The 115,974-nt window shown below is 39.5% G+C and overlaps 1 protein-coding gene and 1 non-coding gene across 2 annotated transcripts; one reads left to right on the forward strand and one right to left on the reverse strand.

Annotated features, from left to right (window-relative positions):
* The first annotated feature begins 15,061 nt into the window (after positions 1 to 15,061).
* Positions 15,062 to 113,629, forward strand: USP13 (ubiquitin specific peptidase 13). The gene is made up of 21 exons (XM_016128008.2): positions 15,062 to 15,309; positions 36,799 to 36,924; positions 43,082 to 43,142; positions 50,929 to 51,050; positions 55,864 to 56,006; positions 57,300 to 57,484; positions 63,929 to 64,023; positions 65,128 to 65,315; positions 69,548 to 69,619; positions 70,012 to 70,105; positions 78,476 to 78,601; positions 79,713 to 79,866; positions 81,869 to 82,043; positions 86,367 to 86,455; positions 88,716 to 88,838; positions 90,205 to 90,231; positions 93,345 to 93,488; positions 94,836 to 95,002; positions 96,576 to 96,729; positions 107,025 to 107,109; positions 108,747 to 113,629. The coding sequence occupies exons 1-21, from the start codon at positions 15,142 to 15,144 to the stop codon at positions 108,838 to 108,840; spliced, it is 2,592 nt and encodes an 863-aa protein (XP_015983494.1). The 5' UTR covers positions 15,062 to 15,141; the 3' UTR covers positions 108,841 to 113,629.
* On the reverse strand, positions 33,631 to 33,805 carry LOC118602369. Its single transcript, XR_004950706.1, has one exon. It is a non-coding gene; the product is annotated as a small nucleolar RNA SNORA81 (small nucleolar RNA).
* Positions 113,630 to 115,974: the final 2,345 nt, after the last annotated feature.

Here is a 115,974-nt window from a genome sequence, read left to right on the forward strand (position 1 = left end):
ACACCTCAGAAGAAACCAACCCTATTGACTTCTTGATCTTGGATCACTAGCCTTCAGAACTGTGAGAAAATAAATTTCTGTTGTTTAAGCCAACTGGTCCATGTACTTTGTTATGGTAGTCCTACTAGACTATTAAATGTATGTATATATCTACACATTTACATATCTGTGTGTGCATATATGCAAAATTATACACACATGCACACACACGTATACTTTGGAGTGAGGTAGAGCAAATACAAGCACATAAAGTTAACGGTGTATAGATAATCTGATAAAGAGTATGTGGAGTTCCTTGTACTACTTTTATTTTGCAACTTTAGAATTACTTTCAAATTTAAAATATACATATATATAATTAGTACTTGTACACCATAATTGCAAATATGAACTAAATCTAAAAGTGAAACAAAAAAGGTAAAATTGTTAGCTTAAGATGGAGGAATTATTTTCCCTTCTCAAATGTCCAACTTCTTGTGATGTTATTTTATTGAGTTTTAGATTGCTTTTTAAATAAAAATAGCTATTATTTTTTGAGTCCAATATGTAACAAAGACTAAGTACTTTGTGTATTCTATCCTATTTATTTCTTACAATAATGCATCAGGGCAGATTTTACTATCCTCACTTAACTAAGAAAACAGTCTCAGAAAGGTTAAAGTCAGTAGCTGAAGGTTACAGCTAACAAAAGTTATACCGGATTTTCAAAAGAAATTAACATTTCTAAGTGCCTAGTGCTCTCCTCCTTTCCCTTGGATACGCATAATTTGTTTAACAATTCTCTATTTTTGGACATTTGTATTGTTTCTAATCTCATAACTAAGTCTTTATATGCGTTCTTAAATGGTTCTTTAAGATAAACTCCCAGAAGGAAGATTTTGGCCAAAGAGTACATTTTTAGGCCTTTGATACATGTTTCAAAGTTGTCTTCCAGATTTGTTGTACCAATTCATACTCCCATTGGCAGCATAAGAGGGCAACAATTTCCTCAAACCCTAATATCTTAACGTCTTTAAGTCTCTTGTCAGCTTGATGGTAGAATTTTGTGACAGTTTCTTTCAACACCCCCAAGGGTTTGTGAAAAGTGTAATTCTCAACATATTATTTCCCACTCAACACAGACTTTATACCTTTGCTCAGCATTCCCGATCTTGGAAATTTGACTCTGTTTACTAAAAGATAATTAATGCCAACAAAACGAATTTCTTCAGGAAGTGGTCTTCTGTTCCCTGCAGGTATTTTAAAATTAGTCTTTATTTTTTTGAACATGATAATCACAGCTATTTTATATTCTGTGTTTGAGAATTCAAATATCTAAAATCTTGCAGTTACATTTTTGTGTGTTGGTTGTTTCAACTGTTCTCAGTGCCTTGTTTTCTTGTATGCTTATTTTTCTACTGTAAGCTTTTGATTTCCCTTACATATGCTTCTGTAAACCATTGCCAGTCCAAAAGCATTTTAAAGATGAAATTGATCTTCGCAGACACAATCATATCCCTGGGACCCACTGATGATAGGGTGGGGTGGTGATACAACTTTTGGGTTAACCAATCCAGAGACAAATACTGACAGCGTTTTGGATTCTCTATAGCAAGCAAGAGTGTCAAGCATTTTGGAATTGTAAACGCTGCCTTGGTCAAACATCTGCTGGGTATGACTGACCTGAGGAAAAGGTAAAGATACTCAATATGTTCAGCAAAATGTCTTTGCTATATTCCACTTTGTCTCCAGTTTTAATCAGGGGCACATTGTTCAGGCTTTCAGTGTTGTCCCTGAGACCTTGATCATGATGCCCAAGGCTGTAAGGTCTTCCCAGGTCCAGATCAGTGCTCTAGGTTGACTGTGACTTTGCATGGAGCTGTGGCATCAATGCAGGCAGTGGTTGGCACCTGTTTGGCATGAAGCATATCTCTGATTTCGATGAGTCCTTGGAGAGCATAAAGTCCATTCTATCCTGGATATGAGGCCACAGTTTCTCCAGAGCTGGGTTGTTTTCCAGGTGCCTTTCCGTATTTTTGAATTTTCGTGGTGTTCTTGCCCATCAGTACCAGAGCCTTCCCCTAGACCTAGAAAGAAATGTATATTGACTGCATTCACTTGGAGACCACATTTTCTGCTTCCATGGTAGGTTTTGGACAATGTTCCCAAAGTTGTATGCATTTTAAGAAGAATGCGGATTTCCAGGCTTCTTTGTCTTTTCTGGATAATGTATTAGTATATCAGCATTGACCTAAAGATAATGTGAGATCTAAAGGTGATGTCACACTCATGAGAATGCCTGGGAAAAGGAAGCAGATTCTTAAAAATTCTCCATTGAGAATCTTGTGTTCCTGGAACCATATCACCACTACAACTCTAGAGAACAGGGAGAATTAGTGCCACCATGAAGGTAAGGGAAGTTCTGACCGAACAGGCAAGAAAAGGAAAGAGGTCCGATTCTTGGAAGGATGAAGAGAAGGAGGGAGAAAGAAAGGGGGAGGGAGGGAAGCAAACGGAGAAAGAGAGAAAGAGAGAGAGAGAGAGACCCTGAAAAGTCAGACACCATTATCCTTTCATTTCTACCCATTTGAGATCAAATGTTTTGGGAAGGGAAGGGAGAGAGAGAGATGGGTCATGCTCAGTAAAATATACAGCTAGCTATTGAAGAGATCAAGTACACTGGCATCAGTAGCCCATTTCCTTGGCAAAGGAAGCAAGCCTCTTGCGAAGCCCATCTATGGTGCAGTGTTGAATTTGTCCCATGTGAAGTAACAGCAGGCACCAATATCCTTGAGGTGTAAAGGTGAGTAGGGAAATTTTCAAGAAGTAAAGGAAGACCCTAATATCAAGGTCAAAAGGGCATATTATGTATTAAAAATACTCTGACTGAATCAAGTATATGTAATATTAGTATTATATATATTCCACTCTAATAGTTTGTACAGAAGGTAAATTTAATGTGATAATTCCACCCAAAACCCAGAAAATAATTGCTAGTAGGTTTTATTGTATATCATTTGATGTCTGGATTGAATATAAGACAATCATTTTAGTGGCTTTTTTTTTTTTTTTGGTCCTATCCATGTGAGAATACTTTGTAAATAAGGGACTTGTAAAAGAAGTCTATTTCCTGTACTTCTTGTATTTGTAAATTTTATGAAAATTCCCCCAACAACACCTATCACTGAATTTAAAATAAAGCCAAATTCTCTCACAAGGTGAATTAGAAAAAAAGGCCATATTATGTACTAGAAAATAATGGAACAATAGACACTAAGACATACCCTGGTTAAATGATTGCATTTTAGGGCTTAAAATTGGAAGAAATAGGGAGAGGCTGGTAAAAGGGTACAAATGAATCTGATAGGTTCTAGTGTATAACATGATGATTATAGTTGACACCATATTGCATTAAAAATTAAATAAAAATTAAAATAGGGCTAGGGGCAATTTTCAGACAGAAAAATCAGATTACTTATAATGTAGAAAAATCAAGCTTGCATTAGGTATCACGTGTTACCATTTTTATAAAATTTCTCATTATCCATCCATCCATCCATCCATCCATCCACCCATCCATCTTTTAATCTATAAGCATGCACAGATATCTGGAGTGAAGTTCACCTATTATTAATGATAGTAATTATGAGTGAAAGAATTTTGCATGGTTTATGTGCCTTATTCCTTGTACCTTTGTTTTGTCTCAATGTTTTTATACTATTTCTGTTGTTAGGACTACAATGGTGCAAAAATTTAAGAATCATTTCCATTTGATGGAATCTAATGTTTAGTACCCGGAAACAGTTTTGTCTATATTATTCAAAAATAGGAAGGAAGGGGACATTGCTTTTTGTCTGGGCAATAACAGAAAATGGAATAAAGTTTAGCAGGAATCCTGACTGCCTGTAGCAGTATTGCATTTGGGTCTGTATCAGTCAGCTTTTGCTGTGGTAACAAACAATCCCAACATCTCAGCAGCAAATAATAATGAACAAATATTTCTTGGTTTTAAGGGCTAAAGGGTAGTTTCGGTTCTGCTGTGCTAGTACCACATGTCTTCTCCTTCCAAGAATCGAGACGGAAGGAGCAGCTTTTGATGACAATGATCCGCTCACAAATAAGCATAGGAAAAGCAGGCCAGGAACGGATCTTGATTCCATAGTGTCTTTTTCATTTCTTCATTTGTGTCACATGCTTACCTTTGGCCCTTTTATGAAACTATAAGCTTCTCAAAGGCTGGCATTAGGGCTTTGGATTCCAGTTCTTTCATCTCCTAGCTGTGTTACCTCGAGCATGCTATTTGACTTGGTGTAGTCTTGAATTCCTCATCTATAAAATGAGGATAATAATAGGCTCTAACTTTAGGTCTGTTGTGGATTAAATGAGATAATACATGTGTAGCCTCTGGTATAGTAAAAGCTCCATAAGTTATTACTCTTCTCTTATTTCTCTCCCTCTCCTCTTTTCCTTTTACCTCCTCCTCTTCCTTTTGTTGTCCAATACTACTTCTCTTGTTAGTTTCTTAGGACAAATTCTTCTTGAGAAATATTCATGTATAGAAACTGTTCTTGTAAACTACTTACATTTGATGGGGCTATCAAAGTGACATTGGAAATAAAACAAGATGATTTATAATGAGTGGCACAGTACATACCTGTCAGAAGTTTCATTAGCACATCTTGACTTCCTCATACACTTTGGAGCTTTCTCCCTAGTGTTATGTCATCATTTCAGAAGGGTTTAGTAGATGTCTGCGTTAGAAAAAAAATAATAGAAGAGAGAGTGAGAAGAGAGGAAAAGTGCAATTCTTATATGATTTTTTTATCCAGTGAAAGTAATTTTTTTTTGTTTGTTTACTTCTTAACATTTTTCAGATGAAGAGATCAACGTATGGAGCAGTTAATTTAGTCTCTCAGGTGATAAAACTAGAAAGTAGAGCTGGGTAGCTAGGAGTAGAACACTGGCCTTTTATCTCCCAAATCAACATCCTGTCAATTTTTTACTTTGCAAGCTCCATTACAAAACATAATTTCCAGTGACTCCCTCCCAGCTTTGGTCATCTCTTGCTGCATGCGCTCTTGCAATATTCCCCCTGCAGGCTCTTTCTGTAGCAGCTATCCCCCTGCAGCCTGTGGTGCACACTGACACCTGTCTCATCTTCCTCAAAGGTCACTTTCATGTATGTCACTTTCCTGCTCAGCAACCTTCAGTGGCTCTCCATTGCCTGTAGGAAGAAGCCCCAAGTCCTTGCCCACTTCAGCCTGCCTCAGGATCACATTCTTTTCAATGATAAACTTTCTGGATTCCCAATTCTGTCTAACTCAGTCTGTCTCTTAAACTTATTTTGTGTATTTTTCCCCACTATGCTAGTTATTATCTGTGTCATGTAGTTGATGATTAATCATATGTATATTGTTTGTGGAATATTGCATCTTAAGTAGGTAAATGGAAAAGGCGTGGACTCACACATTTAGCAAATATATTTTGGGCATCTAGGATGTGTAAGGCATGAGCTGTTGTGAGGTAGGAGTTAAGAAGATAACAGGTAATTTGTAGAAGAAAGTACAGTTCCTCATTGGAAGAAAAGTAGAAATGTAATTCAAGTTATGTTAGTTTCCTATCGCTCTTGTAACAGATTTCCACAAATTTGGTGGCATAAAAGTGACAGAAATTTATTCTTTCACAGTTCTAGAAGCCAAGTACAAAATCATTAAATGGAAATGAAGGGGTTGCCAGCACTGTGCTCCCTTTGGAGCCTCCAGGAGAGGATCTGTTCTTGCCCCTTCCAGCTTCCTTGGCTTGTGGCCACTTCACTCCAATCTATGCCTATGTGGTCACATTGCTATTTCTTCCTCTTCTGTGTGTGCCAAATCTCATTCTGCCTCTCTCTTATAAAGACATTTGTGATTGCATTTAAGGTTCACCCAGATAATCTGGAATCGTCTCCCCATCTCAAGATCCTTAGCATAATCACATGTCTTTTTTTTTTTTTTTTGGCCGTATAATATTCACAGGTTCCAGGAATTAGGCTATGAATATCTATTGGAGGCCCAATATCCAGCCTACTATGCATGTCATGGGATCATAAGAATTTTAAAGAGATTTTGATATAAGAATGTTAAAAATAGAGTACTTAGTTACTTAGTACTAAGTACTAAGAATTTTAAAAAGTTGGTCTGTATTTTCTAATAGTAATTATGTCATTTAGAAATTGTACTGACCTGCTTGAAATAGAGCATCCTGCACTGACTACTTCTTTTGAAAAGGTGATCTTTACAATAGGTAGTCCAGGGCTGACAAGTATGCAGCATTAAGACATCATTAGAGACTGGTGTCTTTCCATATTTATGTTCTGCCACACCTGGATTCCATCCTTAAGGTCACTTCATGATCTGAGATGGCTGCTGGAGCTCCAGGCATTAGAGCCAGATGCCAAACCTTAGATAAGCATAACACCTTTTTCGTACATCTTGATGTCCGGAATGTAATAGATGCATATAAATGTAAAGTTGGAAAATTTTATTTTCTACCTGAGCACATTACCCAATTTCTTTTTCTAAAAGAGGGAAGGAGCTAGATATTAAAAATCAATTAGTGATCTTTTCACAATAACAAATACTCTTAAAAACAAATATTTTTTGGAGCAACTTCTGTATGTGAAAGCATAGCTAAGGTCTAAAGATGCAAAGATGTATTACAATGGTCTCTGTCCTTAAGTGACTCGCAATCTAGTTAGGGAGACAGAGTGCATAAAGAAAAGATTAATAACTACTTCAGCATCTAACGAATGCCCTAGGTAGAAAGTGTATGTGGTAGACTTTCTGAAAAACGTGGGGCGAATAGTAGTTAGAAAAGTCAAATAAATGAGGGAGAATATTCCAATTGGGGTTTATCATGAGGAAAAGTATAAAAGCACGAATGCTCATGAAGTGATCAGTGAATATCAAGTGGACCGATTGGGTCAGAGATATGTATGGAGGAAATTGGTTCCCTGAAGGAACCTGCAATCACTTGCCTGGAGGGGAAGGAGGGAGTCAGATTTGTGGATAAAGACAGAAATAATAATAGTTAGCATTTTCCAGGAACTCTGCTAAATGCTCTACAGACATTTCACATACTTACAACAATTCTGCAAGGTGAGTTTAGTATTTACTTATTTAGTTTTGGTCTGATCAGCATCCCTTCCCTGCAGAATGGCTTCTTCCTAATTATAGGTGCGGACACATTTGAGACTCACCCAGACTCTCATCCAGAAATCTGGATCTTGAGTAGAGACACATAGAGATGGAATGAAATTATTGTCACATCAACCAGTGGCAGCTTCTGGAAAAGAAGGTCTATGAGTGGCTGCTACTGCGATTTTTTAGTTTCTGGTAGGTCAGACTATCCTTTGGTGCTAAGAGTCATCCATGACTCTTCCAAGGCACCTCTTCTTGTTGATTACATTGGTCAGAGATAGTTTCTATTGCTTATAACAGAATAACTCTGACCTTTTCAGTCTCAGAGAACGTGTTGCAAGCAGCAGATCCTCAGAAACATGAAGGAAGTAGATTAGATAGAAGGCAGATAGAAAATGGGAGCCCCCTGGCACTCAGTGGTGAAATAGCCCTTGTATTATCTGAGACAGTGTGCCCAGAGGCATAAAACTCTGGGAAAGGTATAGCTGCCTTAGACCCCTTGGAGGAGGAAACGTTAGGACTCTGTTTTATAAGATACTGGATAATTTGATGCAAGGGATAGACATGCTCAATTCTTTAAAGTCTTCAAGGAATAGAATGAATCTCAAAGTATTTATGTGACCATGATAAAATAATGACTTCCTGCTCGTAGCTATAGAATGAGATTCTTGAAAATCAGATCTTACTGTTGAAAGTGCTATCTTAATTTTATGTCCAAATTATGGCATGAATGAGAAAAGAATAGGGTCCCCAGAATTGAAATAGAAAAATCTAGGAGTATGTAAGAGAATTGGAAAATCCCAAATTCTGAAACCTTTCCGAACTTCTCCCACATTCTTCCTTCTCTAAGGAAGCCATTCTCCCTTTCGGGAGCAAACTAGCATTTTTCCCATTTTCAACCTTTCAGTGTCTTCTACTGATAATCATTCTCACTGATAACTCAATGTGGTCTCCAAGAGTAAACTGCAGAATCAGAGTGAAAAGAGTTCACCAGTTATCATTCAAAGTTGTTACAGGAATCTGCAAATTCTACAAAATGAAGCAACGTCCATAGGAATGGATGTGGAGGATGTTTTATTAAGGAGGGCAAAATACAAATCTGGATCAAGTTAAATTGATCAGCATGGGTTTACTAAATAGACTTTCTTCATTAGCATGGGCATGACCCTAATGCAAACTTGTGTTGTCCAGCACAAACCTGTACCAAATGCTGGCTCCTGCTAAGTGATGTCAAATGGTTAGAAATCCTTTGGCATAGTGCAGAGGAAGGGATTCAAAAGACAGAAACGCTGAGTTTATCAAATGTCTCCAACAGGCCCAGTATCTTTCAAAGGTGATTTACTAATCGTTCCAATCAGCTCTGAATGCTGTTGACATGAGTTGCCCAGAAAGTGGGCTTTCTCATCCCTGTGGGGCTTGGAGGAGTTCTGGGTGGACACCCTGGGTGCTAGTAATTCACTGCTAGAAGCAAAGCCTGCATGGTTATGAGACAGTAGTCCAAATGTGATTCATAGATAACTCTGGCTACATTTTATCATGGGGTTCCCAGGAGTGTTAGCAATGCACATTCCACTAAGATATCATACTCTGCCCTCCCCCAGCTCCAAGTTTACCAAGTAGAGGATTGAATCGAGCCACCACGCTAGATAGTCAAGGTCAGAGCTGGGAGTTACTTGGCATCCCCAGAGCTTTTCGATTAGAGTGGAGGCTGGGTTCCTTAGCTAACATGCTACAGTATTATAAGATATGGACACTGTGAACCTTCCTCCTGGCCTTCCCTATAGCCACTCCCCTGCTGGCTGTGCCCTGGAGAAAGGGAAATAGCCAAACACTTTAAAGGCTATCGAAACTGACTCTGAATGAAACTATAGCCTGTTGGCATGTCACTCCTATCTGCCAGAGTGAGGGTGATTGGGAGGAGACAATAATGGGCTTCTGACCCTTGTTCACCTCATGGTAGGCCCAGTGGGATCCCAAGCTCATGCTGTGGATAGTACTCCGATTCCTGAAAGTATTATTGGAATATATAACCTTAGCAAAGTGTAGAACCTCCATCTTGGCTCCCTGACCCGTGGAGTAATAATTACTATGGTAGGAAGGACTAAAAGGATGCTACTGGTGTCCTCTCTCCCTAACAAAATCGTGTGTATGAAACGAGGCTGCATTTGGAGAGGAATTGCAGGAAGTTGTGCCAGCATCACAGACCAGGAAGACACAGGCTTGGTGATTTCTGTCAGACTCCCACTCTTTTTCCCATCATTTCTCCCATTAGAATGGAGAATGATAGTGGACTGTGGTAAAGTTAATAGGGTGGTGATTTCAATTTGGTTGCTGTTCCAGAGATGATCTCCCAGTGTTTGGTTTGCAGCTACTGACCTTGCAAAAGTGTTTTTCTCCATTCAGATAAACAGGTTTGCCATCACCTGGAGGAGAAGTAGCCCAAGTCTAAGATCATGTGAATTCTCTAATTCTGGATCCTAATACATAGCCTGTAGGCAGTTTGACCAGCGGTCAGCAAACATTTTCTGTAAAGAGCCAAACAGAAAACATCTTGGGCTTTGGTCTACAGGTTTCTGCTGCAACTACTCCACTTAACTGTTGTAACGCCAAAGCAGCCATAGACAATATGCAAATGGGTGAGTGTGGGTGGGTTCCAACAAAACTTTACCAAAGCAAGCTGAAGGCTGGATTTAGCCCATGGACACAGTTTGCCAATTCCTGATTTTGACCATCAACATGTATAAGACATTATGCTAGTAGTTATAGTGATAACAATGTGCCGACAGGACCTGGGGAGGAGGAAGCGTCAGGAGCCCTGTGACAGAAGGTGGAAGATATATTCTGAGGAAATAGAGGGGCTTGCTATCCCAGTGAAATTCCAGGAAGGACTTTAATGATATAGAAAAGTCAAGGCCAATTCTTCATCTTGAGTACCCTATCACTAAGAATGAGGCACAATGTTGGGTGACTTTCTTTGGATTTTGGAGCCAATATGTACCATATTTAAGTAACTTGCTTTGCCATTTACTAGGAACCCTGAGAAGCAGCCTGTGGCCCCTTGGTTAATTTTTTTTTTTTTTTAAACTGTGTCCACATAAGGCTTTTCTGCATGTGAGTGTAGGACATATTTTCCTGTGTGGGCATGAAAATGGTGGCAGACCTGAGTAGGGATGGTGTCAGATTGGCTTGAAAAGTAATCTCCCTACTTACTTCTGTGAGTTACTTATGAGTCAAACTCTTGGAAGGACTGTGGTGAATATTACACATCATGAAAACCAAAAAGGTGAACAGAGATCTCAGATTTCCTCTTAAGCTGAATAACAGCTTACCTCATCTTAATGTTAAGAGCTATTCAAAGAGTTTGCTCATTCCAATGTGAACCCACCTTCTAGTTAGGCAGACTGTCTACAGAACTAACAGCAAACATCTGCTTACTTTTAAATGGGTGGCAAAGGTGATAAGCAGGTAAGAAATGGGGTAGGTAGATGAGAAAACTGATATAATCAGTGGTAGTGCAAAAGTGAACATTTCCCCTTATTCACAAAAAGAAATGAATACTCAATGCAAAAGATTTAGATAATACAGAAAAGCACAAAGAAAAAAACTAAATAACTTTTTTTTTTTTTTAAAATCCAGAGATAACCACTATAACACATGGGCTATTGCAATCTAATCTTTTTTTTAATGCTATGACTATATGTATCTGTGTGTATATATTTAAATAGAATAATAGTGTATACGCTCACTTATAACTTGCTCTTGGAAGTTTTCATTATAGTGATCATTTTTCCATGTCAATGAATATTCTTATATGACACGACTTTTAATGATTATATACACTTTCCTCAAACAGAAAATGTCTTAAATTTTCTAACCAGTGACCTAATTTTTTACATTTAATAATCAGTGTTTCTTGCAGAGACTATTAACCAGTATAGAAAATTTTATGAATATAAAAACTGTTACCATATATGGCTTTACCAGATCACTGTACATTATTAGAGAATATCTGAGCTCAAGAGCTAGTCTATTAATTGAAATAATTAAGATATCTCTTTTCTCTGTTGATTTCCCTAATTTTTTTGCATTAGTCATAGTAACCCCTGTCAGTTTTGGGAACAACATTTGTGCAGCAATAATTTTTACCTAAAAGGCACAAAGCTGATGGCAAAACATATCTATTACAAGGTCACAGATGTAAATCATTCATTTGGTAGCACCTAAAATAATCAGAGTAGTATCTTTTTGGGTGGGCAATAGTCCATAAATACTGAGCTTCCACAATGTGCAAGGATACCAAGAAATAACTTTTTCAAAGGTTTGCTTTCTAAATAGAGAGACAAGATATGGAACAAAACTGATTAAGTAACAGTATGAAAGATGGCATAGGTGTCCAATGATGGGTACAGGCAATGGGGCTGCCATTTAAAACATATTTGTTCCTGAGGGCTGGAGCAGCCGGAAAAGGCTTCTTGGAAAAAAACACTAAGTCTTGAAAGAATTGAGAAGGTAGAATTGAGAGGAGAGAGCTTTCGGCTAAGGCTAGGAGACAAGTACATTTATCCTTGGGGAGAGTAAATTGAGCTCACCAGAAGTGTAGGAGTCAAAGTAAAGCCAGAAAGGAGTACTAGATAGGAGAGATCCTTGAACATCAGGCCGAGGTATTTTGGGCTCCATCGTGAACATTCTGAGAGGAGGCTTTTCGGCAGCAGAGTGACTATTGGTGTGACAAGTCATCTCTTAGGCTTAGATCCTCTGAAATCTCTTTGATAAACTTTAAATTTATGATGGAAGTTAAAACTTTAATCAGCATCACTTCATTACTGCTCTTTGATCAAGATCCACATGCAGAAACTCGCCCAATAGTAAAAGAGTCCAGTTATAAATTCATATGCAGAATCTGTAAAATTATGTTAAACAATTCTAGTAATTGAACTAGAATTTTTTCCCTGAAATAGCAAGATCAACACATTGTCACTTTTTTGTTTTGATACATTTTTATTTTAAAACAAATGTAACATTGTTGAAGGCATTTTGAAAGCAGAAACAAAGTCTTATAATCAAATTCTACACATAACTAATTAAATATTACGACTTTCCAGTCTTGTAAAAATGCATGTTTTTTACCTAGTTACAATAATATTGTATGGGCACTGTAAATGTTAACATACTACAAATGTATTAAAGCAATCGTTTAAAGATTCATATGAACATCTTTGAGTAGATACACATGACTTAATCATTCCTCCATGTTTAGATGGTTTCCATTTTTCCTTGTTTTGATTAGAACTTTACATCTGGTGTGCCATTGGCATTCTTGTGTGCAGAGATGGGAATTCAGCTGTGATGAGATCTTGTCAGTCCTTGGGAGGCTTTGGGTGGGATCTTTGTGATTGGGGCCCTAAGACTAATAGTCTCAGGCTGTAAGAAGCAGCCTTGACTGGTTACTTCAGTGTGCTATACAAATATCATTTTCAATGTGTGCCATTACATAAAAAAGTTGCGATGCATTTTCATGAGAATGCAGTAATCATCTTCAATTTTTATTAATATTACTGTTTATAGAATGTAGAATTTTTTACAATTGAGTTTTAATTGCTTTTTAAAGCAATACTTGCACTAATGAAGATGTAAATAGTACAGAAAAGTAATGAGCAGTAATAAGTTCTCCCCTAATCTCAAGTGCCGTGTTCCTCTCCACAAAGTCCAATTGTAGTTAGTTTCTTATATATTTTTCTGCAGACTTCTTAAGGCCAAACAATCGTCTCTCTCTCTCTCTCTCTCTCATCTACCTACCTAACCTACCTACCAACCTACCTACCATTGCATATATTTATATCTATCTATATATTGGGGGTAATATTAAAGATACTTACCACAGTTACGATCAATTGGAAGGAAGGCCCACAGTTTATGGGATATGCCGGAGTGCTTAGTGCATATTATTAACCTTACATGTATCCCTTGCTTTTACACATTGATCTGCACTTGGTTTTTCTCATCTAGTAATATTATTTGGAGATTGTTCCACATCAGCACATATAGAGTACTTTGTTCTTTCCAATGGTATTGTATTTTAACCACTTCCTAGAGATGGATCTACAGGGCGTTCTGTCTTTTGTACTATAAACAATGCTCCAACAATAGTCGTTATACAGTAGGCATTTATCTAGAATAAATGTCTAGATGAGGAATTGTTGGAAAAAACAGTACGTTATATGCATATAATATTGGTGGTGTTAATTTCCTTCCAAAGAGGTTTATGATTTTTATTCCCACCATGTTTATGATGGCCTATTTCCAAAACCCAGGCCAATTCCACATATATCAGTCTGAAGGGTGAAAAACAGTGTCTCAATTTAATTTGCATTTAATCTAAAAATATTTAAAAGATTAAGTTTTGAACATTTGAATCAAGTTTTCCTCTGTAATTAGATAAGCAAGCATCATCCATGATTCTGAAATAGACACAGATACTACTAGAGGGTGATAAGCTATTCAGGATAAATAAAAAGCTAAAACTCTTGAGAATACCTGCCCAATGATGGGTGTAGGAACGGTGTTTTAAGTTTTTGCTTTGGGCCTCCTCTACTTCTCCATTTCCATCAGGTAGCATTAGGAAGTTGTGAATTACATGAATGTGTTGTGTGTTTGAGTCTTGCTTGAGGGAATGGACATTTAGAAGAGCAAGAGAGGGCTTGTCTACTTCACATCAAATTCCAGGTGCCTTTCCTTTCTCTCTAGCAGAAGCAGCATGTCTGCAGAATCAGGGAGAGTAACAGGGAAATAATGGAAGAAAAAAAAATTAAGTATAATTTTGCTCTGAGACAGGCGTTTTGATCCACTACTTTCGCCTTTTGTGAACTCAGGACTGCGTTTCAGGACTCAGTGGATACCCTACCCTTTACGCATTTAGCGAACCTCAACGGAACTGAACCCGTGTTTTAAGAGCTGTTTTTTGGAGAAAATGCAAGTGTGCTGTGAGGCATACTCTGTTCATAAATTATTCATCACCACCCCCAGACCGAACCATTCATTATTTATTTAGAGGAACTGAACGTACAGGACAGGAACATGTATGCCTGCACATGACATCCCCAAGTCAGGCTACTGGATGTTCAACACGGAGCCCTCAAATCACTCGGTTGTGTGATTTTCTCTATCTTTCTCCAAAGATAGAGAAAAATATAGTTCCTTTCCCTGCCCGAAAAAAAAATCTTGACACCCTCTTCACGATACGTAAGGAAACTATTATTGTCAAAATATAGTCTACCTTCACTGGATCCTATTCTTTCCTAGACGAACTTTAGGTGTTAACTGAGAAACAAGGTTTAGTGAGGTTAACACCGAAGTGCAAAGCACAAATTTAGATTTGGGCCTGACGATAGGGATCAGATTTGCACACCGAGTCCCACCCCTACCCAATCAGGGTAAGCCTCCACTCTTACCTTCAGTCGTTTTAAAAGCAAGCGGTTTTTAAAGCCCCAAATCCTGCTCTTTTGTGTTGGCAGCCTCGGAGTTGCCCCTTGAACCGAGTGATTTAGGACGGAAAACCCCACGGTGGTACCCCACCGCAGCCCGCCACCCCCTGCCCCCGCCCCGCTCCGGGATCCCGAGCCGACGCGCCCGGAGCTCGCCCTCCGCCCCCCAGCAGCCGAGCCCGGCCTGGGCTCAGGGCCCCTCTCCAGCGCCCCCTCCCCGGCGCGCTGCGGCTGGCGCTCCCCAGCGCCCCGCCTGACGCTGCAGCTGGGCCGGCGATTCGCTATTGGATTAAAAATAGCAGCGTCCCCCCCGCCCTCGCCCCCGCCTGCCGGCCCCAGGCCCCGGTGCCCGCGCCCGCCCCGCGGCCCGCTCTCGCCGCCCGCGCCCGCTCCCGCTCGGCTCGGTCGCCCGCGCAGCCCGCCGCCCCCGCCGCGCCGCGCCGCGGCAGCCCCAGCGCTCCGGCCCGGCCCAGCCCGGCTCGGCTCCGCCGCGCGCCGCGGCCATGCAGCGCCGCGGCGCCCTGTTCGGCATGCCGGGCGGCAGCGGCAGCAGGAAGATGGCTGCAGGAGACATCGGCGAGCTGCTCGTGCCCCACATGCCCACGATCCGCGTGCCCAGGTCCGGGGACCGCGTCTACAAGAACGAGTGCGCCTTCTCCTACGAGTCGCCGGTGAGTGAGGCGCGGCGGCGCTCCGGGAGCCGCGGGGCAGGGTCGCGGTGCGGGCGGCCTGAGCGGCCGCGAGCCGCCCAGCTCGGCTGCACGTGAAGCGGGGGGAGAAGATGCGCAGTGGCAGCCGGGGACCTCCGCCTCCCGGCGGCGGAGTTGGCTCAGGGGCACTGCAGTTCACCAAACACTTCGTGAGCGAGTGCCTACTGGGTGCTCGGCGCTGCCTTCCCCAAGGCTGCTGCAGCCAGACACCTGGGTCGCCAGGGGCGTTCGCTCCTCCAGCCTTCCCAGGCTGACAGGGCCCCAATGCCCACCAGCCTTCCCATAGCCCCGCCACTGTTTGAAAGATCGAATCGGAGTTCTCTGATCTGAACTACACGTTGTAGAAGGGTTTCGCCCTCCTTGGGGCAAGAGCAGAGGGCAGGTAGCTAGGTGGACAGGATTGATTCCCCCCGGACATCCATTCTTTCTCTGGGACCATTTGCTTTGCCCAGGGATTCCCACCCCTGGACAGTTCTGATTTCCTTTCTGAGCTTGGCTTCCTCCACTTTCCATTTCTTCCTTTCTCCTCTTCTTTCCATCAGAATGTGGGAAGAAGCCTTCTGGTACCTCTACTCAAGCAGCAGAAATAAGGGGGCTCCTGGATTACTATGGTTTACTTTAGCCTCTCCCCTTCCCCCTTTCAATGAATTACTTGGACTGAAATGCACTAGTATAAATTATTAAAAGTTCAATCTCGAGTCGCGACCTCAGAGGCTGGAGGGGGAAGTTAAGACTGATGACTGCCATCCGCCTAGGGCGACTAGTGGTGGTTTTTACCAGGTTGTATGTGTATGTATGAGAAGGAAAAGGAGGGTGAATGTCCCTTTCAAGAGTCAAAATGGGCTTCAAAGTGACTCAGCTGTCTGGCGTTTATCATGTCTTTCTGAGGACCAGGTTATTTTTATCCACCCACTTTAGATCTCATGTGTCACCCAGTAGATCTCAATGCAACGAGACTCAATGCAACCGGGAGGTGCATGGATTAGAGGGACCGAGGCAGATTTCACAATGTCTAACACATTTTACTCATATTATGTAGAGTACTGTTGGAGGAAAAAAACCTCAAAGAGTGGCAAATTTTCCAGAGTATTTTCTGTTATCTTGTGGGTTAGTTTGGCTGATTTCAAAGTATTTTTGTTTGGTATACACTGGAGCACCAGAATTAGTATCCTGTGTGACATTTAGTTTCTCTTTTATGCTAATTCCAGATCATTTGGGGGATAAAAATGTCACTTATTTTTTCATGACTTATTTTTTTCTTTCAAAAAGGTCTATGTAGAGTGGAATGAATGGTTGTATTTAATACTTAGCATATTATGATTACATTATCTCCAGTGACTGTCAGCAATGGCATTGAATTCTGTAATCCACAAAGTATTTGAAAATGCCATTTTCAGATATCGTGTCCAGTGTTGGGTAGGTTCCCACTACTAATAGCTCCTAAGGGTAGAAGATGACGATGGTCCTCACTTAAGCAACTGAGACTGTGAACTCCAGGAAGAAGAAAGTGGCCTAAATCTTTTAGGAGAGTATATAGCATAGCAAGTGGGTGAAACTGCTTTTTCTGTGTTTAACCAAGGTTGATCTTCAATTTTTTTTTTTTTTTTTATAAACTTTGTTATTGGAAATCTTTACCGCATTATGTAGGGTATATAGTAGGTGTGAAAAAAGCTGAAGATTTTAATGCACTTCCACAAATAGTTATTGGGAGCTTGCTGTGTGCCAGCCACCATTGTGGAAGCATTTTGTCCAGTGTAAAATGATGATTTCATTCATGTCACAGTAGTTCATTTGGGGAAGACTGGGCTTATTTACAAGGCTGATAAATCAGTATATTTCATTATCTCTTTCAGAGGAGGAAGAGAAAGGTTTTATAACAAGTTACATTCAAGTACAGTATGTGATGATGCAAGCGCTTTCCCTGTGGTGCTTACTTAACACTCCATCAAGAATCCAAAAAGGATTCTTGAGCACCTACTATGTGCCAGCTCCTACAGGCATTCCTTTTCGAACCATACAGAGTAAAATCCATCGGTGCCAAACACACCAGAGACTTTAATCCAAGAAAAAATATTAAAACCATTTGAGTGAAAAGAATAGTCATCCTTGCTTTGGATTCTTTTGAAAAGGGAGTTAGATAAAGATGGATAGAAATAAAGGAGACCAACATTCCAGGCAAGGGAAATCATACATGTAAACACCTAAAGTATGAATATTCTTATTTGCTTATAATGTATTTGGAAGAAAAAGATTGATTTAATATGAAGTGAGGTCAGAGAATCAAGTAGGGTAGAAGATGAGATCCTTGAATACCTAGAGCAGGATCTTGATTTTATATGCATGTAATCAATCATGTGAAGCTACTGGAAGTAACGTGATTTAAAGTGGTGTGATTGGTGGGAAGATCTTTGCTATTCTTCACCTCTGTGGATATGAGTATTAAGTGGGATGGCGTGATAATTTATTTGTGTCCTTTCTTCTTAATTTCTTCTCTCCTTCTAGGGCTTAGCACATAGCAAGTGCTCAGTAAAGTTCTGGGATGAGTGAGAATTTGTTTTTTGCATCTACCAATTTGGCTTCATCCCAAGCCTACCTCACCACCTTGACCTGTAGGTTCACCCCTCCATGACTTGGCTCATCCTGCAAGATTTGTAATATGACCTTTCAGGAGAGGGGGGACTCTGCATCTTTGTGTCTCCAGCATCCGCCCAGCATCTGGTATATATACCAGGAACTCAGTGAACGTCTAGGAAATGTGTGAATTACATGTGGTTACAGGTTCTGAAAATGGTGAGTATACAACACATGGGAAACATTAGAAAGGAACAGTGTAAGATTGTCATGTAGAATGTGGTGATTTCATTGATTATGAAGGACAAATGTGAAAGAGAGAGCCAGTCTGGCAGAGTTTGAATCCCAGCTCCATCACCAGCTATGTAATTTCTCCATGCCCTGGTTTCTCCATCTGTAAAATGAGGACAATAATGAAACCTACCTCATGGATTTGTGGATTAAATAAATTAATATGTAAAGTGTGCATGGCCAGTTAGTAATCACTAGCGGAAGAAAAGAAAGCAGTAAAGAGTCAATTACAGTTGTAAGCCTGAGTGTGTGGTTGTCAGGGTTTATGCAGAAAGTTTAGTGTGGTTAAGTAGAAAAATTGGTCCAACACTTCTGCTCACGAGCCTTCATGGACCACCATGTAAAATCTACTCCCATCTCCTTGGTTGTTGAACCCCTTCCTTCATTGGAATGTACTTTGTCATTTTCCAGGTTGCCAGCTCTGAGAGGCCAGTCTCTGGGTCTTTGACATGTAAAACTCATTTCCTTTTCCAGGACCACCTTCTTCTCTTGACCATCTTTCAGAGCTCTGCCTCACCTATCCCTTTCTGCTTCAGACTTCATCCTTTCCTCTGAAGCCTACATTATTACTTAGAGTCTATCATACAACGTAGCAGTTAGTTATAGTCTGTCTTCCATCGTTTGCCATCCTTTCATTTTCTTTTACCCATTTAACTGGAAGTTTTAAAACATCAACTGGGTGTGAAACTTCATACCAAACGTTAGGTACGGGAGGAGCTGGGCTACTCTTGTGCTAATATGCCCCTTCTCCACCTGTCTGGGCTTGTAGTGTTATCTATGCCTGGTCTTAGCCGGGGTCAGCTGAAAGACTGAGATGGGGCTTTGGCTTAGGCAGTTTATTTTGGAAAGGTATTCCAGGGACCAGGACTGGAAAAATGTCCAAGGGAATAGTGACAAAGGGAGGGAAGAATAGCCAATCCAAGAGTGAGCTATTGATCTGGCTACCACGGTGGCCACTGGTGCTCAGTCTGGCTGGGGACTCTCAGGAGCTGTTGAAGTTTCTGAGAGTTTTATCCACTGGTTCCCATGGTTCATTGGCCAAAGGCGCCCCAGGGGTGAAACGTCCTTACCTTTCAGGTTTGTATTTGTGCAGCAGAGACTGAGCAGGCTCCTGAAGGCTCCCTGTGGCCATCAGCAGCTGAGAAGGAAGAGATCCTGTGCAGTGGGGCTAGGACGTCAGGCCACACCTGCTGTGGCAAGCGGCAGCACATACCAGCACGGGTGCCTGAGAGGATGTGAGTCCAGCGTAAGCAGTGTTGCCATATCTCTTCTTCCTTTACAGCAGCAGAACAATTTTGTGAAAAGGTGCTTTTCCCACATTCCCCACATCTCTGAGATCTCTTGGTGATGTTGAGATTTTGTTGGTTCTCTATCTTCCTTGGGAGTCTTTGCTCCTGGGAAAGGTGGACAGGGACCTCATGGGAGTGGCTAGTTTAGATATCCATTGGGAAAGGCTTTGAGATCATCTCCTTATAAGAGAACTTCATCTTAGGGGCTCAGTACATCCTTCTGTGATATTGTGATTTATAATAATGAATTTGTATTTAGACTTTTTCCCTGTTCCTGGCACAGAGCTCCTTAAACTCTTGGAATTTCCTAAATGATAAGAGCCATGAAGGTGTCATTTGTTATTTATAACAAGCTTCTTTCAACCATCCCTGGTAACCACTTTTCTATTTTCTGTCTGTATTCTAGGTCCCTCATATGTAAGGGATCATACAGTATTGGTCCTTTTTGGTCTGACTTATTTCACCTACCATATTTTCAGGGTTCATCCATGTTGTAGTATGTATCAATTTCCTTCCTTTTAAAGGGCGAAAATTATTCCATTGTGTGTGTGTGTATTTTTTTGTTTATGCATCCCTCTGATGATGGATGTTTGGGTTGTTTCTAACTTTTGGCTATTTTGAATAAAGCTGCTATGATCACTTGTTTACAAGTATCTGTTTGAGACCCTGTAGAATTTCTTTCGTGCTATGCATGCTGCCCTTCCGGGCAATGAGACTTGCCATCATGGTGCTTACTTGTAGGGGAAAAAATACTTTAACATTTATGTGGAAAATCCTTATCCTAATGGATCAACAGATATAAGATGGTACAGCAAAATTTAGGAATTTACAAATTTTTTTCTCATTGAAGATGTAAACCTAAACTAAATCTAATTAGTTTCACATATCAAAAGTTTCCTTCTAAAAGCAGCCAACTGAAAAGTTGTTTCGTAACAATGCTTCTCAAGCTCTTTGGCTCCTTTGTACTCTTATTTTTGTGGACCCCAAAGAGCTTTGTGTGCTTTCTATCTATCATTAGTTCCTATATTAGAAATAAAGATGGAATAATATAAACTTTCATTCCATTAGTTATTAGATTGATGATGTCATCAGAGGTCATACAGACTCTGAAAAATGCCACTGAATGCCACTGAATGAGAATAAGTGAAAAAGGCAAATAAGTTCGTGTTATGAAAACAGTTTAACCTCATAGATAACTTGAAGGGACTTGGAGACATCATAGGGTTCCCAGGCCATACTTTGAAAACCACAGTTATAGAGTTTAGACAAGAAAAGTACAATTGGTTACTCCAGTGACGTACTCCACCTGCATTGTGGCTTTTATGGGTTCACATTTTCACATTTGTGGTGATTGAATAATTCATTGTTAATCTTAACCATAAATGTCATGTCTTGTACATTCTTTTCGAAGCAAGTGTGAATGTAGAGAATTTGACTCCTTTTGAAAAAATTGCAGCTACGTGGACTGGGACTTATTGCCTCTTTTCAGAGGTGGAAATTCTATATTTTGTTGACTGTGAGCTTTAATGTAGTGTAATCTGGCTGGACTGTTTCCTTGGGAAATCTTAAATTTGAGCATCCTGATTATTTTCCTTTGGCCACTGGTTAGGAGACGTTTGTCATTTCTTGCCTGGAAAGTGAAGGCCTATCTGCCAGCACTCAGGGAGCTGAGCAGGAGAGGAGGACAAGGTGGTTTCAGCATCTGGATATTGGTATTGGCTGGATATTGTCTCTTGTTCTCAACCCTACTTATCCTTGTTTTGCTAAGCCTTTTCCCATGTTGCAGGGATTGGAAACCTGGACACTACATTTCCCAGAATCCCTTGACAGCAGGATTCTGATTTTGCTCCTGCCAGTGAGAGATTTAGAAGGCAAAAGTGGAGAAGCCACTATTGCTATTGCAACTATGGCACATGGCACATGTGAGATTTCCTAGTCCTTCTGTGACTCGAGGTCAGCTCAGTCGTGGGGGAGCTGGGACCACCTGCAGTTCCTAGTGATGCTTGTGCATCCTGATTTCTTGAACATGAGTGGTGGTTTCTCTGACCTTGGCTCTCACAGCTCTTCCTACAATTCTGTAAGCCTCTCATTCCCTGTATTAAATCCCTTCCTGCCTGAAATACTTAGAATAGTTTGTATTTTCTGACTAAATCTGTACCGATATTCTTAGATTACACATATATCTCTAAATTCCTGTTATTCAGGATGGAACCCCTGTTCTTAACTGAGCCCATTGTCTCACAGACCTGCATCTTTTGATTTTACCTTCTCTAGAGAATAAATCTCTAGTGGTTAGCTGGTGTAGGAGGGATCACTTGGACCAAAGGAGGGCTCTGGGGCTCTGACTGCTACCTAGACTGATTTTCAAACCTTCTTCCTTATTTTAGTCTGTTTTTCACCCCAACTTCCAGAGTTATCTGGAGCTGCCATTTCCAGAGTTCTCTTGGAAATTCTAGGGTGTAAATCGGATTCTATTTTGGCTTTCCCTGCTGCAGGCCTAGGATTCAGCTTTGTCAAGTTGTCATAGTCTTTTTAGCATTTATCCATCTGCAGTCCAAATTCCAGATTTTATTGCTATGATTTATATTTTTTAAAAAATTCCTTTACCGTTCTTTTATTTCGGTTTCAGAAAGGAGTGAAATTGGTACACGTGTGTAGTCTGTACTATGTACCCTAGAATCCTACTTTTCGAGACTAATAATCAAGAAGTCACTTGCTGTCTCTTTTTAGTAGCAGTTAATTACCTTTAAAATTGTGTCAATTTTAGAGTTTCGAAATGTAAGAGACAATGCTGATCATGTCAGGGAGACTTTTTGGGAAAGTTTGTGTTCTCAGCTCATACTGCATCTGGACATCTGCACAATTCTGAATTCTGTTTTTCTCCTCTGCATTCTTCTTCCTGTGGACTGGAGCGCAGTAAAAGGTACTGCCATCATTTAGTGTCCCAGGCTGGGAGATGTAATATCATCCACTCTACCTCTCTCTCTTTTAAAAAATCGTGCGAAGTATATATAACATAAAATTTATCTTAACCATTTTAAAGTATGTAGTTCAGTGGTATTCAGCATATTCACATTGTCGTGCAATCATCACTGCTGTCCATCGTTGGAACTTTTTTCATTTTATAAAACTGTAACTCTATCCCTGTCAAACAGTAATTCCCCATTCCCCCTCTCTCCAGTCCCTGGGAACCACAATTCTACTTTCCGTCTCTATGAATCTGGACTGTTCTAGGTACCTTATATAAGTGAGATCATACAGTATTTGTCCTTTTGTGATTAGCTAATTTCACTTACCATAATTTTAATGATCATATGTTGCAGCACGTGTCAGATTTCCTTCCCTTTTAAAGCTGAATAATATTCCATTGAATGTATATACCACTTTTGCTTATCCATTTATCTGTCGACAGATACTTGGGTTGCTTCCAGTTTTCGGCTGTTGTGAATAATGCTATGAACATGGGTATATTTCCCTCTCTTTTACATCACATCTCATTAGTGACCAGGTTCCAAGCTTCCAGCATAGCCTCCTCTCTCCTTCTCCACTGCTAAGGTTCAGGCCCTCGTTATCTCTTGCCTGGACTCTTGCAGAAGCCTCTTAACTGATCACCTTGCCTCCCTCCCAGTCTGTCACATTATAATCACAGTTGTTTTTCTGAAACACAGATCTTATCATTTCATTTTGCTGCCTAGAAATTTTCAACGGCACCATTCATGCTTTCCTAACATAGCACACGTTGATCCGACTTTCCTTGCCAGTGTTGTCACTTAGCATCCGGTTACATTCCTTTTGGCCCAAAGGATTTTGTGTTCTTCAGATGCTCCATGACTTCACCCCTCCATTCGAGTTGACCCATGCTCTTCCCTTAGCCCAGAATGCCTTCTCCCAGCCCCTTACTGTGCTGGGAAAACCTCACTGATCCTTAAACCCCAGCTCAGATGTTCTTTGTGAGCTGCACCCCACACCCTCAGCTGAGTTAGACACTTGTTTTCCTGTGCTTTCAAAGTGCTTTGTACAACTCTGTGATGGTTGGGATACTGATTGTTAAATAGTATTCCACGGAATAGCTGAGGTCTTAAAGAATTAAAGGGAAAAGAGGAGAGGACTGAAAACTGCCATTTGTGAGCCTGTGCTATAGGCTGCATCCTTTCTGTTTTTCTACTTTTTAAAAAATCGCGATCATGTATTTTGGCACAAGAATGTTATTAAAAATAGTCAATATCCTATTTTTTTATTTTATCATATTATCTGACAGGTCATAACTTGACTCTGGAAAAGCCAGGGAAAGAGGTCTTGGGTACTTGCTGAGTATTTTGTGTGTTGTGATTCTAGGTGCCCGAGGGGGGCTTGGTAGAAGCGATCACACATGGTGCCCCTTAGGGCGATGACAAGATGGGACTCTGTGTGCAGCCCAGGCCTCAGTGCTGCTGCTCATGTTCCTGATGGGCGAGCAGCCGAGGACTCGCCTTGTCACATCTACAGGGAAGATGTGAACAAGAGCACCTATTTTTAGGACTGGAACAGCAGGACAATGCAATAATGACAAGAATTTAATGAATCTGAACATGCTTCCAGATTAGAGACGTCGCTCTGCAGTATGCACTTCCTGTGATAATACTGAAAATAAAACATTTTGTTTTGTATTAATTAGCAAGTGTTAATAATTATTTAGAGCCTACTGTACACCCAGCATTGCTCTAGGTGCTATAGGGGGTAGGGAGAGTGTGAGTATTTAGGAAGGAAACAGGACCACAGGAAGGAAGAGTATGACATGGATCTTGCTATCATAGTGCAGTGCGGGTGCCAATTTTGACTCTCTGTTATGAGTCAAACACTGTGCTAGGTACTTTGATATATATTATCTCATGTAATTGTAATAGTAATTGACTTATAAGTGATAACTAGTATTGTTGCCCCATTTTACAGAAGAAGAAACTGAGAGTCAGAGAGATTAGGCAGCTTGTCCAAGGCCTTGTTCTAAGACTGGTTGTGACAGAAATGGGACTTAGCCTTGGCGTGTCATGAAGTTAGACCTTGAAGCACTTACTGGATATTTAAGTTTAAACAGTGTGACACTTATAATGTGTGAATGGAGATTTAAGGCATTGGAATACTCAATAAAATCTAGAAAAGTTACTGGCCTGGACAACTGGGTAGGATCTGAAAATGTGGAGTTTTGGAGGAGGGGAAAGAGGTGGTAGGACCAAGCTTGGTGTGTCTATGAGAGAGTTAATTGTCTGTGAAAGAGAGGGCTGCTGGGGAGACTGGAGACCAAGGCTGGAACCCTGTGGATACAAAGGAGGTTGGTCTAAGGTTAGACTAGAGAGGCTGGCCAGTTAGAAGCAAGAGGGCAGGGTGACGCCAGTGGGTATTTGGCGTGGCTATTCGGGAAGTAGAATGAGGATTGATGGGTTGGGAGGTGATGAGACGTTCACTGGGAATTCGATTAGGAGTCTCTTATAATATTGGTGGGGAGAGGTGTGCTTTCTTTAGAGTGATGACAGTGGGCGTAGAGATGGCGGGGTGGTGGGAATAGACTCAATAGAGGTTCCGATGAAAGATGTAGCCCAACTTAGTGACAGAATATACAGTGGGTGAAGGAGTTGAGAGGAGTTAAAGATGTCTTCACGGCTTGTAGCTTGGGAGACAGAGTGAATCAAGGATGTAAATTAGGAGGATGAGATGGTCAAGTCCTACATGCTCACTGAGAAAACTGGGGACCAGAATGGAGCTCAGAGGTCAGGGTTCAGACTGCAGAGTCTGGCAGTCCCTAGCTTGGAGACCATGGATTTGTGAGTAGCCCTTCCTTTTGAAGGGCCCCAGGGCCCCGCCACTTTGCTCTTGGGATTTTTTTCTCCAAGTTGTGGAGGAAGCAGTGACTGGCATGTGCCTCTTGCCCTTTCACTGATTAGCTCAAGTTCCAAAGAAACTCAGACAGGAGCCCAGGGCAGTATTTTCTCCAGGAGTTACAAATTTTAGCAGATAATCATGTTGTACAAGTAGTTGTAGATGGAATACATGTAGGCTTTACTGTTTCATGAAATAAAATGAATTGAGTAAATCTTCCCCATATTAACTACATACATGGGCGATTGGTCAAGAGGCTGATGGTTCTTGTGAGTTGCAATTAGAAAGCTTTTTCCTGATCAAACTAAGTGTTGCTTTTTCTTTTTTTTTTTTTGTCCTGGTTAATTCTTTGGGTGTAGCTGTAAAGTTGTGACCTGTACACAGGTGTCTCTGTCCCCAGCAGTTCTTAGAAATAACCTTGGCGGTCTGTTAGTGAGATTAGTGGGCTGATTGGCCAGGAGGAAAGAGAACATACGGGTCTGAAGGTGAGGAGTGGGGAGAGGGTGGGAGAGGCAGTGGTGAAAGCAATTCTCACATTGTGTCTTGTTGGGAATAGCTGCTGAATAGCTAGCTCCTTTGGACCTGCCATTTGGGCAGAATCTCCATTGAATCTTTAGCCTGAGGCTTTGGAAAGAGCCTCGTTTGGGGCGCTGTCTCTCCTGGCCGTCACGAGCAGAGTGGGATCACAGACAGAGCCGGTGACTGGACATAAGATGGTGAGAGCGGGTGGACTGTGCCGTCCAAACCCTGCAGCTACTTCACCGGCATCTTGGAGCCTTGGGTCTTGCCACTGTTTTTGTCAGGGAGCTGTCAGCCTGGAGCAATTCATAACTGCAACTTCAGCTATCCTTCTGAGTTTGGGGAGTGGCAGTGGTAGGGTCTGCTGAACCCCTTGTGCTCCCCTGCAGGAAAGCCTGGTAGAACCCCTGGCAGAAGCTGCTTATTTGAGTGGCTCTTTTTTGCCTGTCCCTTCGACTTTCCCGGAGTGAAACAGCCTTGAAAAAAAGAAGAAACTGCTCTTTTCCTCAAACTCCTAAATGGTATATGCTTGCCGACAGCCACCCACCTAGCTCCTGCCACCAAAACGACATCTGCTTCTCAGTTGCACCAGGCAGCATGGTGTTGGGGGGCAGACTGGCCTGGGTTCAAATTCTCCTATCCCTTTGCTGCTTAGTAGCAGTGTGACTTCAGCAAGTGCCTTAATTTCTCTGAATTTCTCTGAGCCTTGGTTTTGCCCTCTGTAGGATCTACCATGCAGGGTTGTTGTAATCATGGCCGCCTGTAAAACATTACTTACTGCTTTCCATCTCTTTAGTGGGATTTAGTGGGAGGGATTCCTCTGAGAAGAAGGTGAAATGGGATTTATACAGTCTTGGCTTTTTCACACATGCCGTACTTGGTAATTCTGCTCTGCGGGAAAAGCTTTGGGCATGAGTGTGCTGACCTCTTTTGGGGGGAACTCTGTTCAGGGCTGTTATTCATATTCAAGTTCAGCTCTTAGTGATGGGCTTTTATGGGTTAGTCTGGACACCTAATCCTTATGTTTAATATAGTTATCAGGGGAAATGCATCTTGAAGAAAACCATCTCTTTTAGAAAATAATATGAAATGACTGTAAAAGGTTTTTACCTTTGACGAGGTGGTTTCACATTTTCTTTTTTTAGGTATTGGCTGGGAACAGCTTCGATGGATTATGGCTTCAGTTTAGCACTGCTACCGATGCTCACCTCAGTATCTTCATCCTCTGACGCTGTTCCTTTTGCTCTTTTGTCCTGTGAGCGTAATAGTAGCTGCTCTTTGTGTCCTTCCTGAACCCTTCCCCAGCTGTTCCAGTGACAGTGTCCTCAAGTGCTCTCAATACCCAGAGCAAGGATTTGGTTTAATACTTAGGAAAAAAATTAATGAATGACACCTCAGTGCAACAGTAAATTTATAGCATGTCAGAACCTAGCCGTTCGGACCTTGCTTTTAGCCTGTGCAGCTCTTAGGTGTAGGAGAGCCCTGCAGAGAAGAAAACCTTTAAGTTGTAGCAAGCTGGAAGAACAATTACTGCGTTAACATTTCTGTTTCTTCTTAACACTTCATGGCCACAAGCATGGATTATCAGTATTTGGCAGAGAGGCCTACACCATCCTGTGATTATATGCATTTACTTTTTTCTACTTAGCTTATACAGACACATTTATTTCAGTGGATTTACTGTTGAGAGCAAAGTTTTGGATTTTGCAAATATTGTATCTGGTAGTTCTGAACTGAGTCTTTCTTTACCCTCCAGCCTATTTTTGGACAGTGCTTTTCTCCATATTTCCCCTTTCTGTGGGTTGCCTGCTTGCTGCACTTGAGCTGGAACCTTGTTTTACTGTCTTATTTGTGTATTTGCTTCTCATCTGCATGTATACTTAATTTTCGCATTTTACAACCATTGTCTGTTTTGCTCTGGAAGCCAGAATGTACTGGGGATGGTGGAATATTCACATCTACCATTCAGATATGGAAGTACTGAGAGGATGAATTAGTAGGGAGATGGTTGCTTGTTGAAAGCCAGAGTTGAGCAGAGAGAGGTGGGTGGTCTCATAAAGTAATGGGTCAAAATAGTTAGGAGTGGCCCTTGATTCGGCCCTTTTCTGCACACCTCTACATGTAATCCATCTTCTATGCTTATGGGCTCGATCCTAAAATTATATCCTGAAGCTACCCAAGTTTCCCCATCGTTGCCTTGAGCCCCCTTCCCTTTTCCCCCTGCCGCCTCCCCCAGGCTTAGCTACTATCTTGCCTTCTTTAGACAAGGGCTGTCTAATAGAACTTTCTATGACTATGAGAATGATCTGTATCTGCACTGTCCAGTGTGGTAACCCCTAACCACATGTGGGTATTGAGCACTTGAAATGTGGCCGGTGTGACTGAGAAACTTAACTTTAATTTAACCGATTTTAAATTAATTTGGATTTAAATATTCACATGTGTCCAGTGACTACTGTATTGGATAGAGCAAGTCTAGACTATATAACAGCCACACATTCTCTTGAGCCCCTTCCCATAGTTCTCCCTCAGTAGCCTGAGTGATCTTTTAAAACTGTAGATCAGTTGGTGGCGCTGCTCACTTTGAAACCCTGCAGTGGCTGTGCATCCCCCTTAGAGTGAAATCCAGCTCTTCTCATGCTGGTGAGGCCAACGCTGCTGGCCTCTGCAGACCTCCTCTTAGCCTGCCGTCATTTTCCTCTCGCTTGACTCTAGCACCCTGACTTTCTCTTTATTCTTTTGAGGGTGTAGCCAAGCTTTTTCTGGAGTTGTGGCCTTGTACATGCTTTTTCATTTAGCTGGTGTTCTTCCCACTTTACTTACTGGCTCCTCATCCTTGAGGTCCTACTCAACTCTCTCCTCCCATCTTCAGCTGTATAATGACACCAGTCTTCTTATCTGTCTACCCTTCTTTAGGCTTTTGTATCACTCTTATGACTGCTGGAAATTATCTTTCTTATCTCTTTCTTGTTTATTGTCTGTCTCTTCTTACTAGGATATGAATGTCATCAGGGTACCAACTTGCCTCCCTCCCTCTCGCTCTCACTCCCTCTTTTGAATAAACTGCTGCCCCAAAGCCCCCACCGACTTCTCTTGCCCCTGGAGAAGATGTCACAGCCTCATTCTCTGTCACAGCTTCTTTTCCACACCCCACACAGACCATCTCCCTTCTGTAAACTTGGATGGCATCCAACTGGGGCACAGTGTCCTTGATTAGTTTTATTTTTCTGTTGTAATCACATTCTAGTCTGCCTCCCTGAGATTACACTCCTTATGACCTCTCTTTTACTTGTGCATTCCCAAATTTCCTTAGCTACATGTTTTGCAATAATCTCTTAGTTATTTCATACCACACTTTGAGTAATGTGAATTTGCAGTCCCTGAAAACTGTTCAGTTGGCTTGTGAAAGCCCAAGGAAAGCTTTGGTTAAGAAAAGGGAACTGAGTATATTTAGAATCATATATTTGATTCTAAATATATTCAGTTGAGAAAAATTTTATTGTTATATTATTAAAAAATGAATCCATGTCCTGATAAATTGGAAAATGCCAAAATATAACATGAAAAAAAAATTCCACATTATCTTCCCATGCTGAGATAACATCAAGATAATATATGTGTCACATATATTATTATATCATACAACACTGTTTTGTTACCTGCTCTTCTCACTTGAAAATACCTGATTGGCTAAAGAAGCTGTGGTACATATATGCAATGGAATATTACTCAGCCATAAGAAGAGATGAAATACTGGCATTTGCGACAACATGGATGGCCTTCGACATAATCATGCTAAGCAAAATAAGCCATACAGAAAAAGTTGAAAATCACATGATATCACTTATATGTGGGATATAAACCTAAAAGCAACAAATGAACAGGACAAACAGAGACTCATGGACATGGACAATAGACTAGTGGTTACCAGAGGGGAGGGGGAAGGGGAAGGTAGACAGGGTAAAGGGGGTCAAATATGTGGTGACAGAAAGAAATCTAACCATGGGAGGTGAACACACAGTGTAAATATATATATGCCTTATTGTTAAAATGTACAGCTGAAACTTATTGGATTTCGTTAACCAGTGTCACCATAAAAAAAAAAAATTAGAAAGAAAGAAAATTGTCTATTTAGTGGTAGACAAATCCATCAAAAGGCAAATATGATGTGATGTAAAGGGGAAAAATAAAACTAAGATAAAAAAAAAAATCTATCAGTAAATACTCATCACGATTTAATTTTAAGTGACCAGAGTGTTTGTCACATTTTATGATTGTACCATAAATTACTAAACAGATCTATTCTTGAGCATTCAGATTATTTCCTTTCACTATTACAGGCAGCTGATTTAGTGAATTTCTTTTCTTTTTCTTTTTTTTCTTAATAGTCAGTGTTCTAGAAAATACCGCGTTCTTGTCCCTTTTGTCTCCCTTTTGCGCGAGTGTGTGAGTCACAGCCTTTCCCGGGTGTTAGTATGTAATTTGTCCTGGACGTGGATTTGTTGTGACTCCATCTACCTACATCATGTTTCTCTTTGTGGCAATGACCGCTTGTTTTCCACACTGTTCTGTAGTTCTAAAAACAAGTGTTACGCAGTGACTGTTTCCTGAGTGCATTGCTCACACATGCTCACTCTCCCTTCCTGTCTTCCAGCGAAGGCTGGTCTCCAAGAACACGCCATCGTAAACAAAGTTCTCTGAACACCTACTGATTGACAATGTGGTGTATTTTTATTTAAAATGACTGTTTACTTGCTACTCCCAAGCATGTTGTAACCTTAACCTTTCTATTCGCCACTGTTTTAATATTCTTTTAAATGGCAGGCAGTACAAAAAGAGGTGACTTCGTCCTTGGTGTTACTTCTGAAGAGTACATAGGATTCTACCATGTAAAGCAGTAAATGAATGGCTATGGATTATATTTATACTGACATGCATTGAAGAATGTATTTCAAAACAATGCGTGGGCTTCTAATGCTTGTCCTTTCTTATGGTTCGATCATGGGGTGGGAGTTTTCAAAGCGAATCATTATAAAACCTCAGAGAAGCCCTGAGTGATATTTCTTGATTTCCTTGTGGTTTCAGGTTTCTAAATCAAGTCTTACATATTGGCCAAGTTTCTGTTTAGTGCATCATGAAAATAATAATTAGAATCTTACTTAGCTAACTACACACAGAGAAGCGCACTTTGACGATTCTGGGCTGGGTGGCCTCTCGAAGTAGGAGCTAGATAGATAGGGTCCAAGGTAGGATGGTATGTAGAGATGGCAGCCACTGTCCTGAAGAGCCATGTGAGGTTGGCTTGGTTTCAAAAGGTAAGTAAAGGTAAGGGGCAGCGGGGTTCATGTGTCCAAGCTGCTAAGAGCATGACTTTAGCCAGTCAAACCAGGAAAGCCGGTATTCCTGCGGGTGTCTCAGGCAGTTTTTCTATGCATGACCATCAGTTTTCTTTTGATGATCCCTATCGTTTAATTATGCCAAAGACTTGAAATGGAACCTGTGCTAGGAAGTATTTTAAATTCAGATTGGAAGGGTACTGAGGACCTGTTTGAGAGAGTTTGAGAGAGAGACTAAACTATGTAACTGAATAACAAATAACTACACAAAACTTGCCATTCATTTCATAAATGTTTGTTCAGTCCTGCTCTGTACCAGATACTGTTTTGGGAATTCAGTAATGAATGTGACACAATTTTCCTGCTCTCAAGGAGCTCAGCTTCTGAATGTGGTGACCCTTAATGAAACAAGCTTGGATTTCTCATGGCTACAGATTTCAAATAGCAAGATGCTAACCGTTGTGAAGTGAAAGCTGGTTTGGGGTTAAGGACTCAGCACAGGGGAATGAGCAGGGAGATGTGGGACTTGGTCATGGGCAGAGGCTGGCAGGGTGGATGCGGAGACAGGTGTGGGATCCGGGGAGGATGACAGTTGTGCAGGCATTGACATGAGTAGCCAGTTTTGATGGAGCTACTCTGAAGACTTGAGGCCTGATCTGGTGTCTCAGAAGGTCCTTGAAGTGATGCTTTTCTGACAGTGAGACACTCTTAGGATTGGGCAGTTTGCATAGCTCTAGACCAGAACTACTCAAACGATAGCCAGCTGACTGGTGCCATGAGATGAGTACAAACATTGAGTATGTGTTTAGTGTCTATAGTGATTTGACTTTGCAGGTACATCCAAACACATGAGCAGTGAATTAGTTTGTTTGAAGAGGATATAGACCAATTTGGGTTTTGTGGGACTTACACGAGAAAGTTTACATCTGACTGGAGCTGGAAACTAGTCAAATGCAGGGGGCCTATGTATCTTTCCCTAATGAATAGAAACAAAACAAAACAGAAGAAAACAACCTGGTCCTTCAGGACAATAGCTTGGTCCACCCTAGACCAGGCATGGAGGTAATGGGAGGTGAGGGAGGCTGTGGGCCCCAAAGTCAAGAACTTAAATAAATCCGAAATCATTTATCACATTCCAGTTTCATTTCAGGTCTTCGTCAGTGGGTGGACTTCCCTTCCCCTCTGCCCTTTCCTCCTGTCATCAGCACGTGTTCTTTTTTCATGAACATTATTTTTCTACGGACATCGTACATAGTTCTATACATATTTTCTGTACACATTATTACACACAACTTGTAAATTTGTCATTTTAAATAATGTTATAGTATTTTGTTGTGTTTGTATATCCGCAGGTTTTTAGCTCCTTTATTTGGGGCCATTGCTACTTTTTCCTATTATAAATAGTACATCTGTGAATATTTTTGTACAAATTAGGGTTTTCTTTCTTCCTTCTTTTGGGTTCTTGAAGTCTGTACCCAGAGGAGAAATACTGTATCAAAGGGTCACAGTTTTATTGCTCTGTGGAAAGATGGAATTGATTTATATTGTGGGAGCAGGTGAACAAGTTTTCTCTGTGACTTCAGTTTGTGTAATTTTAATACTTTTTTGCTAGTATATGTCAGTAGACATATACTCACCTTGAGATAGTTTTAATGTGTTTGCTTCAGGAGATAGAGAAGATGTCATGATTTGGTTTTAATGTATTCTCACAGTTAAAACTAAACAATCTTAAAAATTCTTACCAAGAAGAATCTGAATGTTGACATTTTGAATTTTATCAATTTTACATAGTTTGAATATACTTTTCTTTGTTATACTTTACATATTTACCCAGTCTGTTATATTTGGTTTTCTATTTGTTTCATTATATTTTGTGGGATAAAACTTGTTCATTAGTGTTTATATGTTTATATTTTTATACTTAACTACACCATCTCTTGCATTTTTGTATTTTCTTGGCCAGAAGTTATTTTCCCCTTCATAAGTGGGATAAATATGTTATTCTGCTCTTTTCTAGATTTTTAAATGCCATCTCTTGTGTCTCTCTGGACCTTATTACAGTGTTTGTTATAAGATGTGGATCTAGGTTAATTTTCTTCTATACCGATGTTTAACTGTACTAGTAATTTTTATTAGTGATTTTCCTCTTGCTTTTGTGTTTTTTATGGTTTGACATATGTTAAGCAGTTATCATAGAATGAATATCCTTTTGGACTCTCCATCGTTATGTTACCATTTTTTAAAAAAATTAACCCAATATATATGAATTTCATTTGTAATCTATTTTAATAAATCACTCTACCACCATGACTTGATACAAGTATTATTTTGCACTCTTTCTTCTTACTCAAGTTACATTTCACTGTCAGTTGGTTCAGTTCTCTAAACCTGCTTGATTTAAAAAATTTTATTTATTTTTTCTAAAGCTGTATTACACTAAATCTTAAGCAAAGGACACTGGATATTAGAAGGCAGTCCACTCCAGTCTTTACAGTCTAGTTCAGTTACTTTTTTTCTTGTGTGTGTTCTGCTGGCATTTTCACAAAAACCAAGATGTGATCCAAGTTTCTGCAGTTTTAGCATTGTCCTTATACAGAAGGTCCTGCCTGATTTCTTGGCTGCACTTGTGGCAAGTGCTGTATGGTGATTTTTGTGGGAGTATTGCTGGTAAATTTGAGGATGAGGTCGAGAGTTCAAAACCTCTTAAGAGTCAATTAGCTTAGCTTGTGTCCCATGTGATAAATCATTCTCTGTGCTTCGGTCGCAAAGGAATTGAGAGAGATTTGTCAGCATAGAGTTGTCATCATTAGTGAAAGAAGCTGGACATGGCATGGAGTATTGACTTTGTGAAAGTGTCTTATGGGATCAATATTTAGACATTAATAAGGCAAGAGGGAAGAAAGTGATCATTAGGCTGGGTTTTTTGTTTGTTCTATATGGGGTAACTTTTAAAGTGTTTTCTGTCTCAGTGTGTCCTGAATTTTTAGAATTACTAGCCAGTTCTCTGGGTGGTGCTCCATCTCAGGGTCACTAGTAGAGGGGCATAAGCTGGTTCAGAGGTCAGCTTGTGTCTCTGATGGGAGATGCCTGGGGACATTTGTAATAGAATCCTTCTCTCTGTGTGGCCATTTGTCTGTGAGTGCCAAAGCACTTTTCTCTTTGATTATGGACTTTGTGACAATATTAAATGATTCCAGAAATTGAGAACAAATGTTTGATATATTAAATTTTTATCAAATTCCCTAATAAGTCAAAAACTTTTGGCAATGAAGCAGTAAAGACTTTATGATTATTTTAGTGATTATGAACTTTTGCATTATATAGCTATTCTATATTTTCTTCAAAAAATTTCTTCAAATCTATACTTAAACATTTTTCTTTTTCTGCTTGCTAATTTTTTGGTTCTCCCACTAGTTGCCTAATATTTGTTACCCCCAAATGTGTGGCTGTCAGACTCACCTTACTCTTCCTTCTGCTTGTTTCCCCCAATTATAAGTTAATTGAGATAATAGGAGATACATGTAGCACACAGAATTTTTAGCTTACAATAAATAATTACCAATGTTTATGTAGTGCTTTACAGTAGAAAATATATTTCATACCCTTTGAACTTCATGAAATCCTGTGAGGTGAGGGTTATAGGTACAGCCATATTTATAGAAGAAGATACTGGAGTTCAGAGACTGCGTGACAACCTGTCTTAGGCCACAGAGCTAATTAGTAGTGGTTCAGGCCCTCTGGTTATAAATCTCATATTTTCCCCATATTTCTTCTGGTTTGCATTCTTTTTGATCAAATTACATTTTATTGGAAAAGAATGGAAGTGTTATTTTTTTTTTTAAATCACAACATGTAATAGAATAGTGCTCAATTTAATAGGCTTAATGAATAACTGACCATAATAATGATGCAATATTTTTTTCTTAAGGGTTATGACAATGCAAAAGAACATGTTTATCTAAAAAATTATTTTGAAAATATTTAACTAATTGATCAAATGAATGTAATGTGTTGCCTCTAGTTGAAGAACTTTCCTAATTTTATTCAAATGATCTCATTAAAGGGGAAAAAGTTATCCAGAAGCTATATAATTCTGATCTTTTTAAAGTGAAGTTTAAGAAATTTTATTTGTTTATTGCCAGAATATAAAATTGAAATAGGTTTTTGTCTGTTTACCTTGCTAAATTCACAAATTAGTTCTATTAGTTATTTTTAGTAGTTCGTAGATCCCTTAGGATTTTGCATTTAGACTATAATGTCATCAGCAAATTGAGAGCATTTTACTTCCTTCTTTGAGATTTTTATGTCTTTTCTTTTTCTTGCCTTGTGCAATGCATATGCTACAGTAAGAGGCACATATTTTAACTAATGCTGTTCTAGTGTTCTCATCGTGTCTGGCTTATAAACCACAGTTACAATGTTGGACAATTTTATTAGAAATTAAAAAAAATAAACATCTTGAGTTATTCGAACTTGAAAAATTACTTTTTATGTATTGGTAATGACATCAGTATCTGTTTTAATATTGTAATTTTGTGCTCTACTGGAGTGCAACGTGAGGAATTTTGATAGATGTCTGTTGGCAATTCTGACAGGTATCTAAGTAACTTTAAAAAAAAAATTTGGAATGGGGAGACTTACGGGAGCTTAATAAATATCCACTTGGAGTGATGCCTAATTTTAGATGCTAAGTTTACAGAGAAGCATGTTAGGCAGAGAAAAAGGAGCGAGGAGATTGGGATAGAAAATCAAGTATCTAAAATGTCAACAATATTTTTTGATTGTTCATTATAGCAGTATGTCTATAATTAAATAATATTTGAAATACTGCATAGAGGGATAAAGAGAAATAGATTCAAATTTATCTCTGACACTTCAAAGCTATGTGAACTTGGGCAAGTGACTTATCCTTAGTTTTCTCGAAAACTATAAAATGGAAATAAAAAGAAGCAGTTTGTAGTGTTGTTCGAATTAGAGATAATATATGTAAAGCACCTGGCACATACTAGGCATGCAATAAATATGTAGCTATGATTATTGTAGGGCTTTATCTTTTAGTATCTACTTATTAAGTTATTATTTATATATTGCTATAATTTATTAATGTGTACCATCAAATATCACGTGTCACCAAGGGAGGGAACAATATCTTTGAAGAAACCCGTCCTGCTAAAAGGATATAAAAACCTTGTTCCTGGAAACATACACTGACAAATGAGGATGAATGATGATAAACCACTACAGTGATGGTAGTTGGATCACTCACCAGCTTTCTTCTGTCCCTTATCATCATTTACCCCAGTTTGGAGAGTCAGACAGCATGTTTACTTCCCAGGGGGCCTGAGTATCTTGCCTATCAGTGAGTTGTCCAGGAGCACCTGGAACCCAGGGGTGGGGTGGACGGGTGGGGTGGACACTGGTGCTGTGGGTGGCCGTGGAGCCCATGGAGGGTCACTGCAGATGACTGTGACGGCCAGGTGGCCTTTGCCACGCTTCGTCTTCATTATTTATCTCCTTTCCGCTTCCCTTTCTCTGTGTCTAGACTACTTGGGTAGGCATCCTTGGCTAATGTGTAACCTGTCTCTTTCTTCTAGAAATCAGAAGGTGGACTCTATGTATGCATGAACACATTTTTGGCCTTTGGAAGGGAACATGTTGAAAGACATTTTCGAAAAACTGGACAGAGTGTATACATGCACCTGAAAAGACATGTGCGAGAGGTGAGAGATACATTTTTGGAGAACTGGTTTGTTATCTTTCTTGTAATGTTGTCTTAGTGTGTTTATCACATGGAGATGTTACTATGCCCACGTAACTTCTGCTTCTCTTTGATGATAGGAAATAAATACAGGATCATTTGTAGAAATTCATACACTTCTCTAAACCTTATTTTAACCAGTTTTATCTTTCTCTTCCTCTAAACCTCTGATAGAGGTTAAGAAGATGGGTTGATTGAAAAAAAATTAAATAAAAATTATAGAAAAAGTACATAAAATTATGTCAGGAACACTCATGAGTCCAAAAATAAGATATAAAAACTATTTGGATATTTTTGTTTCAGATTTTTTTCTTTTTAATTTTGGTGAAAGAACTTTCCTGAAAGTTCAGGTCCTTTTTTTTTCCCTCACTCCCCAGAAGTACTCATGGATGTGAATTTGTTGTTTCTCATTCATATGCATGTCATTATATTTTATTTACATTGAAGTATTTATGACTAATATATATAGAAAGACTATATGTTTTAAAGATGTAGATAAATACTATCGAACTGTTACCTATAATTCTGTGTAAAGGGTTCTCTTTCAACATTGTTTTTGAAATCTATGTCATGATACATTTGGATGTACTTAATTCATTTTAATAGTTGTTTGGTATTCAATTTTATGAGTACCTTGTTTCTATTATTCTCCTACACTACTGATGAACATTTAGATTGTTTCCCTTTTTTTTTTTCTTTTTTTGCTTCATAACAATGCAACAATTAACATTTGTTTCTATTTCTCCTGGGGATACGAAGATTTCTTTAGGAAGTATATCTAGAAGAGCTAATGCTGGCTGTGGGTATGCTTATCTTAATTTTTATTAAGTATTGTTAAATTCTTCCTTAGAGTGGTTGCACCAATTTATACTGCTGTCTGCAGTGACTATGAACCCCTGTTTTCCCACAGCCTTGCCAACACTTGGTCAAACTTTTGATTTTTGCCAATCTAACAGTTGTGAAGTGGAATCTAAATATTTGGCATTTCCTTCTGTGAGGTTTGAAAATCGTTATGTTTATTGGCCATTCTGGTTTTCTCTTCCCTGAGTCGCCTATTTATATTTTTGGCCTATCTCTCTAGGGGTTTATCTTTTTCTAAAAAGTTTTAGTTCTTTTTACATTGTGGATACAAAAACTTTTTACTTTTATTAATTATTTTGTAGAACAGAAGCTCTGAATTGTAATCTAGTTAGATTTACTAAACTTTTGAAAATGAATTGTGCTTTTTGTATCTTGTCTAAGAAATAGTTTCCCAACTCAAGGTCATAATGATATTTCTTCTAATACTTTAGTTTTTTTTTAGAAGTGCATGTGTGCATATGTTAACATTTTAGGTCTTTAATCCATCTGTAATTTATTTTGTGTTTGTGTGAAGTCTGGGAACCTACTTTTTATTTCCCATGTTGATAACCAGTTGTCCTGCTGTTACTAGAGTTGTGCGGTCTTTCCCAGTGATTTAAAATGCCATCTTTTTTATGTTTTAACTTGTTTTTTATATATGGGTCTGTTGGGGGCTCAGTTGTTTTCTAGTGATCTTATTTTTCTGCATTGGTGTGACAAAACTTGGTATCTGGTAGAGTAAGCACTTTTTCCATGTTAACTTTTTTTCCCAGAACTTTCCTGAGTTTGGAAACTTATTTTTCTACATAGATCTGGAATCACTTTATCTAGTTTAAAAAATCCTGTTGAGATTATGATCATGGTCACAATGAATTTGTAGATTAATTCATAATCTATATCATTGTATAAGCAGGGAGGTTTGTCTGTTTTGTTCACTTCTGCGTCCTTGGCACTTAACAATACCCAGCACACAGTAAGTGCTTCATATAGATTTATTGAATTTAACGTGGCATACCTATTTATTCAGATCTCTATCTATCTTTTATTTTTTAAGTGTTTTAATTAGCTATTGATGATGTTTGGGGATGTTATTAATTTTCAAATGTCGATTTTGTGTTTAGCAACATTGTTCAACTTTCACTTTAGTCTGAATAGTTTGTAGTCTGTCTTGGGTCTTCTGAATCATCAGTGCTGATTTGAAGTTCATCTAATCTCTCACCCTAGCCCACCTAATATGTTCTCTGTTTAAATTTTAGACAGGGGAGAGAGTAGGAGAAAGAAGAGGAAGAAAGTCCGGGAGGTCCGATAAGCCATAAACCCAATGATTAGCTTTAAAATAATCTAATTTGGCCTAATATTATATGATTTAGATTTATGCTGTTAGGTGGGATAGAGCAATTCTTATGAAGTCTTCTTCGTCCCACATATGTGTTAGTAGTGTTAGGTGATGAAGTTTTAGGAAACAGGAAGAAAAATGAAATTGAGGCCCAGAGACTTGAAATAACTCGCTATGGTCACAAAGCTAGTGGCAGAATTGTAAAATGCTGGCAAACTCGTGCAGTGAGCTCTGCCTCTGAAATTTTAAGTTAAATATTTTAGTCTTTGACTACAACCCTTTCTTACTTTAGCTCTTTCAGTCATTTATTCTGATGTTGATCGGTCGTTCTCCCTCCTTGAGACCTCCAGGCCTGTGTCTTGTCCAGGCAGCCACTTCCCCCGTTTGTTCAGCCTGCTTCTCAGGGTCCATGACTTTAAACATTCTCTTCACCGGTACTTTCAACTGACTCTATCTGCTTGTCCTACCTCCTTAGCCACCCTCCACAATTCCAGCCTGTTGTCTCGTTAGAAGCATCCTCTGCTTTCATGCACACACTGCTAGGAATCCCCCGCTGCCCTGGAGTTTGGGACCATGTCACATTCCTGGCCTTCCCTTGTCCACCGGGCCCCTCCCACTGCTTAGCACACCTAGTTTATACCCTCTCTCACTCCAGATTTTGGATGCTTTCCTCGAGCCTTTACCAGGACCTCCCTCATGGTTCACAGAAAATGGTTTGGCTTGTCTTTTTCCAGAGAAAATAGAGACCCCTGGACTGCAACTTCCTGAACTCCTTTCTTGCTTCCTGGGAACTCACCTGCATCCAGTTCCTCCCTCTCAGCAGCAAGCTCTGTTCTCTTTGTCCTCATGGTCCCGTTTCCTCCTGCCTGGGAGACCTGCTCCCTCATATACTCCACGCCTGCTGGCATCTCCGGCCTCTCCCTCTTCTGGCTTATTTCTCCCACCTAAAAAGAGAATGCACCACAAAAACTGTCTCTCTAATTTGCATCGCTTTTTAGTCACCCCACCCTTTAATTAAAGCTTCTTTAAGAGCTCTTCTACTTTCCTTATCTCTTCTACACCTCCCTTTAAGTTTAGCATTGCAGTCCAAGTGATTTTCCTGCTAATCCACTACAGCTGCCGAGGTGGTCAGTGACCTCTTGGTTGCACACTTGGTGGATCTGGTTTAGCCCTGATTTTTCTTGACTTTTGGGTGTTTGAACTTGTTTGCCTTTTGAAAGGAACCACTCACTCCTCCCCTGCCTTCTTGGGCACCATTCTTTCCTCGCTTTCCTCCTGCCTTTCAGACTACCCTTTCTCACTTTCACCAGCATCACTTTCTTCATTTAGCCCTTGCATATTGGCATTTCCAAGGATGGCATCTAACCCTCTTGTCTTCTTTCTCTGAAAGCTGCTCTTCCCTATCATTGTCATATGTATCTTTGTTTAACCGCCATCTCTGGGCTTGTGAACTCCAAAGCAGTCTCTCTCCAGAGCCGAGGGTCTGCCCCTTCGCCTCTGACCTTTTTCTAGTCAAACATCTCATAGGTACTCCATGCTCAGTGTGTCCAGACTGACAGAGTTGTCTTTCTCAGAGCTGTCCTTTGTCTGGAATTCTGGAGACCTAGACATTCTTTGGATTTTGCTTTTATCCCATAACTGGCTGGTGAAAAAGTGTTGTTGTCCGGGGCTCCCAAATAGCTTTGAAATCCATCCTGTCCTCTCCATCCCTGCCGTTATTGTCTGAGTGGTCATCCCACAAAAGGACTAGCCCATCTCCTTTTTCTCACCTGGTTTACTTCCTTCACATTTGCTGCATTCAGCCCCACCCAGTCTGCATGCTGTACCCAGAGTGATCTTTCAAAATGCACATATCTGCTCTGATGTCTCTCCCTTTATTTCAGGATGAAGTCCAAACTCTTTTGTATGTGATTACAAGGCCCTTCATGATCTGGCCCATGTCACATTTTGAACCCTCACCCTTAAATCCACCAGCTCTGTGCTCCAGGCATAGCAAACCATTTCTCCCTGGAACACATCGTGGTTTCATGTCTTCATACTTGTTTTCTTTGTCTGGGATGTCCTGCTTCTATCTCTACTCCTTTTTGACTTGTTGCATTTCCTATGGTCAGCATATCCATCCATCCATCCATCCATCCATCCATCCATCATTTTTCTGACAAATATTTGCTGAGCAGCTACTATATGCTAGGTTTGCTGCTCTTCTTATGTGACTGGCCTTGGCCACACCCTCCACCCCAGAAGAACTATCTTTTCCTCCTTGTGATAGCATTGGACCATTACTGGACTCTATTGTGCAATTTATTTGCATATAAGTTCCCTAACTATGTTGGTAGACTCCTTAAGGGGTAGAGCATGTCTTCGTTCACTTTGTAGCCTGAGCGCCAGCACAGAGCCTGACATATGGTAGAATCATGTTTGCTGACTGAGGAGATCTGGTTCCATGAACCCTGTTGATTTCTAGTGGTGACCAATGCAGGTACAGAGGTGATGGTCCTTAGAAGGAAGGCCTAGTTTATTTTATATTTTATTTTATTTATTTTATTATTTTATTTATTTTATTTTATTTATTTTTTATTTTATTTTATTTTATTTATTTTAATTTTTTTTCTGAGAGGAAGTAGATCTAATTCAAGTCTAAGGTGTAAATCTCACATCAGGAGAGCCTCACGTTCTAGCAGGTCTTCATGCAGACCCTCTCCTTTTTCCCTCCACCATCGGGCAGGAATAGAGAGGACAATCATGTTAGAAAAATTAAAAGGATGCCATATACTTCTGTAGAGAGATTTCAGGTGACCTCCAGGATTGTTAAAAGTGCCTTTGGTACTGGTTTATTTGATCCCTTTTTGAGGCAAGTAAGTGGGGGAAAGAGGAACAGAGGCACTGAGACCATGAAGGAGAAGGATTCTAAGAGAGGTGACATGAATTTGGCATTAGTATTTGGAGAGAGGTTTTTGAGCTAAAGTGTCCAATCATTTTCACATTCCTAAGATGTGAACTCTAAACTTATAGTAGAAACTATAAAAATGTAATGTGAGAAGCACACAGATGAGTCAGCCTTCAATACCAAATGATAAAAAGTGGGAAAGGAGACTTGGGACTAATAAGTAGACAAACCAAAGAAGCAGCAAGACCTGATGCTGCCATAACATGTGACCATGTGAAAAGTTGCCAGGGTCTGAGTCGCACCCTGAAGTGTGCTGGAAACATGCTCTCTTCTATCAGCTGAAAGAATGTACAATGTGGACATGTTGTTTTGGCCATTGGAAACAAACATTTTTATAATCCTATTTGAGAGTAAAATTTTTCATGACAAAGAGTAATGAATGACCTCTTCTGCTTTCATTGCTTCCGGGGACTTCCATGATAGGTAGAAAATACACGAAGCCTAGGATGGCAGACATAGCCATCCGTCCACTGGTGCTCTGAGGTTAGATTGATGTGTAATATGACCAGAACATCAGTGACTATGTATTAATATTTATTGACCCTTTCAACAGTAATCGTGGGCATGCCCAGGGCCAACCACCAGGGACCCAGAAAGTAATAGGGGAGAAAGAGCCTCCCTCCCTTCCTGGAGCTGCCCTCCGTCTTTCCAGAGTAGCTAGCTCCAGCATTGGGTGTGGACTCCAGCCTCTTGGGAGAAAGTGCCAATCTGAAGTTGAAGCATCTACTTCACTTTGATGCCTGCTTCCTTCCACTTTCCTTTCCAGAAGTGCTTTCTTTATAGGTGAAAATAATCAGGTGGAACAATAGCATTGTCTTTCACTTACCTCCATTGACCTGGGGCAAATTCCTGTTTATCCTTCAGTCATTAATCCAAGTTGAATATTTCCTCTGGACTTTTATAAAGACTGGGAACCTCTGAGATGTACTCTCTCCCCACCCCACAGTTGCCTCTTTCACAGGCTGCATTTTTAACCATTTCTTGTTTTCTTTTCAGAAAGTAAAAGGGGCATCTGGTGGAGCTTTACCAAAAAGAAGAAATTCCAAGATATTTTTAGGTAATGTACATAGTTTTCAGTAGCGTACCCAGATTCTATGTGTGTGTGTGTGTGTGTGTGTACGTGCGTGCGCACACACACACTCGAGTGTGCATGGGTGTGTTTTGGAGTAATAGGTTTGTTTATTGCTCTATGATTTAAGGATGATCGCAACCAATTTAACTTGAGATATTCTGCCTCTATTTTGTGTTTACCTAGTTGTGAAGGATGTTTTTAGCCCTCTTAGTTGGGTTAGTGTTTTGAAGCAATTATACTTACAGTGACTGGAGAGTAATTGCAATTCTGCTTCTGTCTCTTTTTTCACTACCTTTAAAGAAGAGATAGGTTTTCCATTTTTATTTTTTTAATGTTAGCCAAACTACAGGCTTTATTCAGATTTCACCATTTTTTTTCACTAATGTCTTTTTTTGCTTTAGAATCCCATGTTGCATTTAGTAGTTTTGATTCTTTAATCTTGTCTAATCTATGATAGTTCCTCACTCTTTTTTTTTTTTGCCTTTAACAATTGTGACACTTTTAAAGAGTACTGGCCAGTTATTTTATAGAATATACCTCAATTTGGGTTGGTGTGATCTTTCCTCATAATAAGTCTGAAGTTTTGCATTTTCAGCAAGAATACCACAGAGTGGTGGGCCCTCCTCAGTGTATGATGTCAGGGGGCATTATGATGCTGTGTCTTCATAATGGTGATGTTAACCTTGATCACTTGTTAGGGGGTGTCTGCTGGGTTTCTTCACTGTAAAGTTACAGTTCGGTTAATAAATGTCTTGGAAGTGATACTATGCTAATACCTTATTTCTCCTCAAAATTTTGTCTGCTAATTTTATTATCCGTCAGTGGATCTTGCCTGCAGTGTTTACACTGTGGTGTTTGAGTAGCAGTGATTTTCTGTCTCCCTCATTCAGAAGAGCTAGTTTTGCTTATGCAAATGAGTACTGGTTTCTGCATCGTGTTATCATGATCATATGTCATATTAAGCTTCTGATATGGTTTTCCCAGGAGAAAAAGTAGTTGTATAATGTTTGACCAAGCACCTTTAAATCCCTAAATGCCTGGGATTATTGTTTGAAGGGAATTTCAAAATTGTTTGCATATTACGATTTCACTGTGGTAAAAATCTGTACACATATATGTATATATATATATCTGCATGCATATCTATTATGTATGAACATGTACGTATATATGACTGAGAGTCTGGTAGAATATGCTTCAAATCTTTAATAAGTAGTTCTTTCCTGGTGATGGAATTGAGGTGATTTTTCTTTTCTTTTTTTTGCATATCCGTTTTTAATTTTTTCCATAATAAACATATGCTACTGTTATAATAAAAAGGCATATTCATTATTTGAAAAGTGAAGCCATTGGAAACAGTCATGGAGCTCAGGTGGCTTCCTGCTTTGATTCTCCACCTTGTCCTTTAACCTTTGTTAACCTTTTCCTCAAAAGACTTTGAGGTATGATTTCTCTAGTGATTATTATGGTGATAGACGATGTTGTCATGTAACTGTTTTAAGAAATTAATCCAGAGGTAAGCACTGAGTCTCCGTGCTTCACGCTGTGTGAGTGGACCCCCTCCATTGCTCCCTGGGAGCACTAATCCACCATTTTGTTTCAGCAGGACGTTTTCTACAGGCTGCTCTCAGTGTTCGCTGAACATGACATATCTCAGAAAACTACAGGATGTGCCTAAAACTCACAGCCTAGCAAACATGTCGTATTTAGACTGTACTAGTTTTTGAAAAAATTAAATTTGAACCTCATTAGCACTCTGGGGCGTGCCTCAGTCCATTTCTCTCTATTGTGTTATACCCAGATGCTTCATGAGTTTATATTAGTTTCTTGATGAATTCATATTAGTTGCTTCATCCCAGTAAGAATTTGGTTTTGCAAATTGTGATTTATAGGCCCCTCGACTGACGCTTCATATCTCCCAGTAGTGGGTACTTTTCTTCTGTCAACCTCATCACAGCTGCTTTCAAGTTGATGTGGCCTGTTAATTAACTTCGGTGGAGGACTGTATGAAAACATTAGGCTTATATGACAGAAAACTTAAAATATTGGTGGCCTTAAATAAGATAGATGTTTATTTCTCCTGTAGAGGACGTGGGGAAGGAGCAAGTCCAGGCTGATGGGATGGCCTCATGTTCTGTCAGGATGTAGACTCTTCCCATGTTTCTGCTTCACCCTCTATCCTGGCTTGCAATGATTGGCTCAACAGTCACATTGAAATCATGGAATTATTCAGTTATGAGCTCCAGTATTCATTTCATAAGTGAAACGGAGGCCATTTGCTGGTGCTGAATGGCTTACCCAAGTCTCCTGAGCACCATGCTGCCCTCAACAGCCAAGTCAGCATCCAAGTCATCACTTGGCGACTTGTGATTTCTGACTTCATGGTCCAGAATGGCTGCTGGAACTCCACTTATCACACCCCAGTTCTGGGAAGCAGGGAAGATTAAAGGGGAGGACGCAATTTAATCTCCCAGTGGAGTCAGTTTCCTTTCGTCAGCCTTCTTACAGATCCTTGAGCACCACTTCAGTTTACATTTTTCTGGTCAGAACTTGGTCACATGGCCACACCATGTGCTACACAGGAGACTGGAAAGTAAATTCTGTTAACTGGCTTTATTGAATAAAGTCTGTTATTAAGGAAGAAGGGGAGAATGGATACCTGGAGGCAGCTATTAGCCTCTGCCACAGACTCTTTTTCTAAAAGGGACATTGGGATTGTCTCTTCATGCAGAGGAAGAGAACTCAGAACTCTCTTGCAGTCTTTTTTCGCTTCTTTAACTAGAAAGTACTTTTTCATTGCTATTGAAATGTAGTTCTGCTGCCCCTTCTTTCCTTTCATAAAACAGATGTAGCTGACTAATGCTTTCTCCCAGATAGTAGCCCCTCGCCCATTCACTTGATGATGTGTGAATAATTTCTCTTCCATTGGCTCAACAGTCACATTGAAACCATTGAATCATTCAGTTATGACCTTCAATATTGATTTCATAAGGGAAACTGAGGCCATTAGCTTGTTCTGAATGGCTTACCCAAGTCTCCTGGGCACCATCTGCCCTCGACAATTAAGTCACTCTTTTTCCCACTTACCTTGATGTTCATTCTAGTGCAGTCACAGTTAAGGATCTTTCCCTTTAGTTTTTCCTGATAATTTTATTATCAATATGACAGTTATGGGTAACTTTTGAATCATTTAAATTTTATACTTCTTTTTGCATTTAGAACTTAAAAGTATTTTTTGAATATATAACACATGGACAAAGCTTAAAATGGCAAAGTTGTAAGAGTCTTTCTAATGAAAAGTAAGTTTCTTTTTCTCCCTTCCCTGTCTTCCAGCTCCTCAATTAGTTTCCTCTGAGACTAATACATCCTTATATATCTCGTATGTTTTTCCAAGGATAGTCTTTACATATACCATGTTTTTAGATGTTTTTCTGTAGGCAGTGGTGAGCCATTAACACTCTGGTTCTCAAACTGTGCTCTAAGGCACCCAGGGGTGCTGCAGGCACACCTTGGGGAATTTTAAGTCTTCAAGGGAACACAGTGATGCTTAAACATTGCATGAACTATTAGCTCATATAGTTTTACTATTAGAGTATCCTATATTACTTTCAATAATTTCCTCTCTTTGTGAAGCTGTTTTTTTTTTGGTGGTTTCTATGGTAAAAGGCAAGAACCATGTAAAAATAAATGTGGAACAGGAAAAAGGGAGGCAATGTCCAGTTTGACTCAAAGAGAAGTTGTATAGAGCCCAACAGGTGCACACATTCCATTAGTAAGGAATTGTGGTTATTTAAGAATGAAATAAAATGTATGTTTCTTTCAATTTAGGTGTATTATTTTATTTTATTTTTTAAATGGTTCCTAAGTAGTCAGGACATAAATACTTAAGCCGTTGGGACCTAAGTACTAAATAAACAGAACTGCTAGGCATCCCTTTTGGGTTCCAGCTGCTTTGTAGAAATCGCTGGGATACTGCAGGGTGCTGAGACCCACGACCGTGTGGGCAGCTCTGTGTGACTGTTTCAAGCTAGAAAGGGACACTCTTAGGTTGTCTTTTAGAAAGATAACTTACAACTTGACAGATTGTGAAATTTGGGAATCAGCTGTTATGAAATGTATTATTTTATGAGAGAGAAGGCGAGAAGAGGGGATGTAAGGGAGTTTAGGATCTTCAAGGAAATACTCCAGGACTTCTGACGTGATTCTGGCCTAATCTCATATATTTTTTACAATAAAGCTATGAATGTGTGTAGATGTATAAATAACTACTAATGCATCTCAAAAACATATATCATATCTTTAATATGTCATAAAAACAATGTTAAATAGCCATATTTTTATTAAGTACTCCTACCCCCAGTGTTCATAAATCAGAGTGAATGAGTTAGGGTCTTGTGTGTCTGAAGAGAGACCTCAGCCTCAGACAGCTTAAATTCCACTCTTTTGGCTTTAGCCCTGGCATTTGTGCTAGATGGGAAATAGGTTGAAAACAGAACAGTTGTGGAAAGTTCCAGGAACGGATCTGGGTGGAAATCTCTCCTGTGCCTATAATGAACAGCGGTTCCAGCGAACTCCATTTTGCCCTTCATTCTGAAGCAGGTCGTGGAACAGGGTCTGGGCTCAAGGGGTGTTCCTCCCGTATCTTCTTTCGAGGGTAATGGTTGGTCAGATTTCACAGCGTTGAAACAGCCAGACTGCTCACCTCCAGCACACAAATTAAGGTCAACATGATCAGGCCAAGAGAATTCTGAAGTGGGCAGCAGAGCCCTGGCTTTCCTCAGCCCTCCATTCCTCCACTGTGCTGCTTCGTAGGTTAGGAAAGTTTGCTGCTTGGAACTGGGTGTGGTCCAGCCACGTCTCCCAGGAATCTGAGAGGATCATTGAAGTAGAGTTGGGGAAGAAATATTTAAAAAAATTTTTTTTTTTTAAACTTAAAGAAGGAGCTCATCCAGTCACAATGGAGAGTGACCGATGGGAAAAGTTGGGGTTCCCAGTCCTAGCAGTCCCTAGTGTGTGGTTACTTTGTAAGTTCCTCAACTAGACATTTTGAGGTGGTGAGATTCTAATTAGAGAAATTTGGGAATTATAGATTTATACTTAGGATTGTGGGGTCATATATATGTTCTGGAGAAAACTTAGATTTGTCCCTTAAAACCAGAGTATAGATTACCTCTGCCGACTTTCCCTAATTTAGATTAAGATATTTGGGAAAGATGAAGGTCCCCTTCCATTCCATTGAGTTAAAAATAAAAGTAAACCATAAACTAAGTGTAAAGAAGCCCAATGAGGTTCTGCTTTTTTTTGCACGATAGCAGTCTTACTTCTTTTAAAACACTGTCAGTTACTAATTAAAAAAAATCCGAAACCATAACGACCCTTTTGATGCTCTTGCTTTGCTACTGTCCTTAACACATTGGGTTTTTAACATTCTGAAGTCTCCTTTCACAGACATTTGCTGAGTTTGTGGTATGTGCTGGGTACTGTAAAGGGGCTGGGGATATAGAAAGTGAGTAACTAACCGCTTCCTGCTCTTAGAGTTTACAATGAAGAAGCATTCGAAGGTCATATCTTCTCCACATTCAGATCACATAGCAGAGCCTCATGTCATATCATGGTCTTCCTGAAACTTGCTTCAGGATTGTCTTGGAGCTGGGGCAGCCGCAGGCATAGGAAGGCCCTTTTGATTGTGTTGTGAGGAGTGCGGAGAAGATGATGATGATGTTGGTGGTGGTATTGGCAGCTACTGTCTGTGGATCCCCTAACATCTGCCTGGTCTGATACTAGGTGCCTTAAAACCTTATCTTGTTTAATCCTCTCAATAATCTTGTGGGGCTAGACGATATTATCCACAGTATGAAAGTGAACTTCAAAAGAACTTGGCCGGTGTTACATAGCTTGTAAGTGTTAGAGTGGGATTTTTTTTGGACTTAGGTTGTTGTTGTTTTTGGCTAGGTAAGATTTGAATTAGTATTACATGAGTATATTTTGTTTGTGGAAAAGAGACACCTAGATAATATGTTGTATAAGCTGAATCTATACATGAAATCAAAAAATTTGTACTTTGCTTACTTAAAATTGTTATATACAATATAATAAAGAAAAATTTAAGAATAGAGAAAAGTTCACTCACTCACTATTTTCATTTGTTCGGATTTCCTTCCAGTTCTTGTCTATGAGCATAAATTCTACGAAGTTGTCTTTAGGTGAATTTTGTATTTTTAGCATTAACATAGCATAAATATTTCCATGTTTCTAGATAGCCAAATAAATATAATTTAAATAATATTCTATTGACTTTAACAGCATTTTCATTGAACATTTAGGTTCTATTTTTTTTCATTATAGATATCAGGGCATTTAAATTTTTATGACATGTAAAGTATCTGTCTGTCTGAATCATTTCCTTTAAGTAAATGCCTTCAGTTGCTTTTTAAACTCTTAGAATCTCCTTTATCATTGTCTTTTGTCAAACAAACCACTTATAGCTATCTAAGAATGGTTTTGTTTCTATATTTTTGCATTTCTGATTCTTATTATTTAGAGTCTTTTGTTGAAATGTTTAGATGTGTTTTAGCCATATCTCATTTTCCACTTAAAACTGCCTTCCTTTGAGAATTCAAGAGCAGAGCTATACACAGAAAGATACTAGATTTTTGGTTGAGGGCAAATAACAAGGCGGTAACAAAATCTGATCCTTTGGTTTTCAGCTGGCTGCTTCATCTAGTAAAATATCTTTCTCCTATCTACAGAGCTCATGTTCGTGTATCTGTTTATGTGTGGGTTTGTGTGTGAGAGTGGAATATGGTTTAGTACCTCTTTGTCACCATAGTTCCAAACATCTAAATATACAAACATGATCTGGGATGCTGGCATCATGTGAACATGAGGCTGAAATGTCCATGTAAATATTATGACAAGATATTTGCTTGAGCCTCCACCTAACCTTTACCAGAGATTAGCCGAGCAAAGAGGCAATGCCTTGATAGATAATGTCCCAGAGGACCTCATCTTTCTTACTGAAAATTCTTCACAGACTGAGGACAACTGGACATTTATATTACCTGGTTTCACACCTTCTGGTTTACTATGCAATATCTCAAATAGCCTTTGGAGGGGGAGGAGGAGTGAGAGGGGAGAGAGAGAAAAAAAAGGAAATTGAAGTTTTATTCTTAAATAATAGCTACCATTATTGACTGCTTATTCTGTGCCAGGTCTCTTGTCTACAGTTTCTTATTGATTCTGCATATAAAGTGTGGGAGATAAGTGTTACTATCTCCATTGTACAAATGAGGGAACTAAAGCTTAGAGAGTGTGACTTGCCCAAAGTAACATTAAGTTTGAGCCAGAACTGAACCTAGGTTTGTCTACTCTCAAACTCATGCACTTTCTTCCATATTACAGTGTTGTGAAAAACATTCCAACCCATTCTTGGCTAGGTACCTAGCCAACCATAATGAATAGTTTGGTGCCTTAAACGTTGAATATACAGCACATACATATTTCTATTTTAACTGTAAAGCTGTGTGATATGACTCAGTCTTCTTTATATGTCTGTCACTTATAAATAAGTATTCATAACTTAGGAAAGGCAGAAAGGCCTTTGCTCCCGATTTGGGGCAGGTGGGTGGTCGTGTCAGAGGAGAAAGTCTTGTAAATGTTACACCCTTGGTTTGTCATCCCTGTGGACTTCTTGCTTTCCCAGTGAGTGCTGCCTTAGTGTGTGGAATGTTCTTTCTTCATGTCTTGTTCTTTGTTTTTGTTTTCTCCTCAGATCTAGATACTGATGACGATTTAAATAGCGACGAGTATGAATATGAAGATGAAGCCAAACTTGTTATATTCCCAGACCACTATGAAATAGCACTACCAAATATTGAGGAGTTACCTGCCCTGGTCAGTGAGTGTGCACGGCTGCTAGCTAGATGCGCGTGACTCTCTGTGTCAGGTGTGTGTGCGTGTGTGGTGTGTGTGCACTGGGGGGTGGGGCGGGGAAGGCGGGTTGAATGAAAGAAGAGGAGAAGAATGAGCTCGAACATAAGCATATCGCTTCTTCTCTGTGAAAGGGCTTGCAGGGTTGCATCTCAGTAGCGTTAGGCCAGTTACCCTCCGCTCCCTATTACTGCCGGTGCTGTTTGGGCTTCTGTGCTCCTAGGCTGTCCTCCTCCAGGCGGGCTGGCTTCTTGCTGCCTGTGACTCACCATCCGTTGCTTAGATTTTCATACTGTGCCCCTGAGGTGTGGAGGGGCCGTTGCAGAGGGGCTGTTTTCTGATCAGAGGAGTGACTATTTTTATGTCTTCTGCGTGTTGGCCTTACACGGAGGATTTTGTTTGGGGAAAAAATAAGAGTCCCATTGCTGAAACAACACAGCAACACATTATAAAATAACCAAATGTTTACAAATCGGGGGTCTGCAGGAACTCTGGTAATGCAAACCTACTTTTCAGTTTTGTTCCTCATGAGGTCTAAGACTCTTTTCTAGGTTTTAGAATTTAGTTCATTTTTGTGGAGTGACTGTCATCTTCCCAAACAACTTGAAGCTGGGGATGGCAGTGGTGGTGGGAAGCAGCCGAGTTCTATTTCACTTCAACTCTCGAATCTCGGAAATGGGCTCAGAGTTCCTCCGGGGACCCTAACCATTTTTCCCATTCTTTCCTCATTTCCTGTATTGTGTCTGCCACTCCACCCTCCTTTCGTTTACTCTCTTCCATTTCTTACCCTTTTTCCAGTGTATACACTCTGAGTTCTCAGAGCCTGGCCGCAGATGGCAGTGGAGTCAGGGGACAGGGTCGATTTGAATGTGGACATGCCAGTTCATTTTTTTTCCCTTCTCAAACTCTGCCAGAACCAAAGCCAAGTCTTTAGGTCCTAGAGTCTTCAGTACTTTGTGTGACTCTCTCTCAGCTACCTGCTCACTTGCCCTTGCCAAGAAGGAACATTTGCGTTTGGGGTCCCCAGGTCATTAGGGGCCAGGTTTCTACAGTTCAACCTCTCTTGCCCCTGACTTACTTTATCCCTAAATATAAGACCATAGAAGTGAAAATGTTCTGCATTTAGGTATTATAGCTTTTTCATCTAATTAGTAGGTATAACATATCTTTTTTAGTACTAAGTGCACACCTTCGGCAATGCATACAGAATTAAATTACCTCTGCTTTCTCCAATTCCCTGTTTGTTGACTCATATGGCTGTAACCAAGGATAAAAATATAGGAGTGGACGAAATGGTCTTGCCTCATCCCATTACCTGATACTATATACTAAAGCTTATGTCTCAGTAATACTGAGAGTTCTTATTGCCCTTGTTTAATATAACTCTTAGGTCTGCTGCTAGAAAAGAAGAAGCAGGTTGTGAATAAATGTCATGAGAAATGATTTTTCTCTTATTATAAAGAAAAAGTCTTTATGTGAAAAGCTAACAAAAAAGTTTTTAAATGCTTTTAATTTTTCCTGTATTTCAGAACATAATTTGAAGTGCAAATACTTTTATTTAAAAGTGCAATGACGTAGAAATCTGAATCCAGCAATATATATAATGGTTTTTAATAAAAAGTCTTTTAGAATTAAGAATTCTTTAAGAGTGAAAAAAAAAAGAATTATTTGGAAGGAGAGATTGAAGGAAAAGCCTGGATTTATCTGACGTTAATAGGTTTTATCTCTATAAAAAAAGGTAGTTACTATATTTTATTTCATGTTTTTTCCCCCTACATTTTGGTATTTCAAAATTCTTTTTTTAAAATTTTAAGTAACAAAAATTTTTATGCTCAAAATCATTCAACCAGGTGACTCTTCCTTCATCTCTTGAGCTTCTCAGCACAGAAAAAATTCAATTTCAGGTACATACTCTGTAGATTCTATCAAAAAGTTAAACCACCACTTAGCAATGCGGGGTTCACAGAGACATAGCATTTGGGGCCCAGCAGAGATCTTACAACCTGGAATCCAGTGCTTCATTTTAAACATCAGGAACTCAGGCAGTGGTGGTGTTTATAAGTGGTTGGCAACCGGCTTCCTGAGGGAAAAGTCCTGCTTTGTTTGCTAATTTCTGTGGCGTAAATGCCGCCACCATGCCTGGTTTCAGCATGATAGCACTGAATGCAGTGTTGGGAAGAGACACGCAGTAGCCTACCTTTATACAGAATCCCCACCATTTATATAACACAGATGTAAATAAGGGAGACATAGTAAAACAATTGCAAAGTGTTTTGAATATTTGTTACCTTTTAAAAATATATTTTATTCAATGATAGGTTTATAGAATTTAATTTTTAGTAATGGCTGTGTTTAACAACCATATTGTAGAATTTCTTAATATTTAACAATCAAATCTATGAATCAGTTTGAACCAGTTCTAGGACCCCATTGAACTTGAGGCCTACAGAGACTTAGGATGGAGCCAGGACTAGTAACAAGGGCTCTCGCTTCACTCCAGATAACAAATCCAGGGAAAGATAATTCACAGTTTACTAACAGGATGATGGATCCTGGCCTTCAGCTATGGTCCATAAAAGAGGCCGTTAGTGATTTTAGATGATATTCTGGAAACACTAGCTCAGTGTGTTTTAGTAGTCCAGAAGTTTAAGGAAATTTTATTGAGTGTCACGAGGAAGAATATTGAAAGAAAAGAATATCATATCCAAATCTTGGTCAAAATCATTGTGCATTGCAAATCAGAACTCTCAAAAAGGACCTAATGGGAGTGGAGAAAATTCAGATGAGGACCGGGAAGGGATTGAGGTTAGTCAGTGAAACAAGGGTATTATAATAACAGGCCAGACTAAAAAGATTTGGATGCTTAGTCAGAAGTGCTCAGGTGGCATAAATAACTCCATGAAATCAGGAAGGGGCTGGTGGTGAACTCAGCTCTGTTCTCTAGGTGTGGGCAGCCCTGGAAGGGGTAAGAGATGAGTTTTGATAGTTGAAAAGAGAGGGTAATTATGTAACAGTGCTTATTGGTGAGAGATGAATGGAAGTATCTCTTTTAAAGGGTTTTAAAATATATTTATGAGTGCCTGATCTGTAATGGGGTATAACTTTTCGAGGGTGGGGACCTCTTCCGTATTTCTGTTGGTGCCTGGACCAGTGTCGTCAGTTGGTAGTGTTCAGTATAACGTTGGAGTTTTAGCTGGGGAAGGATAAGATCTAATATTCACAGCAGATCACTGTAGCTTCTGGAAGAAAGCAGACTGAGGAGGATGCTGTGGGCCATCTGGGTGAGCTGTGATGGTGGTTGGAACTAGGTATGGTCGAAATTGAGAAGAGATAGGTTGCAAATAGGTTTTGGGTACAGGACTGATAGGAATGGCCAATGGGCCAGGTAGGGGTGGGATGGCGGCTGGGCGAAACTTCCTCTCTTGTCTCTTAATCAATTGTAGAGTCAATTGCCAGTGCTACCCAGGGGAAAATATTCTGCATGAAGTCCATCTAACTGTGCAAGATGTTGGTGATGTAAAATAAAAATTTTGTTTGAAAATTAAAAATAAAACAATCCAGTGGCTTTTATTATATCCAGAGTTGGGCATCTATCACCACTATCTCATTTTAGAATTATTTTGTTATTCCACAGCTATCACCTCCCAACTTCTCATCCCCCGCAGCCTCTGGCAATCACTAATCCATTTTCTAGCTCTATGGATTTGCCTATTCTACACATTCATATAAATGGAATCATACAGTACATTGTTCTTTGTGGCCGTAACATGTTTGAGTACGTCATTTATTTTTTATTGTTGAATAACTTTCTATTTTATGGATATATGACATTTTACTAACCCATTTATCATTCATTAATGGGCACTTGGGTTGTTTTTGACTATTGTAAGTAATACATCTATGAACATTTGTGTATAAGGTTTTGTGTGGACACATATTTTCATTTATCTTGGGTATATACTTAGGAGTGGAATTTCTGGGTCATATGGTAACTCTAATCATTTGAGAACCTGCCAAACTATTTTCCAAAGTGGCTGTGCCATTTTACATTCCTACTAGAATATGTTTGTAAAGACAGCTAGGAATAAGATAAAGGATTAAGCAAATAACAAATGTGGTGATAGGCATATGTCTAGGATCAGTTGGGTTTGGGGGAAAGCAGAGAATCTGCTCTCCCTTCCCCATGGTCAGTTGGTCCCAAGCTGGACATCACAGATTTGCTCATGACGTGGACTGGTCTGGCACAGACACACTTAGGCATGTCCCTGTCCAGGGTCACATTTGCACTAGATTAAGTAATGGAGCTGTGCTGCTTGCATTTCATTCAAGTGCCCTTGACCACATGCCATTGTGTGATGAGTTGAGGATATTGGATATCTGGGTGTGTATTTGTTAGGAGGAAAACACACCACTTGAGTAAATCCTAGGCATTCTGGTAGCTAATTTCACCCCTATAAATTGTTCACCTTATACCTTTCATTCTGCTTGCTAAGAGGTAGGAATTGTTAAATCTGATTCCTACATTTGGGCTTACAAACTAGATTTGGCTCCTTGCTACCTTGTGTCATTGTCAATACTGCAAATTCCAGACCAGTGAAAAAACCTTGATCCAGGGAGAAAGTGTTGGAGTCAGGAAACCAGGACCTTGTTTTTGTGATAACTGTACTATTTGAATTTTCTTGGCTTAAGCCGTATTTATTAATAAATTTTAAAATTCATTTTATAGAAGTTGCTGTTTTCTTAAACTCAATATGTTACATCTGGGTTTGTCTTACAGGTAACAATTGCTTGTGATGCAGTTCTTAGCTCAAAGTCTCCCTACAGAAAGCAGGACCCAGACACATGGGAAAGTGAGTTGCCAGTATCCAAGTATGCCAATAACCTCACTCAGTTGGACAACGGAGTTAGGATTCCTCCAAGGTGAGCATCAGATAGCGACACAGAACATTATCCCCCTAAACTGGCCAAAGGGATACTTAACTTTTCTACCTCTTCTCAGAATTAGCAGTTAGATATTTTCTTATCAGATAACTTAAAAAATAAGCTCAAAAAGTTTCTTAAAAATTATTTGTACCTTTGTAGTAGATGCTGAGCATGGCCAGCCCATCCCCCTTAGGCCATTCCCCACTAAGGCTTCCAGTTGAAAGCACCTGTAATGCTTTTTCTTGAGAGCTTGGTAGGACTGTACATGGGACAGTCAGAAACACAGCAGAGTTAATGCTCCCTCCTATCCTTCTGGAAGAACTCTCAACCAGTGACTGTGGTGTGGCTGGGTAAATACCCTACATCCCTACCCCTAAGGTAGGATACCTGTCTCCTGGAGTTCCCCAGCTGGACTGAGCCCCAGCTGCCCATGGTGCCTTCCTGCCCTTTCCAGTCTCGCTTTGCTGTGGTACGTCCTGAGAGCGCCTTCCAAACACCCTATTTGCATTCAGACCTTTCTTTCAGAGTCTGCTTCTTGGGGAACCCAACTTACAACAGTCTTTGGTTGTCACATTTTTTGCTGGAATGCTCTCTGGACTACATTAGCATCTCCTGTTAGAAGCCGGTGTGTTTACAGAGGCAGGTGCTAGAAGGAAAAAGCTGATGGATTAGGAATGTGTCCAGTCTTGTTGAATCCTGACTGTACTGCGTTCCCATTCCGTGTAGTGTTAGCGAAGGCACGTGACCTCAGCTTCTCCCGTTGGCAATGGGGGCCTGGTAACACTGATGCTGAAGGGTGTTTATTAGAATTAAGCAACAGAACTTCTGTAAGGTAATTGGTGCATATGCAACTTTTAACCTTCACTTAAGCTGATTTCCTTTCGACTTAATTTAGCTTTGCCGTGTAGTAGGTTTTTGTTTAAACTAGTTTTCCTAGGTGTGGTTAATACTTTCTAACTTTAGATGCTTATATACATGAGATCCTTAATGTTTTAAACTTATTTAAATTCCACTGCCCCTGACATAGGAATATTAAGAAAATGACCTCCCTTCCCGTCCTCAGGTTGTGTCAGTTTTGTAAAGTGAAAGAGCCATCGAGGAGCTGGGAGGAGCTAGTCCCCATCTGGGTGGCAGGCAGGGTACTGAGCTGTCCTGCTCTGGGAGGGGTCTCACATTCCATCGACTGTTTCTTGTGGCCCCTAGCTTGAGACACTCCATTTTCTTGGATGTTAATTTTCTAATTATGCCTTGCATTCCAGCTGTACTAACTGCTCTCCAATGACTTTCCAGTGGTTGGAAATGTGCCAGGTGTGACCTGCGAGAAAACCTCTGGTTGAATCTGACCGACGGCTCTGTGCTGTGTGGGAAGTGGTTTTTCGACAGCTCTGGGGGGAATGGGCATGCGCTGGAGCATTACAGAGACATGGGCTACCCTCTAGCTGTGAAACTGGGAACCATCACTCCTGACGGGGCAGGTGAGTGTGCCTGTACACCTCTGGGAACTTGCAGTGCCTCCCTCTGAGATTTAACTAGCACCTTAATCCTAGGGTTGGAGGATGTGGGCTCTGGACCCAGACCGTCAGGTTTGAATCCTAATTCTGTCTCTTATTAGTCGTCAAATCTTGGGCAAGTTTTCAAATCTTTTAAGTGTCAGGTTCCTCATCTTGAGGATAATCCCTCATATGTTTGATAAGTGCATAAGCTTCTAGCTCAGTGAACATGGTAAGGTCTTAATAAAAGCTAGCTGCTTTTATTATTATTATCTTTCTGTATATCTCTGTATGGCTAAGAGGGGAAAAGTAGGAACCAGGATTTGTGAGGTGAGTGTACACGATCAAACCTACCATTAGAACAGTAGGGGGAAGCCCTAGAATTCATTATGGGGATTAGTATCATTTTAGGAACAAATGGATTCATTATGGAGAAGATGAGTTTTGGGGATACCGTGTGTTCAGAGTCCCTGCTGTCAGCTGGCAGCAGTGGTGTTTGTGTGCGGCAAGGATTAGAATTGGTTTCTATACGTGTCAGCTTCAGAATTTTTTTTTTTTTTTCCTTTATGTTCTCATATTGCATGCTCTAAATGTTAGTGTTTGGTCATGTTTATAGTTAATTCTTTCTACCATTTTGTGAGGAAAAAGGGAAATAATATCACGGTAAGTAATGAGAAACTTAAATATTGAGCAGTGGCTATAAGAAATCATCTAAGCCTCATTGAAAATATTTACTAAGTGTCGCTCTAGATCAACACCTAGGTTTGTCTTCTCTGTCTTTCCAGGCTTTAGGCTCTATTTCTTTTTACTTTAAGGTAAGGCGATTTTTTTTTTTTAGGTGAAATATAAAGACATTTGACTTTTCTGTTATCATTCTTTGACTGAATTAGCCTCCTTAATTGGCTAGAGTATTTTCGCTAAATGTGGTACACTTGTCAACTCGTTTATTTTATAACTGAGGGCTGGCACTTATGTCAAGATTCTTTTGATTCATGTATCAGATAATTTTCCTCCTTCCAAAGTTAGTGGACTTAACTTATCAGAGAAAAGTAGCTGCAAGAGTCCCTGGTGCTTGTGCCTGCCCCCTCAAAAAAACAAAAAACAAAAAACAAAAAAAAACAGAACCAAATCTCTGCACAAGCCAGGTTGAATCCTAAGACTTCCAGATCTGAAGAGAAAATTCAGGATCTGTGGTTGGATATGGGTTACGGCAAGGTACTTGCAGGTCATTGCCGTGTTGAATGACTGCTGTATTAGTCAACCATCCTTGACCTTTTAAGGGACCAGAGAGAAAGGTTTGTAATGTAGGAATTCTATTGGATGAAATTGTAAGGGGAGAATAACTCAATTGTTACTGCTTTCTATGCTGTCTTATGTAGTACTTTGGTAAGACCAGTTATTAGAAGTCTAACTCTTAGAAAATCCTGTCTAAGACTACAACTATTTGTATACATGGCTTAGTTCTAAAATTTCAGTTTTTTGAAAGCTGGGCTATGTCTTATCTCTGGGTTCTATACAAAATCATACACATGTTAGGCCACATACTTTTGTTAAACGAACCATCTGGTATATAAATATTTAAATAATTATATTTTTAAATGTATGCTAATAATAAAGGCAAAGGTTAATTCTATTTTCTGCGCATCTTCAGTTTTCCAGAAGCCTTTTTCTAGTGTGAAATTTTTAAACTACAATTTAGAGTACATCTGAAATTTCTTTCCTTTCAGCTTGAGGAAGGGAGTTTTATATTTGCCCCTTGATTATACAGGAAGCAGATGTTCAGTGTAACATATTTAGAAAACAGAGAAAAGTTTAGGGAAATAAATAAAAATCACTAGTAATACCACCTGCCAGACAAATCACTTCTAACAATTTGGATATTTTCTTTCAGTCTTTTCTGTTTTTTAAGGCCTTGATCAGTCCTCATATAAACGCGCACATCCCCCCACCCCCATAATTTTACAAAAATTGAGTCACACTGTATAAAGTTTTATACCTTATTTTTTTCTATTTAACTTTAAATTATTATTTCCCTGTCATTAAATATTCATCAGTATCCCATGATAGTTCCATAAATAGTTTTACTATGCCCTGTGAGTTGTAATTTTTTTGCTATTCTGATGAACATCTTTGTACTTTTGCAAATCTTTGGGTGTTTATCTGATGATTTTTTTAGGGTAAATTCCTATGAACAAAGGATTGAGACTTTTAAATGTTCAATTGCTGAGTTTTTTTTAGAAAACATTTGTAGTAACTTACATTCCTACCAGCAATGGATAAGAATTTACCAAATCTTTGACAACTTCAGGTATTGAAAAATTTAAAAATCCTGGTATCTTATTTTAATTTGCTTTACTAGTGAGACTGAATATTCTTCATAGTATTTTCGGCCAATCATAGTTCTTAATGTGAATTTCTTAGATTGATTTTCTAATAGGTTTGTGTGTAGGTGTTTTTCCTTATTGGTTTTAAACATCTTAGCTATTAAGAATATTAACCCATTATCTGCCATAGTTAGTTTTTTTTTAGAGGAAGGAGAACTTTTAAGGTTTTCTTTATCAAATAATTGATAGTATTTGAATAAATACTCCTGTTTTAATCATAGGTGCATAAAACATTCACAGTGGCAGCATGGATTATACATCCTGTTATGGGAATTCTTGAATTTATTTAGCTGAAATAATGATCACTTTTTGAAAAAAAAGATTAGGAGTTGATCCCTGCTTATCTTGTGCATAATTGGTTTTAACATAAATGATTATTTTCAGTCTAATTATCATTTTATAAAAGAATATAACAATTGGTATGCATCAATTCTATTTTAGTTTCTTTTAACTCTGTGTTTAATAGATTGGTAACTGTAACTTATATATTTAAAAGCCAAATAAGTGAATGAAAATATATAAAGTTTCCCTAAATATCTAATGATGAACCTTGTGTACGCTGTGGCCCTTTGGGGGCAGGGTAGCCACCTTTTGGTGCAAATGCCACTGCTGAGGGTCCCATCTTCCAAACATGCTAAGCTAATTGAGGCTGATCCAACTTACAGGAGACAAAGGCTCACACTCAGGGTGTTTAGTTTTTAGTTTATAATGAAAAATACAACTGCCTGTAAGTGGGATGTTTATGTCTGCTTGACTAGTACATTCTTTCCCCTTGGGAAGCTGAATTATATTTAGACTATTGCTTAGTAAACATGGAATCCAAGCATGTTGTGAGGTCAAATATTTAATGGTAGCGGGATCTGATTATCCTGGTTTCCTTCTTCCCCGTAAGGATATATCCTATTCAGTGAGAAACTCCTACTCATCTTGAGGTCTCAACTCAGAATTAGTTCTTCCAAGAAGCCCTAATGCCCCAGACTAGGCCATTGCGGTGGCCTGGATAGTAAAAATGGGCCCCATATCAAATTCCACTTGGTCCCCATGGGTATAACAACAAACAAACCAAGAAACAGATCACCATACAAAGAAACAAACAAACAGCTTTCCTCTGTGGGAGGAGATATTGGTTTGGCAAAGCAAGGATGAGATTCTTGGTGGGATGGGAATGAGAAGGGATAGAAGAAGGAAAGGATGTTTTTTTTTTTTTTTTTTTTTTTTCCCATCATGCAAACTAGTTTACCGAAGAATGTGCTTTAGTGCCTTGGGTGATTGCAGGAGAGTCTTCCAGAGATGCCCAAGACAGCTGTGAAATTACCTATCTCACTGGCCCTGCACTAGTTCAATAGCATCTCAAGGTGGTTTTTTGCTTTGGTCATCTTCATTCTGTGACTTGGGCTTAAGCTCCCTTGAGTTTGTCATAGCCTGAAGATTTGGAATCAAGCCATTGACAACTTCATTTTAGTTTTGACCTAGCTCGTGTCCATCCTGTGTGCCTCTGTAGCACCTTGTACTGCTCCGTCATAGCAGTTTTTACAAGATCCTGTAACCGTTTAATGGTGGCCACCTTGGACAGCAGAGCCTAAGCACTGTGCTTGTTGTACACTATTATACCTCTACTTTCTGGCATGGCCACTCACACATAGTAGGTGCTCAGTAGATATTTGTGGAGTAAACAGATGGAGGAAGATATACCAGTAAAATTTGCTTCTGATCTTTCCTTCCTTCCTTCCTTCCTTCCTTCCTTCCTTCCTTCCTTCCTTCCTTCCTTCCTTTCTTCCTTTTTTTTAATTAACTTCTTTTTACTCTTGCTTGTTTTCCTTTCTTGACTATAGTTTAGGTTTTATCTGTCGTGGGAGTTATACTTTCTAAGGTGATGATGGTACATGCCTCTGAACTCATTAATTTTTTGTTTATTTTTCTAATACTTACTGGGGCATTCTCTGGTTTCTCTTTTCCTGATTGTGGAAGCTCATGGTGGAGAGATGCTGTTTGGGCGGATAGATCAGCACTTTGAAGAGAAACTTTTCTCATTCTTTTTTCTCTGACTTATTATCTGGTGTTTGACCAAAAGTTCTTTTTCTCTCCACTTGAGCTGTGAGAACATAGCAAAGCTGGCTTCCCTGGTTTTGTTTCTTTTTCTAGATGTAAGAACTTGTTGAGGTACATCTTTACCTCTCTCCCCCTTTTGCTTTCCTGTGTGGGAATCTGAGGACAGGACTTGGATTTCTAATGTTTTCTGGGGGCTACGGAAGAGATCCTAAAGTCACACGACTGAACCATATCCAAGATGATGTATGCTGAGGTCCTTTATACCAGCATTTCTTCTAAGACTGTTTGAAATAGTAAAGTTTAAACTTATGAGGGAAGAGACCCTGCTTGACTTATTTAACAACATATTGTCGATGTCTGTATAAATTTGGTGTTCAGTAAATATTTGATGAATACATGACTGGATGAGTAAATGAATGAGTAAATTAATCCATGTGGATGAACAGTAATGAGCAGTTGTACTCTGATATCGTATCATCCAACAGAATCATTTTAATCTTTGAGAATTGCTCATAAGAATTTTTTTCAATCAAAATAGTATAATAAATTTTGAGAAAAAAGCAAAAACCAACAACCTCAAAAAAGAAGCATTCTTATTTAGAGATAACAAATTATCACCATTTTGATGTAATTCATCACAGATCCTCAGTCTTGATCTCAGTCTCCATCTCTGTTCTCTAACGTTTTCCTTTTAAAATTTACTGCATGTTCATTTTAAAATTTACTGCATGTACCATTTTCTAGCATTCTTACTACATCAATAGGTTATTCATGCTCTAAAACTTTTATCTTTTTCCTTCTGTGGATCTCTCTATATTCTCCATGGTTTAGTTTGTCTTTTAACTTGAAACAAAACAATGACCGGTTTCCTTCTAAAGTGAGTGTAGTTACTTGTGAAACACTGCTTGGGCTATTCCTGGGAGGATCCCTCTGGAAAATTCCTAAATGTGCTTCTTGACTCCAAATTTTAAAGTCACATTAGGGGGCGGGGATGGGTCACATTGGTCAGGCAGTGCTTGTTTGCTACAGTAGTTTTCTGAGCTAAGCCTTACCTTTACTGAGCCGAAGTTGGAGATAAAGTAAGCTTCCTAATAAAAAAATTTAGAAGTGAGGATTTTGAGCCTCTGAGTTCACTTCAGATTTTCTTTTCTATGATGACATATCATTTATAAATTTTTCATTATGGCCAAGTTTAAGGATCACAGTTTATTTTTAGATTACTTGTATGTTACTCACTAAACTGTTTTTGTCATTGGGGTAAGAAATAACTATGGTGTCTGACTCAATCATGTTGTATCTTTGGAGCAGTTAATGACTGGAGATAGAAAATGTTAATTTTACAATGAGGCATGAGTCTGATGAGTTAAGAACCATAGGGTACTTTGTGATTTTTACTAGTTTCAGAATTCTAGGCCAGTGCTAATAATGTAATTCTAGCAATTTTATTTTCAAACAGAGCTCTGATAATTAGAGGCTTAAAGTCTTGAGTCTTCGAAACTCTCTCACTAGTTGGTAATCATGAAAGTTCAAGTGTCTAGGGAAAGTCATTTTCACCTTCTAGCCAGTATTTGAGTGGCATTTTTCTGTCACTTGTCATAGATGAAAAATATGGATGATATAGTTGTTTCAGGTTATTAGGTCAGAGATTTTTGTTGATGTTTTTAGTATTTAACCTGTTAGGCATTTGCGTTTTTCTAATTTTAAATTATTCTAACTTAGACACTGCTCTCTTATTTTCTAGTTTCAAAAACTTTTTTTAAATTATTTCCAGAAATGTCAAAAGAATTATATATGGGTACATTTACAAAAAATACCCATTCGTTGTTTGTTGTTCATCATCTGTCTTTCCCCGGTTGAATTTAACTTGGAAGAGGTTTTTGCTTTGTTCATTGACACAATCTAAGCCTTGTGCATAGTAGGATCTCAATAAATTGTATGGTAAGTACTGAATGACTTGGTTACAGATCTCAGTGCTTATTTTCTCTTCACCCTCTAGATGTTTATTCTTTTCAAGAAGAAGAGCCTGTTTTGGATCCTCATTTGGCCAAGCACTTAGCGCATTTTGGAATCGATATGCTCCATATGCACGGGGTGAGAACATCTACTTTTGTCTCTGTTTTCACCTTGTTAGGGGAACTGGTTTATTTAATATAGAATTCCTCTAACATGAATTTTCATTTTTTAGATTTTAGGTCTTAAATGTTTACATTTACTTCTCAGATGTAATTCATTTGCATTTCCTTTTGATTACCAGCTTAGATTTTTTTATGTTATAATAAAAATGGTACCTCGTCAAGTAGCATTTTGTTTTAGTTGGAGTTTATGTGCAAAATTTCTATCTCCTTTCATGGAGAGTTGCATGAATCACCTTTGTTCGTTAAAGGGAGAAGGTACGGAAAGATAACCTTTAAAATTATCTGTGACCAACATCACTTTAATTAATTTCAGGGAGGGAAGCAGAGCTCCTGTGGGGTGGAAAGAATAAGCCAACATATTTATGTTGATGGAAAAGCTTTGCTTTATTTAATATTGTTTTCAAGCTGCTTTCATGACTGTGTAAATTTGTCCCTATGAGGAACTATTTAAATGTACATATTTTGTGTTCTTTCCTCTATCCCAGGCCATCTTCCTCACCTCATGCTCTCCTTCTATCTGTTCTTTTTCACTCGTGCTACTAGTTAATTTATTTTCTCCACTCTTCTTAAAGCCGTCCACCTATTTCAAGGCCCTCCGAAGCCCCCTGGTGTTATTCCACTTTCCTCTCCAACTACCTTGCCTTTTTGTATGCTGTGTTGTGTTTTATCTTCTCTCGAAATTATTCTACTTGCTTTTTTTTTTTTTTGATTCCTGTTTGTCTTCTTTCCTCTTCCTATCTCCTTCTCAATCCCTCTTTTATTTTTAAATCTTTTAAGTGTGTGTGTGTGTGTGTGTGTGTTTTATTGTGGAAATATAGATATAACATAAAAGTTGCCATTTAGCCATTTTTTAAGTGTACCATTGTGTGGCATTAAGCGCATTTACATTGTTGTGCAACCATCACCATCTCAGTGTCTTTTACTTAGGTTGTTTATTCCTCTGTTTAGTTGGGGGAGAAGAAGGCAGAAACATCCCTTGCTGTTAGAAATAATTCACGGGAAATGATCATTGAATGATAATCACAGCTGAAGTTGTTTTTTTCCAATGACTTTGCCCCAGACAGAGAATGGGCTCCGGGACAATGACATCAAGCCGCGAGTCAGCGAATGGGAAGTGATCCAGGAGACGGGGACGAAGCTGAAGCCCATGTATGGTCCGGGGTACACGGGCCTCAAGAACCTGGGCAACAGCTGCTATCTCAGTTCTGTCATGCAGGCCATTTTCAGCATCCCGGAATTCCAGAGAGCGTAAGTCCCCGCTCCCCGCAGACCTGGCGCACAGCGCTGCCCTCCTATCCATCCAGGTCCAGTCTAGTCAGTGTGTGCTGGGGAAGCCCGTCTTCATCAGCTGCAGGACATTTCACCACATCTTCCATGGTGTGACTTCTTGCACTAAAGCTGGGTGAGAATCCTGGTCAAGTGTCATGGGGATCAGGAGAGATAAGGAGAGCTTTGTACACTGAAAAACCTCCCACGGGGATTTGCCATATTAATAATGGCTTTTATTTTTAGGCCATCATCCTCTATGCCAAGAAAGTATTAATCATTAATCTTCACAGCAAGCCTGCCAGATCCCTTCCTATAGATGCGCTAGGAGAGATTCAATGATCTGTTTGGTCATTGTTGCCCAAACAATGAGTGGAGTTTCTTAGAGGATTTAGGCTTTTCCTTTTTTTTACCACTCAAGATGTGGTTTACAGACTAGTGCTGGTCCTCACGCTGCTGGATAATAAGGATGGGAATCGAGAGTGAGCATTTAGAAATTTTTGTAGCAATTTGACATTGTCATGTTTTATAAGCGGCATTTCATTTTTCTAATACTGTATTTTTATCATATTTTTAAAAATGTATCATCTGTGAGTTGAAATAAAAAAACTAGCCCTTCACTTCAGATAGTTTGGGAGGCCCTGACTTAGGGCACTTCCTGCCTGGACACATCCAAGGCTGTCTTCCTCTTCCACATCGAAGGCCAGAGCAGCTGTTTCTGTGGCCATTTTCTTCCTAAGGCTGTGCTTAGGACAGGGAGCCACAGAGACCGGAACCTGCGGCTGGAGCGGTCGTGGGCAGCTGCTGCCTAAGTTTAGAAAATAGTCGCTTGTCTTTTCCAGAATGGGTAGCTTTCCACCTCGGTTCCAGTACAGAATAGGACATACGTATGCTAAGACAGACAGACAGGCAGACAGCACACTAGTAGCAGCACAGGGCAGTAGTTTACCCAATGGAGTTGAAATGCCAATGACCGTAATAGTGGTTAATGACAAGTACATCAGATATCCCTTTCTTTCCTCTTGGTATTTGAGGACTTACACCTGTTTCTGGTTTTGGAAATTTATGTTCAGTTTTCCACGTCTGATTTTGCTCTAGGAAAGAGTGGGTCCTGTTCTTGCTCAGCAGTGTACTGGGTGTGGGGGGTTCAGTGGAAAACAAAGGGCCACCGTGCCTAGCCCCACTTGCTGAAATGGACATTTAGTAAATATTCATAAGAACAGCTGCATGGTTATAGACATGGTAAATTCTGTGAAGGAAAAGAGGTGGTCAAGATCTCTCTGAAGAAAGGACACACAGGGACACACATCTGGACAGATGCATGGGAGGAGTGGGGACAGAGGGTGTTGGATAGAAGGAAGAGCAGATTTGAAGCTCTGAGATGAGAATACGTTTTCAAAGGTATGCATTATACACTTATTATTTTATTAGTTCTTACCTATATCTCATACTTGTATTATGGTTTGATTGGGCAACAATGTTGCTTCATCTTATATGTCTCATGCCCCAAGATTTTTTAATATTGAATATTTATATTAAATATTTTATATTTAAATAGTGAAGGAATGTCCTTATGGTAGGTGTTATATAATTATTATTTCTTTTATACTAGAATGGAAGAAATTTGTGTTCTTTTGTTATAAAGCCCAACAAAAATTTTAGTTCTTTATAATCTTGAGGTTTTGAAAATTCTTTCTGTGCTCCAAAGTTTGATAAACAATTACTTTTCTGAATATTTCTTCAATGAAAAAATGTAACTCATGTCTGTGTTTTGGAATTAAGGTTCTCATTCCTTGCCGCAGTCTTGTTTCAAGGGTTTTAGAATTTTAAATTTAGAACCTGGTATTTTATATCATATTTTCTAAACATTTACAGTGGATGTTAGAACATGAGCAAGTTATTATTTATACTTGTCCCGTGTTTTTTTGCTTTTTACCAAATATCACTGGATTGAAATACTTGCTTTGTAAACTCCTTTTTCCTCAGTGGGACTAACTTAGTGCAGGTTGGTCCAGGAGCAGTGCCTCCCTTTTGTAAGTAGAAAGAGTGACTCACGTAGATATTAAATGACTTATGCACAACCACAGTATAATTTGGGAACTTTGTCCTGACTCCTTGATACTCTGCCACTTGGACCCAGTTTACATTTCAAAATAATTCTGATAAAAAGCATATCTCAATAAACTGGTATACAAGTTGAATGACAACTTAAGATGGATTCTCAGATGGCAAAACTATGTTTTTTTTTTTCTTTGAGAACCACTAGATTACAAACTGAAGGTATAATATGTATTTTAAAAATTATCTAGCATTACTTTTGCATGTTAATTTAATTTCTCATTGATGAGAAAAGGAATATGAATTCCTTTTTTTACTAGCAAAATGGACTTTCCTGACATCAAAGATTCACCCTGTTTAAATTTATTCTTCTTTACCAGTCTTGCCTGAAAACATAAGCCTTTTCACTAATGTTCATCTTCCCCGTGAGGTCTTTTTTTCCCCTTGTCAGGTTTTGAAATATGATAAAGATTGAATAGTAAGAGAGTTGCTGAGTTTTATCATGTTGTTTATTACTAAGAGTTCATCATTGTATCCTCTGGCTCTGCATAGCTTGGTTCCAAAGTTTGGCTTCTCTGTTATTTGGTTCTTGGTCTGTTGAAAATTTCTGGATGTAATTGTTGTCCTTGTGGACACATCCTCAAGCTGTTTGAATGGGACTGTCCCCAGAGAAATGTCCTCTGTTAATATTGATGTGGGTATGTAATCTGAAATACAAATTTTGAGTTTGTAGATAGTAGGTACCAATAGTTGAGGTTTCTAATTAGAAGTCATTGCTAACTAGTAGTGTGTCGTGGTTCTCTACTAAGGCTTTATTGCAGTAATGATTTTTCTGCTGGGTTGTAGGTAGTAAATTATGGAAATGGGTTATATGATTACACATTATAAATATATTCATTCAACATGTTTATTGAGTGCCTTTTACATGCCAGATACTGTTCTAGTACTAGAGATGCAGTGATTTTGATAGACGAAGTCTCTGCCTTCATGGAGATTATATTTAATTTCTAGAGAGACAGATAATAAATAAGAACATAAATATGTTATGTAATTGCAAATAGGATGAATGCCAAAAAGACAGTCAGGTGACAGGGAATTAGGAAGGGTGGAAGGTGATTTTTATTCAGACCCGAGAAGGAGCAAGGATCTGTGGAGACAGTGTTCTGGGAAAGAGACAGCTGATGGCCCGACCTTGAAGCAGGAGTGAGCTTGGCAGGCCCCGGGGCAGGTGGCTGGGGCATTGTAGGCTGGGGAGAGGGGTGGGAATGAGATCAGAGAAGCAGGCAGAGCAGGGTGCATGAAGGGCCAAAGAAAGGGATCTGCTTCTGGATTCTTCTGCCTAGAATTTTAGGCTCAGAGACCCAAAGCCTGAACAGGGAAAGAAAAATAACAAAGCAGAAAGTGTGAAATAGGAAATGAACTTAAGTGAAAGGAATGATTATATATTGAGATTAGAGATGAGTGGATAAAGCTAGCATTGCTGTGAGGATAAACTGGTCAGAAAAAGAGGTCGTAGACGGCTCCAGGGACCGTGACCTGGGCAGGTACAGCCGGCAGGGTGATTCAGAGCATGGCTTTGGACCCACTCTGGGCGTCATCCGTCTCTCTCTTGGGTAACTTTGGAAGGTACCTAATGAATTTGCACCCTGATTTCTCATCTCTCAAATGAGGTAACGATACTTATCACTTCCTAGTATGGTTGTAATGAAGACTCAACCAGGTAACATAGGAAATCCTCAAGAAACGAGTAATCATTGCTATTATCATTATTATTTATTTTGGCATGATTGGAGCAGTGGTTGTCAATTCTGGCGGTGTTAGAACCACTTGGGGAACTTGTAAAAGAGTCCAATTCCCGGGCTTCAGCCTCAGGCAGTGAAATCAGAACATCTGTGGGTGGCTTTGGCTTTCGTAGTTTTTTAAGAAACTCTTTTAGGGGTTCCTAACTCACACCCAGGGTTGAGACCCACTGATAGAAGCATAAACATTTTAGGGAGGTCAAGGAATGCAGCTGCAGAGGTAGGAGCTCTAGAAAAACTTTCCTTCAGGTAGATGATTTAATTTTGACAGAAAGGTAAGATGATCTTAGCCAGGATGATTTTGGTTCTGCACCTCCCCCAATTTCTATGTTTTGACTGTCACTTTTCATTTTCTAGGTATGTAGGAAATCTTCCAAGAATATTTGACTACTCTCCTTTAGATCCAACACAAGATTTCAACACACAGATGTGAGTGCTCAACTGTAGTTATTTAGAAAAGTGTCCTAAAAAAAAGTGTCCTACACTAAAAACATGTAGTTTTTTAATAAAAAGTGTTCATAGTGGTTCTTTCTGGGTTGCAGATCTAAAGGAAATTATCTTTTCTTCTTTACTTTCTGTATTTTTAAAAATGTTTTAACATGAGCAGATGTTACTTTTATAAGAAGGAAGAAATGAAATTATCTATAAAGTACTTGAGGAAAATTGGAAAATGGAACTAGTATCATGTCGAATCAAATACATGTTATTTGTGAGAAATTGAGAGAAATTGAGCTGCAGTTATTGAAATTCAGAGGTAATATTAGAATCTCTAAGGAGGGACAACAATGACCTTTTTGTTTTTATTTCTCTCTCCTGTCCAGGACTAAGTTAGGACATGGCCTTCTCTCAGGCCAGTATTCAAAGCCTCCAGTGAAATCTGAACTCATTGAACAGGTGATGAAGGAGGAACATAAGGTATGTGTCCGAGTGATGGCCACGGTGGTATGTAGGGACGAGAGACTGTCACCAGCTAGAACGCAGATTTCCTGTGATTTGGCAAATGGTGGCTGTAAATGTAGCAAGCTGTCAGAATAGCTGTTTTACTTCAGAGTCTAGGGTGTCCGTCTGCTCTTAAAAATTGTCGTAAGGAATAGCCAGGTGTGGGGTTTCTAGTCACAGTTGCTCCATGGATTTTATGTGATTGCCATCATTAATGGTCTTCAGGAACATTATTCTTCATAACACAGAGCTGAGATGGAAAGAATAAACTGTATAAAAATATAAATATCTTCCCTTTGGTTACACGATCTTGGCCCTTATAGTGTCTTTCTTCTGCTAATCCTCAGCTTTGTTTGCTGGGGTTTCTCAAGAGGCTGGTTGTTAAAAAACAGCACATGCATTCGTATTCCTCCTTAGAGCTGAGGATTCTGTATTTCTGGGGAGGGCCGGGCAGTCCGCATTTTCGGTAAGCTGCCAGGGGGTTTGTAAGCACACTCAAGCATGAGAAATGGAGTTGGCTGTTCAGTTACTATTAATCAATAGAGTAGTCAAATGACGTGCTTTATCCTAATAGCCAGACGTGCTTTTTCGTGTGCTTGTAGGATAGGGCACTGACCCCTCCCAGGGCTGCTCTGTTACACAACCTGGTCTGTTTCAGTGGGGCTCTTGGAATTCTGCCGTGCGCAGCTCGTGCAGCTGCATCTGGCGGCCTTGGCTCCTGTGGCTGCAGGTGTCCCGAATGGAATGCGTGCCCCGCTTCCCCATCACCTGCTCTGCCTTCAGAGTGCCCTGCCTTGACTTCGTGGGCAACTTCTTCCAACTCTGTTTCTCAAGTGTTTGACCTCTGTGCTCCCATCGTAAGCCAGTCATCCTTAACTAATGCCTGCAGACTGAGAGCAAGAATCAAAAGTAAACAACTTTTTTTTTTTTTTGTAATGAAGCCAGTTAGTTGGGGAAATGGAGCAAATGGGAGAGGGAGATTCTGAAGGGAACATATAGAGGCAGTATTTGGGGGTGGGTAGAAGGCAGAAGGTTGTGAGGGGGCGGAGAAGGGTATAGACATTCCGAATGGACAGGCCAAGAGATCAGAATGGCGACGCGAAGACAAGTTCTCTAGTTGCGCTGTTATCCGGCCTTGCAAAATAGTGAGTTCCTTGTCCACTTAAGACAGGAAGAGCCTCATCTGGAATGCAGTCGAGATGGTTTGTGTGTAGGGCTGGGGTATCGGATTATTCAGGCTTCTTCTATCTCTGAGCTCCTGTGAACCTTTCATCCAGGCAGTCTCTTCTTGGGCCACTCTTGGGGCAGAGTCCTCCCTCCATGGTGAAGGAGAACAAGCCGAGACTGGATTTAGACTCGGAAGCCTGGCTTCCTTTCCTGGCCCTGAAAGGGGCTGCGGGACCATGGGCAGGTCATGTAACCTTTCATTCTCAGCAAGTGGCAGAATTGGTCTAGGTGGCGGTTGTGAATATTGCAAGTGTGAAAGTATCCCCTCTAATTTAAGTAAGTTCTGTGTACGTTATATGACTGTTGTGCTTTTGGAATCTTCTCATTTGAGAAAATGTGAAATGAAAATTTATCAATTTAGCAATGTTTGGAGGTAAAATTTGGTTTCGGTAATATCACAAGCCCTTTTACATTAGGAATAAAAAAGTAGTTCCTATGTGAGCAAGGCAGCCTGCTCACAGGGGCCCTTGTTTCCTACCTGCCTTTGGATTCAGTGGCTGTTGTGCAGCTCTGTGACCTCCAGGGGTCTGAGCCTTGCAGGTGGGAACCCCTGCTCTGTCTGGTTCAAGGTTCATAACCTGTCAGCACTGGGCCATATCTGTCCTGCAGGTGTTTTGCTTGGTTCACGCATAAACATCTGAATTTCTAGCTTCTTTTAAATAGTGGCAACCTCTGGCAATTCCAGGCCTGAAAGCAGTAGCCCAGAGCTGAGTGGCAGCCCTTCCTTCTTCACAAGACACACAGTCTCCAGCTGGTTCCAGTCCTTTTGTGATTCACGCCTGGCTGGTGGTCTGGGTATTTGAATGTATGACCTCTGTTCTAGATGACTTGTAACATCCTTTCCCTTCTCTGGGGTGTTATGATCAATAGGATCCTTTTAATGTTCAAAATGAGCTTGAGTTGACCAGATGATTTACTTTGTGGTCCTAAAGGTGTCAGTTTCAAACTGTTACTTGAATACACAAGTAATTCATAGTAAAATCCTCACTCCCCTTGACAGTAGAGAATTTTACTTTATGGAGCATCAGGATTATCCAACTGCAGTTGGTTTCAGAGAAAGCAATTTGTGAGAATCTTTCTTAAGTATCAGGAGTCTTTTAATCTTGTCCCAGGCCTCTGGCATTTGCGACTTGTAGATGAACCTAACATGCCCCAAGAGAGGAAAGAAGATGTGTTGAGACAGGGAAAAGAAGAGATTAAGAGAGGAATGTGTGATGGAGGGGAGAGAGCATGAGAAAGGAGTCATAGCCATGTGGCAGGAATGCCTTTTTACAGGGCCATCACCACCAGTGTACTAGCATCATGTAGTGCTTATGAAAGGCCAGGCTCTTCTGCGTGTTGACGGATGCAGAAAATGGTGCTGAGAAACCCTACCTACAGTCACAAAGCCAGCGAGTGGGAGAGCTGGGCTCTGCACCAGGCAGTCTGGCCCCTGGGTCTGTGTGTGTGGCCACCGCACTATCCTGCTCCCCTAACAGTTGCTCCAGCGCTTGTTTCAGGCTCGCATTGCCTCTGCGTGTGGATGGTGGTGGGTGGATGAGGAAAGGGGCGCTTATTAAAGTTTGCAGAATTACCAGGTAGCTCAGTAACTTGGGTCTCTCACCTGTCACATCTTGGCTTATTTCTAGAATATATGCTTTCTGGTATTAAATTGGTCTGCTACAGACCAGGGTGAAATCTAGTTTTCATATATGCATGGTTAACGTACACTTTTACCTACAAAAAGATTTGCGGTATTTGTTTTAGGCACTGCCATTCCTATTTACATTTTGGAATTCATTTTTGAAATTAAATTGTGTCTGTGGTAGATAAAACTGCCTCTCTATAAAAGGGTACTTTTCCTTCAAAAAAATGTTCCCAATTTTTATGTATTCTAAGAGTGCTTTCACACAATTTAATACTGAATACACTATAAGTAATTTTTCCTTTTGAAGATAATATGTTTTAAAGTCTGTATTCCAAACAAATGCATTTCTTAAGCAACAATTCATTTGATTTTCCAACTAAATAATCATTGATACATAGTCGCTGGTCTTAGTATTTTTTTTTTTTTTTTAATCAGCATGAGATAACCAGTCTTCTACTTGGAGGTGATATAATTTTAGCCCCAAATTAAAACTTGGTTTTCACTAACCTCCATTTTCCTAGGTTGGGCAGATATAACATTTCTAACTCATCTTTTGAAATATGAAAAAATACCTTGGGAATGCCCTCTGTTCCTTTAGCTTAGGGGTTTGGACCTGGATTAGAAACCGCTAGTCCAGAGTTTAAGTTGAAAAGTTTAAATGAATAGATGGTATATACCTGTGTATTGGGGACAGGCTGCGATGGGTCTTTTTTCATTCCCATGGTCTTACAATGTAAATATCTGCACAAGTGATACTCTAATGTGATACCAAGCCTCAATCTTTCTGCTTATTTATTAATTAAAGCATTTGGCTCAAGGGACTGTGACTGAAGAGTGTCTGGCTGTGTTCATCAGAAAATCCTGTATAAGCATTTGGGAAAGATTCTGAACACCATAGTCCTTTATTTAATTTTAGCTCATCTGTTTTGCAATTGCTGATGGAGAAAGTAAGTACAGTATCCTATAAATATGTCAGGTTCCTTAGATGGTTGCTATTTTGGAGACTATCTGGGGCTTCCTCTTACAGTTTGTTGTCAAGGCTAGCCATTGCTTTAGGCATCTTAGAACCAACTCACAGTAAGAGTGTGTACTTACTGAAGGCATGCCTGACTCTTGGTCAGTTTTGGTTTTTCTCTCTTATCTTGTGTGGTGATAGGCCCATGGGGACACTCGGATAATGTCACCGACCCCCTGATAGGTAGTTTTTTTGACTTAGTTTTTTGGTTCTAATTTTGGCTTTTAGTTCTTTAAAATAAGAAACTGCCTTATCCAGAGCCTGGTCTTTTAAAAAATTATTTAAATTTGCAAATATGCACAGAAGTAGAGAGCAAAGTATAATGAATTTCCATGAACCATTGGGTAACTTCAGGAATTACCATCCTGCCAGTTTGGTTTTATCAGTTCCCCCAAACTCAGCCCTTCCTTTTCCTTCTCCTTCCTTTCTTCTTCCCTTTTCCTTCTCTTCTTCTTTTTTCCCTTAACTATTTTAACACAAAATCTGAGCATCCTCCTTTTCACCTATAAATATTCACTATACATCTTTAACTAGAATACCTTCTTTTTTTTAAACATAAATATCACATTAAAAGTTGTTTCAAGTGTTAGAAGCACGCTAACAAAATAAACAATTGTTCCTTAGTACACCTAATACCCAGTCCATACCTAGATTTTTCCCTGCAGTATCAAAGACATCTTTTAAAAGTCCCCTCCTTTTCTTTTTTGCAAGCTATTGATTTGTTGAAGGAGCTGGATCCTTTGCCCCAGGATTGCTCTAAGGATTGCTTCCTTGAGGTATTGTTTGGCTTGTGTTTCCTATAAGCTGGAAGTTAGATCTGGAAGCTTAATTATATTCGAACTTAACTTTTTTTTACAGCTTGACTTTACAATATACAAGATGCGAAATGAACACAGTAATATTTGAGCATGGGAATTTGTGAGACCTCCCTTCTGAAATCAGATAGCACTGGTGTTAGGCATGGGAGCAGGTGGACAGGGCTGGCAGGTGATTAAGGCATTAAGTGTGCAGTAGGCAGGTTTGAGTTAAAATGTTTAAACCCCGCTATGAAAGCCAGAAGCTGATCTGCGATGTAACATGGAAAGAGGTATCTTCTTGCTGGTTAGGAAGCTTTTTCAAATAACTTCTTGATGATCAATAATTCTCAAGCTATAGGTTGACTGTTGAACAAAGGATTAAGAATGGTCAGTTGAGGGAAAAGAAATGGACACAAAGAGAGGAGGCATCGGAGGAGAATGAATGAGGCTGGGCCTCTTCATTCTCGGTGTCTCGGGAATGGTTTCTGGGCGTTCCCCAGGGTTTTTCCTGAAACGTATCCTCTCAGTTGGATGTCCACATGGTGGCACAGAGCAGCAGACAGTCTTTCAGAATTTACTGATTGTTGAACTTTCCAAAAACAGTTGCTTTGGTGGTGACTGGCAGCCACGGTCAAACTCGAAGCACAACTTGTAAGAGGTAACACCATCAGGTGCAGGCAGTGAGTGCGTGTTCAGGTGAATGCCTAAACAGGAACACAGTGTGAAAGATTTATTTCAGGTGGTGCCTCTACACTGCCGAGTGTGGGGAAATAATTTCTGGACTGGCCAGTAATGTTGGCTCCAGAGGTGTGTGGTTTTGAAGAGGGCTTATCCTGAATCTAAGACGTATTTTCTTCTCTTTTGGCACCTGGTAAGATGGAGTTGGTAATTAGGGATGAGAACTAGGCACATGTGTGCAAGAAGCAGTGATAGGACATGAGAGAAAGAGACACACACATACAGAGAAACAGAGAAACAGAGAAACAGAGAAACAGAGAAAGACTGACTTTTCTGGCTGTGTGATCCTGGGCTGGTTACTTAGTACTTGCCTCATCTGTCAAGTGGAGAAAATACTATTATTAATCACCTTGTGAGAATGGATGAGTTAAGCAAGATTCGCATATAAAGTGCTTAGAACTATGCCTGGGCCTAGTAAGTATTCTTCCTAGTGCCCAGAATAGTGCCTGACATTTTATAGCACTCAGTAAATTTCTGTCGAATGAATGAATGAATGAATGAATGAATGTGTGTTATCCATAATGTACAAAGATAAGGATTATTTTTGCATGCTTATGTTGGTTGATACTCTATTAGTATGCATCAGTACTGTGAGCAAAGAAAGTTACAATTTTACAGTTTTCAAGAGTTATATATGCAAGTAGTAAAATTGTCAGGTATAAATTGGTCTTCACCTAGTGCTGGAAGCACATCTGAAGCCAGGTGTGTGTGTATAGGCTGGTCAGTTATGAGGAGGTCCCAAGTCCTCAGATTCCCAAATGCTGCCACTTTGGGGAATTCTCTAAGAGCTGCTAGTACCTTTTCAGATCCTCTGCAGTGTTCTTTCACATTTGTAATAGGTCCATGTGTTGTCTCCCATCTCCTCCCTTGTCTGTCAGCTCTCGGAGGACAGAATCCTCAGTAGTGCTCTACAGGAAGTAGGTGGTCAGTAAATACTGGTTGACTAGATCAGATGTGTTTCCAGCAGGACAGGAAAATTCACCTGAGTTTTACTAGAAATATTGCTTAGAACATGTGTATTGGAGAGATTTTCTATGTAGAGCCGCCCCTTGGCTGCAGGGTGATGGCTATGGGAGCTTTTTCATCACCTCTGGCATATGACTGCATGATTGTGCATACATGTTTAGGTCTCCAGACCCTAAGCATTGACCTGAATGTCCAGGAGATCTCTAAGACATGTGACACATGGCCTCCGCCTGCCAGACTGCAGTCAGGCTGAGGAGACGGGCCAGCGGCAGGCTGAAAGTGAAAGGAAGTAGGGGGCATTTTGTGCCCTGTGCCCACTGATGGTCCAGATAGCACGTTCTCTGGACTTCAGAGGAGGGGAACGTGGCCTGGAAGCTGAGCATGTTGGGGTTTGGAGGTCACACATCTGCAGAGAGCATGTGGATTACTTCTTTTGCTTGATTGACAAGGTGAGGTTTGTGCCACTGAGACCTACTGTGTGCCATAGCTGCCACTCCATTTTTGCTGCCAAGAGCCAGGACCTGAATCAGAACCTGAAGTCCATTCTGGTTCTGTTCTTTGTTAGCTACATGGTAATTTGGTCTCGTAAGGTCTGAAGACCTATCTGGCACTTCTCTGCCAGTCTCAGTTCCCCTAGTGATCAAATGGGGGTAACAGTAGTACCTTCTTTATAGGGCTGTTGTGAGTATTAAATGTGGTGACGTGTAGCACTATTATTAGATGGGCTGAACTTGGAGGAGACTCAGGAAATAGCATTATCATGAGCCCGTTCCTGTCCTCAGGGGCCATGTGGACTCTTCCTATTCTGCCTCTTCAGAGCATCTCAGGCAGATCACCTAGATTTCCTGCACATTACCAGCAATAAAAAGTCCAGTTCACATCAAAGCTAATTTAAAGCTTCTTCCCCCTACCGAATTTGGAAGTCTCAGAAACCAGCAATGTAGCAGGGTCAGCGTCGGCATCCTCTGGTAATTCTTTGTCCTTGCTCCACTACAGTCAAGGATCAAGGGGATGGGAAGGTTGGAGAGGAGGCAGAGCCTCTCACCAGGCTAGTGTGTTTGTCTCCCTCTTGACTGCCATGTGTCTTCTGTCATGGCTGGCCTTTTTGTGAGGACACATTAGTGCTTCTTTAGATATGCCCTCCAACCCCCACTCGTCCCCTTAAGGACCTCCATAAGGACAGGATCTTTCCTAATGACCTGTCCAGCTAATGCTTTGACGCCTCCACCCCAGATCCTGCCCTGAGACTCCTTGGCCAGCTGACCTTCCATCATCTTATGCATTGTCCTTTCTGGAGGACCCTGGCTGTCTTCTGAGCTATGCTTTTAGCCTTTGGGGAAAGTTCACATGTCCTTGTCCTGCCAAAAATGTCCCTACTGCCTGCTCTTTTCGCTCTGCCATCCTAGCAGCCGCAGCCAGCCTCCTTCCACTTCTCCTGGTGAGGGGCGTACTCCTGAGAACTCCCTGTGCTCATGAGCAACTCCGCAGTGGTTATACCATTTCTTTTTATTCCAAGTACCCTAGTTTCTATGAGGGGTTCTCTCATATTCTTTATGGGGAGGGAAGGGAGATGCTGTAGAGCTCACCTCTCCTATAACTTGCTTCAGATGCCCCTTCCTAATGCAGCTCTCGTCTGCTCTGAAATGGGCTCTAATGGACTAGTTTGGCCACTGTGTAGTTAGTCCAGTGAGGATGGGCCTAGTGTCTCTCTTTAGGAAGGGGATTTTTAGTTTTGAGTCTTTAGTTTCGAGTTAACAGGAAGAGTCTCATCCTATTCTCAGAACAGGTTTGGAGTGCGATGCCTGGTATGTACTAAAAACATCCAATGCATGTTAGCGTTATCATTATTTACCTTCAGTGGGCTTTGGTTTCTTCATCTGAAAATTGGGACTTGAGGTACTCCCCACTGCGCTTTCTACTTTGTGTTGTTCATGTGTATGAAAGTATTTCAAGTTGATTTTATTTTTCTATTTTAGCCTCAACAGAATGGGATCTCTCCACGCATGTTTAAGGCCTTTGTAAGCAAGAGTCATCCGGAATTCTCCTCTAATAGACAGCAAGATGCCCAGGAATTTTTCTTGCACCTGGTGAATTTAGTAGAGGTGAGTCAGTCTTCAAAAATGCTCAAAAGGGTTGTACGAAGTGTGCCCAGCCTCTAAGTGCAGTTCACTCTGGCTTGGCCAGAATGCCCCCGCCCCCTCACCTACATCTCCAAGCTTGATCAGAATCCTTTGTCTTCTTCGAGGCTTTCTGCTCAGCCCACCTGATGTGCCTCATGCCATGTTTTCTAGGCACTTCTGAGTCTCCCTGTTCTCTCAGGTATTTCATTTACTCCTTCTCCTCCTCCTCCTCTTCCTCTTCTTCTTCTTTCTTCTTCTTCTTCTTTCTTCTTCTTTTTTTTGGTGACAAAGCTTTTTGAGAGTCCTGTGTGGTGTTTGGTATCCTCCTGCCACCACTCAGAGATGATCATACTTTGCTCACAGCAGAGTCGAATCACATTACACTCTGTGGTTTTTAAAAGCCACTGAGAATTCATGATTAAAGTCCTTTTCCTCCCCTCTTAAAAAACCATTTTTTTTTCTCCCGGATTAAACATGTATTCTTTGTGGAAACGTAGAAAAATACAAAGGAAAAAAAATCGTAATCACCAATAATACCAGCCCCTACAAACAACCAAGGTTAACATTTGGGTGTCTGACTACTCGTCATTTTCCAGGCACACTTATTAATTCCCTACATGCTGTTTCTAAGCAATGTTTTTCACTTAACCTGCTCTGAACATTTCGCCACATAATTACATATTCGAATATAGAGTGATATCTTTTTTTGTTTGTATGTAATTCATATGAATGCATTAATATAATTACATCATACCTGGCCTTAAATTTTTTAGGGTGTCCTTTATTTTTCCCCTTTCTCTTTAGTTTGGCTCCTTCATCTCCTTTCTTCTGTCTAGGTCAAGTCCTCTCCCGGGACTTTTAATGGCTACATAATAATAATTCACATGCTGAATCATAACTTAAAGTCCCCTTTTTGGGACTTTAGGTAAATGCCAGTGTTTTGCTTTTAAAGTACCCTGGTGAAATGGCATGCCCAGAGAGAATGTTTTATAATACCAGGTCTTTGTACCCGAGTTATATTTGATTTTATGCTAATTTTTATGTATTGGTTAATATCTGTAAGTTCACTAACCTGATATAATCCAACCTTCAGAGGAACCGCATTGGCTCGGAAAACCCAAGTGATGTTTTTCGGTTTTTGGTGGAAGAACGGATTCAGTGCTGTCAGACCCGAAAAGTCCGCTATATGGAGAGGGTGGATTACCTGATGCAGTTACCTGTTGCCATGGAGGCAGCAACCAACAAAGGTAAAGGTTCAAAAGTGGGAAATTAGCAGTGTGCTTGTTTATATGTGAAAACCTTCAAAGCAGAGATCATGCAAATTAATCCACTGCACAGTTCTATCAGCAGTAGACCCTGCCTGGATGGTGTCTGGTTTGTACGTCTCTTTTCATCTTTTCCTCAGTCCCCATGTGACTTTCTTTTGAGAAGAGTCAACTCCATCAAAATTTCTGCAGAATTGTTATGTATGGAACATAGTTTAGTGCCTATGAATTTGACCAATTTGGTTGGCTTGGAGTCAGCTTAATTTGGGGGAAAATATTTGTAATACTTCATTTGGAAAATTCTTCAACATTATCACTCATAGGTTGTGCTATAAAGCCTGATGGAAATGATCAGAAATGCATTTTTTGATGTGAAACATTTAAGTAGCAATCTCTTAACATAACCCACCTTTGGCATCTGAGTATGTCCAATGCCTTTTGCAGACGAAGTGTGGCAGGGCTTTTTATAGGACCAACACCCATTAGAAGGGTCTCTGGACTGGACTTTGGAAGTGGGGGGAAGGCAGATACTGTAGTCAAGTCGGGGTCTGAGGGAAGATTCCTTTGGTCAGTCTAATCTAGTTCTTTCCAGGCAGAACAGAGAAATGATTTTACTTAGAATTAACATTTTAGAAGCAGAAAAAGGTATGCTAGGTAGCTTCTGTTCTGTGAATGGGTCATTTCTATAAAGTCCAAAGGTCCCTGGGTGCCCTTTTTCCTCTTTTTTGGGGGGACGAGGGAGAGAGTCACTTTATTGTGCTAATTGGAAAGTGATGGTTATGATGATTTTAAGGTAAACTGGTTTCTGTTTTCTATGAGCTCCTAAAGCTTTTGACCAGTTTTTAAATTCTTACCCTTTATACAAGATAGAGATGAGGGAGTGTCTGTGGTTTGCTTCCTTTTTATAACTAGGCTTAATTGCTTTCTCTTGCTAACCTTGGGTGCACTGACTCACATGTTCTGTTCAGTATTATGATCCTTTCTAACTCACTATTTATTATTTATGAGTGGTAACTCTTCAGGAAGGAGATTGACAATTTTGTCTCCAGATATTGATCATTGGGAACAATGCTAGCTAGCATCCTAGATATAAGTACATCATAAACTGATGGTGTACTGGGGTATAAATTTTAAAAGCATAGTCAGATGTGTTTAAGAAAATACATGACTGCATTTGTCTGCCTAAAAATAGAATCAGGAGTGATTTTTTTTTTTTTTTTTTTGGTAACACTAAAGGAATTCCCAGAAGGGCCCACTCAAAACCTACATAAAATTTTGATTTACAGGTAGTTTTCAAGAGCAGATTTGTTGATTCTTGGGAACTTCACAGTGTACTTACTTCTTTTTCCCCTGGTAGTTAATCATTTGAGCAGGGATAGTGTAGAAGGGCATTCTAGGTTGGGTGCTCTGATATCTGAGGCTTTGGGCAGCCCCTCCTGAAGTTCTCTGGGCTGTGTCAGTATCACAGGTTGTGTGCCCTGTAAAACTACAGTCCTTATAGTTCCTCCTGCTCCTTGGCTCACACCCTCCGTGACCTCGTAATCATTGTGAAGGGCCTGGGAAGAGGTGAGCCCTTGGGTCTCTTTCAGTGTGAAATTCTCCGGTTTAAAGACTTTGTGATTGGAGGGTGGTGTTTGGGTAAACCAACCTTGACCTCTAGATAAATGAGAAACCAGGTTCATGCATAACTTATATCACACACATCACTCTGGCCTCTCATCTGGGCCAGAGTTCATAGTTCCCTCTTGTCAATCTCAAAGGGGAACAGGTCAAAAAATATGAATGGCTTGATGTAGCCTGTCAGTGCCACTCTAAAGACAACCTTAGAACAGCCTTACTGGGCTTCTCCGGATCAGCGAAGGGCAGCAAGCAAGCAACCCTATGCCAGCCCAGAAGCCTTTGGGGAAGATTGTCTGAAGCCGGTGTTTTTCATTTCAGGAAGGTAAGAGTGATTGCAGAATCATTCATTTGCTCTTTTACTCAGATGAACTGATCGCCTATGAATTAACGAGAAGGGAAGCAGAAGCAAACAGAAGACCCCTTCCTGAGTTGGTTCGGGCCAAGATACCGTTTAGTGCCTGCCTTCAGGCCTTTTCTGAACCAGAGAACGTTGATGATTTCTGGAGCAGCGCCCTACAGGCAAAATCTGCAGGAGTGAAGTAAGTGTGTATGTGTGTGTGCTTGTGCGGTAGTAGGTAAGGCGGGAGCCTGAGAGGGGAACTGGGGTAGGGTAGAGGTGGCAGGTTGTTGTAGGAGTGTGCATGCTTGTTCCTGTGTGGTGAGATGGGAGTATGATTTACACAGCCCTAGTTATCATAGACCTCACTTGTGTGAGTCCTATTCAATAAAACAGGCTTATAATCTATATTACATACTCGGTAGAAAAATGCTTTTCTTTTTTCCTTTTTTTCTTTTTTTTTTTTTTAAGAGAAGTTGTGTTTTATCCTTCTATTAGGAATTTGCTATCTATCTATCTATCTGTCCATCCATCCATCCATACATCCCAGAAAGTGTAACCAAGATCCCATTCCCCCATGGCAAAAATGATATTAATGAAGTTACAAAAATATGTATGACAGTCTTCAATATTTAAACTGCACTGGGATAGATTTTAATTCCATAATCAAAGATTTGGCTTAGGGCTCGGTCGACTGTGTTCCTACCTGCAGGCCGGGGGTCTTGGGGCATCTCAGAGCAGACATTAGGGCTCCTAAACATGTTCAAATGAGCCACTTGGGACTTAGGCAGCAGATGTTCTATTTCTGCATCGTCAGCCTCATTGTCAGGTACATAAAATTTGTTTTTTTCTCCACTCGACACTTTAGTTGATTTTATACGGTCGGGTCCTTGCCAACACACTTCATATAATTGGAAAAAGAGTACTTAAAATGGGGGTGAGGGCTCTGAAAGTTTGGGAATTTCACTAGTTTTAGATATTCTTTAGCCTTTTTCCTTCTAGGCTAAAATCGAGCTCTGGTTGATATAAAGCAGATAGAAGGATGGAAGAGCTACTGCTGTCTGTTTTTATCTCAACCTCAAGTAATAGTCAAACCTAAATTACTTATTCTCCGCAGCAGCCATCCCTCAGGCTCAGGTTTCCTCTTTGTTTCAGTGATCGACTTCATGTATTAAAAGTGAGAAAACAAAAAATTTATTTTAGAAGCTAAAAAAAGACCATATTTTCTTAAAATAATTTTTAAAAAAGGTTCTTCATATTCAAATGAGGATTAATAGTAGTTCATTCAGTTATCAGTTATCTATCACAGGGTAAGTTTTCATCCTAGGCCTGCTCAGTTTTAGGGTGTGCATGTGTGCGTGTGCACACATGTGTCCTTGCAGATAGTTGGTGAGTTGGCGTGTTAACCATGTGAGAATAGCTTCTTTCAACTCGGAGACATCCTTGGACAGTTAGAAATCTACACACTATTACAATTAAAAAAATTTTTCTCCCCAGCTTGAGATATAATTGACATATAACATTGTGTATGTTTAAGGTGTGGGATGTGTTGTTGATTTTTATTTTTTTTTTTTACTTTCAGTATTGAGAGTAGCTGAAGATTCCTCAAATATCTATCTTTTTTTCTTCGCACTTTAATTCCGATGCTGTATGGGAGGTGGGAGTGATCTGGGGACCTGGCAGCCTGGAAAGCCTCCAGCATCAGGTGTGCTCTGCACAGTGTTCTTCGTTTGCCCGTCCACTTAGCCACACTTTTTCTATTCTTCAGAAAAGTGCATTCACATCTTAGAAGGACAGGGTGCGACATATTCTAATACTGGCCTGCAGGAAGGGGTCTTCTGATCACCTGGAAAAGGCCCACCTTTAAAGTGGAGGTGGAAAGCATTAGTTTTCCACGGAGACAGAGTCTCTGACCCCTGCCCTAGTGGTCAAAAGATTTGGATTCTTCTCTTCTGTTCCCTTCCCGGGGCGAAGTCACTACCCAGTGTCCATTATTACCATTATTTTCATCTTTCCTTTTTTTTTTCTTGGATTATGTAATTTATAAGTGGTTGATTAATTATTTTCACCATATTTAATGGAAGGGATAGAATTGTTTTTGTTTTGTTTTTAGCTGCCAGTTTTCAATACACTAGACAATCTTAATTTGGTGGTAGTGGTGGGGCGGGGGAAGGGACAGGTTGTATGTTTTCTTTAAATAAGTTTTTTCTTAGTATTTTTGCCTTTATTGTAACTAGTGAACAATTGACATATTTAATGTAATCAACAACACAATTGTCTTGTCAGGCACTGTTCTAAGTACTTTATATGTCTTAACTCATTTAATTTCCATAACAATTCTTTGAGGTGAATTTGCTGTGTGTCTACCTAGATCTTTTTGAATGATTTACATTCTAATGGACTTTATTAAAAACATAACTTTTTGAGAAAAATTGTAATTTCAGGAATTAATTTTAGAAACCTAGGAGTAAGTGCTTCATAAACTAATAAACTTGATGTCCCAAACCTGCAATCAGTGAATGCAAAGTATTAGTTTTGAGATTGATATGAACACATATTTATTGCACAGTTACTATGGGTGTGATTCAACTTGAGAATGTAGAGGTTACAAAGATGACTGAAATACGTTTACCCAACAGGGCAGATGCAATGTGGGCACCATATAGCTAGCTAACTGCTTTCTGGTACTCTCAGATAGGTAGTTACCCATAAGAAAGTGTTAAATTATTCCCCCTCCCCTATCCTACCTCACCCTTGAGTTCCTTCCACAACCCCCCAAGCCATGGTGTTACCTGTCAGCTGATACCTCACCCAGATACTGATCACAGAGCAACCGCAAGAGTCTTGGGGCTCCTCAACCACATTTGGAACTCACTGATTTACTAGTGACTTTTGGTTGATTTCACTGTTATTTATTTTCTAGATTTTAAGCTAATGTAAGAGAAAGAGGCCAGAGAAGTGACATTTTTACATTAGTTGAGTTTGCTGGGTTTTGGTGAAATTGAGGATTTAGTTATATTTAAATAAGAGTAATGTTTATTACTGCTTGCTTCTCAGAAGATAGGAAAACTTAGAGATAATACATAACTTCTGGAGAGTGAGCCGGAATCAAAATAGATTGTTCTTTAGGGTGGTTAAGCTCCTGTTTTTTTGAAGAGCTCCCTTATATTATTGCCTGTACCTTTCTACCATCATTGTGATGGAGAATTTGAGATACAGATTGGTTAAGCCACTTGCCTGGGGCAAAATACGGGTCAGTGACAGACTAAGTCAGTGTCCAAGGCCTCATGGATTCTGTTTCTTTCATGACAAAATAATCATGCTAATTCCTTAAGTATAAACAGTATATTCTAGTGTGCCAGGTGGTTTCAAATAATTGCAGGAACATTGTACAGCCCTGGAATGTAGCTATTATTAATAAATTCATTTTGTAGATGTGAAAATGGAACGTCAGGGAGGGTCAGTGATTTGACCAGATTTGGAGTGTACTAAGTAGCATATCCAAAACCCAAATTTCTGTCTTTTCGGTACTCTGTCCCTGTACTGTGCCTTCTTTTCCTCACTAGGGGGCAGCAGTGCATTTGTTTTCTGAATTCTGGGAGGCTGTGTTCCAAGGAGAAGTTGGTAACTTAGATGTGGAAGGTGGATTTTGGGGGGAAGGGTTCTAGAATCTTTTATTTTGAGAAGTATCTATGGTACCTATCAACAGCTCATTCTCTTTTTTACATATATTTACCACACCCACATTGACGCTCAGATAGAAATGGTTGTTAGAACCAAGATAGTAAATACAGAATGGGTTGGAACCAGGGGATGAATTTGCTGTACAAAGTAAAAAGTCTGTGCATAAAATTGTCAAACTCAAGTCCAGGCAATTTATCTTTCTGAAAATTTGAAGGGCAACTCAATACATTGACCATATGTATTAATTTTAAAATTTAAGGTACAGATTTAAATATTTTAGATATCCATAATATATATATACCTTTAAGTTCCATGTGGCCATTTCTAATAGCCTCAACCAAAGTTCCATAAAACCCTCATTATGCCAATTTTGTGCTGTAAGATAGTAATTCTCAGTGGTAGCGGAGGTATCAGGATTGCTTGGGGAGAGTCTTGAAACCCCACATACAAACGCATAATGTACACATGCCCACACACACCTACACACATATATACTAAATTCCAGCAAGGGTTTTAGAAAAAACTAATATTTAGGGTTGAAAAGCATTATTCAGAAGCATAAAATGCCACAGTAAATAAAAGTAATAGTTTTGCAATGGGCCCTAAATAATTTTCAAGGGACAACATTCTCCTACATTAAACATTTTATTTCTTAGGAAAAGGCCAAGATGAATGAGCAGGAGTGGGTGAGTGTTTATCAGCTTATGTCTGCATTTCTCCTTTTCAGTTAAGTCATTGGAACTGCCAGGTATGCCTTGAACAAAGCTTGTGATGCTTCATGAACTGTATTCATAATTCTTATTGTCTTGTTTCATTGATATAATCTCTTTGTGTTTCCCAGAACATCTCGCTTTGCCTCATTCCCTGAATACTTGGTAGTGCAGATAAAGAAGTTCACTTTTGGTCTTGACTGGGTTCCCAAAAAATTTGGTAGGTATATTTTGCATGCTTTCGCTTAAGACATCAAATTAGCCATATACAAAACATGGTATGTGAAAGAGTTCATGTAGCTGGCTACCAAGAACAGTTCCATTTCATTCTTTTTCCATTAGTCCCACCTTTCTCTTTTGAAGAGAAATACGATATGCACTGATGATAAAATTACCACATGCTAAGCCACCTCTGAAGTAATGGGATCTGCAATGAGTGGATTCTAGGAGTGAAAACAGGTCCCCCATATTATCAAATAAACAATGCTTTCCAAACAGTAGCACTACCTGGGATCTCGGTAAAATGCAGATGCCGATTCATCAGGTCTGGGTGGGGCAAGCTCCCAGGTGATGCTGGTGTTGCTAGTCCAAAGACCATACTTGGAGGTGCAAGTCCAGTAACTGAACACACATTCTCCTCTTAGCATCTCTCCTCTGCTTCTGAAGCAGGCAGGTGTGGCTAATGACATTCTCTTAAATTATACAAATCTTATAAATAATAAAATGAGTATAGTCAATTGCGTTACACAGTCAAAAAAGGGATGTGACTTTGGCTTAATTGAGTTTTCTTGCTAATTTTAAAAGCCCTTCAGCATTGTTAGAGGTTAACATTCCAGACAGTACATGAGAACATTTTTCCCACTGTCATGATCAAGCATGTTATTGGGCAAGTACCTCAGACTGTTTACCAGTCTTTTAAAGTTTTTATGTTTCTTAGTATTTAAAAAACAACTCAAGTTTTATACTGGTTAATCAAGTACTCCTTTGTTCATTTGCAGAGGATAGTTAAAGAGAATGAAAAATTGGCTGGAGTGATTTCCCAGAAGTCTCCAGCTCTAACAGTTGATACAGCACTTGTTTGCTATGTATCATTATGTTGGGCTGTGACTGATTCTGTGGCAAATTTCACTCTTCTTGGTGGAAATAATTTTGTGGGCAGGAAGGAGGACAGAGGGCAGGATGCTCATCACTCAGCCTTTCCTTCATGGACTTGGGCAGTACTTGGGAGGAAATGGACTTTTAAGGCTTTGAATTGCTTTGGAAACAGTTTTCTTATTTTTCTTTATCCTTGGAATTCCTATCAAGGAACAGATATTCCGATGAGCTTTCATAGACATGTTGAATTTAAAGGAGTCCAAAAACTTTCTTTAATGAACCTCAGTTTTTCTGTTGAGGAATAATTGTATTGATTTTGTAAGCCAGATATTATGTTTGTTTTTTTTATGTCCCTCGAGATTTATGTATATATATTTAACTAAGCCTTTTTTGGGGGTATTGTTTTAAAATAGATTTATCTACCTGACATCATAACTGCTTTGGGGGATAGTATTCTCAGATTCTGTTAGCTAGCCCAAGAGACATATCCTATACCTACCTTTGAGCCCATTTATTATTATGCCTGAATATAGGCAATACTAAATCTCAACAGGATATTAGACTGATAAATTTTATATTTGAGTAAGTCAACACAGTAACAACTGAGCTGAGATGTTAAAAAAATTGTATCCCAAGAATAATATACTTGAGATTCAAGTAATTTCTTTAAAATGTCAATCTTTTTTTTTTAATTACCTTAGTTAAATTACATTACTCTTCATGATCTGAGAAAAGGCATAAACTAGCAGTTGCAAACTCAAATGTCTAACAAGGATAGGGTGATGATGTAAATTAAAGAAGTGGGCTGGGTATAAGAAATGTATAGCTCGCTATCTTGATCTTTCTTGGGTATGTCACTTTACAAAAAGACATGGGTTAGGAAAACACTTTTCTACCATAAGAATGAGAATAGCACAAATATGCTCAGGTCCATGGGGGCAATAGTGAGCAGTGGGGTCTGTGACAGAAAGTACACATATGAGAATATGCTACAGCTCTCTGTTTTTCAAGATATGCTGGAAATCTAGATTTTTAAATTAAATCTTCTGATTTAAAAATTGGAATTTGTTGCTAACATTTTAAAAACATTAAACAGAGAGCGCCCTGGCTACAAATGGTCTGGGGGCTGCCAGTTTGTGACCTCTGGCTTATTCCATTTGCTCTTGTTCAGTGTGAAATTCTGCCACCCTCTGTACTTTCCCTTGGTTCTCCGTTAAAATCTAATCAGTCTCTATGAGTCTACTGGTCCAATGATTAATTACCCCAGGGAATTGAACAGCCTCCCTTAGCTCTGCCTAGACACATGCACGTAGAGTTATTGGTGCTGGTTCTAGGAGGTGATTGTTTTGGAGGCTCCAGTGAATGTAATCTCTCTCACTTTGCAGATGTTTCTATTGATATGCCAGATCTACTTGATATCAGCCACCTCCGAGCTCGAGGGTTACAGCCGGGAGAGGAGGAACTGCCGGACATCAACCCCCCCATAGTCATTCCTGATGACTCAAAAGGTATCACTTTCTTCCAGGAGGATGTTCTCTTCCAGTTCCCACCACCCTCCTCTGCTAGAATAGTCACTTTTCTCCCACCCCTCTGTTGTCCCTTGGCTGCCTTCCTGTGTTATAACCCACAATAGATACACAGCAGTGAGGTCTGGCTGCATCCATAAACTTAAAATAGACATGGAAGAGACACAAACCCATCATGAGTTGAAGTGGACCTGTGGAAATCAGTGGCAACAGAGGCAGCCAATCTCCAGAAAGTTTTCAGGTTATGTTGCCTCTGAGTTTGCCTCTTTTCCTCCCTCTACTTTGCCCAGAAGCGCCTGTGGAGAGAAGGATTTTAGTCTAGGGGAGCTGTGTCATTCAGGAGTACCTCTGAGCAACCAAAAGGGGAAATTCAACAGAGTGTTGGTTTTAAAAATCTTGCCCACATCTCACCTCCCCAGCTTTGTCACTGTTTTATAGCACGAAAGCTTTTTGAGTTTCTCTTTCACTCTGTGAATGCTAAATTGGTCATTGTTCAGAATACTTAACATTTTAAGGGATAAGGACATGCAAAAAATAGTTACCTTCCATTTGTCGTTCCAAGGACAGTGTCAAAAAATCTTGGTTTCATTATTTGCTCATTTATTCTGATGAAGTCAGTTTCCTTCTGGCTTTGCTTGCTTAGCTGCTCACTGTTCACCTTCCTCAGGAGTTAATTAGGTCAGATAAGTAATACCGATAGAGCGCTCTGGGCCCCTCTCCCCAAAACTATTCCATCAGTTGAGCAGTGAATATTATTGGTGACCTACCTAGTTTGAATATAGGAGAAGGGTAAGGGTGAATCCAGGAGGAGCACCATAGGATTCAAGATAGGCATCTTTGTTACATGATGCTCTAATGTTAAGTCAAAAGTTAAAGCACAGAGTAGGAGAATAGAGATGAAACCTAAGACCTACTGTGAGACAGTCTGGGTTATGTGGTTCAGGGGATTCATTAAAGGGGTTTGAGAAAGGAGAGATCAGTATGAGTGTCAGGGAAATACAAGATGCTTTATTAGCACTGCTCCTGCTTTTATAATAGAATCCTTCGTTTGTAATTATATAGAGTTCTAAGAAATATAGGAGAGAAATGATTTTGTTCATTAAGATGATAATCAGAGCATCATGTTTTATGCGCTGTAAATGCCTGAAACCTGGTATCTTCCCTCCTTGATGTAATGACTTTGTGTTGTACAGGCTGGTGTGATCCGTGTGGGGGGTTGAGAGGTTGACAACAGTGTGGGATCCCCAGGGGTGACAGAGCTAGGATGTGTCCTGCATTGATTCTTTTTCTTTCTCTAAAACACTTTACCATGGTTTAATCTCATTTTCTGCTCTCTCTTGATTTCCAGATCGCCTGATGAACCAACTGATAGACCGTATGTATTTTCCCCGTGTCCTACAATTGTTACTGGTCTGAGTCATTTATATGTGGGGGTTCAGTAAAGCGGTATTGTTCTGTACATGTGTTTATTCAGCTTTTCCTTGGTGGGAATGATTCTTTGTCTTAAGTTGACTTAGCAGCAAATGTAAAGCAGTATCATGGTGATTAATTGGCCCTGTAGCTCAGGAGAGTGACCGTTAGCATGAGAGCCAGCCAGCCCTGTTGGAAGTTTGGCTCTGCCATTTATGACTGCGTGACCTAGAATAATTTACTTCTCTGAGCCTCACTTTCCTCAAGAGTGAATGGAGGTGGGCTAATGATGCCATTTCTTCCCTCTCTGGTCACACGAGGAGGACACTTTCTGCAGTTATGGCACTGTGGCCAGTCATTTTTTATAGTCTTGATGGTATTAATGTGGTGGTATTAATACTCTCAAGGTTATTAGTTTCATTGGATTTGTGTTAATTTGGTAGACTTTTAGTTTCTTAATCCTGCGGGAGTTGATACTCTTTGGTTTTCTAAAAAGAACATTAAAAAACGAACTATTTATAGTGAATATTTAGATATTAATTAGGAGAAAGAGGGAGTGCTTAGCACTAAGTACTCTTACTAAATACTTTAAATTTTTTTTGTCTAAAGCCTTTCTGGAGATGAACTCTGGTAAATTTAGAAGTTTAAGTGTTTTATGTTGCACTTGACTGATCATGTGGCTTAGACCTACACACTTCCTTTCCTGGATAGATTCTGATTTGCTGATTGCTACAAGAAGCTGTTAGGGTCAGCAAAGGTCTTGGGAAAATCATTGTCTGTGAATCATCTGATTGTAATAATAATGGCTGTTAATACTTTTGAAGGGTAACCGTGAGTCATATTGCGTTTATTATTCTACACATTCTTTTACCTGAATAGAACTTTACTGTTTATATAAGGCCCAGATTCTCCTTCCTTCTTCCCTCTCCATTTCTCCCTCCCTCTCTCTCTTTCGACAGCCTGTTTATTCAGGCTCAGAATTTAGTATTACAGACCTCTGTCCTCATAGTCCCAGCATGCCCCTCTTATGCAGCTGTCACCAGCAATCCCACAGGGCAGCCTCAGGGCTCACATTCTCATTTCATTAACACAGTAAGAAGGGAAGGGCAGGTGCCTTTTACAGTGGCTAAAACTGAGACCCAGGAAAGTTCAGAGACCCAAGCGTTAAGACCAGAACCAGGGCTAGGAGTCAAGTGTGCTTTTTGTGCCACTCAACATTTCCTGGAATGTGAGAGGTTTGCTGGCTGCTCCTGATCCTGCAGAGAGCTGGCCTGCGGTATCTTGCCCCAGGGGTGGTTAGAATGGACTGTGCCAGAGGACTTCGTCTCTGACTATAGCACTCAGCCATTTTCAGTCTTAATGGTTTTTGGCCATTGATTTCCTACTGGATCTAAATTTGCTGTCTTATCAGCAGTTGCCTGCATTCAACAGGAGAAAATATAATTATTTGTATCCTACGTTTCTTAGATTTTTAAAAGAAAGAACTTTTTTTTTTTTTATTATAAAAGTAAGGCAAGATTAAGAACTAGGGATTAGCAATAGGAGTCATCTATGATCGCATCACTCATCTGTAACCACTGTGATATTTGACATATATTCTTCTGCTATTCTTTATCTATGCCAGGCTCACTTTATTTTTTACAAAAATGGAAGTGTGTCTTTTCAATCTAATATGCTATTGTACATGCATACACTTCTTATTGATCTGCACTTCTTAAATCACATTCCAGGGAACATTAGAGTCTAACAAGATACTAAAAGGCATCCTGTAGAAAGAGTTTCTTAGCTTCTTTACTATAGGAGTCTTTATTATAGGACTTTGGGTCTTCACTATGTTAATGCACATCGTGAGTTACTAAGGGGAGAGTAAAGAGAATGTAGGTTTAAAACTTATTTGACCATGGAAACCCCTTGTTCTGTGGTTTAATGATTCTCTCCTATGACTCTGGGACACCGTAGGACAGTCTGGAATCACTGCTGTTCTACATCATTGCTTTCTTAAAATTTGGCCTTCATTGGATATTACATGTATGTTCTTTATAACAGAGAACTTTGATAAACACATTTTAATACCTCTTTTTCTCAATTCTTCTACTAATTGCCATCTTTGACAGAACTTTCAGTAGATTCGAGACCTCAAGGTGTGGAAAACATGAGGTATTTGAGAGCACTGTATAGGAGTGTATACATATAAGCACATACATGTGTATACATGTACAAATATGTGCATACAAACCAATAAATGTGTATATACACACATTCACACATGTGTAAATATATGTATTTGTATATACACACACCTGTAGGTTTATAGGCATATGTTTTGCATGTATATACATATGTGCTTCTATATATACATGTATATACATACATAGTTATATACACATACACACACATCTCTACCAATATCTATATATTATTATGAGAAGAAAAGAAAACAAAACCCTCAGTGTCTAAGCCCAAGTTTGATTTGTAAAGCTATTTTACTATCTTAAAAGTACACAATTACTAGGAAGACCAGGTGCTGTAGGCATAAAACAAACAAACAAAAAGTACACAATTAAAAAACATTCTTTTCTTCTGTACTTGACATTTAGACTCTCCATTTCCCAGAGTTGATTACTTCCTTTGATTACCGATACACCTGAAGGCATGCTAGAACCTCCTGTGAGATGTAAGAAACAGCCTTTTTGGCCTGTAGATAATTTCTCTTCAAATTTTAGTCTTAAGAGAGGCTGCTGTGAAGGTCTTGAATATGATTTGGGAGGCTGAAATAGTTCTGGGAATATTCTGATTCTTCCCATACAAAATTTGTGAATTGTTTTTCAGTACTTGGATTGTCCAAGTAATTATTATGGTTCTTATTGAGGTCAAAGATTTAGGTCAACTCAAATAGCTTTTTATTTGGATGGCTCAAAACAAAACAAAACAAAACAAAACAAAAGTTAAACCACTTTGAACTCCAAACAAAATAACACTTTCTGTGGATAGCATGTGGACAAAGGGGTGAAGAGAACCTAAGACAAGAAGAAAGAGAGTTTACTTTTTTACACCAAAATATCCTGTTATGCTCCGTAGCATCAGACATCGATGAGTCATCAGTGATGCAGTTGGCCGAGATGGGTTTCCCTCTAGAAGCATGTCGGAAGGCTGTGTACTTTACAGGAAATATGGGAGCTGAGGTGGCTTTTAACTGGATCATTGTTCACATGGAAGAGCCAGGTAGGTGGTTGGAAAATGGAATGGCTTTGGAGTCTGATGCAGTCCTCAGCGATGCTAAGACTTGGTATTTCCACGTCTTCTGGATGTGTTCCAGTAAATGACTTTTTAGCTCATAGTCTACTGCAGTTGGGAGGAGGGCATGGCTACTTTTGCCTGTATCGCAGTCACAATGTTTGTCTTTCCTCTTTTTAAAATTAAAAATAACAGCTTTACTGAGATATAATTCACCTTTTAAAGTATATAATTCAGTGGCAGAAAGACCACCGGAAAGATGTGGGATATACTTCGAGCTAGGAGATGATGAAGATTGAAATAAAAAAGTGTACATGAGGAAATGGGGGCTGTTTAGTTATCTATTACTTTCATGTACTTTTTTGAGATAATTCACCCATTTAAAGTGTACATTTCAATGGTTTTTAGTAAATTTGCAGTTGTACAACTATCAGTATTATCTAATTTTAGAACATTTTTTGTCCCCCAAGAGAAACCCTGTATACATTATTAGTTACTGTTTATTCCCCTGTCCTTTAAGGAATGAGAATTTCAATTTCTCCACATCCTCACTAACCCTAAATTGGTACCTCATTGTGATTTTGGTTTGCATTGTCCTAATAACTAATGATGTAGAGCATATTTTCATGTTATTTAAAATAACATGACATTTACATATCTTTGGAGAAATGTTTATTCAAATCCTTTGTCCATTTTTAATAAGATTGTCTTTTTATTGTTGAGTTCTGAGAGTTCTTTTTATATTCTAACAACAAGTACTTTAGATATATGATTTGGAAATGTTTTCTCCCATTCTATGGGTTGTTTTCACTTTCTTGATGGTATCTTTGGAAACAAAAATTTTAATTTTGATGAAGTTTAATTTATCTATATTTTTTGTTACTTGTGCTTGTGGTGTCATATCTAACTAACCATTAACTAACCCCAAAACACAAAGATTTACTTATATGTTTTCTTCTAAGAGCTTTGTAGTTTATCTCTTACATTTAGGTCAACGATTTATTTCAAGTTAATTTTTGTATATGGTGTGAGGTAGAGGTCCACCTTCATTCTTTTGCATGTGAACATGCAGTTGTCTAAGCACCATTTGTTGAGAAGACTATCCTTCCGCCATCGAATGATCTTCTTGGCACCATAGTTGAAAATCCCTTGACCATAGATACATAGATTTATTTCTGGACTCCCAATTCTATTTGATTGATCTATATGTTTATCCTTATACCAAATACTGACTGTCTTCATAATTGTAATTTTGTAAGTATTTTTCTTTCCTAACTCTAAAGTGTTGTTTAATACCAAAAAAAAAAAAGGCCTAAGTGTGATTATTTTCCCCAGATTTTGCTGAACCATTGACCATGTCTGGTTATGGAGGAGCAGCTTCTGCTGGAGCCTCTATTTTTGGTGCTACTGGATTGGATAACCAGCCTCCAGAGGAGATCGTAGCTATCATTACCTCCATGGGATTTCATCGAAATCAGGCTGTTCAGGCACTGCGAGCAACAGTAAGCATGGGAGACTGTGTGTGGATACCCTCTTCTTACTGGAGTGGTCTGTATTTCTGTCAGTAGCAGTTGACAGTTTCCAATGTCCTTTGATCCTTTGGGGTCATATTTGTCCCACTCTTACTCCACCGTAGCCCACAGAGATTTGCATACTTATATATATTATGTACATATATATATATATGTATAAAATAAATGATTGAGGGAATTATATAGACAGTTTAAGAAAAGGGAGGTAAAAAAAAATAGGGAGATATTACAGCTGGGGCAAGATGACCAAACTGAAAAAAACATTGTATCATCTTAATGGTTATTCTAGAGAGTCAGAGATTTGACTTGGAGCTTTCTTATGGCCTTAGAGCAAAGAGGGGCGTGTGAGATTCTGTGGTCAGCAAGGCAGTTTTTTAGGAGAAATTATGTCTTTCTGATACCAAGATCTTGTAGAAATGTTCCTCAAAAGTCCTCGTAGAGAAGACTGAATGGCTCCTTGGAATTCTTTGCTTCTGTTTCTCTCCATAGAGACAGAGGATTCTTCCAGTGTTTATGAATTTTTTGATACTGTCAGGAGAGAAGGAACCATGACACTAGAAGAAAGAAAGAAGTCTTCCTTTTGCAGTGCAGATATCTGTTTAATTTTGAGAGGAAGTACTTTTTAAAAAAAAAAAAAAACAAAAAAAACCAAACATCTTTCCTTGCCACATCATATTTCATTTTTGAGTAGTTGCCTGCTACCAATTCCTTTTTGCCTGTCCTGACTGGTCACCTGCTGGGGTGCATTGCTGAGGTCACGGCTACTCTCCACTGGCTCATGGGAATGTGGCTGGAACAATGTTTCCCTTTAAAATGCTTGAGAAATCTAAACCAGTGTTTGTCTCACTTGGAATATTTGCTCATGCCCCACTATTTTACTGATCTGACTGTTTCATTAGAGATTCTATGTCTGAACAAATTCTTTACCCCACCAGTAATATCACAAACAGGGGAGATAGAAATGCTTTTATGATCAATTAGTTTGAACTTCATGGAGCTCAGTTTTAAATAATGTTAACTAACTAGTGTTGTCATCATTAATCAAGGCCTTAATCTTGTCTCTACTGCAGTTAAACCAATTTGCCAATATTGGGGAGAAGAGGCACTAGTATAGTACTCACGTTGGCACCCCCCTGCCTTGCATGGTTATCTGCAGAAATTTCAGTTGGTAGAGAATGTAGTGTGTGCGATTATTGTGGCCTTAGGGCTACACTGAAACAAATGTCACACTCTTTGGCATTCTGCACCCCATCATTATCAGCATTGGTGTACAGAAACGCTGAGCTAAGACCGATATGGACTTTGGAATGCTGATCTGCTGCTCGGAACTGTTATCCACTGTATCTAGTTATAGACCTCGGTTGGGAGACTTGCAGAATGCCAAGTACATTTTATATGCAGAGTCAGAGCTTCTTATTCAGAGGCACTTAGGACTAATGAATTCAGGCCTCCTGCCCTAGCTGCCTGACATCCTGGTTCAAACAGTCAGGATATAATGAGGCCTGGAAACTGCATACATTATAAAAATGTTTTATTTTATTAGAATAGTAACCTGGAAAGAGCACTGGATTGGATCTTTAGCCACCCTGAGTTTGAGGAGGACAGTGACTTTGTGATCGAGATGGAGAATAATGCCAATGCAAACATCATTTCTGAGGCCAAGCCTGAAGGACCTCGGGTCAAGGATGGATCTGGAAGTAAGTTCTTGCCTGAGCAATTGTGTGAACTTTTGTGACTATACATTCGGCTCATGCCCTTCCCTCTCACTGCTCATATTAAAACTTTTGCCATCATTCAAAAGTTAGCACAAATCCCATCTTCTCCTAACTGGTGCATTTTGCTACTTTGGTGGCCACGGTGCTCTGATAAAGTCTTGGACACTCACTTCTGTCACCCTAGTAGACTGTGTGCTTGTTTAGTGCCAGCTTTGACTTTTTCTATCCTTCGAGATAATTTTTTTTAGGGACCATGGGAGTTTTTGTCCAAAAGAGAATATTTATTTTCATGTTGGTATTTTTTGAACAGTTGAAACGCAGTTGAATACCCTTGACCCTGAATACCATTACCCATACCAGCTGCGGATAATTTTCTGAAGGGCTGTTAGAATTGCAGGAAGAGGTGCTATAGGCCAACGTTCTACCTTTTAATAGCCAACCCATATATGTCACTAAGTACTTTACATACAAAGTCATTTAATCCTTAGCATACCTATTTTACAGGTAAGAAAACAGGCACAAAAAGATTAGATACCTTGCTCAACATCACACAGCTCTTAAGAAGTAGAGCCAAGATTCATATCCAGAATCCATGTTCATCAGTGTGATAGCCTGTTTCTTGGACTGTCATTGCCTACAGAATAATGTTCGGGCTCTTTAGCCTGGCATTCATCACCTCCTCCAGTCAGATATCAGCCTACCTCGTCCTCAGTGTCGTTTCTTCAGAATCCCTCCCCCTCCACCTGTAGTTCAGATGCCTGGTACTGTAGTCACAGCATCAGCCTACTCACCTGGCATCATCCCTCTTTTTGCTACTTCCAGTTGTTTGCTCAGGTTAATCCTTAATTGCAAAATGCCCTTCTCTCTCAGCACTGCACAGTAAAATCCTCGCCATGATTTAGAACTTGGCCAGAGATTCTGTTTCTCTGGATGACTTTCCCAGGTCCTTGTCATAATCAGTCCATTCATCCTGGTAATAATTATACTAATGTTAACAATACTTCCATTTCTGCCTTTTTAAATCCTCACAATAACCCTATGAGGTCGATTTTTACAAATGAAGAAACTGAGGTAAAGAAGGTTGGTTGCCAAGGTCACATACCTAGTGATGGGTATAACCAGAATTCCAACCCAGGCACTCTGTTCCAGAGCCTGTGCCTGGAGCCACTATAATATGGTATTTGTTCTTCTGTTATTAGGGGTGTCAAATCCATCTTGCAATAAAAATTATTTATGTAAATATCTGTGTCTCCAATTTGACTTGAAGCCTGTGGAGGACAGAGGCCATTTTACTTTTATAAATTTCATGGTATCTAGCACATGGAAAGTACCAAGTAAAAATAATTAGATTTAATTAAATTTATATTAGCAGCATTTATTTCTATAATCATATGGCTGTAGCTCTACTCATTGATGGTCTTATCAGACCTAACATATATATATATATATGTGTATATATATGTATATACACACATATATACATATATATACATCAATATATATATATATATATATATATTGATCTAGCTCTAGAGAAGAGAGAGTGGGAGGGAAACTTTCTTCTTTTATATAAAATAGGAACTTCTCTGAAACTTTTTTATCCTGTCTTGGTAAGAAAGGATGAGGTATAATTATCCTAACTTCCATAATCATCTGAAGGGTCTTGTATTACTTTTCAGAAATCAGTGGCTTGCCTAAAATATTAGAGCTGTAAAGGATGAGTTAATAATTTATGAGCAGAATTTATTATGTGTTACACATCCATCAGTTCACTGCTTCTTTGACTTCCCGTAATGGACTTTTCTTTGGGAATGGTGATTCTTTTTCACAGAAGGACAAACCACAAGATGGAGCCATTGTAAAGCTGCCAAGATACTTGGCTGCGGAGGGAGGGAGAGTCTAATCATTAGAGTTTTCCATTTTCTGATGGAGCTTGGAGGGGCCAACCACTCCCTCAGATGGTCATTAGTGATATGGAACAGCCACATCACCTCCTTGGGCTTACTCGAGTGATCTGCAGATATTCCTGGCACTACTGGTTTTTGAGCTGCATCCTTGAATAGGAAGTCATCATGATGCTTTCAAACACCCTTTAACTTAAAGGCACTATGGGCCAAACTTTGTGGCCTTATTCCTCATTGCCCCTGAACTTGGGATACTTGTGGGTGGGGGTGGGGGAAGAGACAGCAGTACACTATGGGAAATCACATACAGGATGTGCAAAATCTAAGGGTGAAAAATTTAGTTATGAAAAAATCAAAAAAATATAAACCACCCCAACTCAACAAATGCATTTGGCCTCTGATTTTATAAAACAGATGTTTTTAATGTAACCTTTCCAGCACTGCGCCTGCCCATGGGAGGTGATCAGCAAATGAACTAAATGAATACCAGGGGTCACAGGGATAGTTTTTTTCCCTTCTTTTTGTTGCCTCCACTAAGTGCCATGTGGAGGAATTGGCCTTGTGTTACACTGCATACCTCACAGAAAAGGAAAAAGATGATTTCTTGTACTTTATTACATTAGTGCCTAAACACATCAGTCACTTCTCTCTTCTTCTTTAAAAAAGATCAACATTAATATCCATCTTTTATTAACATTAATATTGTTTATTTTTCTTATAATTAAAAGGATATGTAATAAATTTAGCAACTTGAGGAAGCATAGATATATGAAAAGAAAATAAAAGACTCAACTGTCCTACTACCCAGTCGTAATATATACATATTTATTTATATATTTATTCATCTTTATATATTATAATATAACATTCTATTCTATACATGTTATTTTATAACCTGCTTTTCCCCTAGCCGTGGGCATACATATATGTAAGTCTGGATTATTGATATATATTAATATTCCATTGTATCAGTATACAACAATTTATATACCTAATTCTAAGCCAGCTAAGTTATTATTTAAATAAAATATGATTATAGAAAGTGTTTCAAATAATGGTATTATTTGCACATTCAGAAGACGAATTAATGATTTCTAAAAATTTTCTTAAAGGATGTATTCTGTTCGTAGAAGTATAACAAATGCCTCTTTTAACCTCTATCCAGGTAGTAGACATTCGTTCACATTTAAGTTTCTTTTTTCCCCTTCCTTCTCTATTAAAAATAATGCTGTAATGAACATTCTTGGGCTCTTATTTGATTATTTCCTTAGGGTAACTTTCTAGAAGTGAAGGTTTTGAGTCAAAACTGCACATTTTTGAGGTTTTAATACAGATTATTACCTTTCCTCCCAGAAATGCAGCATTGGTGGCTCTGCTGTTCCCTGTCCCTCCCAGTAGAGCTGTCGGGCTGAGCACTCTGTGTTCTTCCGTGCCTTTATCACCTAGTTGTTTCTCTTGTGTTAATCACTTCTTCATTTCCTTTGACCCATTTTCCTGTTTTTAAGTTGTTTTTTATTGATTCGTATGAGAGCTTCATGTATTATCTATTAGTTTGGGAATACCTGGCACCTTTACAATATTGAGTTTTTCTGGCCAGAAACATTTTATCCTTTTCCTATGATTCATGTCCTCCTGCTCCTGCCCCTGCAAAGTGATATGGTTTTCTTTATAAACGTCCTATGTGTTTGCAATTTAGTTATTTATCAGAATTACATTTTCTGTGTTACTTTTGAATAAAATTTTCCCTACTGTATTTTCTAAATTGTTATATACTGCTGAATTTTGGAAAGTTCCTGATCTTGTCATTGGCTGTTCTGCATAATTTGATTAGAATTACACTGAATTGATAGGTTAACTTTGGGAGATGTGTATTTGGTGTAGGTAGGTTGTTTACATTCCCGAGACACTGCTTTTGAACTTTTGGCGGGGCGGTTGGCGGGGGCGGTGGCGGGGGGGCGGGCGGGCGTTGGTAAATTGGTTGAGACATTTGACATGGGGTATATTGAAGATAATTTAAAGATAAGGGTAATTACTATTTGGGAGTGAAATGGATAGCCAAATCAGACAGACAAACCAAATAAAAGCAACAACCTTAGTTTTCAGGGTTCTGCTATAAGTGGCAGGAGAGCTGAGCCAAACTTGTCTAAGGAAAAAGGGAAGTATTGTATTATATTGTATTATCAAGTCCCAGGGAGACTTGATTCTAGGCATGTCTTTGACTGCAAGGCTCAAACCCTTTATCTAGATGCACCCCTGGGCTCTGCTTCCTCTGGATTGGTTGTAGTCTCAGACAAGCTCTCCCTCATGGTCACAAGATGGCTGGTAGTACCTCCCAAAGCTGTATCTTTCCAGGTTAACATCCAGCAGAAAGAGTCTTGTCTCAGAGTTTTCAGCAAAGGTCCTGAGAATCGGAGACTTAGGCATGTGCCCACCCCTTCCCTGGTCACAGTCTGTGCGTGGAGCCTAAGGGTGGAAACATCTTCCTTCCAAGCTCAAGTACTGGTTCAAGTGTGGTCCTGGACCAGCAGAATCAGCATCACCTGTAAATTTGTTAGAAATGCAGATTCTTGAGCCCCACCCACGCCTACTGAATTAGGACCTCTGGGGGTGGGCCGAGCCATCTGTGTTTCAGCAGGCCCTCCAAGTGGTTCTAGGTCAGGTTAAATTTGAGAACCACACTTTAAAAGCAAGATTAGGTTACTGTTGTCTTAAGAAGGAGGACAGTGTCTATTAGAACATAACTAAACCAGGTAAATACTAAAAATAATAACAAGTTTGGTGTTTGAATTGGGGAAAAAAATGACTATTACAAGGACAAGGATTAAAGAATTATTTGTATCAGTTTCTTCCTTTAGGGAATTTATTAATTAAAAATCACTATTGCCGTCTTTTTGCATGAGGAAGTAACATCATTGCATGAAACACTTTTATTTAAATGTTATCTAATTGGCTTAAAAGGGTTAGTGCTATTAACACTTGGTGAAATAGTAGCCGGCCTTTATTGATTGTGTCCTCTACTCCTTATAGCAGGGTATTCAGATGAAGAAATGGTGGCTCCCATAAGTGACTTCTAGTGCTAGAACCAGCTTGGAATATAGGTCTGTCTGATTTTGAAGCCCCGTGCACTTTCTCCTTTACCCCTTATCGAGTCACCTTATTTCAGAATTTTTATATTGGAGTGGAAGTGGGAGTCTATTAGAAGGCTCTGTCGTCATTTTAGGGCTGGCATCTCACTTTCTGTTGCATTTTTAAATATTTTTAAAAAGTGGAAAATTAGGCCTTCAGTCTGACCTATCTGGGGTTCTGCCATTTGCGAAACCATTTTTGTTTCTGTGTTGCACTTAATGAGCGTTTAATTTTTTTAAAAAAAAGAACTCACTGATTGCCAATGTAATCACGAGGTGATTAGGCTGTGATTACTCAAAACTTGCCCTGGCTCCTTCCAGTCCTGTTGCTGGAATGGTTCAGGCATCTTCTGCTGCAGCTGAGATTTTCCAGCAAGGGGAGCAGAGAGCCATTTCTTTTACGTGATGGCGGGGCCCCCAGCGTGCCGGGCTCCCTGAGGAAAAGGATCTGGAGAGCAGGAGGTGCCACTGCACAGGGTGGCTAAGCACCAGTGATCTACTTTAAAACCACACACACTTAATGCATCTGAGCTCTAATTCCCATTCCATTCCAGTACCTGTTTACAGTTATGCGCTCCCCCTGCCCCTGTCCACCGCAGTAGTGCTATGGAAAAGTAAGAGGAGGACACTCGGTGGAGTAAACTAATTTACACTAAAGTATGAATAACTGAGAACTATTAAGCTTGGAGGGAAGTGTTTGCTATTTGGAGTCTTAGTATAACAAAGAGAAGTCAAGGGGGACTGGTCGTTTTGAGCAGGCTGAGGTTGGGGAGACAATTTCTAGACCCTGTAAGAGTCTTCCCATGTTGTCAGCTGCTTTAAGCTGTTATTGATTTACTTAAATCTTCCTTTTTGGGAACTGAGATGTTTTCTAAATCAAGCTGTGGGGGCTAGAAATTATTTGAAGATATAGGATGTTTGTGAGTGAAATTTTAGTAAACTGGGGATGATATTTTTTCCGTTGTACAGAGAGAGTGAGGGATGGGTAATGAAACAGACTGTTCAGGTTAAGATTCAGCTGGAAAACTCAGCTTGAATTTCTCACTAGAAGGCTGCAGAGCCCCTCAGGGCTGGCTCGGTGATTATTTCAAGGAGTCTTTTGGTGTTTCTGTATTTTGAGCACTCTCTGAGACTGATTAATATCTCAAACCCTTAGGAGATACTACTGCTTCTCAGATTTATGGAGATGCTACCATGGTTTATAAAATATAAATTTAACTGCACTCCTGAGTCTAGAGTTGCTTTTGGTCATTATGTGTTGTCAAATCGTGATTTTCAAAAGGTAAGATTACGACCCTCGGATGCATGCAAACTGAACACATACCAGATTTTATTTGACTCACTAATAAGATAAGCAAGCAGGTAGCTGTGCTTACTGATTCAAAAACATTTGAGATGCTAGTATATTTAAAGATAATTTGATTGATGAATTAGATATAAAATTAGTGTCTATTAGGACCATAAATCCTTGAGGTTATATAGTCCACTGGACAGAATTTTTTTTTTTATCTTTGCCAGACAAAAATCTATAAGTTAACAAGTAACTTCACTAAATCTGAGACCTTAATCAATAGTAAGCAGTAAAATGAACTAAGTTTATTCCACTAGTCTGGGGCCAGCAAACTCTTCTGTTTTCTTTTACCAGATAGTAAATGTTTTAGGCTTTGTGGGCCGTACCTGTCATCTCATACTTTTATCTCCCCCTTTCTTGCCTTTCTTCTTGGTGGCACAAAAGTAGGCTCTGGGCTGGCTTTGGCTTATGGGTCATTGCAGTGTGCTGGTCCCTACCCTAGATAATCGTTGGGTGGCCATTCTTCCGTATGGGCATGCCGCCTACCTCTTCTGCTTTCTAATTTCATATACTTTTTTGACTTTTTTTTCGTATACTTTACTTTCTCAAAGACTAAAATCAGAATACAATTGCTATGATGTTGGGTGGCGGTGTTGGTGATGAAATTTTGATGTTAAAAAATTGTTCTTATTAAATAGATTGGGAACATTTCCCTAAGTAGAAGAAGGGCAAGTTTTGTTGGGAGAGGGAAGGATGCTAATTTCAGACACTGTTTAATTCTGGCTATTTAGAGGGACACTGTTCACCAGAATGTTGGACGTAGTGGGTTAGGCAGTTTTGTCCAGCTTCTCTGGGCACTTAGAAAATTTCTCTGTTGAAAGTCAACATTTACAAAATGATATACCTTTCCTCATACTTCCTTTTCTATCTACATGAAGAAAGATGTGTACATTTTTTGAGAGCGTATGCAATTATGCTCATTTTTAGAAGGGAACCTCTGGGAACTTGGAGAAGAATCAACAGTAGCTTCCTGCTCTGATTTATTCACCTTAACTTTCTCTTTGGAAAAAAATATTAGTTGAGATTTTGCAAATGTGTTGAGAGATTTTTTTCTTTTGCTCTTGGTACCTAGCAGGAGGTCTTGAATAATGCATGGGGTAGGTGCTTATATTGATAAACATGGTTAATTTTAATTGTAGGACTAAGATGTATGCTAATTTTTTTCTCTAATTTATTTTTATGATTCTGAGTATATATGCGAATTGTTTATAACCAAAGAGGGGAAAATGCCTTTGGGGGCTAAATGACATGTTTGAGTGTGTTGGATGCATGAGTTTATCCTTTTCTGTATGTCTGTGTATTTTGTGAATCCATTTGATGTGTCGGTGTCTGAGCAATGTTTCAGAGATGTCACCCTGGCTTATGGTGGGAAGTGCTCATTTACATACTCTGAGCAATTATTTAAGTCATTGTTTTAGAGAACAGTTCCTTGATGGGAGGAGATGGAGGAGGTTGGTTGGGGTATCATGACCTCTTTTTATTTCATGAAAATTCTAAGACAGCAACTGCATTTTGGGAGATGAGCACTTTATCTCTCAAACTGAAGATTTGGAATTTGATATAGAATTATTCCAAAAGAGCTTTAAAAAAACTTGAAGAGGTCTCAGCCCATACCCTCTCTTGCTTACTGGGTGAGGGGTGAATGCTTTGTGTTGGTGGGCAAAAAGTTGGACAGAGCAGGGTAGGGACCCTCAATCACAATTTCAGAAAATCAGTGCTAGGCAAAGTGATTGTCACTGACAATTTTTTTGCCTGGTTTCTAGTTTCAAACCTGGGACTATTTCTGATTGTCAGTTGATGTGATAGCTGGTTTATGGTAGGAAAGACAATTTCCCAATTCAATTCTCTTTAAAATAATTATTTTACTAACTTTTACTTCAAGTTATACTTTGGTAGGTGGTTTATAAAAATAACAATATATGATATAAAAACAAATCAGGAAATGGAGTGAAGAGAGTCATTCCTTCATTTACTCATTTATACGTTTAATAATTACTTATTAAGTGCCTTCTGCATCCTAAGCATTATTCCCTGTGCCTAGAATATTTCAGTAAACAGAACAGACAAACTTGTCATTATGGATCTATATTCTACCCTGGAATAAAAAGAGAGAGACATTATAGTATGTGGCACGGCAGGTGTTGCTTCATGCAATATGAACAACCGTGAAAGCAAGGTCAGGGGTGGGAGTGGGGTGGAGGGGAGGGTTGTCCAGGAAGTCCTCGCCGACATGACACTTGGTATCAGACCTTGATGAAGTGAGGGGTGAGTCATGTGACATCTGAAAGAAGAGTTTCAGATAGAGGGAACAGTAAATGTAAAGGCCAGAGCATGCTGGGTGTGTTTGTGGAGCAGCTAGGAGGCCAGAGTAGCTGGAATGGGGTGAGAGGGACAGTGAGAGGAAGTGGGGGGGCCATTGTAGGAGTAAAATTTTACTCTGAGCTATACCACTGGAGCATTTTTGACAGTAATAATCAAAATTTGACTTCCATTAAAAATCACTCTGACAGCCATACTGAGAGACTGGTCAGTAGGGGGCCAGGGAGGAAGCAGGGAGCCCAGTTAGAGGCTGTTTTAAAAATTCAGACAAGAGATAATGCTGACTTGGGTCAGGAGTTACTAGCAGGAAGCGTAAGAGGTAGTTTGATTCTGGATAAATTTTTAAGGTGATGCTGACAGTATATGCTGATGGATTGGGCGTGTGTAGAGTGTGAGAAAGTCAAGCTTTTCTTTTGAGGTATTGGAAGAATGGAATCACCATTGACTGGGGTGAATGGATATGGCTGAGGGGAGACTGCTCAACAAACTAGAAATGAAAGGGAACTTTCTCAACCTAGTTAAAGGCATCCACAAAAAACCTATAGCTAATATTATGCTTAATGGTGAAAGACTCAATGAATGCTTTTCCCCCTAAGATCAGGAACAAGACAAGGATATTCACTTGTCATTATAACAGGAAGGTCTAGCCAAGCAATTAGGCAAGAAAAAGAAATAAAAGACATGCATATTAGCAAGGAAAAAGTAAAGCTGTCTTTATTTGCAGATGACATGATTTCGTATTTAGAACATTTTAAGGAATCCACTAAAAACTATTAGAATGAATAAACGGGTTCAACGAAGTTGTAGGAAACAAGATCAATATACAAAATTCATTTATATATCCATATAGTAGCAATGAACATTCTGGAAATAAAATAATTCAATTTAATGCCATGAGACTGGATGATATCACCCAGAGAGAGTCAGGATAGAGAAAATAAAGGTCTGATGTCCAAGCCCCAGGTCACTAAAGTTTAAAGTTCAGGGATATGAGAAGAAGCCAATGAGGCAAGTGGACAACTAAGAGAGTTGTGTCCTGGTGGCAAATATTTGAAGGAGGAGGAGGAGCTGAGGGCGAGTAAGATGAGGACTGGGGAGTCACAGTTGAAAAAGTGGGGTGAGCATGGGTGAACAGTAGGAGAGAGAAAGAATGGGAGAGGGAGGGGGAAGGGAAAGGGCCTGTCTAGAATCAATACTTTGGAAAATAAAATAAAGATTGAGTACTAGAAAAATGAATATGGAAGCCCTCATGCTGCATGGAAGTGACAGAGCCATGACCACCCTTTTAGACCCCTGAACTTGCCACCAGACTGGGCCATGGGATTTTTAAAACCCTTCCAGATATGCATTTAATGTCCACTGTGCTTCGATTGTTTATGTCCTGCTTTGATATGAATTTATAGGTTGAATTTGGTGTCAATTTGGGTATGTGTGTGCTCTGCGTAGCAGGTAAATAGACTTTGTTTTTCAGTCTAAACAGTTGCTGACTTTCACTATTGTTGGCTTTCAGTTCTGATAAGAAGTGCTGTTGATTTCTAGAAATGCTGCCACGTAACTGAGTTGTTTCATCTTTCATAGTGTACGAGTTATTTGCATTCATCAGTCACATGGGAACATCTACAATGAGTGGCCATTATGTTTGCCATATCAAAAAGGAAGGAAGGTGAGTCTTTTTTAGACAGTAAATGATATCTGTGTTTTATTGAATATGCCTACTGTGTGCCAAGGACTCTACTAGGTGCTTCATTTGTTACCTCATTTGATTCTCACAACGGTCTTATAGGATATACTCTTAAAATCATTTTATGCATCAAGACACTGAGGCCTGGGGAGGCCAAATAGCTTAATCTTAGCTAGCTAGTAAGTAGCTGTGTCAGAGCTGATATTCAAAGCCACTCTCAACCATCATACCAAGGTGATGTCCCAAAATAAAGGTGTATTCTGTCATATTTTGAACTTTCATAGGATTGTCAGATTTAGCCAACAAAATAAGAAAACCAGTATGCCCTATTAAATTTGAATTCCAGCTAAATACTAATTAACTTTATAGTATAATTATGTATCAAATATTACATGAGACATACTTATACTAAAAATTATTTGTTGCTTACCCAATATTCAAATTTGACTGGGTATCCTGTCTTTTATCTGGTAACCCTGAGCATCCAGTGTTTTGCATTATTGCAGCCTCACAGTAGCCTTCTGCTTAAGTGGAATAGATAGGTGTGTGGTGAATTGGGAATGCGACAGTTATGAGATGTAAATCTGCTGCTCTCCTTAGAACCTTCTCCCTGAGCTCGATCCCCACGGATCCCCCTGGTTTCCCTTCCTTGAGCACCCCACTGAGTGGCCCGTGGGTTGGCACTCCTGCTCGAGGCCACGTAGACACTGCAGAAACATGTAGCCTTGGCCTCTCCTATAGGATTTTGAGTTTTCACCCGTGCCTCACACGGTAGGAATGATAAGTTCTCACCCAGCACTCGATCGTGTTCCTTTTTGGTGTACCTAATAGTCTTGTCTTCACTTGATTGATAAAATAGTTGAGCACAGGGACTTGATTTATAGTGAATTCTTTTTATTACCAAGCATGATAGCTCCTTTAAAAATACTTAAGAGGAATAGTTTATAATTTAAAAAGCAATGAAATTACTTATATAGAATTGGTAAATATAAAAACATACAAAAATGTCTTCTGTAAGCCTAGAGATAACATTGTGTATATTTTGATATATTTCTCTGTTTTATGATTTTCATTGGGAGATGGTATATACGACTATATACACATACTACATATACGAATGTACTTGTAACTTCTCTAAAAGCTTAAAGTATGTGCACAGTACATACAGTTTTGTAATCTGCTTTTTATCACTTCATATATTGTGATTATTTTCTTACTTTACCAAATATCCTTTGAAGACATTTTAATTGTTGTATAATAGTTAACTGCATGGCCATTTACTTTTGATTTTTCATTTTTATACCTAAGGCCGTAACAAACACCGTTTTTGTAATTTTTTGACTCAATTTCTGATAGTACCTAGGATTTCTACAAACAGATTTATGAGATCAAAGGGTTTAAAATGTTTGGAGGATCTTTTAGTAACAACTTTTTGATTGAGCTTGAAAGTAAAAAAGCAATTGTAATTTCCCATCAGCATTCTGTTCGTTTTTATACAACAGATGTGAATTTGGTTATCTTAAAACATCTTGACTCTTTTAAGTATGGTGCAGTAACTTTTTCTGCAGTGTCCTAGAACTGACTTAAATCCATCAAACGCTTCTGTCTTTTGCTTTCAGATGGGTGATCTACAATGACCACAAAGTTTGTGCCTCAGAAAGACCCCCTAAAGACTTGGGCTACATGTACTTTTACCGCAGGATACCAAGCTAAACCTCAGATGTGCGAATCGGCGAGGAGCCATACGCCTTTTTAATTTGCAAAAAAAAAAAAAAAAAAAAAAAGAAAAGAAGTTGGGACAGCCAGACATGAAGGAGTACATGGGGTATTTATAGTTTATTTAAAGAACATCATTTGACGCCTTCTGAAATAGAACTGGGAAGAAATTTCTATTAGTGATGATAAACTACTGTAGATAATTTTTCTTTTTATAAATGTTCAAGGAGAGGATAATTAAAAAAAAAAGTATTCCTATCGCTGGTGGGGGATCTCCCACTGGTGCGTCAAAAACAAGAATGTGTCACCAGCCCTCTGTTCTGCTTTGGGGGTCAGTGGTAGTGGCCTCCAGAGAAATCAAGTAATGGGGCCAGTGATGTGGCCTTCACACACCGTAAATGAAAAGCCCACTCTTGTTTCATATCAAAAATCAGTAACTTGGTTGGGCTTTATTTGTGACATAATTTTTTCATTGTACACAATAATTTCTGACCTATCCATGTATAGTAGATTAGAGCATCTGCAATGAAAGATATTTTTAATTTAATCATATCAAAATTCAGAATATGACTGTACGAATGTGCGTGAGAATGAGACTGAGAGTGTTGAGACCTTCATAGTCAATGAGGAAATCTGTGACGGGTTGGGTTTTAAAGGTTAAAACAGTTGGCATTAAGCATAGCTGGAAAAAGCAAGTAAATATTTTAAAGAAACTATAACTCAGGAACAGTTAAAAAATTATTTCCCCACTTAGATTTTCAGACATAAAAAGGGCTGAGCTGTCAAGAATTCACTTGGGTTTGTGACACTTGGCAGTGCCAGACCAGAATTCCATAACAGCACAGTATTACTCTTTGCCAAAGGTAGATGAATTCTGTTTCTCAGCAGCCCTTCCCTCTTATGGTATGTATTTTTAGTTAAAATAGCCTATAGCTTTTTAACCTAACATATGAAAACTCCTTAGAATCATGTTAAGTCCCCAGATTTGTGATTTTCTCATCCCTGAGCTCTTTGCCTGCCTCCATTTCTGTGTTTTCTGGGGCCAGAGTCTCATCTCTGACTTCTGACTTGCTTGTCTGCTGTGACCAATGGTGTGATCTTGGGCACTCTAAGGGTTTCAGATGCAAAGAAACTTTCCAAGACGTTATGAAAGACCATCATTTCCATTTGGTATTTCAGCATTTTTGTTGCAGCCTGAAATTAGAGTTTCAAATGTGATGAAAAAGTGGAACGATAGTGCTCTAGAATTTTCGAACCGCCCTGTACCCTTTCCAAGCTCACTGGAGTTCTATTTCAGGTTATTCAGTCAAATGAAAAAGGATTTGTTGCTGTCTGCTTAACATGCATCTGATTGGTAGAAAGGATCTTTCTAGAAACTGTAGGAAAATAAGGTAGAACCAACTGGGCGAAGTACAGCACAGATGGTGGATGATACAGGGTGAGTCGCGAACAGGATGCCAGTTCTGAGGGAGCCTGTCTCACAGGAGATCAGTTATGCAGTGCGAGTGAGGAGCGGAGAGCCTGAGCCTGTGGCCCAGAGACCTGGGTGCTTCCCCTAGCTGGGCGAGTCCCTCATCCTCCCAGTGCCTCACTGTCCTTGTCTGCAAAGTGGTGTGATGACACCTGCTCTCTTTCCCACTGTGCTTTGAGGTGAGATTTGATACGATGAGCCTTAAAGACTGGCAGGTGGTGTGCCGGGTGCGTCCTCGCAGGGTGTGCTCCCTCCCTTCTCTCACCTGATGTTTTCTTCAATTTGGGAACAAGTGAGATTGGCATAAGGAGGGAGCTCATGGTGCAGGAATTCTCTACTAAACTCTGCCCGCTGGTATCACCTTTTAACGCTGACTTGGATATCCTAAAGCAGTCCCACTCTTACATGAGTCTCCGACTCCTGTAAAATCCTCACGCTGAGCAGCCTTACAAAATCTTGTCTCCTTAGGGCTGAGTGAGTGTCATAGAATAATGATTTCAAACATCAAAAGTGACTGGTTTTCAATGCTATTACAAAGCAAAGGCCTTTTGGGGGGTGGGGCGGGAGGTGATTGGGGATTTGGATTGAAATGTGGACAAAGATAGCATGTGTATTTTGAACAAAATAATTTTATAATAAAACTTTACAAAATGGTGTAAAATCAGTATAGAAGATTATAGGCTATATAACATTTAACTTAAGTAGAAAAATAACTTTAGCCCTTTACATGCCTAAACATATTGTAAAAAGTATAATATGGCTGCCTTTTTTTTTTTTTCCTGCCTCACAAAACAAAGGGCTATTTCTACAAGGCAGAGTTTTATATATGTGCTATTCTTTATTTCAGATAGAGAGTTGGGGAAAAACTGGAACAAATAATGAATTTCTTTCTTGCTTAAAAATGTATTTATATGTTTTCCTTCATTCAGACAAGGCAGGTTTCCCTGGAATAAAAGTTTGGAACATACCGCTTCATTTTACATTTGTATGTAAAAGAGATTAATTGTGACTGAAAACTGGAATAATGTATGGATTTTGTCAACTGATCATCAGCCTGTTAGGAGTCCTCTGTGAGAGGTGTGGTGGTATAATTGTGAAATTCTTACTGTGCGTGGACGTATGTGTGAAGGAGAGCACTTTTTCCTGTAAATATCTTTTGATATCCATTTGTGTAAAATCCCAATGAATGTGTCCTTGGAAACTATAATGTATCAAAGTTTTTATTTTGTCAGCTGATCTAAATGTCCATATAACTAATCGGAAATTCAAATTGTTTTTTGTTTTTTAAGGGAGGAAAATGCATGTAGAATGGACAATTGGAAGAATCATGTTTTAATGCAATTTTACATCAACATTGCTTCCATATTTTGAATTGACTTGGCTGTTTTCTCCCACCCATAAAAGAATGTGCCTGTGCTTACTTTAGGCTGTAGAAAGTCTAGCGCAAGTAGCTTGAGCCTGTGACTCCCAGGATCATTTATTCCCTTGACCTGAACTGGACGGAGCCTCACTTGCAGTTCATGGTGAGAGCACCTGGATTTGTAGCCTGACTCCGCCTCTAAGTGTGATGGGGCCTAGTCTAGTTACCTCTCTTGGCCTTTTTCTTTAAAATGAGTGAGTTAGAGACCAGATGAGCTCAGAAGTTCCTTCCTGCCCTAAAAGTTGGTTCTATTTTTATTTTCTTATGGTTACTACAGGGTCAGTCATGTAAGATGTGAGGGATTACATAGAGGTTAGATGTTATGCTTTTGGTTTGTTATAGCTCATATACTCCAGTTTAGAACCTGTCTCATTTTTAGTGTCCCCACTCTGACTTCTGTTCTGACTTTTTTGGAATAATTACTTTCTTTGGTAATTATCAACTCCCTCTCCCACCTCTCCCCGCCTCGAAACTCTGTACTTCCCAGTGTGCAAGATGATCCTTTGTTACCATCCCCCTCAAAAATGAAAAACCCATTGAAAACATTTCCCACTCTGAAAAGCCTCAGAACTACTTTCAGCTAAATCTGTTACATATATAGAATATTTTCTTATTCTAATTCAGTTCTGGCTAAGATCCCCCAGATCAGTGCTGAGAAAGTTGTCTATCACAGAAAGATGTCTTTTCATCATATACAGACATCACAGTTGCTAAATCACGTAACCTGTGGGGAGATGGCAGGTGATGGGCAGAACCAAGGGAAGAGGGTTAGATAAAATGTGATTCTGTCCTTTACCTTAGGTCATAGATCCTTAGGTACAGAACCAGGTTCTGTACTCTTAAGTTGGTGTATAAGATGACCTACACAGTGCCACAGAGATTCTCTACTCAGTAAATCATCCTGAGAGTTTGTATTAAGATTCTTTAGACCTGCTATTTAGTGCAGTAGTCAGTCACCACAAGTGACTAATGACCTCTTGACATTTGGCATGTCCAAATTGAGATTGTTCTGTGCATATAACATACCAGATTTTAAAGCCTTGGTACCCCAAAAAAGGAATGTAAAATATTTCATCAATATTTTATGTTGAATACATGCTGAAATGACAATATTTTAGATATATTAAATAAATAAGATTATTAAAATTTCGCTTACTCCTTTTTATCTTTTTTTAATGTGCCTGCCAAGAAATTTAAAATTAGACACGTAGCTCTCATTATACTTCTCTTGAGCAGGGCTGCTCTAGACTCATAGTGTGGGGTAGGCAGCAGAATGCCTTAGGTACGGAAGGTAATTCTTCCAGCATCCAGATAGAAGCAACACAAATATTTTCTCTAGAATCGGGAGCACTGTGAGGCTCAGAATGCCTTCCAGAAAGCAGAGGATTTTTCTATATAAAAAAACCAGTATAAGACCCGAATTAAAAAATAAAAGCAAATAAGCCCTGAACTGTGTTCCTTCAGCTTTTCCTAGAAACTGTTAACTGTGCACTTAGTTTCCAAGCAACTTCCAGGTGCCAAGGATGTTAGCCCACATGAAGGTGTTGGGCATATTTGTTTCACTTCAGGCAACATTCTCTGGTCGTTTTCTCTCGCCAGGTATTGTTCAGTCCGTTGAGCAGGGTGTGTTGAAATACTGTGTAAATCTTGCCGCTCTAAATGCGCCTCTCCTCTCGGCCATGGCAGAGGCTCAGCCTGTCGCCTGCGCCCACCTGCCCATCAGGTTTTGATGTTGGCTCCTGAAAGAGTTTGTATTTATTTTATTTTGCACTAGTTGCAGTTGTTGTTTAAAATATCTCTAATGTTTTGGGAGAGTATTTGCCTGTGATGGAAAGTGAGATGGATGATTTATTGCTTCAATTGTTTTAAAATTAAAAGCTATTCTCACAATCTGAGGTTCCTTGATGGCTCTTCTTTTTTCTTTTCCAAAATGCCAAGTAAACTAATTCTGTCCTTTGCAGGTTCTCATTCATCAATGGAACGGGTAACTTGAGATAGTGACTAATTTTATTTCTTTTTAGGGTTTCTTTGTGTGGGCGCCAAGTCTGCCTGTTCCCCATCAGCAGTGGAATATCAGCGATGGCAAACGTAACCTCTGTGAAGGAGGGGGTTCCCAGGCAGGGAGAAGTCTGAGGTCTTTTAGACTTTCTCTACTGGATGTCAAGTTGAATATTGGAGTCAATTGAAACATTTCTGTGGTTCCCTGGCTCTCAGTTTGCCGGTGACTTCCTTAATGCAGGTACAAGCAGAATTGACTCTAGTTACATCAAGAGATTTCAGCATTTCTATGATACCACGTTTCTAATCTGGATGAGTTTCCTATGGCTGCTGAAACAAATTACCATAAACTTAATGGCTTAAGACCATACATACATTTATTAGGTCAGAAGTCTGAAAATGGGTCTGAAATCTAGATGTCAACAGGAAAGCTGTAGGAGAGAATCCATTCCTTGCATTTTCCAGCCTCTAGAAGCTGTTCGTATGCCTTGGCTGATGGCTTCCCAGCAGCACTGGCATCATTCCAGGGTCTGCTTTCATTGTCACATCTCTGACGGGCTCTCCTGCCTCCCTTTAATAAGGACTCTTGTGATTACATTGAGCCCACACAGATAGTCCAGAATAATCTTGCCATCTCAGGATCCTTAATTTGATCACAGCCGCAATATTCCTTTTGCCATGTACTATAACACAGGTTTCAGGAATTAGGATGTGGACATCTTCGGAGGGCATTATTTTGCCTACCATATAGAGTATGCTAATTCTACTTAAAATATGTTCATTTAATTGTTACAATTTTTAAAAGAATGAACCTATATATTTTTAAAATCCAAGTAAAATTACCAACTTCGGTGTTGTGCCATATGTTTTGGTGAGGGAGAGAAGAGAAGAAGGAAATGATTGAGACAGTGAAGGATTATTTATGAGCCATAGAATGGTAAAATTTTTAGAATAATGTGTGCAAGCCAGCTGCACTCACATTCATTTGCTATAGTCTATCATGCCCTTACCAGTGTGTGTATGTGCTGTTTGAAATTACAGTCCTGCTTTGTAAGTGTAGTCAGTGACAAACTTCAGTCATAGAGTCATAGTGGGGAAATTTAATAGGAAAATGGTGGGTCATCTTCATCCTTCTGCAAATAATTATTTAAAGATCTGCGAGGGAAAGTCAGTGACATAGAGAGGCAAGGTGATATAATGGTGAGAATATAGGCACATAGACAAGTTCAAATCCCATTCTTAACAAGACTAGCTATGTGAGTGTGATAAGCACTTCATATCCTGAGGCTCAGTCTTCTCATCTGTGCAGTGGACATGATCAGATTTGAGATGTATTATCTAAAGCATCTGATGGTGGTGGACCCAGGATATTTTTACTCTGCTATTTTACATCACCATAATAACCCATATACATACTTCAGCATTTTGACTATGGAGGTTTTGACCCTTTATTTCAGTCTAAAAACTTTTAGAAAATATTTTTTAAATAAATACTTAAATTTTAAAAAAAGAATTACACCAAAATCGATGACTTTTTCAAAAGTATTTTGCTAGAGATAATTCCATTGAGCCAATTAATTTTGTTAATCTATATAGTGTGGTCTATCATTCAATAAATACAAAACATCTACCATGTGCTAGGCATTGCTTTTTCTAGATGTATCACTAAACAATTTAGACAAGGATCTCTGCCTTTCTTGAGTTTACTTTCCAGCAGGGAGCAGCAGATACCAAATATAAGAAATAAGCTAATTATATAATATATTAAAAGATATTAAGTGCTATAGAAGAAAAGAAAATGTAGAGCATGAGTGGAGGTGCAGGTGACGGTCCTAAATAAAGTACTCAGGGAAGGCATAGTTTGGAGGTGAGATTTGAACCAAGACGTGAAGGAGGTGAAAGAGTCATCCAAACACATTGTTGGGGAAGAATATTCTTGTCAGGGGGCGAGCTGGAACAGAGGCTCCAGGGTGGAACATCTCATTTGTCGGAAACAGCAAGGAGATGAGGGGTTGGAGAGAAGGGAATGAGGGGGAAAGTAATGAGAGAGGACGCCAGAGAGAGGCCAGATTGCCTGAGCCTGGGAGGCCATCGGAAGGACTTGACACGAGAGTGCAATGGAGAGCCATTACAGAGTCCTGAGCAGAGCAATGGCTCAATCTGACCAGTTTCAGGAAGATCATTCTTTGTTTAGACTAGATGATAAGAGGACAGGGATACAAGTATGGGGTACTGTGATTAG

The sequence above is a fragment of the Rousettus aegyptiacus genome, unplaced genomic scaffold (genome assembly GCF_014176215.1).
Source record: "Rousettus aegyptiacus isolate mRouAeg1 unplaced genomic scaffold, mRouAeg1.p scaffold_m13_p_4, whole genome shotgun sequence".
NCBI lineage: Eukaryota > Metazoa > Chordata > Mammalia > Chiroptera > Pteropodidae > Rousettus > Rousettus aegyptiacus.

Bases quoted from the DNA above. Each gene is read 5' to 3' on its own strand.
- USP13 (XM_016128008.2), top strand. From the start codon at position 15,142: ATGCAGCGCCGCGGCGCCCTGTTCGGCATGCCGGGCGGCAGCGGCAGC. The intron at 65,316-69,547 runs GTAAGTCCCCGC...TTCATTTTCTAG, and splicing joins ATCCCGGAATTCCAGAGAGC to GTATGTAGGAAATCTTCCAA. The intron at 82,044-86,366 runs GTAAGTGTGTAT...TGTGTTTCCCAG, and splicing joins GCAAAATCTGCAGGAGTGAA to AACATCTCGCTTTGCCTCAT.